Raw genomic sequence first — 144,179 nt, 5'->3', positions numbered from 1 at the left:
CTACCATTTTGGTGTCAAAAGATCAAGGACTTCTCGATGCATGACCGCTTTCATTTGAAAAGTTAACATTAAAGAAATAGTTCATTCAAACACCCTCATCTGCATCTATTTCATATTTCATTCTTCTGTGGAATGAAAGTGTTTTGGCTTTGGGGCAACATATAGACTATGGAATGATTTATTATAATTTTTTAACCATTATCTAATTTTAACCATTGTGATCTTTGTTGAAGTAACTGAATCTTTGTGAAGTTTGTGAATGTTAAAATTGTTTTTGTAAACAGGAGCAATCGAACCAGGCTGACAGTGACTCAACTGATGAGGGCAGTGTCTTTATTCCTTCGGCGGAGGAGTCTACTGATGATGATGATGATGACTTTTGTTCAGAAGAGTCAAAGATTGAAAAGGCCATTGGAAAGACTAGAAAAGACAAAATGTTTCATTCAGCTAAAGAGATTGAGAAGGCAAAGCAGAGAAAAATGACAATCAAAACAAGTCAGCAAAATCCTGAAGGCAAACGCATTTGGAGCAAAAAACAGTACTGTGTCTACTGTGAAAAATCACAAAGCAAGATTTCTAGACACCTTGAGAGAAGTCATTCGAATGAGGTAGAAGTAGCTAAAGCCTTCAGTTTTCCAAAAGGATCAAAGAAAAGAAAGGTTCTTCTTGAACAGCTCCGGAACCAGGGTAATTACTATCATAATATAGGAGTCTTACTGTGCGTTCACACCGAACGCGAACAGCGCGTCAAATTCGCGCCTGCCGCATCTAGTTATACGCTTGACCACTTTGTGTGCATTCGCGTGTCAAGAGCGAAATTGCCGCGCGTAAAATCAAAAGTTTGAATCGAAATTTACGCGCGTCAGTTCGAAACCTGTTGGCGGCCATCTTTTTTTAGATGTTTATCGAGCATTAGCATTAGCATTAATCGAGAGAGTCACCGCTCGTATATGCTCTGGAGAGCAGAAACAGCAGCGTAGGGGACATTGTGGCTGTACTCGGGTCCACCAAACCCTCCGGAGGGTTTCAGGAGTTTCACAATTTGCTCCAGGAGGTAGGTTTGGTGGACCTAACGATGAGGACGCTGACGAGGACAGCGTAGGCCGTATAAGCCTCGGTCTCGAGTGGTGGTCGCTGCCTGACGAGCCCGCGCTGTACAGCCCGGCGCGAGGTTCACCCTCGCCCGCACCCACCTAATCTGTCATTTATTTTTGTTTTGATAATAAATGGAGCCAGCCTCCAAAAGTGAAACCTGTCCTGTGATTTTTTTTTTTTTTTTTTTTTATACACTAAATTGTGATTGTTGTCTTTACATTAGATTAATAAAGTTTCATATAATCTAGAATAGATATGGAATAAATAGCATTCAATAAAAAAATGAGTATTTCTCATATTGAAATCGAGTTTTTATGTGAAAGATTAGCATTTTTGTGCATTTTAGTCATATTACAAAATAATGTATTGAGGCCAAACATAAAATAACATTATAAACTGTCAGTTCACCACGTGATGCAGCAAGCAGGCTCCTAATTGGTTAACGCGGCGCGAATTGACGCAGAAGTTCAGATTTTTCAACTCGGGCGGCAGACGCGAATACGCGTCAAACACGTGAATGCACAAAAAGCACTAATAAAATCATTCGCGCGTAACGCGCGCACCAGACGCTCAATTTGCGGCATTCGCGCGAACTTGACGCGCGAATGAGGCGAATTCGCGTCTACCGCGCCGCGCTAAACGCCTCATTCGCGCCGCAGGAATTTTTTACGCGCGTAACTCGTCTTTGCATTGACTTAACATTGAAATCACTCGCGCCTGACGCGCTGTTCGCGTCCGGTGTGAACGCACCATTAGAAACTGGACGTGGCGAGATTGTTACTTGGCGACAACCAACTGCAGATGCAGTACTTTCAGATTTCCTTCCCTGCCCTGATTGTCTGGCCTTCTTCATGAAAAAAGACCTATGGAAACACTCTAAGACATGTAGGGGACGGGGGATGTGAAGAAACGGAAAGGTGAGAGCGTGAGATCAGCTGCAGCCTGTCTGATACCAATGGCAGCAAAGTGCTCTGCAGATATTAGGGCTCTTTTGCAAGCCATGCGCCAAGATGAAATAACACAAACCATAATGAAGGACAGTTTGATTTGTCTTTATGGTGAATCGCTTTATACAAAGTGTGGCCATGACAAATCACAACATCACTACATAATTCAAAAAATGAGGGAGCTGGCCAGGTTTATGATTGAAGTAAAGACAAAATCTAAAAAAGTGAGGAACCTTACAGAGCTCTGTAAGCCAGAGAACTTTCTGTTAGCAGTCACAGCTTGTAAGGAAGTAAGTCAATTTCAATCAGATTTAAATATGTTTAAAACTCCCTGCTCTGAAAATTGGATACTCATTGAAGAAAGCCTGCCAGCTCAGTTTAGGACAATGTTTAATGGCCGGGGACAGAGACACTGAAAAAAAGTTGAAAAACTTCATCAAACTAATTGATAGTCATTGGCGTACTAACATTTCGATTCAGGCCCTCAACACTTTGCAGCAAAGCAAGTGGAACAAGGGGGACAGTATTCCCCTTACGGAAGATGCCATGGCTTTACAAAAACACCTCAAAAGTGTGGAGCAGGTCTCAAAACAAAAACTCAAAGAGAATGTGAATGTCGCTGACTGGAAGGTCTTGGCTGAGACTTTGCTCAGTCAAATCATTCTTTTTAATCGGAGACGTGTAGGTGAAGCATCCAAATTGCTCCTTACATCATATGCGAGTCGAAACGCCAAGCCTCCTAACGAAGATGTGGTAAAATCACTGACTAAATTAGAACAACAGTTGTGTAATGAGTTGACTCGATTAGAGATCCGAGGGAAGAGAGGCAAGAAAGTGCCTGTCCTTCTTACAAAGGACATGGTTGAGTCCATGGACATGCTGAATGAAAGCAGGAGCAAAGTGGGCATCGACGAAGACAATCCTTATGTTTTTGCTAGGGTGGGGGCTTTAACTCACATCCGTGGATCAGACTGTTTGAGGAAATTTTCGAAAACCTGTGGCGCGAAAGACCCCAGGAGCCTTACATCGACCAAATTGAGAAAACAAGTAGCAACATTAAGTCAAATCATGAATTTGAAAAACAATGAACTTGACCAGTTGGCCAAATTCCTGGGACACGACATTAGAGTGCACCGCGAGTACTACAGACTGTCCGAAAATACAATTCAACTAGCAAAAGTAAGCAAGTTGCTTTTGTCTTTAGAAAAAGGTGCAGACTGTTATAAAGGAAAGTCTTTGGAGGAGATTACCTTCAGTACTGAGGGTGAGTAAAATGGATTTGAATATTCACACTTAAGTGATTGTATTAAATGCAATATATCTGTGGTTTTGTATTGTTTTGTTTATATGACATTTTTTTAATTGTTTGCTTTACAGAGACTGAAAATGACACAAGCCCTGCTTCCAGATGCCGACAAGAGCATGAATGCCAAACCACAGAAAAAGGTCAGTGCTAAAGAGATCTAGTGGTTAGCTTAAAGGTGATAATGGAAAGGTTGCTGATTTAAACCCTGCAAGGAGCAATCCACAACCATAGTGTCCTGGAGTAAAAGTGTCCTGGGTTTTCTATTCTGTCATCACTTCAAAGGGATAGTTCACATAAAAATGAAAATTCTGTCATTATTTACTCACCCTCGAGTTGAATTTCTTTGTTCAACTGAACACAAAGGAAGATATTTTGAAGAATGTTTGTAACCAAACAGTTTTGGGGCACCATTGACTTCCATAGTAGGAAAATAAATACTATGGAAGCCAGTGGTGACCCAACACTGTTTGGTTACAAACATTTGGAGTATCGATATATCTGCCCTTTCCAATGAACACAAAAACACACAGTATTCTCAGACAACTTTTTCCAGATATGATCAAATAAGCAAATTAGCAAATGCTTATCAACATGCAGTTTTGACATGTGATTTAACTTTACACTGTTATGATCTCCAGAAGCCTCAGAAAATGAAGATGAACAACTCTCTACCTCAAAGTCTGTCCGTCGCAAACACAAGCGCCACATCTCAGAAGCGAGTAAGTAATCAGTAGAGATGTTATGCATGTTATGTAGAATCTGTCTCTTGATAAGATTAACACAGTTTTGACATGTGATTAAACTTTACACTGTTATGATCTCCAGAAGCCTCAGAGAATGAAGATGAACAACTCTCTACCTCAAAGTCTATCCGTCGCAAACACAAGCGCCACATCTCAGAAGCGGGTAATCAGTAGAGCTGTTATGCATGTTATGTAGAATCTGTCTCTTGATAAGATAGAGTTTTGACATGTGATTAAACTTTACACTGTTATGATCTCCAGAAGCCTCAGAGAATGAAGATGAACAAATCTCTACCTCAAAGTCTATCAGTCGCTCTCCTGCACGTAAACAACACATTATAGAAATGTTCTCAGGTAATGAATATGCTGCTCTTCTGCACAACTTATACAACCTGGTCAATTCTTAGCTGAGAAGCTTGATTTTTACATTGACATTTAATCATTTAGCTGACGCTTTTATCCAAAGCGAATTACAAATGAGTAGAGCAATAGAACTAATCAGACCAACAATAGGAATAAACAGTATACAAGTGCTTTAACAACTCTCAAGTTAGTCTAACACAGTACACATAGCAAGTTTTTTTGTTTTTGTTTTTTTTTTATCACAAAAAGTTAATAGAATAGCTAAGTGCTAGTATTTGTCAGGTGCTGATAAAAAAAGATGTGTCTTTAGACGTTTTTGTTTTGATATCTGTCTGTAGCCAAGTTTCCATCCAGTTTTTGCGCTGATTTGTTATCTACAGAATCGAAACTTGATGTCTCCAGCCTGTCTCCATATAATTGGCCTTTTACCGCTAAAATGATGTGCGTGAAGCCATCCCTAAAGAAACGTATAGTCAAATAAGTTTTGTTTCACAAAACAATCTACCCTTGAGCAGTTTCCATACATCATTATTATATAATTATATTGTATCTTGTGCGCTCCAAATATTTCTAAAATGTCTAGAGTAATGAGACAATAAAAATGTGGCCAGTTTACTGCTTAATATTGTTACACAGGGTTCCTACACAGTTTGTAAATGTATGGAATTTGATTTGAGTAATTTCCAGGTCTGGAAAAGTATGGAAAAACTAAATCAGAGTATGGAAAAATATTAGTTTTTTCCAGACTATTGCCCCTATTCAGTTTTCAAAAATATAAAATACAGAATTTCTAAAAATAAATGTATTACACAGACTGGGTTAAAAATATAAATTTCTCGATTTTTATCTATTTTATGAACTAATATCAATAAATAAATCCCAATCTGTTAGTCTGCTGTTTTCAGTTGATCAATAAAACTTTGTAGAGCCTCCCATCCAATAAATCACAGTAAGCTTTGTTTCATATCAAAAGTAACAAAGCTCAAAGTATCAGCTTTCAAATTCCATCCATTTTATTATGAAAATCAAACAATAGATACTGTTTTGGCGCTCTTTAATGTGGCAGATCGCTATAGTGCCTTAGTTCAAGCGGCAGCGCACACGTAAGCTAATCATCTCTTCCGCTTTACTACTAGTTACAGCACAAAATAAACATGAATAAACATCAGAAGGAATGTTTAAAGATTAAGTATAACTTACTGTCTCATTTAATCACTCAATCAGTGTTTCAACCTCGGAAATACGTGAACCGGGGTGCCCAATCCTGTTCCTGGAGATTACCTACCAGCAGAGTTCAGCTCCAACCCAGATTTTGTAGCGTTAAACCTTCTTTATTTGTTTACAAACAATCCTTGGGTGGAAATCTGGCTAGTGATGAAACCTGTGATTATAGAGTGAGGTTTCTTTATACATTTAGCTACAGCTTTTAAAAATGTTGTTTATTTTGACATGTTGTTTCGTGTTTCAGGAACGAAAGCTCCTAGGAGACCATGGCGTAGCGAAGAGCAGGGCGCTGTAAAGCGCACACTGGGAAAATTCTTTGCCTTGAGAAAAGTTCCTGGAAAAGCAGAGTGTCAGTCATGTCTGGATGCAAATCCAGTCCTTAGGTCAAGATCTTGGGTTGACATCAAAAACTTTGTCCATAACACTATTCAAACCATGAAAAGGAAACTTGCTTCTTGAAGGAATGCTCTCTTTTTCTTGCGTTCATTTCTTTGTTGGAAAAATAGAAATATTTAATATTTTGTATAAACTCTATGCACTTTACTGTACCTACCTTTCCTTTTTCAGAGGAAGCAAGCACTTTACACTCCTTTGATGTTGTACTAAATACAAAAGATTTCTATTTCTCCAGTAGTGCATTTCATTTACATTTCCCTTATCAGAGTAAGCACTTCTTTCTTTTTTTTTTTGGTTGGACAAATAGAAATCTTTTGTATTTTGTGTAAACTCTATGCACTTTACCTACATTTCTTCAGTGGAAGAAAGCACTTAATGTCTGAATACAGTATGTGCAAAATTATTATGCAAGTTGATATTCTGATCATTGCTTCATTTGCAATCAAGCAGATTAATGTGGTTTGTAAAATGCTTGGGAAAAACAGATGATCAGAATATCATCTTGCATAATAATTATGCAGGCACTGTATATTGATTTCTACTGATTACTAATTTTCATGTTTTTCATTGTCTGTTTAGTTTCTGTTAAGTCTGTGCGAGTTCATGATAGTTTCTATGGTTATGCATTTGCACAGCTTCCGTTGAGCTGTTCCTGTTTACTTTCCTCATTTACTCTGTGTCTGTTTAGTTTAGTTCTCAGTCTGTTTAGTGTTTGTGTTCGCTATTCATCTGCCTTGTCTTCTGTGCACCTTGAGTCTTCTATTAAATACTGTGTTGTTCCCTAGTCTTGGGTCGTGCGCCCAGTGTGGAGACTGACACAAAATAAAGGGCACTTTTCCCATGCAGAATGAAAATTATTGTTTTTGTGTATTGCATTGCTTACACACATTTCTGCCAAAATTCTAAATTCTTGTAGGAATGAACCCTGTCCTATTGGATTTTGGCTTCATAAGTCTATATAATAATGTTTATTTTTCTAAATTAAAACCCAAACTTTCTCACTTAATCATTTTCTCTCTATAGAGAGTCCATAGCAGTTCATGTAATAAAGTTTCTTGATCATCATATTAGAATGAGTTCTGAAGGATCATGTGACACTGAAGACTGGAGTAATGATGCTGAAAATTCAGCTTTGATACACTGCTATATACTCACATAGAAAGCATATTTTACATTGGAATAATATTTCATTGTTTACCTTATTTTTGAATATATATATATAAAACATAAGTAAAGTTTTTTGGTTTATATACATATATATATATATATATATATATATATATATATAACACGTTATATTAGGATTCCATGTAAATCACAGAAGAGAAATTTATATACTTGGTGGTTATAAATTCATTTCAACATAATATAAGTAATTATATATGCGATTTTTAAAAAACGCATACTGTCTAAAAGTTTTGGTTAATTTAGAGAGAAATGCATGGCTTGGTGCAGTTAATGTATCCATGGCAACGTTAATTCAATTCGTATTGTACATATTTTACGAGTTGCCCAATTCGTATTATTGACGCTAAAGGGTGCCCTGTGCGTCGGATATTGACGAAATTTCAAAAGCGTCAGTATATGACGCCCTAGGATGCATATACTGACGCTTTCAAAATTTCGTCAATATCCGACGCACAGGGCACCCTTTAGCGTCCATATGAGACGCATAACCCAGTACCACAGACCTAAACCTACCCATAACCGAAGCGTCTCATATTGACGCTAAGGGTGCTTTGTACGTCGGATATTGACGAAATTTTGAAAGCGTCAGTATATGCATCCTAGGGCGTCATATACTGACGCTTTTGAAATTTCGTCAATATCCGACGCACAGGGCACCCTTTAGCGTCCATATGAGACGCATAACCCAGTACCACAGACCTAAACCTACCCATAACCGAAGCGTCTCATATTGACGCTAAGGGTGCTTTGTACGTCAGATATTGACGAAATTTCGAAAGCGTCAGTATATGACGCCTAAACCTACCCATAACCGAAGCGTCTCATATGGACGCTAAAGGGTGCTTTGTGCATCGGATATTGAAGAAATTTTGAAATATGACGATTTGGGGTGAGAATGCGTTGCAGCGTTGATTTGTACGAATTAAGCTACCTTTTACTCACTCGAACGAATTGGTCGTGAAGTAGCGTTGGCGGAACCGGTTTAAATCAATGGTCAGTAAGAGACAATCAATCTTTATCCTTTACAATTAAAACATTATTTTGTTTTTAAATTGACAGCTTTAAAATCGTATGTTGTTGATTATGTACATTTTTTAATACTAATAAAACCTTTGAATAATTAATATTTTGTCTATAGTATGATATACGCATTTAAATAGGCTATACTTTCCACTTAGCAACAGCGTGACCTCACAAGTTTGTGTATTTTCTTGTGTGTGTTTTCTATTTTATCGTTTGCGTGTCTTAAAGTGATTTTCGTGCGTCTGGAGCCACCTAATGGTCATCGATGGCATTCGTTTGTCTCTATGGCCTTTAGAATGCCTGGTCCTCACTAATGCTTAGGTCTGCCAAGGTCCTCACTAATATAGCTAATAGAGCAGGGGTCACCAAACTTTTTTCTCTGGGGGCCACATTATCGTTCCTGACTGTGATGGGGGGCCGGGTCAGCTATATTACATAGAATTGTATGACCCAGACCAAAATGACCACCAGCAGGCCTCATTGTGTAGTAGAGATTACTAGCCTGGCACAGCCATCCTCACTACTATATCCAGACTAGCCTACTATATCAACACTTGATTCCTGGCACATTTGTTTATCTTTACTAGTGGTTTGCAAAAGTTGTAATCGAGTCTTCACACTTTGTTTTATTTAAAGTTATTCTTCACAAATAATCGTTGGTCCACTGTTCTTTGAAAACTCTGCACTCTCTTTTAGGGGTGGAACGGTACACAGAAGTCACGGTTCGGTTCATACCTCGGTTCAGACATCACGGTTGGGTACAATGAAGGGAAAAGCAAAACAAAAATGCAGAAGGCTTGTGCATGTCTCAGGCTGGACCACCAAAAGAAAAATAAATGTCTTAAGCCTTGTATTTTTTTTATAAGTTTTATTAATAAAGTAAAGGCATAGAACCAGTTTATTTGTAGTGCACTGACAATAGTTTTATATAATTAGTTCATTAATTCAATTAATAAAAATACCTTGATATGTTTGGTAATTGTACCTGAATTAATTGAAAATCAATCTGCTACATTTCAGATTAATATATTTGTTTTCCTTAAAAATGTAATTAACAGTAACTTAAACACTTTGCAGTTTGAATGATGTCCTGCATAAACTAAATGACGGAGTATGTTTTCATGTTTCCACTGTTCGATCTCGGCCGCGCCACACACACACACACACACACACACACACACACACACACACACACACACACACAAATATAAGTAAACACTTTACGACTTTTCGATCGCGCCCACACCTCTCTCTCAACATATTCCAGCATTGCAATCTTTACACCGCAGCCTGCTTCAGAGCTTCAGAGCTAAAGCGGAGCTACAGATTAGGTGTCCCTAAGAATCCGCGTATCTAACAGTAGTTCCGCATTACATTAATTAAATTGCACGCAAGTTTTATTTATTTTTATACCGTGTATTCTCCGTGTAATGAGAATGTATGCACCAAACTGTGACGCCCGTACCATGACGTACCGTCCATGACGACTTTTGGGGAATGCCTCATAGGGCCGGTTCAAGTAGTGGGGGGCAGAGGGGCTGGGGGGCCAGTCAAAGGGGGGTGGCGGGCCTTAGTTTGGTGACCCCTGTGTGTGTGTGTGTGTGTGTGTGTGTGTGTGTGTGTGTGTGTGTGTGTGTGTGTGTGTGTGTGTGTGTGTGTGTGTGTGTGTGAGAGTGAGAGTGAGAGTGAGAGAGAGAGAGAGAGAGAGAGAGAGAGAGAGAGAGAGAGAGAGAGAGAGAGAGAGAGAGAGAGAAACTTACATGAAATATAATATTTTCAAAAAAACAAGCTACTTTATTTTACATTTGATATTTACATTTAGGGCATTTGGCAGACGCTTTTATCCAAAGCGACTTACATGTAGTACATTTATCAATAGTTGGACAGGTCATACACCAGCAATTATAATTTGTAAGCAACCAATATTATACCAGAATATTTACAGCATCTTGTTATGTGTCTACTACCATTTCACTATCATTCAATCATCAAACAAAGTGCATAATGGCCTTGAATAATAAAGTGCAGAAGTGCAGAATTTTTTAGTATAAAGAAGAGAGTAGAAAGAAGAGTAAAAAAAAAAACATTTGGGGAAGAAACTTGTGTTAAGATATCAGATTCTTTCAGGTTTTTGACAAGTTGACCTATACTGTTTGCATCCTTTTCATCACAGGAATAGGAGAGGGGGAGAGAGACATTTCAACTTGAACTTACATTTCAAAATGCGCCAATTGCTGCAGTTTTGCACAATATCCCTTTGCGCCACCTGGCGCTCATTTCGCAAATGACTTTGAAATGTGACTGGTTTATTTTTGCTGCGGCAGTAATAGGCATTCTGGTTGACTACCTACTGTACTTGCGTTTGCATAAACACTAACGTACATACATCAAGGGCTTATGTACATCTTCTAACTCAGTTTTACATCTAAACAACTTTAGAAATGTACACATTTTTCCTTCTTTTTCTTCTTTTTACTTTACTTCTGCTTCTCCCCAGAATGAATTCTCATATGGACTTTAAGGTTCCCGTCTTGATTGAAACTCTGTCCACACTGGGGCATGTGAAAGGTTTCTCTCCAGTGTGAACTCTCATGTGTTTATTGAGGTTTCCTTTTTGTCTGAAACTGTTTCCACACAATGTGCAAGTAAAAGGCTTCTCTCCAGTGTGAACTCTCATGTGGTAATTAAGATTTTTTTTCTGAATGAAACTCGCTCCACACTGTTGGCAGGTGTAAGGTCTCTCTTCAGTGTGAATTCTCATGTGGTTTTTAAGGTTTCCATTTCGATTGAAACTCTTTCCACACTGAGAGCAGGTGTAAGGCTTCTCTCCAGTGTGAACTCTCATGTGGACTTTGAGGTTTCCTTGTTGATTGAAAATGAATCCACACTGTTGGCAGGGGTAAAGCTTCCTCCCAGTGTGAACTCTCATGTGGGCTTCAAGCTTTCCAGGCTTATTGAATCTTAGTCCACACAGTTGGCAGGTGAAATTACCCATAGTCCCTGTCTTTTGAGCCCTTTTTTGTGAGGACGTTTTTTCAGTCTGAGAGCTCCTAAAATATTTTTCTTCAGTTATGACATCGTGAAATGTCTTGAACTGATCTTTCTCTTTCATTTCATTCAGATCTTGACTCTCCTCTTTAAACGGCACCAGGTCTAAACCGAAAAAAGACATTAAAGTTAATCCCAGTTTAATGCCACAAAGCAACAGACATCAAAACATTTAGACAAGTAAAAGTTCAAAACTAATAACATGTATGCTAGATCCTATACGCAATCAGCTGTACGTTTCCATGGCTTTCCAAAAATGGCGGGTGCCAGTGTTTTGCATACGTTCTGCCAATCAATAAAAGCATGTATAACTCTCTCGAACTCAGCAAATGTTAAAAAGCTCTTAACCTTAGCAAGGAGTCTTAGCTGAAAGAAACTAGATTTAACTTGTGCATTTACCTGCTCATCAAATATCAAAGCAGAATCAAAAACAACACCCAAATGTTTGACAGAGGCTTGACGTATGAGGCCAGGTTACCCAACACTTGGTATGTGTTGCCAGAAACAGCTACAGGCCCGAACATAATTTCCTCAGTCTTACTCTCATTTACATTTAGGAAATTTAAGGACATACAAGCAGTTACAGCACTCAAACTCTGGTCGTTGTTTTGCTTAAAAGCCACATACATTTGAGTGTTGTTACTTTTGAACTCAATAAACAAAGCATCAAGCTTCATCAGATTCCTCTGCTTTTCATTGTTTTTGGAAGACGCGCTGTGAGAGGAATGAGCCTTGAACTTACCTCAGAAGAAATTACTCCGTGGCCATTTGCATAAACTGTTAAGACTAGTCTTAAAGTTAGTCATCCAATTTTATTCTTTAAAACGGTTAATAACTTTTTAAAGTCAGTAACATAAAAATGTAGATTGGTATAATTTGACACCGAACAGTAAGACTGATTACCCCTAACTAACTAACTTCTAGTTGATCATACTAGTTATTAAGACACAGTCTTAACATAATGGCTATGTTTATGCAACTGGATGAGGAGGGTATCTTTTCGGATGAATAAGAAATGTATTCTTTCTTACATTAGTTAACGTGTTGTTGTTACATAAGCTTATACACATTTTACTTATTGGGCTTTTCATAAACTATGTTGTCAGAATGAAATATGTGAAATCAAGTGACATGTTGAATATAATATATACACAGTATGATGCATGATTTATACACAGCCAATTAGGCAGCTTTTCATTACATCCAAAGGTTGTACGAAACAAGGGTGTAAATTATATTCTATAATATATAATTTAATAAAAAAGTGCAGCATGATGAATGTTACGGCATAAGAATGTTTAGACCAGTGTTTAGGTATGGTTGACTACATTTGAACGACAGGGTTCTCAAGTCTCACGCATTGGGCGTGAGACACACGCAATTAAACCAGTTCACACGCTCACACGCCACACCGTGTATTTCTCACGCTGAAAAGGCAATGCCAACCAAGTTGTCCTGCGACTGCGAGCTTTATATATAACGTTGTACGAGGCGCAGGCACACAAAGTGAAGTTTCCTGCCGCCAGCATGTATCTCGGCAGATTGCGTTCGTTACAAGGCAACACAGATGCGCGAACACACTGAAGTTGACAGAACATTCTCGGCCACCGTACGTTCGTTACTAGGTAACCAACAACATCGCGTGAACCATAGACAGTAAAAGGCGTGAACACACGTCGTGATGGAGAAGGTAAGTTGGAAGAAAGCTCGTCTAACATTTTTAGGCTAGAACATTTAATATATAGCCCATCGTTTACATTATTATTGATGCAGTCAAAAACTCTACAACTACTCTGCAACCAGGCCAGAAGCTTTGGCTCAGTTTGGCTAACTTACGTTATCTTAAACTAAGGGAATGTTAGTGGTTATGGGAAGGAATGAAGATGTATTTCTTCATTTTATTTTAAATACATTTAAATTTGTTTATTTTATTTTATTTTAAATTATATATTATGCTGTATTAATAGTCTTTCTAGTTACATAAAGGCTACTTGTATTAAAGCAGAGTGCTCTGGGTAATATTTTATATCGTGTCAAAACATACATTAATCATTGCCATTGCATTTGTATTTTTCAAACACAAAACACATTTCATAAGCTGGAGTGTGTACTCTTGTGTACACACACACACACACACACACACACACACACACACACACACACACACACACACACACACACACACACACACACACACACACACACACACACCTTAATAATACTCTAGTATGTCATGTGTTCACAATGTCCCATGCACCACACAATAAATAATTATACCATTTTGACTAGACACGTTTAAAATGCAAAGCACGTTTAAAATGGGGGGGGGGGGGGGCATATGGGGACGGGGCTTCATTAGGGCTCCTCCCCTAACCGCATGTGATCTCACTCCAAGCTTTTGGTAAAACTTGAGAGCCCTGGAATGATCTGTTTGCAGAATTGACACAAAAGGTGTGTGACAAGTTCAAGTCTCTAGGTTTAGATCAGTGTGCTCAATAATCTGCCTTTGACCTACATTATTTATATTTTAATTTTTAAATTATTATTTCATTATGTTTTAAATAAAATACAAACAAATACCATTATTTTGTTCTCCTCACATTCTTTCTGGTAGTTCTTCATGGTCACATTCACCTTGATAGGCCCATTAGGGGTGTGTTTTGTCTCCCCCAGGTGAGAATACAGTACTGAACCTTGACTCTTGAACCTTGGCCCTCTCACCCCTATTCCCTCATCGGGGAAAAGTAAACTCAGCCTAATATCAGCCTAGCTTACTGAGTCCCTTTCTATAGTACCCCAAAAGTTACCTTTGATCAGAAATTTAACAAGCAATCAGCACAGCGCGCTTGAAAGTACTAACCAAAATAATAATCATCACAATTTCATCATCACACAATCATTACAACTGGCACTCAAAACAAACAAAGTTGAATGTAAGCCGAAACATGACAGCGCTCAGACCAAAGCAAATTAGAGAGACAATTCTGCATCATAGACAGTTAACAGCAATTGTGGCATTTTTTAAACAAATGTTGATAATAAATAATATTATTAGACTGGCACAGCAGATGATTAAATCTATGCAACATACCAGTGTTTCCCCAACCATTATATTAGGGGGGCACCCCACACTACTCTCATTCCACAGTAAAACACAACGAACGTGCGTCGCTTTTACTTTCGTTTTCTACAGTATTTCTCTTCAGGGAAAAGCAATAAAGGAAGATATGCCTAGAGCACCTTCTAGTGGTCATTATATAAAACACAAAGGAAAATCCCTAAATGAGGTTGCATTTAAAATCAGGCACCTATCAGCGGATACCTAAAATATCCGCTGATAGACGCCACTTTCAAGTGCTCCTGTGTGTATCTGTGCAAGCGCTCGATGAAGAGCGTCAAAAATGTCACTGTAGCCAATCACAGACATATACGTTAAGTGCGTCAGCATAATGTCCAATCAGAGGTGTTTAAGAATCCACTCAACAGCGCTCAAAATGCTAGAGGGAAATACTGGTAACGTCACAATTTTTTTAATTTCAGTACCGAAGTTGGAAGTTTTGACAACTCTACATATAAGGCTATACATCCATCTAGTGGTTACACCTTGGTATTGCAGATGATAAATGGTGCATGATTTAAAGGTAAATATGTAGTATATTTACTAAACATTTAGGGGATATTTAGTAAAATTCCCCTTAAAATACAAAATATTAAAGAAAAATGATTAATTTCTGAAGAGCTGGACAACTGAGTTCAGCTTTGAGAATGAAACCAACCTGTTTGTTCTTCAGTTTCTTCTTGTTTCACGCTGAATGCTTCTTGAATCTTCACCTCTTTACTCTCCTCTTTAATAAACAACATCTTTGTTTGTTCCTCAGTATCTTCATGTTTTACTTTGAATGTTTCTTCAATCTTCACTTCTTCACTCTCCTCTTTAATAAACGGCATCTTTGTTTGTTCCTCAGTATCTTCATGTTTTACTTTGAATGTTTCTTCAATCTTCACTTCTTCACTCTCCTCTTTAAAAAACGCCATCTGTATCATAGTGTGTCACATGGATCTCAGTCACTTCCTCAAGAGTTTTCCTGTTTGTTTGGATGCTCTGTCCTGTTTAAGATGAGAATAATTAACAGAAAGAAAAACACTCTAAACTAAATCTCTAAATCTCTGTGTCTCAATCAGATCTAGTTCAGTAGTTCAGTTCACTGGTAAGAGAGTCAGTCAGAGATAGAGAGAGTAAATGGACTTAAATGACCTGGGGCCGTATTCATAAAACATTTTATCCAACCACTAAGAGTTCTCCTAAATGGCAGTAAAAGTTCTTAGTTAAGGGTTTTCTATTAAAACTACTAAAGCTGCTGACCTCTACACGCTTACTAACTATGACCACAGTGATTGGCCGATGGGGAGAGGTCTCTGTCAGTGATAGACGGTGTTTCTCAAAGGGTGCATCTCACGTCATCAGACGTCACTGAAGGCCATCTCAATTTGAAGGATTCTTAGAAGGCGGCCTTTGTTTCACGTTCTTCATTCAGCCTGTTTTGAAGGATGCATCAGACGTATCCTTCCTGGCCTTAAATCACCCACAATCCTTTGCACACATTTAAATTCATGAAAATAAAAAAGACGGAAAATGAGACTGTACTGAGTAAATAATGTATTTGAACATGAAAGCATAGATGTTATCCTTTGTTTTGCTGTGAATTAATGACTAACACTAATCTGCCAATAATGTAAGCCACTGGAAGACCGCAGATGGCTGTCATTCACTGCAGTGCTTTCACAGAAAGCCAGTCAATATAAAGATTTGTAATACAAAGTTAATAGTATTTTCGTGTCATGACCGCTGGGGCGGGAACATGTGTGACGTAAACATGCGCTCTTACTAGACCGTCTCATTCTAGCGTTTAATGGCTGAGGAGGACACTATCCCTACAAGCCTCTGAAGGACTGAACCAGGAAGACCTCAGTCGCTGTAATTCTCAGTTTGAGAATATTGTAGAACGAGGTATCATGTTGCATTATCAATATTAAGATTTTAAAAATTATTTGTTGCAGAGCATGTGAGCGGAGTGGAGTGGGAGTGGAGCGGGAGCGAGCGGGCGGATCTTGGACAGAGCGCAGAGCGGCATTTTTAGAAGGACAGAGCGTCGGTTTCCCGCTCCAATTTCGCTCCGCTCACACCACGCACACTGCGCAAAAGTTCAGTTATAAGAATTTTGGCCTAATAGGCCTAGTTAATTTACTTTTAAAACGTTTATGTATATATATATTTTTTTTTTGTTTATATAAATTTTAATAATATTTAATAATAATAATAGTAAATAATATTTATTTATATAAATATTATTAGGCCCATTTATTCATTTAATTTTACAGCAGTTTGTGTGTACAATGGATATAAGCCCATTTAAATTTTAATCGTGTGCGTTATGCAAAAGTTCACTTATCAAATTTCTGGCCTAATAGTTAATTTACTTTTAAAACCTATGTATATTTTTGTTTATGTAATTTTTATTTATATTATTTGGCATATTTATTCGTTTAATTTTACAGGACTTTGTGTACGTAGGCTATATTCCTTCTTGCATAGGCCTAATTTGTAATTTGAAATAAAACATTTCTATTTGAAAAATTTTGTTGTTGCTCATTAGTTCTTTAGGAGGTAAGGCTGTGGTCTAAACTAAAAGTGATATACATGTAGATTTTTTTCAATATTTTTATTCAAATAAAAGGTTTTAAAATGTAGGTTAAGCGTCACTAATTAAACTAGTATATGATTAGCAAAATGTTAGCCTCTTACATTGTATCTCAAGAGATTGCAGACTTCAAGCGACAAATTATGTTTTATAAAGAAAGTTCGGGAGGAGCACATTCAAACGGTCTATCTAATCATCTCGAGAGGAGATATACACACAGCCGACTCGCCTAGTTACCTCGATAGTTTTCTGCATCCCAACGCCAGCCTGACTCCTCACTCTCGGCCGGGGATAAAGGGGAGAATATATGTTTCCTCATTTCCTTTCCTCATGTCTCAGCTCCCTTTAGGAACTGAGGGAAGGTAAATATGTCCACTGTCACTTCCAGGGCTTGAGCGGGCCTCCTTGGAGCCAACGGCCAGGGTTTTTTGGGCCCGCCGGATACCTTGGTCCAAAAGCGGGCCCCTGAAGAAAGTGCTAAAGCTCCTCAGGTCGTATTTTTGGTGAAAAATTTGTAGAAATTATCATTCTTTCTAAATGTGAGGTAAATATACTGTCCTGTGACTACAAATAAACAGAAACAGACGAGACTGAATAAGTACGCGTGTCCTCCTTTTGTGAAATAACGATAAACACCACTTTATTTCTGTGTGACTAATGTGCAATCTTGACACTAATTAATTCATTATGATCAATGTATCATTTATTAGTGTAAAAATGTAGTAAAACATCGATGCTTGGGTTTTAAATCTTTTATAAAACAAAAATGTCAACAAACTGACACTATTATCATGTTTGTTTTACGATCTTGCTAGTTTCCAGTGATTTCTTTGTAATTTTTTGGTGAAATGTTGGGTTTGTGTGACGTTGTTAATCCGTGTATCATTCGTTCAATCGTTTTTTGATTTAATATTGAAAGTAGAAAAATGAGAAAACAGTTCCTTTTTCGATTTTTCATTTTTTCCAAAAAACGAAAAACAAGAATTCAGCTTGATTTTTCGTTTTTCGTTCTGAGGTAGCAAAATTAATAAACAGCTGGAAAATTAGATTTCTACACGTGGGCGGGAATGAAACGCCCCTTTCCTCTGATTTGTCAGCCGAAGATCAAACTGTCCCGTCATCAGTTCTTCCTCAGTTCTGCACTGCAGAATAAGAGTCCTCCGTTGTGTGGATTCTTAAGGCGTTTATTGCAACTACATTTAATATTTTTTTCATCAAATAACCAGACTAACGAATGGTTCGACACAACCCGTACTGGGAAATAAACTAGACAGGGCTTTCTTCTGTGTAGATTTAAATTCACCTAACTTTATGCTTTGCATCAGCTCGGTATGCAGGGTAAATGACGGCTGTTAGCCTAACATGGTCGCCCTCGATCGCCCAGTAATTTTTTTTAAATAATAAATGTAGATATAGATAATCAATATAATTAGTTGTAAATTAAATATTTTAACACTTATAGAAAAAGAAAAGAATAATGCATTGACTATATATAGCCTAAGCCTAGGCTATATTAACATAAACGCATGAACTGTCATTCAGACTGACTATCTAACAACCGGAGAACAGAGAACAACATAGATATTAAAATACATACTCTTCTGAGTTTTATAATGTAGGCCTTATTGTGTTTTATTAAAATTTATTAATTTATATCTCAAAGATGTGCGCTTGTGCGCAGTGCACTGGGTCATGTTGAGAGGGAAACAAACGCATTTTATTATTAGCCTATTCAGAAAAAGACCGGTAAATAAAATTCAACATTAACATTATAAACACTATTAATAACATATAGGCTATTTCTATGCGTATTTTACTTCCCCTTACCATTACTTCCCCTTTGACATTTGCCTATGTCAAATCCTTAAATGAATGGTATTCAGAAAACAACAAGAATAAAAAATAAGTAGCCACGTATAATAAAAATATAACCTAATAGCTTATAATAATAGCCTATTGTGTCCTTTATTATAAACAACATTTAGCCTATTTTAAACGCCAAGCCTAAACAAATTTAGGCTATTTGAATCGAAACTGAAACTGTACCGACGTTGGTTTCGCGCATCTCGGTCCCAAGTTTCCATATTTGCAATGCAAAATTTGGATGCTAACTGTAAAGAAGGCTTTAAACTTCAGTCGAGTCCCAATATAGGCCTACACGTATAGGCTAAATCATCATCTTCACAGCATGGGAAATGAGTTTGGAATAACTGCTGTGCGGCACAGCCTTTATATTGTACAACAACAGACGAATTAAATTAAGCAGAATAACTTTTTATATATTTGGTTGACTGTGTTTTATTTTAATAATGAACAGGCTGCGATGTCAAGTTAGCAATGCCAGAAGTGAACTGATAATAGCCTATGTTGTGAGAGCGAGCGATGCGTCGGCGCCATCACTTGGATTTGTTGCTCAGCAGGGGAAATAACTTCGTTATTCGTTACTCTGTCATTCGAAACAGTAAAAAAATTATATTTTTATTTGTGTACATTCAAAATGACTACAAAATGTCATGCCTTTGAAAAATAAAGAAAACAACATGATTTCTACTTTAGTGCGTCTCAGTCTCCTTGAACATCTTTCTGGCGCACACCAAAAATGAACCAAAATAGAGTGAATAGCCTTCGGACGCGCCTACTTTTCAAAGTCAACATTTAGATTATTTGAAGTAAAATGTATTATATAGTCACTTAGGAATAAAACTCAGCGTGGTTCATGATAAAAAAAAGTACAGTTCGGAAAATATGAAAATAGCAAACCCCTGGCACTTGAGAACTCTGGTCTACAAAGAAGAAAGCCCCGTCTAGTCTATTCCCCAGTACGGGTTGTGTCGAGCCATTCATTAGTCTCGTTGATGGAAAACATGAAAAAGCTGCAATAAACGCGTTAAGAATCCACACAACGGAGGAGTCTTATTCTGCAGTGCAGAACTGAGGAAGAACTGATGACAGTTTGATCTTCGGCTGACAAATCAGAGGAAAGGGGCGTTTCATTCCCGCCCACGTGTAGAAATCGAATTTTCCAGCTGTTTATTAATTTTGCTACCTCAGAACGAAAAACGAAAAATCAAGCTGAATTCTTGTTTTTCGTTTTTTGGAAAAAATGAAAAATCGAAAAAGGAACTGTTTTCTCATTTTTTCTACTTTCAATATTAAATCAAAAAACGATTGAACGAATGATACACGGATTGTTGTTCCAGACAGGTGTGTTTTAGTAAAGCGCTGCAGAGCTTCAGGCCCAACAGTATAAACGCAGTGTGGTTTTGGGCTCGGTGCTACAGGCCCGAGGCTATTATCCCTGACCGGCCCTCTTAGAGCTAAAATTAGGGCTGACACACGCATTGTTTTTAAGAGTTTATCCTAAATTGGCAAGTTATGAGCTACTTTTTGCCTTAAGATGTTTTGTGAATACGGCCCGTGATTAGACATAAAAAAACAAAAAAATAAATAAAAAAAAAAACCACACACACACTTGAAACTAACACTACAAACTAATAAAATAATTCAAATTGTATAGACACTATATATCTTAGGCATTTTAACTTAAGTAGCTATTTAATGATTTGTAGAAATTGGGATAGAAATAGAGCACTTCGAATAACTTAATCATTTGTTGCAAGTCAATTGGTTCAAATGACTCTGATTTTCAAAAAGCTCAGTTTGTTTGTTTGCCAGTGACTGAATTCATGTTAATGATAAACTGATTAAAGATATAAGGAGCGAAATGAGACTTACCTTTAATGTCACTCATGAATCTTTTGTTACTTTGCTCACACAACGTTGATAAATGTTAGATAAAGCAATGAAATGGTAAATTTAATAACAAATAATTAAATCGGCGTTCCTTTGTGAAACTTTGAAGACTTTTGAACTGTTTCTATCGGGTTAAACACTATCACAATTCTCAAAGCAAACCTTTCTTCAGCCGAATCACAACCAGTGGGTAAGCGTTTCGTATTAGTTTGAAGGTACCCCCGGGAGCCGCCATTGGCTAACAAGCCTTCACCTGCTGTTAGCATCCCATTGACTTCCATTCATTTTGGCGTCACTTTGACAGCGAATAACTTTACATCTGAGGCGTTTAAAGACTCCATTTGTCCATTATTTATTTCTAAAGAAACACGACAATGTATAAAAGGCTCCATTACCTTGTATCTTACGTTATGCCCCCGTAGAAGCAGTTTTTGTAAAAGTAGGCTAACGATTGCGTCAAAACCACGCGACTCTCTGGAAATTACCGTAGAGACAGGAAGAGAAGCTCGCGGGCAATTTGGGGGACGCGGAGGCATAAAGTCAAAGGAGAAGCCCATAGAGAGTCATGACGTTGCTCCTGCTCCTAGCTCATGGACAGCTCCTTCTCACACTCTCCGTCTCTGCAAGATTCGGAAGGGAATGGTTCCGATTTCGTCAGGCACAGCTGCTAGAAAACTTACAACTGTCAGGCAGGCTGCTCACGTCACATCCCCGTCGTCAAGCTCAGTTTGAGTCTGCGCAGTACGCCTGGCAATCAGGAAATGACTGCTCCTTATGTGCTTCAACTTCTCTCCGTTGAAACCTATGGGGTCGCTGTGTCCAGTTTATATACTGTCTATGATCACAACAGATGCAGGAGAGCGGCGCAGCCTTATGACGTCATACAGCAAGACCAAAATAAAAGTCCTGTCCAGACGCTGCTGCTAAAAAATTATGACAAAATTCTGAGTTGAATTACATTTAATAACACAATGGTTCATAGTTCATAATACAGTTAACATTAAGAGTTAAAAAAAATAAAGCTATAACACAATCCAGTCAGAGAGACCAACCCTCAAACTAATTAATTTTCTTATGGCTTTTGTTATGTCTACTTTATCATGTTTATCATATTTGTTAGTTTATGGCTTTAACATGGGAAAAGCGACCCAAATAATGTCAATAACTGTAGAAAGATTAGGAAGATTTGATGAAAATAAATCTTCTACTGAATCTAGGACAATCATAATTTTTTTTGGTAATACCTATTTTCAGCTATTTTTAGAGCCAAATGAACTTTATATGTCCACATTTTTAATATCAGAAACACACACACACACACACACACACACACACACACACACACACACACACACACACACACACATACATAACTCTCTTTTTTTATCACATTTGTCTCTATTTGCATTTTTAAATTAGTTTATATCTGGTAAGGTTTCTTCACCCAACAATACAGTTTTACTTTTTAGACAAAGTATCACAGACTTTAGAAGTAAAATAATATTTTCAGCACATAATTTGACATGTATTTAAATAATATTTTCAGCACATAATTTAACATGTATTTAAATATGTATTTCACCAATACATTCACCTCTGAATTTCTCTCATCTCTTTTATTGTCTGTATATATTTTTCTCTATGTTTTTCTCTAAGGCCCTTAAGTTTCTGTGCACTTTTTGCGATTTTAGACATTAGCGTGTGAACAGGACTTGTATTTTGGTCTCCCGATGTGATGTCATAAGGCTGCGTCGCACTCCTGTTATTGGTTCTGCAGAAGAAAGGTTTGTGTTTTAAGCATTTAAGGTGTTAAACCCTATAGAAACCGTTTGGATGTTGTAATTAATGTTGAGCAGAGTGTCAGAATGAAAACACACGAGTAACAGAAAAAGTGCATCTCATTCCGCTCGTGATTCAGTTCATCATAAAAATGAATTCAGTCACTGGCAAGTAGTGATGGAGAAACTGAGCTTTTGGAAACTACATTTATTTTTATTTTCTGTTCATTATTCTCATATTAAAAATGGCGTTTATTAAAGAGGAGAGTGAAGGCATGAAGATTGAAGAAACATTCAGAGTAAAACATGAAGAAACTGAGGAGCAAACAGGTTGGTCTCATTCTCAAAGCTGAACTCAGTCATTTGAACTTCATTAAAATGTCCAGCTCTACAGAAATGAATGATATTTTTGAAGAGTGTCCTAATTAAAGCGGTTTTATTTGACATGGAGCGGGTCGCCTCATGTGGACAGACATCCTTAATAACGCTATATTAACACGATAAGATACCTGAACATAAGCTGTTTTATTATACATTGAACCAAACAATACAATGTTTCCCATTAATTAGCTAGACTGTGGTTTTCTTTATTTTACAAAAGCACAATGTTGTTTGATGTTATTATGAATGTAAAAAAAGAAGAGAAAAGTTGGCACACCACAGCTCCAAAAATAGAAAAATATTTATTAATGTTTTACAGGTGACTAATGAAGAGCCATTAAGCTAGGTTTATACTCGACGCGTCCGCACGATTGGGTGTGCGCGGCAAAAATGACATAATTGCGGTGTGGGCGGTCGTTGTTACATTTTTTTGTAACAACACGCGGCGCCGCATCCGAAGATGAACGGCTTCGGGCCGAATCTGGCCGAGCTCGAACTTCTCACCACACCGGCACCCAGTTTGCACGTCTAAATTAGTTGCTTACATTTAAAAATGAGCATACAATAGCATAACTTTTTAATGAACATTTTCACGATTCATATTCAGGTCCATGTTTAATAAAAAATGTTCACGAAACTTAATTAAATTTTTAATGAAATTAGAAAATATGTATACACAATATATTGTATACACATTCTCATATCCATATATTTTGTTTTATTGTCACTAGTAATAATCTCAGGGTTTATTGGGTTTTACACGATTCTTTTTGTAGTGTGGTATTGGTGGTGGTGTCCTAAAATAAACATTGTCACGTGTGTATAGCTTTCTTCTTCTAACCACTGATTCCTGTTGGTTTAGAGGATAATTACTTGAGTCGCCCCCTATCGTTTCAAAGAACAGTACAACGGCGAGCGTGTTGAGTATAAACGCCTCGTCCGTTTGGGGAGGTGCGTGCGCAGTCTGCGGAGACTCGCGCTGCGGAGCCAGGCAAAAGTATAAACAAGGCTTTAGGCTCGAAACATCTCCTGTGGTGAGAACGTTAATAAATATTTTTCTATTTTTGGAGCTGTGGTGTGCCAACTTTTCTCTTCTTTTTTGCAACTTTTGCAACCCTCATTGAGGTTTTTGCCCGTTGGATGTTTGAATCTATTGTGAAAGGCCCTTATGATGATGTATTACTTTTATCTATATAATCAAAAAGTATTTTAAGTTCTTTAAGCTGTTATAAGGGGAAAAAATTGAACACTCTTTAAGTAGCTTAATACGTATAGCAGGGCTGCAAAACTCAGTTCCTGGAGGGCCACTGTCCTGCAGAGTAGGCTTTCTGCGATAGCCAGTGTTACCGGTGTTGCACGGTGTTCAACAGCACACCAGTTACATCACTTGTCCACTGTGGCACCGCTTTCCACCGTGGTTTTAGTAATAAAAATAATTTAGTTCCGTTAGAGAACAGACACCACAATTAAAAACGGAACACCTCTGCTCAATTCAGCTTGAGCCGAACGAGAGTCATAGCACAGATCAGCTTGGTGTATGCCGTGCCTACAAGCTGTCGCATTCGTTTTGTTAATAGTATTCGCTTTTCTTTTGCACCAGACGAATGATTCGTCATAAGAATTCATAACAGGCACTACTTTGAAGGGGCCAAATGAAACATGATTATGTATTTCTGCTCAGTTAGCGACATTGGGCATTAACCACATGTCAAACTCTATAATACATTTTTGTATACCATTTGTTTGTTTAATAGTTCTATCTAATAACATAGGAGGAGAATGGGAGCGCTGTGTGTTCAGATTCTGTTGTTCTCAGCACTGTCAATATTAGTCCGCCATGCTGTCGAAATTAAAGTCCTGTGCAACAACTAGTATGGCAGGATCTTAGTGACGGCTTACGTCACTTCAGAGTTCATATTGGTGGTGGGAATGCAACTAAGAAAATGGCCCCAGGGGAAAATTCAGTTCTCGGGGACTGCCCTAGTTCCTATAACCGAGTTCTGTTAACTACCCAGTGCAAAAGCCCCTATACCTGTAGTTGTTAAATAAACCTGAAGTACTTAAGTAGCTGGATCGGGTGCATTTAATTAAAGTTGAAGCTAAACTCTGCAGGACTGTGGCCCCTCCAAGATTTGAGTTTGGCACCCCGGGTGTATATAAGGATCTAGCTACTAAACTAAGATTCACATTTGTCTTTTTACAGACTTGATGGCGTTGAAAGAGGAGAGTCAAGATCTGAATGACGCAAAAGAGAAAGATCAGTATGAGACACAGAAATATTTTAGCTGCTCACAGGCTGAAAAAACTTCCTCACAAAAGACAGGGACTGAAAGTTATTTTACCTGCCAACAGTGTGGAATAAGTTTCAATCAACATGCAAAGCTTGAAGTCCACATGAGAATGCACACTGGAGAGAAGCCTTTCACATGTCAACAGTGTGGAAAGAGTTTTGATCTACAAGGAAACCTTAAAGTCCATATGAGAATTCACACTGGAGAGAGTCCTTACAACTGCCAACAGTGTGGAATAAGTTTCAGACAAAAAGGAAACCTTAATAACCACATGAGAATTCACACTGGAGAGAAGCCTTTCACATGCCCTCAGTGTGGAAAGAATTTCAATCAGGATGGAAACCTTAAAGTCCATATGAGAATTCATTCTGGGGAGAAGCCTTACATATGCTCTCAGTGTGGAAAGACTTTTGATCTACATGGAAACCTTAAAGTCCACATGCGAATTCACACTGGAGAGAGTCCTTACACTTGCCAACAGTGTGGAGTAAGTTTCACTCAAAAAGGACACCTGAACAGTCACATGAGAGTTCATTCAGGGGAGAAGCCATACAAGTGCCAACAGTGTGGAAAGAGTTTTGATCTACAAGGAAATCTTAAAGTCCATATGAGAATTCACACTGGAGAGAGCCCTTACACCTGCCAACAGTGTGGAGTAAGTTTCAAACAAAAAGGAAGCCTTGACAGGCACATGAGAATTCACACTGGAGAGAAGCCTTTTAACTGCCAACAGTGTGGAAAGAGTTTCAGCCGAAAAGGAATCCTTAATGACCACATGAGAATTCACACGTAAGAGAGCCATTTAACCTGCCAACTGTGAAGAATAAGTTTCACTCAAAAAGGAATCCATAACAGGCACTTGGAAATTCACACTGACGAGATCATTTTACATGCCAACAGTGTGGAAAGAGTTTCGATATACAAGGAAACCTTAAAGTCCATATAAGAATTCACACTGGAGAGAGCCCTTACGCTTCCAACAGTGTGGAAAAAGTTTCAGTCAGGGGCCGAGCTGGGGGGTGGTCCCCCTGCTCACAACTGGTGTTTCTGTCTCCTTTTTTCTTGATAAGAACCGTTTATTTAAACGCAGAACCATCTCTTTACGTCCACAACAAACGGGAGACTTTTGGGGATGTGCACGATTGCAGATTCAAACGTGCATGGAAAAGGTACAAGTGCCCAATGAGCTTCAGCAGACCAACAGTGAACGACAAACAGTAGATATATAGCCTACATCAAGTGTTTTTCAACTGATCGGTTACAAGAGCGTTTTGAGTTGGTCTCGTAGTTTGCAGTCAAAGACACAATGCCAGACTTTAATTTTGATAGACGTTTATGAAAAGCTGTTGACACTTCTGTCAGATGCTGAGAGAAACATGTTGTCTTGATTTAGTATCTGTGGTCAGATGAGATGTTGTCAAACTATATGTCAGTAAAACAGAAAACAGTTCGCAGTAGATCACTTCACTTGCGCACAAAAGAAACTATGAGCATGCAACATTGTAGTTGTGTCATCAGTTAAGTGCTCTAATGTCATTTTTTAACCTGTAATTTAATGCACAAATAATGAGCAGTGGACATCCGTACTAGAAATTAAGTGCTAATTTTGCATTCATTTGTCAAGCACAAAGAAAGATGGATCATATATAAATGCATAAAATACAATTTTACATTCTGGCATTTATGTGCTGTTGACTTCTGCCCTTATTCTCATTCTTGCACATGGGAAATTAAAAGAGAACACATTTTTTCCCCCTTTGTACTTTGTTTAATTAAGGCATGATAGAACTGTTGCAGTTGATTTGTTTTGACAAGTAATAGAAAGTAAAACATTCCATGTTTACTTTTTCATTTGCAAGCACCTCCAACGACTTTTGAAGCGACCAAAGGCATTCTGCACGACCATCGACGAGCTCAGTCAGTAGTTGTAGTGCCCTTGTTGAATAAAGTTTAGAGCAACTGTTCCTTTTCGTCACTTCAACATTGCGTGAGCTGTGACGCTTCGAGAACTCTTTAGTGCAACAGATTTATGGCATATTTCAAAAGAATCGTTCAAATTGGTATACAAGCATGAAATTTGGCACAGATACTCTCTAAGGGTCACTTTTTGGGAAAAAGGCGTTGTCCACTCAAAAAATTCAACATGGCGGCCATTTTTTCGAGATGGCCACTATTTCTGTCAAATGCTCATTATGTCAATCGTTCAAACAGTGATGTAGGCATAACATTTTGTGAAAATACTCTCTTCAGAATGTTTTTTTGGAAAGCAGTGCTTGTCCCTCAAAAATTCAAGATGGCCGCCATTTCTCTTGAATCCTTACATCTTTTTTCAAATGGTGATGCTATCATAAAAATTGGTACAAATATTCTTCAAGGAACATTATCATGGAAAAAGTTGTGTGCCACTCAAAAATTCAAGATGGCGACCATTTTCAAGATGGCCACCATTTCTGTCAGAGCTCAATTTAATGTATTAAGGAAGGTTTTGTTTAATAGAGTGAACGTCATTACACAACCAGGGCACACTGGTGACTGGGAACTCAGCATGGGGTTCAGTGTCAGCTGATCTAGTTTTACTTACACTGTAGTTCTTGACTAGTAGTAATAGTATAGCTAAGTTTAATGTCCCAAATGCTGTCTAACAGCCCCTCATCAATTAGCTAGTAATAGATGTAGTTAGATAGCTGCACCTGAATTGACAGGTTGTGTCAGCGCGGGAGAGCCGACCCAAGGGTAAGCGGGGCAAAACATGATATGTTCATGTATGCTTACCTGGAAGGTGTACAGATCACACAGGACTTAAATGGCACTGGATGAATGATCGGGCAAGGTGAAGGTGACCCGAACCTAGTTGTATCCCATACCTGAATGTGTACTATGTCTATGATTGAGGTGGTAAAAGGATCACCCCTCGGCCTTAATCAGACAACAAACCTCCAAAATGGCAAATGAAAATCCCATGTCAGCCAAGAGGCCAACTGATTGGATGAAATGTTGTCTTTGTCAGACAGACAAAAAGGAACCCCTCCAATCACCACCTACCCATCATGTTTTTCAACATGATGGCTATAAAATGATTGCCACCAACATTCCACTCTTTCACAAGATGAACAAAATGCCAATGACCCTGGACCTGGAACGACTGGATGAAGGTTGTGGTATAGAAGCTATACCAAGTCAGTACAATTGTCGACTTCGGTTCAACAACACAAAGTTACTTCGTGCCCAGAAGCAACAATCCGATGCTCAATGTAGTGAGACAGATGAAGGCCAAACAAAGCGTAGCAGAACCATGATGCAGAAAAGTCTAGATGATCAGGTTTGCTTTCTTTGTGATAACATATCTCCTGAATATAATCTACGTCAGGTAATGACAATGCACCTGAATGACAGACTACATGAATGTGCACAAACACTGAATGATGCTAAATTATTGTCTCAACTAAGTGGTGCTGATGCCATTGCACAGGAGCTGAAATACCATTCATTCTCATTCATCTTTACAACATAGAGAAACTCCACCTCAGAAGGCTTGAGAAAGAGTCACAGAGTGAAACGGTTCAACCAGCCATCTTTCCTATGGCTCTTTCTGAACTGGTCACCTATATTATTGAAACCAGTTTCAATTCTGATGGTCCTTCCGCCTTCCGTCTTCCGTCTCGCAGATATGTGCAACCTGTACCAGCAGCGTCTAGATCAACTGGGTGTACATTCCCCTACAGTTAACTCTACTAGACTAAAGGAAAAGCGGCTGGCTGAAATCACTGAACTCACGACTCACAAACAGGGCAGAGATGTGCTCCTGGCTTTCCAGAAAGATGTTGACTTGGCTCTCTCTCTCAAGCGTTTAAAGACTCAGAGGCACTTATGATTGCCAAGCAGGCCAGCTGACAGTCTTGTCTGGGCCCGGGACGAGATAATCTTAGATAGGGCACAATAGGGCATTTAGATTTTTAGCACAATTCACACCCTGTGGAAATTGAAGAGAAAAAATCTCCAAATGCTCCACGTGAAACTGCGGTCTTCCGACCTTTTACTATCATGTCAAATGATTTTGATTAATATGGCAAGACAGCACTCAACGTGTTGTTTGAAGACATGAGTGCGCGTGCGCGGCCGGGGCTCTCTCTCTCTCCGCTCGTTATGCGCCCTGTCAGGCGATTAGCACACATTCTATTCTACATCACTCGCCGATCAAATAAGGCTTTGACGGGACAAAAATTTGCTTTGGCGGCCACCAAAAAAATGTCAATGCAGGAAAACCGCTGACAAGGCTTCTCTTTTCTTTCCTTTTCTGAGCACCAGACTTGTGCTGACCGGACATTTTGAGCGTACTGAACTCCAAATCAAATGACAACATCAAATTTTGATCAGTGGCCAAACCATTTTTGTGTTGGGGGTGTTTTTTTATTTTTTACCACTATTTCAAGGACAATTATGAAGAAAACAAATAAAAAGCTTTTATGTAACTCAAATATTACATATTTTTTTCCACAAATAGGCCTATTTTAAAATGTTTAAAAAAATTATTCCATAATTTAATGAGGGCCCAGTCCTGGGACTTCACAGACTGCCCAGGCTATTGCACAACTGTTGCCATGGTGGAGAGGCTTGTGTAATCCAAAGAACCTAAGAGCTATGCTGGCGGGGATTTTATATACCTGGCAAGTTTAACTAAGCCAGACAGGTCAAAGGAGAGGAGGCAGACAAAGCAGACATTATGACTATTTGACAGAAATGGTGGCCATCTTGAAAATGGTCGCCATCCTGAATTTTTGAGTGGCACAGACCTTTTTCCAAAAGAGTGTTCCTTGAAGAGTATTTCTGCCTAATTTTATGCTTGCATCACCATTTGACCAATTGAAAAAATATTTGACAGGAGTGGTGGCCATCTTTAAAAATGGCGGCCATCTTGAATTTTTGAGGGAAAAGCATCTTTTTCCATTAACATGTCCTTTTAGAGAGTATTTGTGTCAAATTTTATGCTTGATTCACTGTTTGAATAATTGTTATAATAAGCTTTGAATAGCAATGGCAGCCATCTTGAAAAATGGCAGCCATCTTGAAAAATGGCAGCCATCTTGAAAAATGGCCGCCATATTGAATTTTTGAGTGGCCAACGCATTTTTCCAAAATAGTGGCCCTTAGAGAGTATCTGTGCCAAATTTCATGCTTGTATAACAAAGTGAACGATTTTTTTTACTAATCTGCTGCACTACTTCCCCTTCTCCACAACTGGGATTTAAACCCGTAAACCTAGTGTCTTCTTCTGTTAGATCAGCATTCTTTTGCTATGGTTTTTTCTCTGTGTTGTTGTGCTCTGTGCAACAGTGTTGATATGGCAAATAGTAAATACACTAAGTTTCGTCATGCTGGAATGTGTGGAAAGTTTTAAATCATGTGTGTTACAACAAGCTCCGCATTATTTTGTGCCCCGCTCACCCCTACACTGAAATTCTGTTTAGTGAATCTCAGTTAAAGACCTTAAAAAAAAAACTAAAAAAAAACTTAAACAAACAACAATAAACAGCAACAAACAGACGCAATTACAGCAAAATAAAGTGCAAATATGTCACTAGCTGGAAAGTGTATGTGTGTGTGTGTGTGTAGCGGGAGTAATGGAGGTCACAGCTCTCTGAAGGAAGCAGTTTCTCAGTCTGTGTGTTTTCATAGCCCTGTACATTTAATTATCTGTAAGTGTTTCACTGATTTTTACTGTCATAACCATAGACTGTAAAAAATATGGACAAAGCGTCTGTGACGTCACCCATAGACTTTCTGAAGAACGGGTTTGAAGCCGTTTATGGGGGGTATGGGCGGCGCCATCTTGGAAAATCTTGGGAAATCCTAACCCCGCCCACCTTCTGACGCAGCGCGCGTCACCTCGCCCACCTTCACTCAGCTCGCATGCTACTCCGGTTATCTCTGTGTATATTTCAGGCAACGAAATATGTTATAAAACACCATACTAACTCTTTTCGTTTTCATTTAAAGAAATCTTAAACATTATAGCCACACAAATGTGGTTCAGGCAACAAGTATTGATTACATTCAACTGCACATAACGTTTGCCTATTTATGAAAAAATATATATATATTGTAACACACAGCAGATGGTCAGATCACCAGCTTTATCTCTCTATATGTTAATGTACTGAAATTAGCCTGTCTTCTGCTCTGAGACCTAATTAAATCACTGGTGTCCTAATCCACAAACACCTCTATTGCCTCAAGATTCTGCCTTCCTGGATACCAGACCCAACGGCGCCGATAAATGGCGCAAATCATTAACTGCCTAATCTGAAAACAGAGATTCCTTACTGCTGACCTCGGAATTATGGCTTGGCGAACATCCGCTGACCAATAAGAGCAATCTCGAGAGAACCCCAAGGATCCTCTCTCTGACATTTATTTACATTTAGACACTCATTTAACACGCTCAGAAAACAAAGAGCTCTGTCTAACCAGATGTGCTAAACTGATAATCTCATCAAGACCAGAAAAGCGCACACACACATAACCTCTCACCCCTCCCTCAAGGACGAAAGTTCAGCGCCAAGCCTGAACTCTCGAACTGTGTCAACACACACACACACACAGAAACACACAGATCCTACCACGTGTGAATCAAAATCATCTTGTGAAATGTTTAAAATGTATTCTCTTGATGTATGCATGATCCCTTGTCCCAAATATTATGCCTATATAGTTTATTGATTTGTAATCCATTTGATGTGACTATAATCGCGAAAAATCATGTATCCATGGGTGACTATGTCATAGAGATACCATTCGTGGTATCATTGTGCTCCATAAATCCCAACGGTGTGGAATCTTTAACCCAAAATCTCCGAAGACGCATTATTTTATTAAATCCAGTGTTATTAACGATAGGAACAAGTTTAGCTTCTCCATAACTATTAAGAAGGGGCGTGAACCTCCGCAAAACGTCAGGAGGTAGTCACAATCGCCCTTCCAGGCGATTGGGTCATGCACCTAAAGAGGCTGGGCTTAACCCCTTCAAAATGCCGCGCTTCTCTGATCTCAGGGCACATCGCCAGAGAGAGAGAGACGACACGCCTTCTTCCATCCTTGGAAGCTTCGTTCTCGTTTATTTTCATTTTTCTTCCAAGTTTTATTTTCTTCAAACTACCTTACTTCAGTTTTGATAGTCTCCTTCAACCAACCCAAGATACCAACTTAAAGCTAAAGATCCTTTTGCTGAGTTCCGCTCGCTTCAAGTCGCTATAGCAACTAGACGCTGTAATCACGTGACTCTGCTTCCGTCCAACACAGACGAGACCACACAAAGAGGGCCGATCTACAACTCAGACGTAACGTAGACCTTAATTTCCAATCTGAAGTGCTGTTTAAAGTGTCTAATATTACTGTGTCTGTTGGGGTTTCAGGTGAATGACTGAACTGTTCTACCTATCTCTCATTTCTCTTCACTCACACTTACACACTCTTTGACGCACACATCTGCACCTACACACACCCATACACGTCCACCTCTCCACGTGTTTCCTAGACATAAACACACGGCCACGTGCTGCTAAAGGCGTGCTCCTACACACACACACACACACACACACACACACACACACACACCTCTCCTTACCACACTCTCAGTGTACACACACAAAACCTTTTCTTAAAATTCTCTCTCTCTCTCTCTCTCTCTCTCTCTCTTATATTCTCCCTTTTCTTCCCCTACTCTAACCTTTGATCTTACGTTTATTTTGTTATATTCCTTATTTGCGATCGTATATTGTTTTGTTTATGCATATTTACTCCTGTGTGATTTAAAATTAGTATATGTAACCAGTAGCTCGTTTGAATAAACTTTGTTAAATCATTTGAATTAAGTTTGCCTGTTTGTTTCAATACTGAGTCCCTGAGTAGTGCAGATCTTTACCTCTTAACGCTCTACGATAAATTTTGCTATTGAAAGAAATCTCAAATGGTCTAAAACACTAAGATAAGTTATTTTCTTGTGGCCACAGAAAAGAAATTGTCTATCAGTGTTAAAGACGTGAGATTTCCGTTCAGATATTGTACCTTTTGTGTGCTGGACATACAGTTCGTACAATAAATGAACATTCTTCAACTTATACCTACAATTTCCCCAAATTGAACATATTCTACCCGTCTATATCAGGGAGTACTACAAGTAATTGTGTAACCGCTGATATAAGCCGAGGTTTTGACCAATTCCCTATTTGGTAATTCTTTAATTCATGTAAGCAACATATGCATATTCACATTAAGGCTAATTTGAGCTAATTAATTCCCTAACATAAGTCATTGTTGTTACAATATATATAAAACACAAACCTGCCTCTTTTTATTTTAAATATAATATAAAAATATTAAACATTTTATGGTCCAGGCAATATATGCATTTGTACTAAACAACAGATGTTGCAGTAAACAACATTACATACTTCGTTGTATTAAAATTTAAAATGACAAAAACTCAACCCAGTCTCTTTTTGTTAAATTTCAGTTTTATCAATGTTAGCCATTATAAAAGTATAAGTAAAAGGTATAAGAAGCTATACAAATAAAGCAAACAATTCAGTCAAACATACAAAGTCAGCGCGAGTCTAACTATACATCGGTAAAGTTAAATAGCTTATAAAGTTATGAAACTTCCCCTCAGCCAAAACGATTGCCCAGGGAAAAAATTATAGATTCACGAGACCCAAAATCCCCCATTAGATATACACAAGATGAATTATATCTCATGTTTAACCACTACAGAGACGCCAGAGTCCGCGGCATTGGCGGCAAACCTCAGAACGTCAAGCCGATGTAAGACTGTTCCAGGCGGGGTTCATCGCGCCGAGCACCCGGTCATCGCTGGATCAACTGGATAAAATTTTCATAAATCTTTAAATAAACCACAGATTTGAGCTTTAAACAACTACATTCTCGCCTGAAAAACTCTTAAAACTACATTTCATGATACAGAAACAGTAGTATTATATGTCAACTGTATTAAAAAATGGCGCTTCTTATGTTGTCATTCTCCGTGGCGCTGCCTTGTCAGCTGTCAATCAAGCTGTCAATCAAAGTTAACCACGCCCTTATTGTCATATATTTTATAACTAAATACGATCTAAACTAACGAGTTAGAAAAAAATTCACCCCCTCACAGTTGTCAGGCACTCGGAACCTATCGAAAAATACAATAAAAGTCCATGGGACCAACTTGTAAAAACATGAATTTATGCTGTGAAAACGGACATTTTAACATGGGGGCTATGGACATTTGCTCCCTTTTGGGACCTGCCCCTAGCGGATTTTCGATGTATTGCAGTTTTTCGCACTTCCCGGTAGGCTTCATTTTTCAGATCAGAATGTTGCCGCTTGGTCATAACCCTACCTGCCGCGCAAGGATTTTGAAATAGTAATCCATGCTTTTATTACGTCTAGACTAGACTTCTGTAATTGTTTATATGTTGGATTGGATCAGTCATCTCTTCATCGCTAACAGTTAGTCCAGAATGCAGCAGCTCGGCTCCTAACCGGGACTAAAAAGCGTGAGCACATTACCCCAGTTTTAGTCTCACTCCACTGGCTTCCTTTCCATTTCAGGATTGATTTTATTGCTTGTTTTTAAGATTTTGAATGGGTTGGCGCCATCTTATTTATCAGAGCTTTTACACGTTCGCACTCCTGTCAAAGTACTGAAGTTGTCCAATCAGATGTTCCGAGATGTTCCGATATCCAGGTTAAAACATAAAGGTGACCGAGCCTTCACAGTGGATGGTCCTAATTTCTGGAATAGTCTACAGGTTCATATAAGAACAGCTCAGACTGCTGAAATGTTTAAGTTGTTGCTTAAAACCCACTTGTATTCCTTAGCTTTCATTTCAAGTTGAGTTTTTCTACTATGACATTCTCTACTGACATTTTCAGTTCTCTCCACCAAGCTCCTGGCACGCCCAAAGGTGTTAAGGCCCTGGAAAAGCATCCCTGGTTGCCAACGCTTGGACAAATGTATCCAGAGTAAGGGCACCTTTGAGTATCCCTGGTGGGGAAGAACCACAGAGACCAGCCATCGGAATTCCTTTGTTCATTTTGAAGAGGTCACAGATCAATACTTTGAGCAGCGCTTTGCCAGTGACAGCTGGAGCAGCGCCAAGCACCTCAGTCAAAGGGGAAATCCTCTTGATTCTGGACATTTGGAGTCTGTCACAGGTCCAGTGATTCAAAGGTTGAGGTTCAATGTTAGAAGTGGTACTGGAGAAAGGCATGAGCCCCAAGAATCCTTTCTGAAATGTGAGGCTAAATGGACTTGTGGAATTTGTCCCCAGGCCAATGCTGTATGGTATATCCGTTGGGATGGCCATAGAAGAACCCCTCCAGCTGGAAGCTTCTCCAGGATTTCTCTAATCCACTCATTCCAAGGTGGGAGTTGAACAAGCTCCTTAGAGTGTTGGTGATGTGATCCAACACACATTAACCATAGGGCGTTTTAGCGAGGAGCCTCTCCAAATTGGGGGGGATAGGATGAGACTATCTGCATGTCACCGCTTACAGGGTGTTTGAAAGGGGTCTGAATGTGCAAGTGCGGTGAGTTCACATATAATTACAAAAAGTTCAGTTTTTCGGACCGGAGGATGCAGCGCAGCTCACCTGAGATGTCCATGTCACTGCAGTCCAATTTTGACTGGTAATTCACTGCTTCATGTATTCACTGCTCCATCTCCCCCGATGGCCCACCAATTCCTGCAGGCCGTAGCGTGACCATAGCAGATGAGTGGATGAGTCTTTTTCAGTTAACGTGCATGCAGCATGGATAGACATGCTCTGAACATGGGCGAGATCCACCAGCCTGGAAAGTGCCAAGGAGTTGTCATCTTTCTGGCCAAATATAGACAAGGTTTTTAGAATAGTCAGGAGGTTATATGACGCAGTGACCTGATCAATTGACTCATCCAGCAGCTGCAGAATAAATTGTCTGTCCTTTTTATGTCACATGCCTGTCCTGTCTTGTGCTGCACATGGGTGTTTTGTTATTTTGGGCCATGTGCTCGTGTCTATTGTCTAGCCCCTCCCATCTTGTTATCTGATCATTGGTTAATTTGTTCCACCTGTTCCCTCTTGATTTGTTCCCTTTATAAGTCCCCTCTTGTTTGCAGTCTGTGTTGGTTCGTTGTCTTATGTTTCCTGTTCCCTTTGATTCCCTAGTAAGTTCATGTTCTGTTTTCGGTTGTTATATTTGTTAGTTGTGTTTTCCCCCTCGTGGGTTTTGTTTTGTGTTTAGCCTTTCTTTTATTAATAAATTCATATTCTCTGCACTTGAGTCCTCGCACCTTTTGTATTTCCCCATTCCGTGACATTTTAAGGATGTTCATCGAGGCAAGATTGCATAGGTTGTTTTTTTGGACTGTTGGACGAGCAAGGTCCCTTGGTGGTAGGTTCCTGAGCTTGGTTTTGAAGGTTTCAGTCATGTTATTGAGAAGTTTGATGGCATTATTATTAATGTTGGATACTTTAACTTTAACTTTATTAATCAGAACTTTTCGGAATCTGTGATATTTTTTTCAGGATTCTTTTTTTATTTTTTAAATAGAAATCTTTTCTAACAATGTAAAAATGTACTAGCACTTTTTTTTAAATCAAATTAAAACCAACAATAAACACCCACAAACAGCAGCAATTACAGGAAAATATTGTGCAAATATGTCTCTAGCTGGAAAGTGTGTGTGTGTGTGTGTGTGTGTGTGTGTGTGTGTGGATGGATGTGCAGCGGGAGTAATGAAGGTCACAGATCTCTGTCTGTGTGTTTTTATAGCCCTGTACATTTGTGTTTCACTGATTTTTCCTGTCAGTAAACTGTAAAGATTTGTTTAAGCCCAATCCTTCTCTTTAGGTTTCCATACATTTGAATGGAAATAAAATGCATTTAGTTCATAGTTTAACCATGTTAAACAATGTTAAACAATGAACATTTAAATGCTCTTGTATACTTTCCTTATGTGGGATTCAAGGTCGCGAGCCCATTATGACACGTATGTGCCAGCTTTGCAGGTCATGCATTCTGCTTCACATGGATCCCGAACGAGATGAAAACAGGAATTTTCTCTGTAAATCATCTGTGAATTTATATTTGGGCTTTTTTTTAATGCTGGTTAGGAGCCATGTGCCACTGCTGACAAGCAAGCGCTGCACTCTGTCTCTTGGCTGTTGCCGTGGTGCTGAGGGTAATGTCTGAGATGCAGTTTGACCAATGTTTGCATTTCATACTGTACATGACCGACTGACCAATGGTGCCATGTGAGAAGGCCGGACCAAAAGCAATTAAATAACGCACATCAACCCAATCACTTGTTTATTGGTCATGTAAACAGTAGCCTACATTCAGATTCATCAATCTGAATGAATGTAGTCCGATTGAAACAAAAGGTGTTCTTTTTTTTAGGTCCAAAAAGAGGACATGTCTGGGAAAAACAGGACGTATGGTCACCCTAATTAAAGGATTAGTTCACCCAAAAATTAAAATTATGTCATTAATGACTCACCCTCATGTCGTTCCAAGCCCGTAAGACCTCCGTTCATCTTCGGAACACAGTTTAAGATATTTTAGATTTAGTCCGAGAGCTTTCTGTCCCTCCATTGAAAATGTATGCACGGTACACTGTCCATGTCCAGAAAGCTAATAAAGACATCATCAAAGTAGTCCATGTGACATCAGTGGGTTAGTTAGAACTTTTTGAAGCATCGAAAATACATTTTGGTCCAAAAATAACAAAAACTGTGGTCTGTTGTCAATCCACGTTCACGGCTCCACAGTGACGCTGCTGACGTAAGACGCTGCTGGCGTAAGATGCTGCTGACATAAAAAAATATAGCAATACCAAAATACAAACAATGTAGAATAGCTTGAATACAGCGTGCGTCTCCCTCAGACTGTAAACGAAGATCGGGCGCACCAGATAACACGTCAGCAGCGTCTTATGTCAGCGTCTTAGTAACTTAGTTAGCAACTATGGTTTTGGGATACGCACCCCAGGGGGGTACCATTTACAATAGTCATGAAAAATATGACTTACCTGTATAAAATATGCATGGTCCCTCTTCAAAGCTGACAAGCTTTCCAGGTGTCCTTTTGGATCTTCTAGCCACTCTTGCCATCCATTAGAAGTTTGTTGCCCCCACCTGTAAGGGCACTTCACTTCGACCACACCCTCACCACAACAGTCACAGGACACATAGCCATCTCAGGACACTCCAATGAATGACATGGCCTGGCAAATTCTGAAACCTGCCTTGGTTACGTTGAGGTTAAGGTGAGGTTGGCCAACAGGAGCAAAAATGTATATAGTGGCTGCATTAGCTGTGGTACCTTCCATCCCAAGAGCATGTTTGTATGTCGCCAGGCCATCTTCCTCATGGTGCCTCCCCCACTGGATCCATGGCTTCATAATTGGCCTGTGCCTTTGCTGGCATATGCTGTTGATAAAGGAGCAGCTCGGCACAGTAGCCGTCAGGACACGGTGTGCAATGGACCCTGTGATGTGTCCCACTCACTCTTGGTGCCATTGCACACACGATGCCTGGCTGATTGTGGCCCTCTCCACCTGCTCCACCTCTCTACCTTGTGCTGGCTAAAACACCATGGTTTTTTTGAATGTGTAGAAAAATCCCAGAAGCTTTTCAGTGCCACCGCATCAGACCTTTCAGCCAGCATAGACAGGAACTGCTGCTGCTGTTGTGAAGCAGAGGCTTTGGGGATGGCATGTTTTATTTTTCTCCTTTTCGTGGTGGTTGGTCGCTGGATATAAAAAGTGGTGTTTGCAACAAGTGCAGGCTAAATCTTTTTAACACACACCTGATTCCATTCACAGGCTTTACTCGTGCATGCTACTTTATTAATACCCAAGCGAACACACGCCTCCAATTTGAAAAGCACAGCAGCTACATGAGAGCATGATTCACCAAGACTGAAAACAGAAAAAGTAGAGAAATGGCTTTGTTGTAGTACAAATTACAGTATTAATACAAATAAGTGTCACATATAAAGAATCAGTATAAGTATAATCAACCACATCCCCTGCCATACAGTCGCAGTGACCAGTCAGGATGGCCCCATCCTGCTGTACAGCAATCCAGGTCTTATGTGGCTTGTCTGTTACCCTCCATGATGGCTTTACATCGCATCTCATGAGACATGAGAGTCCTGGCATTTGGTGGTGTAGAACCACCCCAACAAACCCGTTGGTAAAAGGTGTGAGCCTCCAGGGACTTTTTGAGATTACTGTGTGAGTAGATCCCTGTGTGATATAGTAGTGGGTGTTAAACTCGTATTAGGCAGTGGGCCAGATTTGTCTACATCCCTTACGAAAAAGAACTATAGTAATCCTATAAGATTTCTATAGTAGTGTATAATACTTCTGTGATGTTCTGTAATACCTCTATAGTACTTCTATAGTATGTCCCAAAATACTATAGTATTCCTATAGGATTCCTATAGGATTACTATAATATTTTGTCCCAAAATACTGCAAGATTCCTATAGTTGTTTTTCATAAGGGATGTCTCATTCACATTAGCGTGATCAGCTGAAGGCTCGCTTGATAGGCCAGTCGCGAACCTATGGAGTAGTTCGAGGTCTACACCAATGTTGTTTTCGTCAACGATGACGATAACGAGATGATTTCGTTGACGCACTTTTTTTTTATGACGATAACGCGACGATGACTAGCTAAAAATGGCTTTAATGTGACTAAAACATGACGAGACGTTTTCGAGTTTTCGTTGACGAGACGAGACGGAACGAAAATGATTATAAGTCTGACGTTCACAATGCATGTCATTTCTGCCTAATTTGCGTGAAATCTGTCTGTTTTGAGCTAAAAAAGTATCAGCAATGCTGCCGCTTCCTATCCTTGTTTTGGGTACGCCCACCACCCGGCTGCCGCCATGCCGCGCACCAGATTCCACACAACAACAACACACCTGCGGCTAGTCACTCGCCACCAGTGATGGGGAAGTTACTTTTAAAAAGTAGTGTTTGCTCGTTACTCGTTACTTTTTAAAAAAGTAATCCGTTACTTTACTTAGTTACCCCATTTGGAAAGTAACTTTTTACGTTACTCGTTACTATTACGTTACTTTTATGTTGCTTGACTTTGGGCAGAACCCAATATCTGTTCCTAAATATGTAGACATAAAGTTATACAATGGAGGACATAACAGGTAATTATTTTGTGCTCTTTATTATAAAAAATAGTATCAATTTCGAAAGAAAAAAAAGTCCTTCTCATTGGCGCTACTGTGTGCGGCAACTTTTATTCTCAGCCGGCTCTGCATCATGCGAGTGCGACACTCCGCGATGAGCAGCGCGCCCGCACCACTTCTCTCCGCTCCGCTCCCCCTATCCAACTTTAAATTTCGGCAACAGCCAATAAAGCACTCCTGCTCTCAACACCGGTGCGAATCGCGTCTTGATAGCATAGGACAAAATGATATAGAAGACATAAGCTTAGTTTTCAGACATACGACTCACTCTAACTGTGCGTTCACACCGGACGCGAACAGCGCGTCAAATTCGCGCCTGCCGCATCTAGTTATACGCTTGACCACTTTGTGTGCATTCGCGTGTCAAGAGCGAAATTGACGCGCGTAAAATCAAAAGTTTGAAGCGAAATTTACGCGCGTCAGAGGCAAAAGTTTCGAAACCTGTTGGCGGCCATCTTTTTTTAGATGTTTATCGAGCATTAGCATTAGCATTAATCAAGAGAATCACCGCTCGTATATGCTCTGGAGAGCAGAAACAGCTGCGTAGGGGACATCGTCGCTGTACTCGGGTCCACCAAACCCTCCGGAGGGTTTCAGGAGTTTCACAATTTGCTCCAGGAGGTAGGTTTGGTGGACCTAACGGTGAGGACGCTGACGAGGACAGCGTAGTCCGTATAAGCCTCGGCCTCGAGTGGTCGCTGCCTGACGAGCCCGCGCTGTACAGCCCGGCGCGAGGTTCACCCTCGCCCGCACCTAATCTGTGATTTATTTTTGTTTTGATAATAAATGGAGCTGCAGCCTTCAAAAGTGAAACCTGTCCTGTGATTTTTTTTATTTTTTTATACACTAAATTGTGTTTGTGGTCTTTACATTAGATTAATAATGTTTCATATAATCTAGAATAGATATGGAATAAATAGCATTCAATACAAAATGACTATCTCTCATATATTGAAATCGAGTTTTATGTTTTTATTTGCTTTATTGTGCATTTTAGTCATATTACAAAATAATTTATTGAGGCCAAACATAAAATAACATTATAAACTGTCACTTCACCACGTGACAGCAGCATGCAAGCAGGCTCCTGATTGGTTAACGCGGCGCGAATTGACGCAGAAGTTCAGATTTTTCAACTCGGGCGGCAGACGCGAATTCGCGTCAAACGCGTGAATGCACAAATAGCACTAATAAAATCATTCGCGCGTAACGCGCTTAACGCGCCAGACGCTCAATTCGCGTCATTCGCGCGAACTTGACGCGCGAATGAGGCGAATTGGCGTCTACCGCGCCGCGCTAAACGCCTCATTCGCGCCGTAGGAATTTTTTACGCGCGTAACGCGTCTTTGCATTGACTTAAAGGGATACTCCACTTTTTTCGGAAATATGCTCATTTTACAACTCCCCCAGAGTTAAACAGTTGAGTTTTACCGTTTTAGAATCCATTCAGCCGAACTCCGGTTCTGACGGTACCACTTTTAGCATAGCTTAGCATAGATCATTGATTCTGATGAGTCCAGTAGCATTTCTTTCAAAATCACCAAAGAGTTTCAATATTTTTTCTATTTAAAACTTGACTCTTCTGTAGTTAAACCGTGTACTAAGATCGACGGAAAATGAAAAGTTGCGATTTTCTAAGCCTATATGGCTAGGAACTACTCTCATTCCGGCGTAATAATCAAGGAACTGTGCGGCCGTACCATGGGTGCAACAGGCGTAATGATATGACGCAGCGCCTGAAAATAGTCCCCAGCTCGGTAACTTCTTCCAACGTGACCGGGACTAAGTTTGTCTAACCTATTAGAACTATTTTCAGGCGCTGCGTCATATCATTACGCCTGTTGCACCCATGGTACGGCCGCACAGTTCCTTGATTATTACGCCGGAATGAGAGTAGTTCCTAGCCATATAGGCTTAGAAAATCGCAACTTTTCATTTTCCGTCGATCTTAGTACACGGTTTAACTACAGAAGAGTCAAGTTTTAAATAGAAAAAATATTGAAACTCTTTGGTCATTTTGAAAGAAATGCTACTGGACTCATCAGAATCAATGATCTATGCTAAGCTATGCTAAAAGTGGTACCGTCAGAACCGGAGTTCGGCTGAATGGATTCTAAAACGGTAAAACTCAACTGTTTAACTCTGGGGGAGTTGTAAAATGAGCATATTTCTGAAAAAAGTGGAGTATCCCTTTAACATTGAAATCACTCGCGCCTGACGCGCTAAACGCGTCCGGTGTGAACGCACCATAAGGGAGTAGGAGAAAAAAAAGAGATTTTGAGAGAAAAAAATATATTTTGCTTAAAAGTACACATAGGCTATTCAAGCTTTCTATATATTTCTCAGGTCTGTGAGACAAGTATAGCTTATCTGAGTTTCGGTTCATTTACAGTACGGAGACGAGCTCCAGTTCACGCGCTGGTGCCGTCATGATTATTTTGCATGCCATATTTACTTATTTATTAAATTCAGGCAATTAATTGGTTGGTAAAACATTGATTAAAATTAAGATACAATTAATACACAACGAAATTCGTTTTAAAGAAAGTCTTTCTACAAAAACAAACTTAATAAAGTGGTCTAAATCATGTCTGCCCACTCCATTTATCTCCCGATATATTGCACAAAATTATGATCTTACTCATGCTTTTCACTTTTCATATAATCAACATAGATTAAATTATTTATTTATTTATTTATTTTATTTAAACATAAATATGAAACTAAATAGTTTTCTTTAATTTACTTCTTATTAAATTCAGGCAATTGATTGATAAAACATTGATTAAAATGAAGATACAATTAATTACAGAACGAAATTCACTTTAAATACAGGTTTTCTACAAAAACAAACTTAATAAAGTGGTCAAAATCATGTCTCCACACAAAATTGTTATTTTATTTAAACATAAATATGAAACTAAATCGTTTTCTTCAGTTTTCAACAGTTCTCTTCTCTCAAGCGCGCAGCTGAGGCAGTGTCGCTGTCAAATATATCCATGGGAAAAGTAACGTTGCGCCGAATTGAAAAAGGAACTACGTTTCGTTACCAAATTTTTAGTAGTAACGCGTTACACTACTTTTTACCCGAAAAAGTAGTTACGTTACACACAACACTGCTCGCCACACATCTTCAATATGAGGTGCCGGACTGGACAAAAGCGAAACGAACTGCGCGAGCGAGCGACAGTGCGCGAGAGAGACCAAGTGTGTCTGCGCGCGAGAGAGACCGAGTGTACGCGAGAGAGACCGAGTGTGTCTGAGCATTAGTTTAGTAGGCTAATTGGTACAAAGTAATATATAATTATTATATAACTTAGATTATAACATAAATTATTATTTAACTAATTATATAATAAAGCCACAATTGCCAAAGTAAGAGTGTTTTTATTCCCGGCTTTTTTGGAGTAAAACAGTGATTCCACTGTTACCACTTTATCTGTGTGTAATGTTGTAGTAGCTCAAAGTTTTTTGCTGTTTAAACTGTAAACCATTCCTTTATTACTGTGATTACTGGTGAAAATAGCCAATGTGCTGAAATTTTAGAAGAGCATCAATTCATGGAAAAAATATAACTTGAAATATGGGGATAAAAGGTTTCTGTCCAATGCGACAATGAAGTACAGCTTGGCAGCACTGCATCTCCATCAATGAGAAAGTCTAGATTATTATGCAAAGGTTTTAAGGTTAACTGTTGTTTTATGAATTGCAACAGGTTTTATGGTGTTATAGTATGCAACATATACGAAAGTTGATTGAGTTATAGGCTAATGTTACCGCTACAGCTACCGTGATGTCTTACCTGGAGATTCAACCAGATAACAAAATATGTCTGGAAACGACACCTCCGGCCATTTGGCTGGGTCATTGACCCAGTTTTTAATTAAATAAGGGCAATCATAACCTATTGCAGTTCATTTTGCAATGTACCGTTGCCGGTCGGCAGGCGTCAATGACTCGCAATACGACATTTTTGTCATTCAAATACACACGATGTTCGCGGTGTTTTCCCCCACGCCGACTCCACCCTCGCCACGCCAGACCACGCCCCCAACTATGACTAGATACCGACTGTATGTATTGCCCCGAATCTGAGAACAGCTCGTTCTAAGGCAGTGCTTATGATTTATGGAGATTTAAAAAAAATCACTGGGTGGACTTTTATCATCATAGGGTGGTTGTGTACACACACTGCCAACACACAGTTATGTTCAAACACCATGTAAAATTGAATTTTGCATAATATGTGCCGTTTAAATGTCCAGATCTACAGAAACGAATGGTATTTAAAAAAAAAATCTTATAAATGTCCTCAGTGGCACAATTCCAGAGTATGGGGTCTCTACGGAACAAATGTAGGCATTTCTACATTTGTGGGTATTTTCATACTGGTGGGTGTTTATAAATCATGCAATGAAAATGATGCCCTTCACCTGACCCCAACCCTAAACTCTTCCCTCACTGTGACGTACGCAAATCAGGTAAGGTGGTCGAAAACACCCCTCTGTTTATGGCCTCGCCCACTGATCTGGTAACTCCTATTACTGTCCTGCAGAGACCTATATTTGCAATTCCCCAAGTGGTGCTCAAAGCAGATTGACCAAGTCAAGTGCGAATAATCGTGCAGCCCTAAAATACACCACAAGAGTGTAGAGAGACCTAGCACAGTTTAGCTTCAACCCTCAAACATTAGCTTTTATCTTATGGCTTCAAGTTTATCATCATTTATCCGTTTATGGGTTCAAAAGAGGAAAAGTGAACCAAATGATGTCAACAACTGTTAAAAAAATTATGAAGATTATATATGATATATGTTTATGTATTATTTTATATTATATGTATTTATTATTGAGAAAATACATATTCTAATCCAAACATGTGTGTGTGTCAGTACTGATATTTAAAGTCAGTTTTTTTCCTGATATTAAAAATGTGTATTTATAAAGTTGATGATTTTTAAATGTAGAGTGGTAGATTTATTTCCTCAATAATAAATATATAATATTAAATAATAAATACGGAATTATCAGCGCGCGCACACACACACACACACACAATCTTCCATGTCTTTAGTAGTTTCCTAATAGTTTTTAGTAGTTGCTCACAGTCTTTGGTAGTTTCACACACACACACACACACACACACACACACACACACACACACACACACACACACACACACACACACACACACACACACACACACACACACACACACACACACACACACACACAATATTAGGAAACTACTTAAGACTGTGAGGTAAAATGTATACTTCCTCCCCTAAACAATACAGTTTTACCTCACAATCTTTAGTTAACTAATTTTTTCAGCACATTGAACATCATGTATTTAAATATGCATTTCACCAATTCAACTCTGAATTTCTGTCAGAACCCTAACCCTAACTCTTTTATTATTTGTATATTTCCTATTCTATGCACTTTGATTGTAGACAGCAGCGTGTGAACAGGACTTTTATTTTGGTGGTCTGGTGGTGTGATGTCATAAGGCTGCGCCGCGCTCATGCATTTGTTGTGATTCGGCTGAAGAAAGGTTAGTATTTTAATGTTTTTAAACTTAGAACCCAAAGTTTTCTAAGCGATGCAGATTGAATTATTTATTATTAAATGTATAATTGCATTGCTTTATCTAACATTTAATAACGTTGTGTGAGCAAAGGAACATAATGAAAACATGAGTAACATTAAAGGTGCGTCTCATTCTGCTCTCTGTATTGTGAATCAGTTCATCATAAACAAGAATCGGCAAGTAGTGATGGAGAAAAAAGAGCTTTTAGAAACTCCGAGTCAATTGAATCAATTGCTTTGGAAAATGATTTGCTGATGGGTAGTTGACAAATGTCCAAGAAAAAGTACTTTTTTTGGAAAACATAACTTTTTAAGAAAAAATAAATTTATGGAGTATGAAAACTGCAGTTTCAGAAAATAGTGGTGGTCACTCATTTTGTCAATGACTTCACATATTTTTTTTCATGTTTTCACTCAACAGTACTGTAAATGTTTCCTATGGTGTGTGTGACATTTAAAAAGTACTAAGAAATTATATTAAATAACATTAAAAAAATACTTGAGACAGAATTGTTCACATTATTAAAACATTATTTTCTTAAAGTGATATGTATTTTACATGAAAGTACTAATTAGAATAATTTTCACCATGAATAGATGAACTTGATAAACTTTTCTCTACGAATATCAATAAAACTTTTTCGCCAACCTTACAAAACTGTTTGAAATTGTCTATCTAAGAGGAGATATTATTGTAACTCCCCTAATGCCAAACTTGACTCTTTTATTTTTAAAGATATTTTAAAATAAGTATATTTTTCTGTTGTTTTATGTTTGTCATACCATAGGACAAAACGTCACACCAAAGGACAAAGATAGTCATTGCATAAAAAGAGTCAGAATATATAGTGTTTATTGTAACAATTATAAAGGAGGACATTTGTTTTTATTTTTCAACAATATAAACTGTGCAAAACATATAACACCATAAGTAACTTTGATATAGATCCATCAATAATGTAGTCTCCAAAAAACGGCAATAAACATTAAAATGTAAGTCATTATTGAATTTAAAATCATCAAAACTGGTCAAAAAAGAACGAAAAGTAGCCTATGTTAACAAACTCTATCTATTTGTTTTAATAGCTTCTTAAAGGGATACTCCACCGTTTTTTCATATGTTATTCCCTTAACTAAGACGAGTTGATGCATACCTCTCTCGTCTCAGTGCGTGCACTCAATCGCTCTGGCGCGCGGCGACACTTTGATAGCACTTAGCTTAGCCCAGTTCATTCATTAGGGTCCAAACAGAAATGAAGCTAGAAGCGACCAAACACCTCCACGTTTTCCCTATTTAAATACAGTTACACGACCAAGTATGGTGACACAAAATAAAACGTGGCGCTTTTCTAAGCAGGTAAAAAGGATAACTAAAATGTATGGCGGAATAGCACTTGAAGTTGGAAGCACTTCGACTCGGAGCAGTAAAAAGTCACGCTGGTTCTAATGACAGAAGAGAGAGGGAGAGGATTTTTCAGGAGTGATGATATTACTTATGAAGTGCTCCCAAGTGCTATTCCGCCATACATTATAGTTATCCTTTTTACCCGCTTAGAAAAGTGGCACTTTTTATTTTGTGTCACCATACTTGGTCTTGTAACTGTATTTAAATAGGGAAAACGTGGAGGTGTTTGGTCGCTTCTAGCTTCATCTCTGTTTGGTCCCTAATGAATGAACTGGGCTAAGATAAGTGCTATCAAAGTGTTGCCGCGTGCCAGAGCGATTGAGTGCACGCACTGAGACGAGAGAGGTATGCATCAACTCGTCTTAGTTAAGGGAATAACATAGTTTAATATGAAAAAATGGTGAAGTATCCCTTTAACCCTCTGGGGACGTGTTTTTGAAAAAAGGTGTTTTTGGGGTCCTTGAGATGTTCTGACATGCCTTGACATTTGTGCTTTTTTCAGTTATTTATAAACATGTTAATGGCAAAGGTGTAAATTCACTCTATATAGCACAAACAGGGCTACCATAATATGCAAGCAACGTGTATGTAGATGTTTGTATTTTTAAGAGAATAATGTTTATGCGTGGTTATTGGAAAAAATAAAAATGAAAGTTGCTGAAATAAGACCACAAAACACATATTAAATATGTGTCCACAAGACTTTTGACTAATGGATGTTGTTCCTTCGAGTTCTGGCTTCAAAATTATGTGAAAATAGTCTTGCTTTATCGTTCACAAAAAACAATACATTGATTTAAATTGATGTAAAACAGGTTTTGCTTGGAAAGCCAATATGCGAGGGGGCGTGAACGAGGAGTGGTTTACACCTTAGAATACAATGTCCCACCCACTCTGCATAATGAGCCATCATTCAGGTGTGACACTGACTGAGCCACAATGCAAGGACAAAAGATATATTTAGAAGAAGACTTATATTGACCATTTAAGATTTTGCTTACATCTATCTTGTAAATATGTTTTGCTATTTTATTAAAAAGGTTACAATTACAACAATAATTACAATTTCAACAATATTTCAAGTGTACTCTTTCTTTGTAAAAAAAAAAAAAAGATTATAGGCCTACATTTTATCAAATGTATTCATTAGTTTGAATATAGCCAACATTGGAACATCTAACATCTTAGTCTATGACTTTATTTTTGACAAAAATAGTATTTTATATATGAGCAGAAATTGCTAAACAAACGTATTTGATGTGGCAGTATAGCCTATTCTACAGTAAAAACTGTACCCAAATCTAGTCAACAAAATGTTGTCTTTCATACTTCGCCTGACTGTAACGTTGTTTTTATGAAATATTAGGGCATATAAATGTTAATTTGCAGTTTAATACGTTGCTAAATACATTTTATTTCAACATATTTCAGTCGATTTTTACTCATCTCAGTAGGCTATAGCAAAGCACTTTATTCTTTCACACACAGACGCGCGATTCATATTTAGGATAAACAGTCTTTACAAATATGTACCCTTCATTCATCTCACAGAAATATTATAGAAACGCGATTCATCTTTTTGCGGTTTACATAGGCCTACACTAACGTTATTCCATAACGTTATTCCACATTAACACTTGAGAAAAGATAACAGCCTACCACCTCACTCCTCAGCGGGATCTATTGCTCCTCATATCAGCACTGTTCTGAGGAAACTTTTCTACAGGATTATTAGGTAGGCTATATTATGCCTCACTCGCGGCGCTTTGTTTACAGCTGATGTGGGCGTTTCACAGGTCTGAAATGGTTCTCAGAATTTGCATTTGAATAGCACGCGCTCTCCGGGGTGTGGTCACATTACTTTTGAATGAGCTCGTAATGAGCTCGACTGGAATCGTTCTCTTTTAATACAGATTTCACAAGCTGAGAATATTTGTTTTTTATATAAATTACTTAATTTAAAAGATGCGATCTCAAGCTTTATGCCCATGGGTTTGTTTGCCTGTTTGAATGAATTTTCGCGGAGTTATAGATCATTTTCGAACGCGTTTCAAATTGGACTTCACTGACAGAGAGAGTGCAGAAATCGCATCATGTTAATTTTTCTTTATTTGGCAAAAAGCAAAACACTTTATTTTTATTGTGAGTATACAGAAAAAAATAGAAACTGAACAGGATCGATTGATGTATTACACGAAAATGAAAGATCAAAATTAACAGAGCATAACACCAAAGGACATTTTTTTCTGTGACAAACTTTATGAAATTCTGACACTTTTAGAAATGTATGTATAGGAAAAGTGATGGCCACTTAGTGAAATAGACACTTGCACAATTATGCCAGGAGTGTTCATTAAGATTCTTAAACATTATTTTCTTTATTTATAAAAGTTAATATTTATGAAATAATTTTGTCTACAGTCACACCATAGGACGATTTTGAGATTTGGCTCAAAGTTGTTAAAAAAATAAATAAAATAACTCCGGTATTAAAACGACAAATTCATGTAAAACAAGAACATTTTAACCATTTACAGTATTCTAAATGATGAAAATGTGAAATAAATAATTTTTTATCTTCTGTGACGGTGAAAAAGCCACGTCACGTCAACTACCCTGATTCAAAAGCACTCGATATCGATTTCTCTCGATTTCTCCATTCATTAAATACATGAACTGCCCTAATTATATAGTGTCTGTATAATTTGTGTTCTTTTATTAGTTTGTAGTGCTAGTTTTGAGTGTTTTTAGTCTAATCAGGTCATTTAAGTCCATTAACTCTGACTGACTCTCTTACCAGTGAACTGAACTACTGAACTAGATCTGATAGAGACGCACTCAGAGATATAGTTAGGATTTGTTTTTTTCTTTCTGTTAATTATTCTCATCTTAAACAGGACAAACACACAGAAAAACTCCAAGGGAAGCGACTGAGATCCACGTAACACTATTATAAAGATGGCGTTTATTAAAGAGGAGAGTGAAGACTTCAAGATTGAAGAAACATTCAGTGTGAAACAAGAAGAAACTGAGGAGCAAACAGGTCAGTTTCATTCTCAAAGCTGATCTCAGTCATTTGATCCTTATTAAAATGTCCAGCTCCTCAGAAATGAATGATATTTTTGAAGAGTGTCCTAATTAAAGTGGTTTTATTTGACATGGAGCGGGTCGCCTCATGTGAACAAACATCCTGAAAAGTGCCTGAAAAACATATAAACAGGTCTGTGCCACCTGTGGTAGATTTTTCCCTAAACCTAAACCTAACTATCTGGGTCTCGTCTACAAATCGACGTCCACTATCGAATCACTATCACTTGATAGTAAGGTCTCTTGTGTTCTTAACATGATCCACACTATCACTTGGTAGTAAGGTCTCTAGTGTTTCGCTTAAAACTTGTTTCCCTAAACTAGTTTACTTCCTTAAACTAGCTTACTTCCTGTGCAGGAATAATCAACAAACAGACTTCAGCAAATGTCCTTCAAATGCTTTAATCACGGCCGGGAGAGTCCTCGAGCAGTTCTCAGGGAATTTTTTTTGTCTTCAGCGATAACTTATTTAATCTGAACCATGTAGCATATGCAGTTAAACCAGTATTTACATTTTTAATCAGACAATTAAAATTTGAATGAGAATAAACTAAAGTTGTGTCATCTGCAAACATTATTGGGAAAAGAATATTTGACACATTTGATAAATCATTAATATAAATAAGAAATAATAATGGTCCAATAATGGACCCCTGTGGGACCCCACAAAGTAGTCTGGCTTTGTTGGAATAGCATCCATTAATACAAACAAACTGTTGTCTGTTTGAAATATAATTTTTTAACCATTCAAGCGTAACATCATGAAAACCATATTTTTGCAATTTTTTCAATAGAATATGATGGTTGACTGTATCAAAAGCTTTTGAGAAGTTGACGAATATACTACAGGTAAATTCATTATTTTCTAATGCAGAGGAAACTTTGTTAAGGCGTAACCTTAACAACCAGGGTGTAACCAGGCGTAACCAGGGTAACTTGGTTTCCCTGGTTACGCCTGACGGTTTATTTAGCAACTGGAGATATTTATAGTCTGCTCGATTTATAGTCCATATAGATACTTTTGACTGCCTGTTGCTATGGTTACTCACAGCTGATGTAGCCAGCGCATTTGTTTATTAAATTTCGAACGGTAAACAGTCAGTTTCACCAGAACTCCTTTACTAGGTGTCCACTATCACTTTTTAATGGACACCCTGCAGCCAATCAGAATCGAGTATTCACCCAGACCGGGGGTCGGCAACCCGTGGCTCTTAAGCGCCGCCCTAGTGGCTCCCTGGAGCTTTTTCAAAAATATGAAAATGGGAAAAAAAAAATTGTTTTAATATAATTTCTGTAGGAGGAAAAACATGACAAACATTCTTAAAGTAAAAATGTGTATAAATATTTAATTTCAACATTTCTGTCAACGAAGATTTACATCATAGACTGTGACGCACGTTTCTGTCAGATCGGCGTGATGCCAGACCGGTGGCTGACAGACAAACAAACAAACAAACCGGCGGGTGTGTCATGGGCCATGGATTTTTCCATGGATTCTCCATGGAAAAAGAGAAAGATAGCTGAGGAGAACAGAGGATTCAACAGTTCTTGGGCCGAATCATTTGCTTTCATTGCCAATGCGGAAGGATTGCCTGCATGTTTGCTTTGTAATGAGAAGTTGTCAAATAACAAAAAGAGTAATGTGGAAAGACATTTCCAGGGAAGGCATGCTACATTTGCAGCCAAGTACCTAGTTGGGAGTGAGAGAAAAAGTGCGATTGCATTACTTCTGGAAAAATTAGAGAAGCGCAAAGATAAATTTAAGAAGTGGATTGCATCTCCAAACTCCACTACTGCTGCTAGTTTTGTTTCAACCCGGGAGATAATAAAGCGTTGGAAACCGTTCACAGATGGTGACTAAATGAAGGATTCATTCATTAAAATATCAGAGCACCTATTTTCAGACTTCAAAAACAAAACCGAGATAATACAGAAAATTAAAGACATGCCTCTCTCCGCAAAGACAGTGAAGGAAAGGGCCATTAAAATGGCAGGCAACATCACCAATCAGCAAATCAAGGACATTAATTCAGCTCCAGCATACTCAATTGCCTGTGATGAGTCGTGTGATGTGATCGATATTGAACAGACAGCGCTGTTATGCAGGTATGTTAACTCTGATGGGCCACAAGAAGAAATTATAGAATTAATACCACTGAAAGGCCAAACATGCGGGGAGGACATATGTGAGGCTGTGCTGAAGTGTTTAAATGACAATGGAATAAACACCAACCACCTGATTTCAGTGGCTACAGATGGGGCACCCAGTATGAGGGGATCACAAAAGGGGTTTGTGACTTTATTACAGAAAGTGTTGGATCGAAATCTGCTTGCATTTCACTGCATCTTGCACCAATAAGTACTGTGTGCACAAACATTCCCACCGGAGTGTATGGAGTTGATGAACCTTGTCATCGAGATGGTGAACAAGATAATTGCAAAAGCATTAAACCACCGTCAGTTCCGTGCATTGCTAGATGAAGTTGACAGCGAATATTCCGATCTCCTGGTACACAACAAAGTCCGATGGCTGTCCAGAGGTGAGGTTTTGTGTCGCTTTGTTGCTTGTTTAGAACATGTGAAAACATTCCTGAAAAGCAAAAACCTGAACTACCCGCAACTGGAAGATACCGAGTGGCTGGAAAAACTGCACTTTATGGTGGATATGACAAGTCACCTAAACATGCTGAATAAAAGTCTCCAGGGGCGGGGAAACACTGCACTGCAAATGCTGGAAGCTGTTTTGTCATTCGAGCGCAAGCTGACTGTATTCGCCAGAGATGTACAGCAAGGCACGCTCTCTCACTTCCCGTCCTTGAGAGAGTTCAAAGAAGCTTATCACGGTCACACACTCAACGGTGATTATTTACAAGGTGCGATCGTGGATATGCAAACTGCATTTGGGAGCAGATTCAGCGAGTTCCGAAAGGAAAAAATTACACTATCTTTCCCTGTCACTCCCCTGGAGATTGACCCGTCCTTGTTGAACACATTCCCAGGAGTAATTCAAGCTGACCTTGAAATGGAAATGGCCGATATAGCTGACAAAGATTGGTGGGTGTCCAAGTTCAAAAGTCTGACAGCCGAGCTTGAAGACGTCACTCGCCAGAAAGCCCAGCTTGCCCAAAGCCCACGAATGGAGCGAAATTGAAAGCCTCCCAACTATCGAGAAACTTGTGTTTGAAACATGGAATGCTCTTCCTGACAGTTATAGGAACATGAAGAAATATGCATTTGGAGTATTATCCATCTTTGGATCAACATACCTGTGCGAGCAGATATTCTCAAACATGAACTACATCAAATCCAAATACCGCACCCGCCTCACAGATGAGAGCTTGCAGTCCTGCGTGAAGATTAAAGTTACATCTTACATGCCCGATGTTGAGAAGCTGTCCATTGATGTCCGCAAAACAGAAGTCACATTAAACGGGTAAGAACACAATCCTGTCATAGGCACATATTTAGTAACAAAGTGGCTTTTTTATAAAGTGATTTCTGATTTTTGTCAGTATATATTTGGAATGACACAGGGATATTATTGTGTTTTGTTGCTCAGGTCCGAGGATGGCTGCATTATTGTGCGTGTCAAAAGAGAAGAGGATAATGCTGCAGACCTGCCAACCTGTACGCATTTTGCGTAGCGGATCCGCATTTTGACTTCAAAGTAAGCTGGTACGATTTGTCACTCTAAACTACGCAAAAAACCTGCTGACGCCTCTGTGCACGCGCTGTCCTCAAATCAAGCAACAGCAAAAGAAGAAGAGTTCGACCAAACATAGCGCTGGGTTCATTCCCCAAATAGCAAGCGGGGATGATTGACAGATGCGTAAGGCCTGTCATTAAAAAGAGACTGAAAATCGACAGCAATAAAGATTCCCGCTCGATCCCCCTTCACTCCCGCGGCCGCCGTCTGACTGAGTTCATCAGCGAGGACAGTACAGTATGGTACTCCTGACTCCTGAAGGTAAACGGCCTGGGCTCGATGTGGAAAGTTGATTGTTTAGTTAACTTAATCTTATGGATTCGATGATCACACAGATCGCATGGATTATCTTAAAATACTCCGTTAAGTTATTCATGGTTGGTCACTCAGAAAATAGGAAGACATAATTCAGTCATGCAAATAATAAAATGCTCAAGTAATGCTGAACAATAAATCTTGAAATCGCTATGGTTTAGTGATTATGAAAGTGCTGTGATTTGTGGATTACTGATAAGCGCGAGTCTGGAGAAACAGGCGTTTATTTAGGCTATTCATTCATTCTCAGTGTTGAGAAACGTAGCCTTCATGTGTTACGTTATTGTGTTAATTATAACTAAAGTACCTAATTATGTTACATATTTATTTTGTATGAAAACTAGCGCGTTAGTTACTTATGGATTAAAAAGTACCGTTGTATCAGTGCTGCGCGAGCTCTCTCACCAACGCGACGCGCGTGCACAGAGAGAAGATCATTGTAAAATTAAAATTGACGGGCTATAGTTTAAATTTTGTTCGTGCTTGTTTTTTTTTTTCTGTCAAAAAGCATTTTGTATTATCCATCCCTGCTTTTAAAATTCGTTAAATGACGGACGTTTTACTGTTAACACAGCCCTCATTATGTCGGATTCGGAACTTATACTTTATATTATTTTTAGAATAAGTGATTCGTTATGCTATTATTGGACTCCTGTCTATTCTTGTCAACTGTTTTCTATAAATATGTTTGGTTAACATTTATTCAGCTAAAATGTGCAATGTTCAAATGCAAAGACAGCACGTCATAAATCGAAGCCCTTTTCCCTGTGGTAAGTAGTATCATATTAGGATATTGGAAAATAAATTAATTAGCTAATCTTAATTGTACACAATGTTCCCATGTTTTTATTTATTTATTTTTTTACTGTGTTCTAGGGGTTTCTTCATTTTAGACTAGTTGACCAGCACACATCATATGCAAAGCAATTATATAATGCATGTGTGTCGTCGTCCAAACCGCCCATACAACCAACCAACCCCCCCCCGTCGTCGTCGTCGTCGTCGGTACGCAAAAGTTTTTTCCAAGGTTGGCAGGTATGATGCTGCATTTTACCCTTGCACTGACTTACTTGGCATTTGCAGAAAACTAAAGAGAAGAGGACAGTGCACAGAAATCGAACTTAAACTGTATTATTTTTCTCAAGGGCATGACTGGGCTGCTTTTATGTTTTTAGTGTTTTATACTGTTTTCATGCATGTTTTATGCATGTTTTAATGACTTTTCCAGTTTGTTTCAAAAGGCTGCTGTTTTATTGCACTCTGTCTGTTGCCCAGATAAGGGGGGAAAGAGAAGAGGATTGTATTTATTATTGAGGATTGAAGAGGACTGCATTTTATTTCCATGGGGAGGTCTGAAATTACAGGAGGCCTATGCACGTTGCACATTTTGTTGTTTTTTCGAATCCTAAAGTAAAAATGACATCAAAAATCTGATTTCTTTATTGTATTTCTTTAATTTCATCAATGCAACGAAACATAATACATTCAGCAGAGTAGCCACGTGGTGCGTCATTTTCTCCAGGATGCACTGCAGGGAAAATAAACATTTAATCATGAATGCTCATTATGTATTTGTAGCCTACTTATCATTTTGATACTAGGGGGCTAATAAAGCTAATATAAACACTTACAGCATGTGTTGCCTTCATTACAAGGCTTCTAATTTTTTGCGGCTCCAGACAGATTTGTTTTTTTTGGTCCAATATGGCTCTTTCAACATTTTGGGTTGCCGACCCCTGACCCAGACCATGGTATAAGGGATTTTAAGGTATGGTTGCTTGGTGATTTTGTTTTATGAACCTTCAGAAAACTTTAAAGCGGGGCTCAGTAACTTCGGGATTTCTTCGCTGTATTCTCGCTTTTTGCTCGCAGGTTTCTCTCTAGAGCTCCCCCCACAGCTTCGGAATAGATATTTGACAACACTGTTGTAAAAACTCGTAGGCGATTCTCAGACACCAGAGGCTATAGATCAACGACATCAAAGCAGATGGGACATTCTTTAAAACGTCTTCTTAATTCGGGTTCAAACAGCGAGAGGGAGCGCAATAATGACAGCATTTTAGCAGATTTCTTTTGGCCGTAAAGCAATTGTTTACTTCGCGAGACCTGATATCACGCGAGACTTCCTGACGCGGCGGCCGCCGGCCCGCCGGCTCAAAGTTGCAAGTGTGAATTTTCCGCTCACGGGCACCAGGGGGGTGCGAAACGACCACCATTCAACCCGAAATAAGTAATGTAACCATTCCAATGACTCCGAAGCTGTTCAGTTAAAGGGATAGTTCAGGATTTTAGACATGAATCTCTATAGCTTCCCCATAAGCAGTGTGGTGCATTGACCATGACTTACCCCCGACAGCGTCCTGTGAGCCGAGCTCCGGTCCAGTTTTGGTCAAGATGAAATTAGTCCGGCAAGTTTGCTGGGGTCACGGCAATAAAGCTTTTTTCTTCTCAAATCAATATGTGTTCAAAAGAGTGATATATTTGCGTCACAAAACCGCTGTCAATGGAGAGGTCAGACCTCGTAATGGCTTGGCACTATTTTCTCCCCTGTCATATCACTGCGCGCTGCCGCTACCTACAGCCAGCTGGGAGCCGCGCACGTGTCACTTTGTTTACAGCTCGTAAAGAGAACGATAACATGTCTGACTACAGCAGCGACGATGACAACATTGACTTCGACACACAGCCAAAATGATATCTTTTGGGATATCAAAAGGATAGCTTCTTTATCTTCGCCAGTTTGGAGTTCACATTGAAGCCCAGAGCAATGAGCCAAAGTCGCCTCAGAGCAACATCTGCCACAGGAAATCTTTGAAATGTGTGAGGAGAAAGCGCCACATCTTTGTTTGTACAGTCCGGATAGTCACAATTCCGCACCATTTTCTACAAAGCTTGTACAAACTGATCGCTCTTGGTGAGTAGCTATGTTAGCTCGTTCGTGTAGCTGTTCTGAGCACGTAAACACTGCTGTAAACACTGCCGAACAACTGAAAAAGTGGTGTGCGCCTGCGCAGCTCGCAGCTGGCTGTAGGTAGCGGCAGCGCGCAGTGATATGACAGGGGAGAAAATAGTGCCAAGCCATTACGAGGTCTGACCTCTCCATAGACAACGTTTTAGAGACGCAAATATATCACTCTTTTGAACACATATGTGACCCGATCTGGCGAAATGAGTCGGAAGTCGCAACGTTCCATTTTAAGATATGGGCCGATTATGTGGAAAAACAATGAAATAATAGATTTAAAAAAAAAATTTTTTTTTTGCTAAAATCCAAAGAACAGACATCCAAAAATAATCTCCTAAAGTTTCGTAGTCCAGATAATTGAGTAAAGGTATTTAAATGACTATTAAAGTTTACAAAGTTTTACTAAATTCGCTGAAAATGAATATTGCTTTTCTCAACTCCTCTCGTCACCTCTGAGCATTTCCCGGGAATCCCCTCAAACGTCTCTGCTCTCCAAATATGGTGGGTTGTATAGAACCAATCAAAGAGCTTAGAAATGTACACACACGCTGATCATTTGTCAATGGGAAGCCCCGTTTCGACTGACCGGCACGCGATTGGTCCAGCCATCCTCCTGTCAGACTCGTAGCGCTATGTGTAAACAAGCTAGCAGATCTCCTCAGAAAGATTAAATATTATTCATTTGAGAAATGTCGCTGTCAAAATAGAGCAAAGTCGCCAAAAAGTCGCCAAAAGCGTTGAAATCACTAGAGGCTTCTAACCTAAGCTCTGCTGCTGGTCAACAAGAGTGGCTAACTAAGGCTAGTCAGTAATTGTTTTGGATCTGGAGACGTGTCATCCTCTGATGACAGCGACAGCAGTGACAGCCCTGTGGTATTTATTGTGTATGGATGTGAGTGAGTGCAATTATTCTGTGAGTGTATTTATCTGCAAGGAGAATCCATTACAATGTGTTTGATTTATTTTAACCCAATATTTAACTGTTGGTATCTCCGTTATGAATGTGTTAAACTGTTATTGTCAACTAGCCTACACAAAGATATGATTGCATAGGCTAACATTATTTTGTTCTTTGTTTCCTTGTCTCTCTGCCTCTCTCAATTTCTCTCTCTCTCTCTCTCACACACACACACACACACACACACACACACACACACACACACACACACACCCTCTCTCAAGGAAAACTGTAGCACCTCTGTTCAATCTTTCTGATTTTAGTAAATGTTTGTAAAAGTGCCTTTTAAATTATTTATTAAAATAAAAACTTTAAAATAATTTGAGCTTCAGCCTGGTTTAATAGCATATATTAATGTCTTTGGTCAAATTAAGCTGTACAATAAATAATTTATCCCTTTAAATGCAATGGATTTTGAAAGATATCAACAAAAAACGGGCAAAAAACTTTAAAAGCGATTTTCTCAGGTTTTCAATTGTAAAAAGAGGACAGACAAACATAATTCAAATGTGTATATCTTTACAACCATTCAAGGTATGACTTTGACTTGGATATCATTTGAAAGCTTATGGTCTCCTCTTTCCATTAATATCAAAATCTCAATTTTTAAATTTGGGTCACTGTGACTCATTTGGCTGGATCAGGTCACATATTGATTTGAGAAGAAAAAAGCTTTATTGCGGTGACCCCAGCAAACTTGCCGGACTAATTTCATCTTGACCAAAACTGGACCGGAGCTCGGCTCACAGGACGCTGTCGGGGGTAAGTCATGGTCAATGCACCACACTGCTTATGGGGAAGCTATAGAGATTCATGTCTAAAATCCTGAACTATCCCTTTAAGGTAAAAAAGTTACTTAGTTCACCTTTAACTTGATTTTTCTCAAAATCGACTTCAGACAGGTGTTGATCAGTCATTTTTTTGTCTGATTCCAACAAAATTATACAATAATTGTACATACTTGCTACACTTAGTTTGACATATTTCCACTGCTTGTCAAAACAGTGGTATTGCATACCTTGCAAATCACATTTGTCTGAATTGTATCATTTTTTTTCTATATCCAAACCAATTCCACACCACAGACAATGCACATTTTTCCCTCTCTCCATAACAGGGATTTGTAGAACCCGCTACTGCTACTTCAGCGTCTTCCTCCATTGTGGAAGAGAATGTGTAATGCGTGGTTGTTAGACAGGCCCAGTGAGTAGTGAACACTCACACACTTAGGCCCGGTTTCACAGACATGGCTTAAGCCTAGTCCCAGACTAAACTGCCCACTTGAGCTGTCTTAACTCAAAGCGACTTGCACAGATATATATTAAAATAGTCAAAGATTTAGCCTGTTCTGGATTAAACAAAGCCGATTGCAAGAGGAAGGATTATAGCTAGTCTATGACTAAATTGAATCTTAAATTAATCCTTCAAAGAGGCAGGTTTAACTCCTGCTTAGTACTGTTTGTGAGGGAGCATGGAATATTTGGAATATCTAAATGAAAACCAACATGCACAACAGAGGCCAGCCAGAGTACTTGTGGATAGGAGTGATCCATTACATTACTTTGATGACACAGCTTTTCAAGACCGCTTTCGTATGTCCAAGGAAAATGCAGTGGAGATAATATCTTTGCTTGAGCCTAGACTTTCCTGTCTGTCTCTGAGAGGAAGGCCTTTACCCATTTCTCTCCAAGTTCTGCTCACACTGAGGTTTTTTGCGTCCGGGACCTTTCACCGTGAAACTGGTGATTTGTGTGGTGCCAGTGAAGCAACTGTGTGTAGAATAGTTCACAAAGTCAGCAGAGCCATTTGTGAACCGAGGAGTCTTTACATAAAGTTTCCTGATGCTGCTGACCAAGCCAAATTTAAAGTGCAATTCTATGAATATGGGCACTTCCCAGGTGTCATTGGCTGTATAGATTGATGTCATGTTCCTGTCAAGTGTCCATCAACCCCTGATGCTGAGGAGTACAGGAACCGTAAGAACTGGTTTTCTATCAACGTTCAGGGTGTATGCACACCTAATTTAGAGTTTTCAAACATTGTTGCGCGCTGGAAAGGTTCAACTCACGATTCAAGGATTTTTGTCAACTCTTCATTATGTGCTCAGTTTCAGAGTGGACAGTATAGTGGACTTCTACTTGGTGACAGTGGATATGGTCAGAGTAACTTTTTATTCACTCCATACATAGATCCCACAACAGCTGAGCAGCAAAGATACAACAGAGCTCATATCCAAACAAGAGGCATGGTTGAACGCATGTTTGGAATATGGAAAAATCGATTCCAGTGTTTACGTAATACACTTCGCTTCAGGCCAAGGAGATGCTGCAAGGTCATCATTGCTACAGCGGTGCTGCACAACTACCTGAAGCAGCGCTGCTGTCCTGATCCTCCAATGGAAGATGACGATGAAGCAGATGTGCCGATGACTGAGGCAGCCAGTGATCAACGAGGACTTGCACACAGAGTTGCTTTCACATTGCAGCACTTCAGCTAGATGAGATGTATTTCAATATGGAATGTATTCATTATGCCTTATTTTGCCTTGATAATTTTTGTTCTGTACAAAATTAAAATAGTGTGCAGCAAAATTAAAAAAAATTACTAAACCAATACTGGTTGAAAATGTAGTTTGTGGTTGTTTAAATACACTCAGTCATGAATATCTAAATGACAAAACGTTTATTTTTGTTTTTATTGTTTATACATCATATTGTTCACCATGGCTGGTAATCACAATTGCCTCCTTACTGTATCGTTTTTGGATCATACCTCTTTCTTCCAACTTCATATCAATTCAACCTGTAGAATTCTCATTTTTATTTCATGTTCTTCCTTCAGATATTTCATTTTTTCCTCATGAAATTCTCTGGCTAACTTTTCATGGATGGTCATCTTGCTTGTTCTCTGCTGAAAGGTGGTGGCAGCATCTTTTCTCAGGGATGCAGGAGCAGATGTGGAAGACACACACTCACTGTGCTCTGGCTTTTCCAACCCGTTCAGATTCCTTTCTTCTGTGGGGAAAAACAGGCACTAATAAATTCACATGATCCTTACAATGAAAGAAGAATAAAGATTGACAGAGTGGAATATATGTACCAAAGGAAGAAATCAATTTCTTTCTAACATACCATTTGTGCTCAGATCTTCATCTGAACTGTTCAAGTGATCATCATCTGGTATACCATCCAGAGGTTGCTGGTGCTGTATTATTCCAGACAGCAAGTCACTCAATTCATCAGTTTTGTCTTTATTTGGTGGTCCACCATCAGTAGTAAATCGCTGTCTTCTGATCTCTGCATTCTGTCGTTTTAAAGCCAGTTTAAGGTTCTTCCACAGAGTCTATACAGGCAAAAATCATTCATTATAAATTGTCCCAAAAATATGAATATGAGAAATGAGCAATGATAATAATGAAGAAATCTCACCTGAAGTTGTTGTATTGTTCTTGTGGTTGCATTTTCATTTGCATTAAATTCATTGCAAATTGCATTCCAAGCACTCCTTTTCTTTTGCTCACTAGCAGTAGTGTGGATTTTACTTTCAATAACTGGATGGTTGGTCAAAATTTGTTTCAGTAGTGTTTTTTCATACTCACTGAAGTTTTTGGAACGAATTCTTTTTGCATCTGCCATTGCTTTGTGTCAAAATGTACACTGATAATAATGTTTTCTGGTCCATTCCAGGTTTTTATGAGCACCATCAGCCCAACGGCATGTGCTTATACTCAACTTAATCAGGCCTATCCCAGGTGTTTTCATTTAAGCTTACTTAATTTACTCCAGGACTCTGTAGTCTCAGACTAACTAAGCTTATTTTAAGCCACGTTCATGAAAGGTACTTAAATGCCCCAGTTTAACTAGTACACATAAAGGCCTACTCCTGGCTTATGCTAAGCCATGTCTGTGAAACCGGGCCTTAATCTATTTATTTGTCAATTTAATTAAGATTTGTGAATCTTAATCAATTTATTTGGAATAATGCAACAATTCTAACCCCATAGCCCATGGTCTTCCTTTTCCACCAGAATGGTTTGCCTGGAGTCAGGGCGAGTTAGCGCAAAGCCCAAGTCATGGGTTTGCAGAGTATGGCAGGCATTTGCCAAGACACTCTTTTCTTTGATCTTATGTACACAAGCTCATTTTAACCACAAATAGCATTAAAATTATATATTACGTTAACTTGCACTGTGTATCTATATATCTTTTGATGACCTTTTATGTGCATCTGATTCCAACTTTTTTTAGCATGTATATAATACGCAGTTTTTGCATGCATATGATACGAAATAGACACACCCAACTAATTCTACCCAACTGGTAAATATTGCGTACAAGATGCACGTACAAAGAGCACGCCAAATAAAAGCATGAACTCAAGCTATATACACAGTGCCAGGCATGACGTTAACTACACAAAGAAGAACATGGATGGAAAGAGGCTAGTTGGGGAGCGAAAATGTAAGACTGTATTAATGCAGAGGTGAAAAGGGTGAAAAAGTATGTTGGATTATTAAAGAAATAGAATTAATAAAATATCGTTGATTATTCCTGTAACAGACAGGGAAAGAGTAGTGATGGAGATGGCCTCAGGTTGTTGGTTGTTGTTGTTTTTCGGCTATGTAAAGAGGGATGTTTGTCTGGAGAGTGTCTATAAGACTGGTAAAAATTGCAGCTCTGCAATGATAAAGTTATTCTGTTATAGAGGCTTGTTGGTGCTCAGCCGCTTTTTAGTATTCTGGAATGTAATTTCTTCTGTAAAATAGGAAGGATAATTGTTTTTATGTTGAGAATTTTTTAGATTTTATTCTTGAATGTTTTTTAATTATATTGTTGTGTGACGCTATGCTGTTTGCATTAATGCAATATCAATTGACATTGACACACGTGACCAATTTTTGATATTCTTGATGCTTCTCTGTTCCACTGTGCCATTCTGCATGTTGTTAGGATGACCAAAAAAAAGTAAATGTTACATTTTTAAACAATAAACGCAAGAGTTCAAGGGACTGTAGGCCTATAGGCTAGCTAAACATATTGTATGTCAACTGTTTTACAATAGAAATGTTAAACGACTGACAACATCTAGTGATCTAATCAACTTTTTTGTCAAATTTTGCCATTTTGATTTTGAAATGAATAGGCTTATATATAATTCACATGACTCTGATTCATGCAATTCATTTGAATTTGACGAGACACGAAACGATAACAGAGCCGTTTCCAGGCATTTTAGGCATAAGATTAGAGTGAATGTGTGCATATTTCAAAATAAAAATGTGGCCTATTATTTGTAAATAGTTCAAATGCCTTACAATAAATTCAATATCTTTTACTATTTCATTCTCTGAAATCCCTTTAAATTTGAAATCCCATGGGACGGCTCTGCCGGGAGTATTCATTGCGAACCAGCAGCTCTCAAAAACTCCCTGTACTTTCATATGTCCTTTTTTATTTACTCATGAAATTACTATTATCTATACTACTGTTTATTTATTGGAAATGCACATTTGACAGTAAAGCACTGAGCTTGAGTTAAGTCAGATAAAAATAACCTTTAACAACAACCTAATTTTTATAGGGAATGTTTTTTTTTACTAGTGCTGTCAAACGATTAAAATATTTAATTGCGATTAATCGCATTAATGTCATAGTTAACTCGCAATTAATCGCACATTTTTATCTATTCTAAATGTCCCTTGACCGGCTAGCTTTGTGCAAATGTTTTTTTATTGAAAACAACATTGGCATATATACTGTAGTGTTCAATTTCACACTAACATTCTCACTTGGAGCAAATAATCGCTTCAGAGAATTCGTATCAGCTGTGTGCTTGGCCATCAAGTATTTTAGACTGGACGTGCTGCGATGATAGCTCAGTTCACAACGGCAAAACACACAGATCACTTTGGTCTTGTCAATGGAACCATTTGGTAACTTTTTAAAGATAAACTTTCCATTCAGAATTTTATTGGCATCCATTTCGGCGTCTCACGCTCGCCATCCACTCAAAACGTAACGTTAGCCTACTACTCTTTGGCCAGCTCGCAAGCCCAAACAAGTGTGTGCGGCGTGCCTGTTGTTTTGTTTCCGGTCTAGCTAGATCCGGTGTGGTGTTGTAGTTTTTCTAACGTTACTAGTTGTTGCTAGCCTGGCTAACGTCAGACCTCTTTCTCATTAGCCACGTTTCCACTGTCGGGCCAGGGCCGGGCCGTGCTAGTGCGTGCCAGGGCCAGTCGCGTTTCCACTGTCACTTCCGGGGCTTGATCGGGGCTTACTCGAGGCCATCGGCCAGGATTTCTGGCCCGTCGAATACCTTGGGCCAAAGCGGGCCAGCTCGGGCTAGAGGAGTGGTTACCAACAGAGGAGGAGTTTACCGTTGGGAGACGGCAGCGCCGGATGATTCGGTCAGCATTAAAGACTTAAAAATAAAATAATTTAAATCGCGTTCATGTTTGAATGCCTTCTGTTTGTGATGCAAAAGACTATGCGCGCTAGCCGTTACCATAGTAAACATAGTAAACGCTTGAAGATACGCATAATGTTAGCAAAAAACAACAACATAGCGAATGCTTGAAGAAATCAGACCAATCTTAAAGGCTATCACAGTCATGTTTTTATTTTATCTGTCATAGCCTACGTCTCGTCTCTTTAAACCGGACTATTAAAAAATAAATTAACTTTTTTTTTCGGGAGCTTCCTCTGTTTCTCTGACTGAAAATATCTGTATGGGAGTCGAGAGAGTGCTAAAGCTCCTCAGGTAGTATATGGCATATATTTGTAGAAATTATCATTTTTTCTAAATGTGATGTAAATATGTCCTGTAACTAAGTTACCAGATAAAGAAACAGACGCGACTGAAAAAGTAAGTGTGTCCTCTTTCTTTTGTGAAATAGAACGGTAATTTATTTCTGAGTGACTAATGTGCAATTTTTACACACATTAATTCATTATGATCAATGTATCACTTTTTATTGTAAACCTGTGGTAAAACATCGATGCTTGGGTTTTAAATATTCAAGTAGCTGCTAAACAAACAAACAAAAAAAAGCTAGCAAACGGCCGCTTTTATCGTGTTTGTTTTCAACGCTGTTTCCAGTGATTTCTGATTAGTTTTCTGATAAAACTGTTGTTGAAATGATGGGTTAGTGTGACGTTGTCCCAGAGAGGCGTGTTACGGGCGTGTTTTAGTGAAGCGCTGTGGAGCTTCTGGCCCGACAGTGGAAACGCATGCCCGGTGCTATTGGCCCGAGGCTATTAGCCCGGCACGGCCCATTTAAAGCCCTGGCCCGGCCCTAGCCCGACAGTGGAAACGCGGCTATTGAGACGTGGTCTGGGAACCACGTTCATTTTCTCGTATTTGAGGCGTGGTTTACGAATGCCCAGAGCCGTTTATTGGACGCTACGAATGTCTATCAAATGCGCCTGTACGTACTGTACTGTGCTCATAGCCAATCGTTTCAATCATACCAGATGACGTATGTAGAGCGAGAGAAATTCGACGAGGAAGAAGACGAAATAAACTTGCGTTCTAAACTACTTAGAACACTATCTAAGGCTGCATCGAAAGTTAACTTCGCGTCTGATGCCATGTTAGATCCATAGATATAAACAAACTGCTTCGGTGTGTCGCATAGACGTCGTCATCGTCTTGCTGCTCCCTCCCCGTTCTGTGATTGGTCCCCTCGCTGAGGCGAAAATCTAGTCCATGGAATCCAGGCTGCCTAGCAGCGTGAATAAAATCGTGCAGCGCACAAGGCAGCATGGAGAAACCCAGGCTAAGTTGTTGCAATAGCATGTGAAAAAAGACTACAAAGTTTGCTAGGCCAAAAAGAACGTTATTCTCACGATAAAAAAATTGACGCCGTTAAAATGGGTTTGCGTTAATGCCGTTAATAACGCGTTTAACTGACAGCACAAATTTTTTACAAATATTTTATTCTTATTAAATGTACCATTATTCTTCTACAGTATCATACTGAATTGACTGACAGCTTCAGAGATTATAAAAGGAGGACTCTTCTTTACTTGCTTTCTGTGTAATTCTTTGCGATTTAGAAGTTTTTGTTTTTCACAAGACATTTTTATTTAACTTTTCCTAATGCATACTTCAGTGCAAAAAATGTCAAACAAAATTGATTTCTTGATGTTTTAATATTTTATAATAGGAATTTCATAATATCTTAATATAAATTTAAAAGCAAACTGTGAAATAAATGGTTAATAAGCCAATAAGTGCTTCTCTGCCGCTATCTACTGGTTATAGTGGTAAATTTATAAAGTTTTTTGTTTCTAAATAAAAGCGTTTTTTTACCACGTGTTCATTTTCCTGCAGCTTGAAACTTTTACTTTTACAAATGGGTCAATATTTGAAAGATAAACAAATGTTTTTGTTCATCATAATAAAAATAACATTTAAACGATAATATTTAGAGCTTTTAAGTGCTGGAAAAAGTGTGAAGCACTTGAAAGTCCTTCAAATGTTCTTGAATTTCCTTCTCAAAAGATTGTACAAACCTTGAAATGAATCATGTAAAAACATTCAACTATTTCTGCCACAATACCATGGTTACAGTTAGTGTTACTGCATTAAATCCATGGTGATTTAATGTATATTCAGCTACAATTAGATGTTTAGCAATAAGGCTTAGAATAATTGTGAATGATATCGATTTTGTTTTAGTTTTTTACCTTATTGGAATCGAAATTAGGAATCGATAAGAATCGAAATCGATAAAATATACCCAACCCAACCCATTGTATATATCATATTTCAACATGTTTCACTCAATTTCACAGTTTGGCAATACAGTTTATGAAAAGTCCAATCAGTAAAATGTCTGTTGCTTTGTGGCACTAAACTGGATTTGTTTGTGTGTGTCTTTTTTCACTTTAGACCTGATGGCATTGAAAGAGGAGAGTCAAGATCTGAATGAAATGGAAGAGAAAGATCAGTATGAGACACATCACGATGTCATACCGGAAGAAAAACCTTTTAGCTGCTCACAGACTGAAAAAACTTCCAAACAAAAAAGGGCTCTGAAGACAAGGACTGAAAGTTATCTCACCTGCCGACAATGTGGAATGACTTTTAGTCAACAAGGAAATCTTAGAGTCCATATGAGAATTCACACAGGAGAGAAGCCTTACACCTGCGAACAGTGTGGAAAGAGTTTCAGTGTACAAGGAAACTTTCAAGTCCACATGAGAATTCACACTGGAGAGAGTCCTTTCACCTGCCAACAGTGTGGAATAAGTTTTAGACAAAAAGGAAGCCTTGAAGTCCACATGAGGATTCACACTGGAAAAAAGCCTTTTACATGCCAACATTGTGGAATAAGTTTCAGTCAAAAAGCAAACTTTAATAAGCACATCAGAATTCACACTGGAGAGAAGCCTTTCACATGTCAACGTTGTGGAATAAGTTTCAGTCAAAAAGAAAGCCTTAACAATCACATGAGAATTCACACTGGAGAGAAGCCTTTCACATGCCCTCAGTGTGGAAAGAGTTTCAGTATACAAGGAAACCTTAAAGTCCACATGAGAATTCACACTGGAGAGAGTCCTTACACCTGCCAACAGTGTGGAAAGAGTTTCAATCAAAAAGGACAGCTGAACAGTCACATGAGAACTCACACTGGAGAGAGCCCTTTCACATGCCAACAGTGTGGAAAGAGTTTCGAACTACAAGGAAATCTTAAAGTCCATATGAGAATTCACACTGGAGAGAGTCCTTACACCTGCCAACAATGTGGAGTAAGTTTCAAACAAAAAGGAAGCCTTGACAGGCACATGAGATTTCACACTGGAGAGAAGCCTTTTAACTGCCAACAGTGTGGAAAAAGTTTCAGCCGAAAAGGAATCCTTAATGACCACATGAGAATTCACACGTAAGAGACCCATTTAACCTGTCAACTTTGAGGAATAAGTTTCACTCAAAAAGGAAATCTTAACAGGGACTTGAGAATTCACACTGAAGAGGACAGTGTACAGGGCTCTAGACTCATTCAGTTGACCTTGACCATACTTTGATCATATTGACCTTGCATGTTAATGATTCATTGTCTTAATTCCTGCCTGGCATCATAATCCGGGCCCCTCAACATTGATTATGACTAGGTCTTTCACAGTGTCAGCATGCAAACTTGCCCAAACATCTGACATTTTTCTCCTTTGTGATGCTGCAGATATTGGGAGCAAAAAGAAAAAAACCTTTCACACGCAAGTTTGAAATATTCTAGCTGAGCCCTCAGCATGAGTTTAAGGCGACCGTTAATTTAGAACAGTGGTTCTCAAACCTTTATTGTCGCACCTCACATTACGAGCTCATCTTCTTGTTCGTCTTTTCACTGGAACACGCACAGCAGCGGAGTGGCGAGTTCGCAATAGCAGCTTGAGTTTCGGTCCGCTGAAGATGTGCTTTTCTACGGCAAGCAACTTCTAGTTCCAACGGTGACAAGTCAACGGTCTGAAGAAGAACGATTCAGTGTAATTGCAGTTCGATGCCACTTTATTAAGGCAGAGCGCTGACTGCTATTCACACACTTGAACGGCTGTTTTTTTTTTCTGCTGATCACATGAATATTTCCATGGCAACGCATCATGCTTGTCACATGACACACCACAGCCACAATAGCACTGTATAGCAGATGTATTGCTTTTATTGCACTTTTAATTTTTTATACAAAATATTCACAAACTTGTCATCAACTACTTGATATTCTGATTCTCAAATACATGTAAGTGAATGTGTTTTGTTGTTGAAAAACCTTTATTGTTAGTTGGCACGTTAGTTAATCTGTAATGCGCGATGGCCGCCGCAGTTAAGAGAATTGGATCTGTCGGATTTACAACACGTCAATTCATCCACTTCTCGTGAAAGACGTGAAAGTAAGTGAATTAAGAGTAGAGTAAACTTTATGGTCTGATATGAAGTGTGTTTTACAAACTAAATGTATTGTTTTGCTAGTATGGGATGATTATAGTCTCAAAAAGATTAACACGTGTAAGCACACTTATTAATGAACTTGATACATGTTGCAGAAATGTTTTATCCATGCCTTTCAACTTGCGTGTGCAAAATTCAAAATTGAATGAATGTGAAGCAATTTGTACAAATAGAGACATTTTTGTGAATACAAATGTTTTCCTTTGTATAAGTGTATCATAGTTTGCGCATGCAACACAGAAGATGTGCATGTGTGGATCAGGTGACGCGCGTGCATTCATTGACATCTTTTCTGAGTCGATCTCATTTGATTCATTTGGATTTTGAGACTTTCTTTTCGCGGTTTTTAAGCATTTCACAACCCACACACAAACAACTACAAATGAATAGGCCTGGTGCTAATTATTAATGTGTGCACAACTACCCATCTATTTGACAAATTCACAAATGTGCGTTACTACATTTAAACTAATACAATATCCAAATCACATGAATGTGCAGCATTTTGTACAAATAGAGACATAGTTGTTAATACAAAACCTCGATTTTGTATTAATGTAGGCCAGAATTTGTGCATGCAACAAGTAAGATGTGCATTTGTGGATCAGGTGATACGCGTGCATTCATTGACTCGTTTCTGAGTCGATCCTATTTGATTCATTTGGATTTTGAGACTTTCATTCCGCGGTTTCGCCTGGCTCGATCCACACACAGCTGTCTGAGAAAACCTGCTACCACTAGATGGCAGTATTCTGCTAAAACAGACAACGGCAGCGTAATCAAGCGTTCTTCCTCATTTAAGACGCTTAATGAGAGTGATATTGAAGCACCAAATTTAGTACACAATATTGGCCTACCTTATTAATAAAGCATACTTTATAGAGGCAAACAGATTACATCAGATTATGAACAACACCCATAGAAAACCATTATAAAACGCTTGCAATCGCGCATTGCATGTTCAATAAGGTGTATAAGGCTACTGAGTTTAAATATCACCGTCTTACTGCATTGACGTTAAGCTTTTTCTTTATAATATGCGCTATGGGAGGAAAACTATAGAGCCTACAGACAAGCGCCTATGAACGCGACGCGCGGCGTTTCACGTTAATGGCATTTTCCTTCCTGTTAAAAAAAAAATGTTTCGCAGTTGCGTTCATATTATGCTTATTTTTATCTGACTACACATAATATAAATAGTATACAAGCTTTGGAATTTGAAAATGTCTGTTTTTAAATGTTAAAGACGATTTTCACAGTACATTTGTTTTCCCTTGACCCTTAAGCCATTGTTATAGGCTAGTCTTACTATAGCACGATTAGTTTTAACTATATGCAACCATTGTATATCGACATGAAATATTAATTGAAAATCAACTGGCCCTACGTGTGTAGCTGCATATTTGTACATGAGAATACTTTGACGCGCTAACCACGGCTCGTGATGCACAAGGGAACATCGGCCAATTCCACTGCGTTAAAACATATAATTTGTTTTCATTCAAATTACTTTTAATATTTAAAAACAGACATTTTCAAATTCCAAAGCTTGTAGAAGGTTCCTGTAAGACGGATTTACAAGTAAAATTTGGACAAGTCTTCCCTTCATTTTTAAATGGCTATTTTTAAATCTAAATTGAAAACTTATTTTTATTCCCTGGCATTTTAATGATCTCCTGATGCTGTTTCTGTGCAAATGTGCATGTGAACGCCATCAGTGTTTCTCACAGGTTCGCATTTAAAGTCTGTGTAGAGAGAATGGTGTCGTCTTAGCGGCCCCTAATTTAATAACAAATGATCGTTGCGACGGAAGCAAATCAATTAAAACTAACTTTAGATGGAAATAACTTAACTCTGCTGTACAGCCGAAACAATCTCTGTTGCCTTAAATTATACGCTTATCTCTGTAAAGCTGCTTTGAGACAATCTACATTGTTAAAAGCGCTATATAAATGAAGATGACTTGACTTGACTTGACTTTCTGCCTGTTCTGTTTGGTTGTTTCTATGCTTTATTCTATTTGTTTTTACTTTGTTCAGCACTTTGGATAGCCCAGCTATGTTTAAATGTGCTTTATAAATAAAATGTACTTAATTACTTTCTTACTTTACTTCATGTACTGTATGTAGCCTGTATTCTGCAGAAAAATACTGTAATTCACTAAAAGGGTTTTTTCATGTTCAAAATGGCTGTAGTATGTTCCTAGTGACTAGACTGGCTTACTACAGGTGAAATTGTCCAAATACCACCCTTGCCTATTTACAGTAAACAATATTTTTTTTAAACAAAAATTACTGTAATTAACCAAACAGGTTTTTGGTGACTTAGCCTACTAAAGGTGAATAATACAACATTTCACCTGACTATCAATACAACCTTTGGAACATGAATAGAAAAACAATTTACAGTAGGCTAATTTAAAAAATCGTACTGTTCAAACGGGATATTGGCTGGACATACACTAGGCTTAGTCAGTCTGCCCACTAGGCATTTACCACAACCTTGGAAGTATTAATTTGAATGAATGACTGGACGTTTATATTTTTTGACTGTGAGTGGAATTTGCAGATGGTCCCTTTAGAAAATGCGGCGAATATCAAACCTAAAACGTACTTCACTGCGCTCTCGGACGGTTTCTCTCCCATACACATGCAAAGTTAAACGCAACTGCAGAATTTCATGTTAAGCTTCTTTTAACAGGCTCGGGAAGGGAAATGCCATTAACATGAAACGCCGCGCGTCGCGTTCATAGGCGCTTGTCTGTAGGCTCTATAGTTTTCCTCCCATAGCGCATATTATAAAGAAAAAGCTTAACGTCAATGCAGTAAGACGGTGATATTTAAACTCAGTAGCCTTATAAACCTTATTGAACATGCAACGCGCGATTGCACGTTAAGCGTTTTATAGTGGTTTTCTATGGGTGTTGTTCATAATCTGATGTAATCTGTTTGCCTCTATAAAGTATGCTTTATTAATAAGGTAGGCCTATATTGTGTACTAAATTTGGTGCTTCAATATCACTCTCATTAAGCGTCTTAAATGAGGAAGAACGCTTGATTACGCTGCCGTTGTCTGTTTTAGCGGAATACTGCCATCTAGTGGTAGCAGGTTTTCTCAGACAGCTGTGTGTGGATCGAGCCAGGCGAAACCGCGGAATGAAAGTCTCAAAATCCAAATGAATCAAATAGGATCGACTCAGAAACGAGTCAATGAATGCACGCGTGTCACCTCATCCACAAATGCACATCTTACTTGTTGCATGCACAAATTCTGGCCTACATTAATACAAAATCGAGGTTTTGTATTAACAACTATGTCTCTATTTGTACAAAATGCTGCACATTCATGTGATTTTGGATTTTGCACACACAAGTTGTATTGTATTAGTTTAAATGTAGTGACGCACATTTGTGAATTTGTCAAATAGATGGGTAGTTGTGCACACATTAATAATTAGTACCAGGCCTATTCATTTGTAGTTGTTTGTGTGTGGGTTGTGAAATGCTTAAAAACCGCGAAAAGAAAGTCTCAAAATCCAAATGAATCAAATGAGATCGACTCAGAAAAGATGTCAATGAATGCACGCGCGTCACCTGATCCACACATGCACATCTTCTGTGTTGCATGTGCAAACTATGATACACTAATACAAAGGAAAACATTTGTATTCACAAAAATGTCTCTATTTGTACAAATTGCTTCACATTCATTCAATTTTGAATTTTGCACACGCAAGTTGAAAGGCATGGATAAAACATTTCTGCAACATGTATCAAGTTCATTAATAAGTGTGCTTACACGTGTTAATCTTTTTGAGACTATAATCATCCCATATGCTAGTACTTAGTTGTATTTAAATGTCTGAATCCTAAAATAAATCTTATGTGGTTGAAAACACTGAATAGTTGTCATGTATGTCAAGCACTGAGCTCATCCGTGTCTGGCTTAGCGCCAGCCAAAGCGTGAAAGCACATTTGAATTTAGCAGTTGATCACGTGATGCACTGAACATTAAAATCACACCTGTGTGATCGTATGCGTCAAAGTGTTAACCGAGAACATGTGCCAGCCAGGTGCCAAAACAACCTGAATATTATGCACTGGCACCAATGCAACCTTGTGAAATTTTGAATTTGGACAATCTAATGATGAGAAACTGCTGATAAAACTGCTGATTTTTAATAATTTTACATATCTTTCTTATTTGACATGCAGTAACTCAGGATGGAAATAAGGTAGCAAAAAAACTTTTTGGTGATGTTCCCCTATGTGTGGTCTACATCTGGATTTTATGATGATAGCATACAGTAACCAAAAGTTACAGCATTTGGAACAAAGGTAGCCTTTTTGTTCAGTCCTTGACACCCGGAAGGCTTTTTTAAAACTGTTGTTTTCTGAGTGACATACACAAATTTAAAGACTCATAACTAAAATAAAAGACAAGCTTGGATTCAGGATGTAAAAAACGATATCTCATTAGAAGAGTGGAGTACAATTTGCTTAAAGTCGCAAACACAAACCATAAATACTCGTCTTAGACTTTTACAATATAATTGGATAATGAGGACCTATATAACCCCTGTAAGGTTAAACAAATTTAACCCAAATATCCCAGATCTTTGTTTTAAATGCAATAAATTCCCTGGTACATTTTTTCACTGTGTTTGGGAATGCGAGGAGATTCAGAAATTTTGGAATGAGGTGACCCAATGCATTTCTCAATTTACTTCTTCTCAAGTCACGACATGTCCTATGTTATGTGTATTGAATTTATATGCAGAAAATTGTTCCTTGTCTGTAAAAGAGAGAAAAATTTGTGTTTACTGCAAGCCAGACGGTCTATTGCTTTATATTGGAAAAAGGCTGATTTCCCCTCTCTTGGACTATGGCTAAGAAACCTGTCATCTTGTTTGGCTTTTGAAAAGCTACCGGTACATATATAACAAAGAAGAAATCATCTGAATTTGCGAACATCTGGGAGGTGTTTCTGAATTTTCTGAACTCAGGAAGGAAATAAGGTAGCAAAAAACATCTTTTTTGGTGATGTTCCCCTATGTGTGGTACAGCATACAGTAATCAAAAGTTACAGCATTTGGAACAAAGGTAGCCTTTTTGTTTAGCTGAGTGTCCAAAAACCTCTCCAAACAAGTGTTTCCGGTTTATGTCATTTTATTGTACAAATAGATAGAACCATGCTGGCTGTTACATTTCACTTGCCAAGTGTTCAATAAAACTCTCCAATTGATTGATTCAATTAATTTTTATTTTTTTTCTTGGAAAAACAACTATTTACACATAACACCAAACAAACACAATTGCAAATCAGATATATTACACTATGACAATAAACAACAATTGTGACCCTGCCTGTGAAAACCCAGCTAGTCATTTTTTTGTGATTCAATGTTTTCTACATAAAATCATCCTACACAATGTAAAGAACATTCTGTGAAAATATAACCTTGATATATTTAATATTGACTGAGTAAGGCCATGTCAAAGATTTGATAAAATTCGGGCTCAGAAAATCATGTTTTTGAGAAATTCCAATTTAAAAATAGGTTATTTGTTAAAACTGCAACACATTTAATCCATAGTTATCCTGCATATGTGCCATATAACACATTAAAGCTGAGATTCTCCCCTTTTTAGTGATATATGACACATCAATGGAAAAATTCTTAAAGTTTTGTAAAACAGGTCTATTTATTATGATGTGCATGTCTTAAAAGCATAAAAAACATTGAAACGAATGGGGGTGCCACAAGAGCTTGATCATAGCAACAATTACCATGTCAATTCAGTGGAATGATTTGTATAACTTTATTAGTAAAATGTAATATCAGTGAAAAAAATGTCAATAATATCAATTAAATAATATAACATTTCTCATTCGCTGAAATTATCATTCTCTTACTGGCCTACGGTGTAGCCTAACATTGAGTAAATCTGGAGTAAATAAATAAATACAATTTCAAGGGATATTTTACCCAAAAACTACAATCACAGTCATCATTTACTCACTCTAATGTTGTTTCAAACCTGTATGAGTTTCTTTCTTCTGCTGAATGCAAACTAAGATATCCTATAACTGCAGCTTTCCGTTCCTGCTCATACTTCGGTGTCGCCGTGTCAGATGTCAAAACAACGCATTACCATTCAGCAAATAACACGTAGCAGGCCAAAAATGTCCTTAAAATAAGTTTAATAGTATTGGCAGAATACTGAGCTACAAAACAAATAAGAAGTTCTTAAAATATTGGTTATGACAAGAGAAAATCACCACAGACATCTAAACCCGGCTTAAATCTCTCTCTTTTTTTTTTTCATTGTGTTGACCTGATTACCGCTCGCGGATTGATATTAAAGTCTGTTTTTACTCTTTCTAATAGAAAAGACACAGAAACGAAGTTCCCGAACCGAATGATATAAGAATCAGCAGTGTTGTTGCGTGAAATAAACCCAGAGATGATTGAAATCAATGTTTAGGAAGCCCGCGTCCGTTTTTTTTTTTTTTGCGCAAAAGTATAACGTAGTGTCAATAAAATCATTAATTTCAGTATTTATCATGTTATAAATGAAAATCTAAGTATTGCATCTCAAAATCATTGGTATAATCTATCATTTACAGCAATAAACACACATAGCAAATTTTTGTCATTTTTATGGCTATGACTACTTTGATACTCGTTAACTCATAATTCGATTCTGCGACTTTAGCCGGGGTTTCACAGGCGGGGTCACAATTATTTTTGAAATAATGAAGTGTGTGAATTGGAATTTTTTGGGCTTGTGTGCCAGTCCTGGAAACAGTTCCTGCTGGGCACAAAGTAAACTGGTGTTTTATTGTGGCACCTCACACACCTTTTGCGTCCCTGAGTCGCATCTTCTTGCAAATTTGCAGGCATACACATTTGTGAAGGCTGTTGTGGAGTTGTTTCTGGGCTGTTTCAAGAAGCTCCTTCATGAGCTCCTCCCGGAATGCTTTCTGGGTCAGTGGCAGCAAACACTTGGCCATCATTTGCTCCTTATGTCCAAGAGATGCTGAAATAGCTTCTTGTACCACTTCTGGGTCTTGTGTAGCACATTATAGTACCCGATCATTGCATCAGACTGATCGACTTTTCCCATGTACTTGTTGTACTCAACCACAGACCCAGGAATGGGAATGGTCTTCCTCGTCCACTGACACTGGTCCACCTTTACTCTCCTGTTGACATTGTCTCCTTCATATGCTGTGTTCATTGAGGAACACATGACCACCTCCCTTGTGTCCATCCATTTAACAAAAAGAAGGCCATCTTTCCTTAGCCATCTGATGGTTCCCCTTTCTGCTTTTTTCGGCATGTCATTTTTCCTTGCCTTTGGAAAGCCCTTCCTGGTTGTTCGGATCGTGCCACATGCGCCCGTCTGTAGACCTGCTAGGTGTTTGAACAGCTCTGGGCTAGTATAAAAATTGTCAACATACAATTTGTATCCAGTGCCTAGCAGGGAAAAGTCTAACAGGGACATGACAGAGTCATAACTGAGGCCTTTGTCGCTGTGTGTGGCCCTTTTCCCCTCATACACAGAGAAATTCCTTGTGTATCCGGAGTGCGAGTCAGCCAGAACAAAAAGCTTAAAGCCCCACCTTGTTGGCTTGGCCTTCATGAATTGCTTGAGCCCAATGTGGGATTTGGTTGCGACCATCCTCTCATCAATCGAAACATGCTGATTCGGTTGATAAAATGTCTTGCAGGCAGTGATGAGGTCGGTGTAGAGAGGCTTTATTTTGTATAGGGGGTTGTATTCTTCAGTTCCCTTCTTCTGCTGGTTTTCTTCATCCCCCTTTAGATCGCACAAATGCAGGGCGCATGAAATGGACAAAAATCGATCCCGTGACATCACTGAAGATGGGAAATTAAAATCATAACCCAGCCTCTTGGACCAGTAATCACTCAGTTCTTTGACTTTCACAAGGCCCATGTAAATGACCAGAGACAAGTAACAGTTAAACTCATCAAAGGTGAGAGTTTGCAATTTGAATTTTTTCCCAGAGATGGACAATTTTTCAGCATGTGGATTTGTATTGGCTATAATCTCCAAGACCACACGGTTGCTGAAAAACAACCGAAATAGCTGGATTGGTGAATACAGCTCATCAGTAATGAGCTGTGGTCCAGGAGGCCATTTTGGTGCAAAGCTGGGCATTGGTGGTGCCTCATCTTCGTCGGAAAGATTATGCCACTTGTCCATTTGTTGTTCTGAACGGAAAGCAGATCTTGACCTTTTTTTGTGTGACTTTTCTTAGTTTGGAGGCATGTTGTGTGGTGGCCCTGTGGTGGCCGTGGAGGTTCATTATATACATTTTTAACAGAAAAAAAGTTAAGGATTTTATTTAATGCTCATTGCTCAAAACTTTTCAAAATACGACGCGACCCCCCACAGAGCTCGCTGAGGCCCCCTTGTGGGCCGCGACCCCCCTGTTGGGAACCTCTGCTCTAGGCAGCTTGGTCGCGGAGTTATAGCCATTTCGGAGCCTATGGAGGATGAGATCCAGTCTTGGAAGTCCCACCTGTAACTTATTCGACAGAGCCCCTGTAGGCGTCTGTGGGGTAGTGGTCAGTGGGGACTGTATTGTGGTTTGGGCCCTTTGCTTGTGAGGACCTGGGTTCTAACCCGGCTGTGACCATGTTATGGGATCACCCTGATGTTATGGATGATTTGTGCATCTTAAAACTATTTTGATAGTGACAATAAAATAGTGATATTGACAATAGGGGCCCTTTTCAGATAAGTTACAGGTGGAACAGTTGGTGAAGTACAAACTATTGGACTGGGACATATATGCTACATGTACAGCATATCTGTCCCAGTCCAATAGGTTGCTTATGTATTTAATCATTCAAGATGTTCTGTGTGCTTACAACATAGATGGAGACAATGTATTTTAATGCCTTTTAATAAATTAAGCAGAAAAAGTGTAGTAAAACTTACCTATGTAAATAAATTATCTTAAAATGTAAACACCTGTGCTATTAAACACACACACACACACACACACACACACACACACACACACACACACATAACAAGTCCTTAATGTGTTGTCCACAGACTACACATCCCGGGGCTGAGGTGCCTTTTTCAGGGGCCGTTTCCTCTTCTTTGGTTTTTCTGTCTCAGACGGTGACCTCTCCTCTCCCTGCAGCGCTGCTTGGAACAATCTTCAATGTTTGATGGCCTGCTTCACTGACAGATTTGTCACATAAAATTTGTCGGCAGTATGGATATCATGGCACATAAATTTTGCCAGTTTTTGCCTGTCATCAGCCCTGTGCGTGAACTTGGCCTACAAACACAGAGGAAAAAAGGGAAAACAAAGGCAAATTGGTAAGATAAAACATTACACAGTGCTAACCAAAAATATGTGCTAATGTGAGAAGACACTTACGCGGCTGGCGATAGAGGTTCTTATGTCAGTGAACGTTGGGCATCCAGGGAGCTCCATTTCCTTCCATGCCTCCTGGAAATACCCATTTAAGTTCTTGCACATGTGACGGTGTTGCCTGGGCAGTCTGCACAATGGAGATACAAACGTGGAAATAGGGGTTTCACTTCACAGAGAATAAATCAGTTCCACAGCATATCTCGTTATCTCTGCTGTTTATTTAAAACAGTACTCTTTCTTTTTAATCTTTTTCTTTTGCGTTGTGATCGTATAATGAGTACAATTTTGCAGATTGACAATTCTAAAACATTTTCAGTGAATTAATCACAAATCAACTCAATGAAAAACAGAACAATTCAATTAAATTCAATAGAAAGGGAAACATCCCCACCTAGTGGTGAACATGCACAATTCTACATGCATTTAATCCATAAAACACATTATAACAATATATTTTATACACATTACCTGCACAATGGAGATACAAACGTGGAGATAGGGGTTTCACTTCACAGAGAATAAATCAGTTCTACATAAAACACAAGACAATGCACAAATTAATTATGGTTGTGCCTCGTAATACAAAGTCAAAATAACTCGATAAAACATAACACAATCAACGCCAAACACACATCAAAATATGCCTTACAAGTTCATTGCAGGATAAATCTGCAACAAAGGGGTTATTTATGCGTTTTGAACACTTTTAACTGATAATTCTCTGACCGCTCAAAACGTGCAACTTACCCACATCATATCTCGTTATCTCTGCTGTGGGTGGTCCCTATTCCGTACACTAAATTCCATCACGCATCAGACAGATGGCGCTGTCCCCATTTATGCAGTAATTTAACATTTTACACTCCGTTACACACGGGTTTGGTTTGGAGGTAAAAAAAAAAAAATTGCCATCCTCCCCACCCGGCAGTTTGTTTTTGATGCTCAAAAAAACGCCGAAAGCCTTATTGGTTTTGTGACCTGATAACACACACAAAAAAACAAAGGCAGTTAAGAACAGAACAGATAAATACAAGTACCCAAAACACTGTATATAAATCACATGTATATTAATGACAAAGACTCACGTTTATGACGTGCCTTCTCGGTGGTGGAAATAACGAGCCCCCTGCACCTCCTGGATTGTCATGTTTTGTAACATACCTCCGCTGTGACCATAAAGGGATGCCAGGAATGCCGAAAAGTGCCCGTAGAAACTCCACAGGTTTTTGTAGCTCGGGTCCCTCTCCAAACTGGCTAAAAACAACAACAACAACAAAGAGTAAAATCTCAGCAATTAAATGGCAAATACATTTTTACAGTTAACTCCTTGAGAGTACAAGTTGAAATGTTTGAATAAAAAAACGTACCCAGAATGTCAGGGATGGCTTTTCCGGCCAGCTCCTGGCACTTAAGCAGGGTCACCTTGCTTAAAACCCACTCCTCTTTCATGGCCTTCACCGCCACCTGGTGAATGGATACGCCCCTGCCCAGCGTTTTTAGGATACGGCGCATCTCCCGGCCCAATGAGGACCGTTTTGCTGAGGCGGCAGGAGGTTGGAGGCGTTTCTGTAATATAGTCCATGAACTGGGCAACATTCTGGGCATAGTGCCTAACAGTTCTCTCCTTCATGTGGGCCTGTCTTAGTGAAGAGTTCCACCTGCACACAGACCAAAAAAAAAACAACAACATTAGAAATCAGGAAACACTCAATTCAAAGTAGCATCACATATGCAAACTGTCTTGAAGTGCACAGATGGCTGGTCATGTACAGAATTAGGTTTGCAGCAAAACACAAAATTCAAAAAAAGAATCCCATCAGAAATCTATTTGACAGCATTACATTATAGCTGTGAATCATGCATCATTAGCCTTAAAAATTCAGGCCCACGGATAGCTCCCTTTAAGTACAATTACTTGAAAATATGCAAGGAGTGTGAAGGTATAATTTTAAGTAAGTGGTCAAAGTTGAGTGTTAAAGGACCTTTTTATAATATATTGCAGGGCTCCAGACTGCGACCAAATGGTCGCATTTTGCGACCAAAATTTGAGAATGTGCGACTGAATTTTACATCCAGTTGCACATGTGCGACCAGTAATTTTTTTTTTTTACGTTAAACGTGGAAGGGGCGCGTCAAAGAATCCGGAATGTGTAGCAGGCCAATGAGTGTGAGAAGAATAGGGAATGGCCACTGTAACTGGCTAATGTGTGGAGGGGGAGGGTCCTAGAGATAAGCGAGCGCGCGTAAGTTAAACGTCTGTGGGAAGGAGACGGAGACAAATATCAATGTCACGGACAGACCTATTTTTTTACAGTCTATGGGACAGACACAGTCGGTCGGATGATGATAAAGGCCTGAACCCACTATTTTCGGGAAGACTGGCTACGAAAATTCAGCTGGTTGAGGTACTGTAAGTAAGGTGACGAACTCCATGAGCTGCGAATGTTGCAGTCGCTACCCCAGAACTGCGGGGAAATAGAAGTTTGCAGGCACTTCGCAGTTTAAACACAAAACGCATCTCAGCCTCAAGCAGAGTATTCCGTGACATGTTATTAAATAAAATGAAAAAAACTGCGCTGCGCTGCGCTACTCATTTCTACTTCATAGACCGTTTAATAGTTCGAACCAATAATAGACAACGCAGAGCTTCTCTCGCCAGTCGCGGGCCGATCGCGATCACGCGAAACAGTTACATCGTGGAGATCCAGTGAAGAAATCCATTGAGTTCGCGACAGAATTAATAACATTGCTGCGAGATCCAGTGAGAAACATTCAGATTTGACGCAGAATTCTCTGTTATAAACCATATCAGATCAAACAGTGCTGACGTGGAAACCAGGAGAAACATGTGCAATGAGCGAACAAGTTATAGAAGGCTTTAGGTCCACAGATCAGCAACATTCACCATGGATTTAATGTAGTAACACCACTTACTGTAACTATGGTATACTGTGGTTATAACAGTAGCCTACACATCTTTTTCCAGCACTTCAAAACTATAATATCATATTTAAATGTTATTTTTTAATGTGTTGACCAAAACATTTTTTGTTCATCCTTTAAAGATTGTCCCTATTTATAAAACTAAAAGTTTCAAGAAGTAGGAAAACTCACACTTATTTAAAAAAAGAAAAGAAAAAATATTAAATTACTATTGTAAACACAGCTGCAGAGGACGCTTACTGGCTATTTTCACTCCCTAATATCTATTTTGTCACTCATTTTGCTTTTGAATTATTAAGACATTATGAATGATAATAATTAAAGTTAACTTTATCTATACACCTCAAATTAAGCTCAGTGCTTTGTCATCCCACAGTGCTACCAAACACTTTCTGTAGAACTTAGTGCCACTGCCCTCAAATGTTAGTCTGGAGCCTGTGATCTTAAAATAAAACTGCACTATACTTTCTGTACGTTAAAGCTAGGGTAGGTAATCCTGTACAGAAACATTTTTTTTTATACTGGGTGAAATGGTCCTTCCATTCTGATAGTAGTCAATACATTATGTGTTCAGAAAAAGGAATGGAAAAAATCTGACCTCTGTAGCAGCTGTAGGACAGTAAAAACTCTGACCAATCACTGCCATTCGGTGCGAATGTAAAGAACCAATCAGATGCCTTCATGTCTCGTGCCCGAGCACCACTGCGTGCACAGCCCTGCGTGCACTCATCATCACATGTCACCGTTCCCGGAAATATTCAGCTCACTACACCGAGTAAGCAGGAGTTTGCGGCACAAGGTACCAATGCCAGCTTTGCTACTTTGCTAAACTACTTCCTCGGACCCTGCCCGCACTCTTGAACGACCTCCTCTGCTTCGCCCTCGACCCCGGAGTGGACCTGTCCTCGAACCGACGATGCGGTACTTGTCACCGGAGTGTAACGTTAGTCCTCATCAGAGTCAACAATGTTTTCATCATGGAAACTCTTACATGCAAAACACCGTATATGTTATGACTCTTACACGAAATTCACCTTCATCTCAGTTTAACTGATGGTAATGGAAAAACGTGTATCAATGCAACCTAACTTTGCCTTATAAATATAGCTCGTTACCTATAGCCTAAATATAGCTCGTTACCGAATCAAACAAAATATATTTTAAACTTTACCAGTATCGATATGCTAGCTTGATAGTGAGTACTAAAAGCCATCATATTTGTTTATATTCATAGTGATAAAGTTAGGTATTTTATTACATGTGATTCTGACATGATGTCACTGTATGTACTGCGCTCCTTCCTCTCCGCTCGTCTCAGGTAAATAAATGCGTCTTCAGCTCAGCTGTCGGAGTCGCGCGTTCATGTGTTTTGGGGGCGTGGCTTTGGAAGGAGCCCAGAAGGGAGGGGGTGGAGTGAATGGAAATAATGACCTGTGTTTACAACAGTCGTGAGAGGTCTACAGACACTCGATTTTTATACTTTCTTTTTCAGAGTACTTACATTTTAATTATGTATTGGTATATAAAGACAGTTTAAACAAATTTGGAATGTTTTTTTTTTCTGAACAGGATTACCTACCCTAGCTTTAAGGCTATTTATTATCAAAGCATTTGTCAGTAATACAGTTATTTTGGGGGAAAATGTGAATAATTGCATTGTAAGATGATTTACGGTGCACCCCTAAATTTTCTGCTTGTGCTCCTAAAATTTTAAGTCAGGGGCTACAGCGCTCCTAATAAAAAAAGTTAGTCTGGAGCCCTGTATTGGTTTAGTCAATTTCAAAAGTGCTGTTTCTAACACACTGCGGTGCTCTATCGCAGCCACGTAAAACTTGTCAGCAGTGCGGAATTATGCAGTAATGTACAGAATCAGGTTAGCAGCAAAAACACCAAATTCAAAATACATCCCATCAGAAATCTATTTGAAAGCATTACATTACAGCTGTTAAGTGTGCATCATTAGCCTTACAAGTTCAGGACCATGGACAGTTCACTTTTACTGTTTAAACACACTTTTCAGAATACAAGAAGAACAAGACTTGCGCGTGTATCGTGGACGTCTCGTTCAGAAAGCACAGACTGGCAAGGTTAGTCTTGCCCTCAGATATGAAGCCCAGAAATTTTTTAATCCTGTATATCTTCCCGCTCACGTTCTCTTTCATTTTGTACGTTGGATCCGGGCCTTACTGGTGTCTCCGGTATTCTTCGAGCAATGCATCTGCACACAAAGAAAGAGGAAAGCAAAGAGACTGTCAGCACAGTCACAGCCTTGCACAAAACATTTTTTTTTTTGCTTTTCCTTTTTTACAAAACATTTCTCAAAACAAATGTTTAAAACCACGCAATTGTTATACTCACTCAGGACCACCACATGATCCGGGTAGTGAGGTGGACTTTGCCCCCCTGGATGCTGACTTGAGGTTTGCACCTCGCTGCTGGAGTGTACCCGGGGGACGGAGGATGGCTGGGTGTCAGAGGGCGGCTGGGTGTCGGAGGGCTCCTCGTGGGTGGAGGGTGGCATCCCTGGAGACTCAGGAGTGGGCTCGTCAGGGGCCCCACTCTCTTCTTCTGGCCCAAGAGATGACAGTAGTTTCTTTGTCACCTGATGGAGTCTGGCTGCACCCTTGGATGTTGACCTCCTGCTCAGCACCCGGTACCGCCGAGTAACAGTTTTGAGGGCACTAGAAAGAGTATCAACCTGCTGGTTGAGATCAGAGATCTGTGCCCTTATCTTTGCTATCCGGCGGTTTCAGATATAATTAGTGCACTCCTTGTCCTCCTCAAAAAACAGCACGGTGTCATCCTCTGTCCAGGGGTGTCTGGGTACCAGGTCGAGGGTGGAAACCATTGGCACCTCCGGGTTAGACGCCCTCGGTGCACTCAAGCAATTCAGCACTTTGCCCCGCTTACTGACCACCAAAAACTCACTCCTGGCTGTCTCTGATATTTCCACGTGGGACTTGATGTGCCGGTCCAGACGAGATGTTTCCTTGCCACAGCCAGGCACCGGACAGCGTCCTGACGAATATTGATCCTTCCAGACTCTAGTGAAAGAAGCAACTTTCTTTCTTCAAGATTTTGGACATTGTGGAAGACTTTCAATTGCTGGCCTAGTTGCGCGTACTAACGAGAGCAAATTGGGCACGATTCGACAGGCATGGTTGATGCTGCAAGTTCAGGATCTACAGATGGTTGATGCTGCAAGTTCAGGGATCTATAGTGTTGTGTCATATAAAAACTCTGAACAGAGAACTTGTCTCATGAGTTCCCTCCCACTGAAGGCATAATTTGACTATAACTTGAAGGAAGTTACAGTGCAATTACTTCAGAATTGACTAGGGGTGTGAAGGTACAATTTTAAGTAATCCACTGATATTACAAGTAAAATTACTTTAAATTATCAGCATGCACCTGCTTGTATATTTTTAAGTAAATCAATGCAACTACATGTACCTTACTTCAAAATTTACTAGTGGAGGTCTGCAGGTATAGTCTTAAGTAATTCACAACAATTACATGTACTTGAAAATATACAAGGAGTGTGAAGGTATAATTTTTTGGTAAGTGGACAAAGTTGGGTGTAAAATGAGATTTTCTAATACAATGCTTTGTTCTCTCTCTCTGTGTGTATGTGTGTGTGAAGACAAAATGAGTGACAGCGGTTGAAATTAAACTATAATAATAGCAGTAACGGGCTGTCCACGGGCAGCTTGCAGGGGCCGTGTAAAATAGGTTACAGGTGGGATGCTGTTTTTGAGAACCAAGCTGACTTGGGGCTCCATACTCTGGGGTCATGGGGGGCCCAATGGTACCTACCCATGCCCGGAGTTTGGAGCTCCAAGTCGGCTTAACTTCCAGGTGAGTTTTTGGAAAGATACGGGTGACTTTTTGGAAAGATATGGGTGAGTGGCCCCCTGTAACTTATTCAATAGAGCCCCTTTAGGCTGTTCGTGGACAATACATTAATGGGTCATTTTTCATAACTACAGTGATTGTATAAAGTAAAACCTGCTGTATGCCACACAGTGGACACAATACAACACACTGATGTACATTACAGCTATTAATTATGCAAAATTTGCATAAAAGTCAACTGTCCACGGACAGCTCACAGGGGTCAAGGACAGTGTGAGTTCTCGGGAAGATCAGTGTGAGTTCTCGGGAAGATCAGTGTGAGTTCTCAGATGGATCAGTATGAGTTCTTGGAAAGATGTTGTGGATGTCCCCACCCCCTCCACCGCCATTGGACAACTCTGGGGACACCATAGGCTCTTCCTGGACAAGAGGAAGACTTCCGCACATATAGGCTGTTAGGGGACACCATAGGCACTTCGTGGACGACATCCGCACATATAGGCTGTTAGGGGACACCATAGGCACTTTGTGGACAAAGGGATGAATAATAGGCTGCCAGGGACACCATAGGTTCTTCGTGGACAAGAGGAAGACTTCCGCACATATAGGCTGTTAGGGGACACCATAAGCACTTCGTGGACAAAGGGATGAAGAATAGGCCGTCAGGGGACACCATAGGCACTTTGTGGACAAGAATAGGCTGTCAGGGGACATCCTAGGCTCTTCGTGGACAAGAGGAAGACTTCCGCACATATAGGCTGTTAGGGGACACCATAGGCACTTCGTGGACAAAGGGATGAAGAATAGGCAGTTAGTGGTGTAGCAAATTAGCCCTATGAAATATTAATAATCAATAATAACTGATTATAATTGATAATGAATATTTGGATCAGTTAATATAATTAACTTAATGTCGTAAATTAATGTCCCATGAACATCTCAGGATTAATTGTTTATTAACTCTAAGAAATGTACATTTCCGGGGCATGGGAAACTCATATTAATTAGACTGGTAGTTTTTGTTGTAGTATCAAAATTGGATTAAATAATTGATATTTCACTGGTTTTGACAAACATTTGAACCGCTGACCCGATCCTCAGCACTAAGCCCTGCTGAAGCAGCTCTAAATATGTGCTATGGCTATTAAATGAAAGATAATATATGATAGAGCAACAGAATGAACAGTGACAGTAACAGAAGCTCATACAATGCATTTTAGCAGGCTTAATTAAGCATGAAATAACTGAAAGAAATATATATTTGATGAACAAATTAAGCCAACTAATATGATTTATATTCTTTTGGTTTATCTACTAATACATTTAAAAATTACAAATGCAGTGAAAATTCAGGGATCGGTTACAGTATCGGCGAGTACCAAAAATAAAAGTATCGGTTTCGGACTCATTCTGCAAAAAGTGGTATCGGTGCATCCCTAACCAAAATTAATGTCGGTAACTGCAGTTTGACTTAAAGTAATGACTAAAAGTTGACAAACTAAACTTTTCTTCAACTAAAACTAGTTAAAAAATGAAAAAAAAAAAAAAAAAACTAAAATTTGACTAAGATCTTTAAACATTTTCGTCTGAAGATGAAGACAATCAAAAATGGCAGCCAAAATTAACCCTGCTTCAAGGATATGGTCTAGTAGCATTAAAGGGGTGTTATAATGCCCCTTTTCACAAGATGTAAAACAAGTTTCTGATGTCCCCAGAGTGTGTATGTAAAATTGTAGCTCAAAAAACCCCATAGAGTATTTTTTACAGCGTGTTAAAATTGTCCCTTTTTGAGGGTGAGCAAAAACATGTTGTTTTGTGTGTGTCCCTTTAAATGCAAATGAGCTGCTGCTCCCAGCACAGAGGGTGGAGCTTCAAGAGCTTGTGTGTGTTTGTGTTAGCAGCTCCGATTACCTCACGCAGACAAGCACTAAAATGTCAGAAACTGTCGGAAAATGATAGAGACTCTAAAATTAGCGACAACATGTAGAATGCAACAGGACGTTTCTGACTGGTTAGTTGATGAATTTATGTAGCTGATGTGGATATAACTATCTTCAAGTCTTTGATTAACATATTCTGTCATGATAATCTATAAATCGCTTGTGTGAGAACTGTTGTAAGATGCCTACAGAGTTACATGCTATTGCATTTGTTACATACTATATAGCAATAAATGTGAAGACAAATGCGGAATGAAAATACCTTGATTATAATCCCTCATTACATATACATTGAAGTAGCAGTGGATTCCAAAATCCATCCCCTTCACCGGCAAGTGTTATCAGTTACATCCAGCCGCAGCCAAAGTCAAACACACCTATAATTTCTTGCCAAATAAATTGATTCAATTGACTGAGTTTCCAAAAGCTCTTTTTCTCCTTCACTACTTGCCAGTGGCTGAATTCTTGTTTATGATGAACTGATTCACAATATAGAGAGCGGAATGAGAAGCAACTTTAATGTTGCTCATGTGTTTTCATTTGCTTCTTGTCATACTAATGTTTTTATTTATTTTTTTTGAGCATCTTAGAGCAGCTCTGGCATGATCTGTTTGATCCCTCTGTGTTTTTTCTTTTTTTTCTTTTCCTGAACACAAAATGTGATTCTGGTCAGATTTGTTCTGATGGTTTTATACAATATCAGTCAATGGACTTTCAGAAGCTTCAAAAGCATCATCAAATAATGCCAGAAAGATTCTGAAAATAGGGCTCCATTGACTAATAATATATGAAACCAGCAGGACAAACTTGACAAAAATCACCTTTTGTGATTAATAAAACACACATACACAGAGGGATCTAACAACATGAAAGCTAGTAAATAATGGCTAAGTTTATATGTTTAGGTGAAGTAATCCTTTAACCCACCAAATATAATTGTAGTAAATGTATGTAAATCTCAGCTTTGAGCGTTTTGTGCTCGAGGCGATAAAAAAAAAATCTTTACAAAAATCAATTACATTTATGCATTTGGCAGATGCTTTTATCCAAAGTGATTAACAGTGCATTTATTACAGGGACAATGACCCTGGAGCAACCTGGAGTAAAGAGCCTTGGTCAAGGACACACTGGTGGTGATGGCTGCGGAGATCGACCAGCAACCTTCTGCGTGCCAGTTCAGTGGTTTAGTCCACTACACCAAGAAAGAAATACAGCTATAACAAAAATTAGCACGTAATTGTAAACATTTGACTAGAGATGGATTGCTGACAACATGAATTGTTAAACAGTTTAATATTTTTAAATGTTTTATAGATAATCGTGCTCATGGAGAGCAGGCACACGGATGATCAGAGCAGACACCGCAGCAGCCAGATTGTCCCGCACATCTTCTCCAATTTGTGGGGTTCAGGGGGGCCGTCATCATGGTGTTCCTAATCTTCAATCTTCTCGACTGACGTGGGACAGGGTGGACTCGTAAATTGTATTTGACCACATTAGACAGGGTATCAGCCTGAAATGGAAGCACCACAACTTCAATTTGCCTGGAAGGGCCGTGTTGTTGATCTGTTTGAGACTGATTGTGACCTGCCTAAGTTGTTCCACCTGTTCGGCGTCATTGACAGAACATTGGTGCCACATAGACCTATTGGTTTTTAGGAGATGATTAACGATATTCACTTCACCTATGCACGACATAACCATAACATAAATAAAATGCATGTATAATATATGAGTATAATATTCAATAAAATGTCAAAATACCAACCTGCTACATTGAATGGATCCATAACCCAGGCATACTGAGCACTGTCATTCGGGAAGTATTTTTGAAACAATTCTTTGAGGGAAGAGATGTGCTGCTTAATACATGGGATAACCGGTGGCTCCAGAATCAGTGTTTTCAGCAACTTCACTCAGGTTCTCAAAGACATCTATGTTTTGCTGATTGAGGCGCCTGCCCCATACCTCAAGCTTTCGGCTGAATGCATTGATCTTGTCTGCCAGGTGAGGTAGGTGCTTGTCTTTGCCTTGAAGCTGAAGATTTAATTCATTCAGCTTGCCAAACATATCGCTGAGGTAGGCCAGTTTAAACAGAAATTGTTCATCACTGAACTTGCTTGCAGCCTCATACATGCGCTCCTCCTCCAAGAACATCCGAATCTCTGCGCGCGACAGCACTTTGCCGCGGGAGAGCCACCTTGCTTCACTGTGAAACAGCACAGATGTGTGATCAGCTCCCATTTCCTCACAAAGTGCGGAGAAAAGTCGCGCTTTCAGCGGTCGGGTTTTGATCAAATTTACCACGCTCACTTCTTCTGTCAAAACCTTATTTAATTCAGGGCTGAGCTTCCTTGACGCGAGCGCTTCCCTGTGAATGACATAGTGCGTCCAGTGCACATCTGGCGCAACCCTCTTTATTAGTGCCTGCAGCCCATTTCTTCAGGGGAATAGCTTTTAATTTTGCTGCGCTTGTCTCGTCAAGCATAATTGACACCATGTCTAGCGCAGCGGGGAGAATGAGCTGCTCTGCGATTGTGTGTGGCTTTTTGGATTGTGCAATTCTGTATGCCACTCTATATGACGCCATCTGTGCTTTACTGTTTACTGATGCAGCTTTTACCATGCGAGTCTCCTGTTGACGGTATTCTGCAAGTTTTCTTTGAAAGAAATCAAGTGGCTTATTGACGTGACTGGGGTGTGTGGTCTCTAGGTGTCGTCTTAATTTGTTGGGTCTCATACTATCCGCTGCTAGCGGTTTAAGACACAGAACACACATCGGTCTCTCCTCTGCCCCCACCACCGCTGCCGTGAATCCAAGAGCAAGATACCCATCCTCATATTTTCTTTTCGGTTGGCTTTCTGGTTGATTAGGTCCGTCTGTCTTGTGTCTCTCTGCTGGCGCTGGCTCGACAACTTTTGAGGTCCGTGTCACAAATTTATCCATGTTTTGTTATTGTTTTTTTCAAGGCGATTGTTATTTTAGAACATTCCCCCTTGATGTTTCCATGGCGACGCATCATATTTGTCACGTGACACACCGCAGCTACAATAACACTGTATGACAGATCGCCTTAATTTCCTTTTTCCTTTTTTATTTCAAAATATTCACAAACTTGCTTACCATGTCATCAACTATCTGATATTCCGATTCACAAAAATGTGTAAGTGAGTGTGTTTGGTCATTTAAAAACCTTTATAAATAATCTTGATCTATAACGTGAGATGGGCGCCACCATGTTTCTTTGCGACGCAGTTCAGAGAGTCCTGTCTGTCATCAGTTTCTCCCGAAATACATGCAAGAAATTGGCCGGTGAACTCCGAGAAGAATAGAGTAAACTTTAGTTATTTCCACTATGTTTGTCTGATGTGAATAACACAAGTCGTCAAATTATATTTGAATAGATTTTTATTGCTGCTTCCACAGACATCAGTGTGTATTTTACAAACTTCAAATGTATTGTTTTACTAGTGCTTATGTGTATTTAAATGGCTGAAACCTAAAATAAACATTATTAGGTTGAAAATACTGCATAGTTGTGATATATGACAGCGCTGAGCTCGTCCGTCTCTGGCGCCAACCAACAAGCGAAAGCACAATTTGAATCTGGCAGTTATTTCACGTCACTGAACATTCTAAATCCCATATCTGGGACCGTACTATGGAAGTTTTTTCCTAAAATAATTCAAATTCAAATTCAAATGGTTAAAAAGATCAAATAATAAATCAAAGTATCAAAACAACTGATCAAATGATAAATCAAATGGTCAAATTATTAAATAATAAATCAAAATCTAAAAATGGCTGCACAAATGATAAATCAAATGCTCAAACCATATTTCATTTCCTCATTCGGATTTGATTTTTAATTTTCATCATCAACCCAGTATAAACCTGTCATAATTAAATATAAAAGTCAATGCTCAAATCATGAATCAGATGCTCAAATTATAAATCAAATGTTCAAACCAACATCACAAATGGTGAATCAAATGTTCAAACGGACATCGAAAATGGCAAATCAAATGCTCAAACCTACATCGCAAATGGCAAATCAAAGGATGAATGTCAATCAAGTAGCGTGGGCGGAGCTTTGAGACGGAAGAGATCAAGATCGGACTGTGGAAATGGTTTTTCAAGCTATAATTTTACATTTGTGTGCGCTCTCTGAAGATGTATCATTGGGAAGTTATGATGAAAATGTTGTCGAGTCAACGGTGGAATATCTTCTGGAGAGAATGGAAACACCCATAGATAGACAGACAGATATAGATGTCAGACAGAGGGACAGACAGAAAGACTGGCATTGTATGAACTCAGAGCTAAGATAAAACGTTCTGCAGAAAAATGGTAAATATACAATGAGAACAATTTTGCCCAATTGCATTTGAAGACATATGATGAAAAGGCCCATTTAGAATATTGCAGAATGTGCAGACCTTCTACTTCAGAAAGAATCTCAGATCCACCGGTCTCTTGATGCTCCTGCTCTCTGCCAGAAAAAATGCGCCCTGCTCTGCTGCTTTCGGGAATGGAAGAGCTTTTGCTGGTCCCTGCTCTGCTGCTGTTGCTTTCTGGAATGGAAAAGCTGTTGCTGGTCCCTGCTCTGCTGCTTCTTTCGGGAATGGAAAAGCTGTTGCTGGTCCCTGCTCTGCTGCTTCTTTCGGGAATGGAAAAGCTGTTGCAGCTCTGAAGAATGGGAAATCTGTTTGCTGCTACCTACTCTGCTCTCATAATGTAGGGTGTTGGGACTACTTCGGTTTGCATGTAGGGACCCTCATTATGCTACCGTGTTAGTGTGGGGCTATGTTGAGCCTTGTTAGTGGTTGTTTAGAGCCTTGTTATTAACCAGCGATTTCTTTTTACTTCGATGCCCCATATACTAGCATTATAAGCCAATCAGTTTGAGATAACTATTTACATTCGATTAGCATGAAAACATCCCAGAGAACAATCGACTCGGCACCTACGTGTGCTGTGATTTTGGCTATACTTGCATGCAACATAATACCTGTGTTTAACTGAATTAAAGCGCTGCTCCTGTCACGTGAGATGCCAAGAGAAAGAGAAAGGTGCGTGCGCGTGCTGGGAGAACAGTACCGGCGATTCACAGAAAATAAATAAGGTTTGGGCTAGTGTTGTCACTAAACACTTGATTGTTCATGTTTGTAAACTTCATTCATTGTGCATTAAATAATGTTAACGGATTAAACTTTTGATTTAAAAAATTTAGAATTTTTTTTTATTTACCCCAAGGAGAATAATTGCTACAGTAGGCTATATAACTATTGCAGTGGTGGACAGTAACGAAGTAAATGTAATTCGTTACTGTACTTAAGTAGTTTTTTTGCGTATCTGTACTTTACTTGAGTATTTAAATTTTGGAAGACTTTTACTTTAACTCCACTACATTTCAAAGTCAAATATCTTACTTTTTACTCTACTACATTTTCAAAATCAGTCGTTCCTTTTTATTTATGAGTGGATAAAAACTTAACTGGTCAAACGAGCCACCAATCACTAGCCTACAACGTGCGTGCTTTGTTTTGAACTTGCCTTGGCGCTATCTGCGTGAACCAGAGCTGTTAAATATGAGAGTTGCGACCATAGACAGTATAAGGTTGCGACACACTAGGCTTGTTCGACTTGAACCGGAGCTGCACAGACCGATCAGTTTATGACATCGCGAGAGTGATTGAAAAGCATACAGAGCCGTCTACTACACTAGTACACTCTAATCGATCTCGCAGTATTTTAATATCATTCGAATGGTCTGTGCAGTGTGCAGCCGCTGTGATCTCGCCGCCGCGCGGTCACGTGATTCGTGTAGCTCTCAATAGTTCCAAACAAATCGCGTTGCCAATGATTTTAAGCGGGGCAGAGCAATTATTTTAATTATTTTATTATAATTACTATTATTGCAGCAATTATCGGTAAATATTCACGCATAATGAGCATTGCTTATTACGTTGACACTAAAATTACTTGCATATAATAGCATTTTTTTTTTCTGGGGAGTAGCAGAAACACTGCATTAATACGTTTTGGTGTTTAATTTTGGAAGGAAATAGGCTGCTCCCATAACGTAGAAAAAAATAAAATAAAATAAATAAATAAATGATATATATATATATATATATATATGTATGTATATATGTATGTATAAATGTGTGTGTGTGTGTGTGTGTGTGTGTGTGTGTGTGTGTGTGTGTGTGTGTGTGTGTGTGTGTTTAATGGCATTGTGCAGGTTTATGTGAATGTATCATAACATTAGGATGTTTATAATAGGCCTATTATAACCATAGATGCTCGTGAAAAATATATACAGTAAATACTGTAAATGTATTATACCTTATGGGAACAGTCCCCTTCCGTCCAAAATTAAACACACAAAAAAATGTATTCAATTCAAAAATATATATAATATAAATATATATAGAGACTAATTAATGTAATTTTATTAATAGATTGATGTGCCAAGAGTGACATTGGAGTCTTCACGTAGACTGAGTTAAGCAAGAGTCTTGTGACAAAAATTATAATAGGACATTATAGCCATAAAAAAATCATAGTACTTGGATACTTAAGTACATTTGAAGGCAAATACTTTTGTACTTTTACTCAAGTGAATGTTTAAAGGCAGCACTTCTACTTTTACTTGAGTAATATTTTACCTTGAGTATCTTTACTTTTACTCAAGTACATGGTATGTGTACTTCGTCCACCACTGAACTATTGTTTATTGTTATTTTAATATATCTAATGTTATCTAACAAATGGAATCTTATTGTAAAGTGTTTTTACTACAGTTTCCATCTAACCATGATATATTCTTTGTGTATACTAGATTAAAAAGTTAGTCGAGACAAACTTTAAGTTGGCTTGAGAAAGCCGGACCCGAAAGTTTGAAGAAGTTTGAAGTTTAAAGTAGTTTGAAGTTTAAAGTAGTTTAAAGTTTGAAGTAGTTTAAAGTTAAAAAGCTGCTAGGGTGTTTTTAGTGGGTTGCTAATGTGTCCTGGGTGGTTGCTAGGGTGTTCTGGGTGGTTGCTAGGCAGTTGCTAAGGTAATTTTGGTGGTTGCTAGTAGGGCTGGGTAAAAAATATCGATTTCTCGATTTTAATCGATTCTCATTTTTACGAAAAACAATATCGTTTCTTAAATCCCAAGAATCGATTAGTCATCCTGTTTTCAGTTGATGAATGAATGGATCATTGTTGCGCGCATCCCATCCAATAAATCACAATAATCTTTGTGCTTTGTTATTATTGATATAAAACAAAGTATCACATTTCAAATTACGTCCATTTTCTTACGAAATTCAAAAACATAAAGCGTTTTGGCGCTGTTGCGTGAGATCGCTCCGGCGCAGCTCAGCTCAAGAAAAGCAACGGAAACAACTCTTCCGCCTTAATAATACCAGTTACAGCGCACATGGGGGGGAGTTGATCATTCAGACCAGCTCATTCAGTATTACTCTGCACAACACAAAACAATGAGCTGGTACAGACACCTGTTTTACCATTTTCTGGACATTGCCACCACCAACAGCTACATCCTCCACAAGGAACTCTGTCTGGCCCAGCAAACAACACCTATGACACACAGTGGTAAGCCTCTCCACAATGCTCCGGTCCCGGTACCTGCAGGTCATATTCCTGTGCCAATTGCCGTTCATGCAGCAGATTCATCCACAAAAGCCACTACAGGTCGCAGCAGGTGTAAGCATTGCCAAAGCCAAGGCTAGAGAAAGGACACACCTCGGAAATGCAGGGAGTGTGATGTTGCGCTTTGCATACAGCTGGACAGAAACTGTTTTGCAGCATGGCATGACAGCTGAAAAACTGAAACATGAAAACATGCACATTGTGTAAATATTGTAAATAGTGGTGGGTTTCTGTGTTATTTCAAATATATAGTTCATCTTTGGTTTGAAAAAAAAAATGTTGAAAAGCAGGGGTGATTCTAGGATTTTCATTTTAGGGGGGCTCAGCCCCCAATGAGGGTATGATTTTAAAAAGTTAGTTTATGGTCTAATGCTCATTATTAACTACTTTAATTCATTCATCCAGTAACATGCATATGGCAGAGTTATATAATCACTGAGGTCCCGAATGTGAGTTATTTAGGGGGGTTCGGGGGCATGCTCCCTAGCAGCATCCAGCCTAAAGTCCTTCAGACACTGGTGTTTCTGACCAAGAGCTGCTGCATCACGCCGGTGGAGGAGCCATGCGTTATTGACAGCAATGTCAACTATCTGCCAAAATATGCCCATGTACCACCGATGGGACTTTGCTGGAGTGCGATACAGGGCAATCATCATATCTGCCAAATCCACTCCTCCCATATGAGTATTGTATTCAGACACAATCTTGGGGCATGGCACACTTATCTTTTTCTTCTCCTCTTTAGAGTAGCGTCTCACTTGGCCAACAGGGTTGACAGACGCACAGGAGCTCACCAAAGTGACTGTTTTGTTGTCGGCCCATTTGACCACAGCCAGCTTTGCATCGTTGTCAACACGAAAGTCGAAGCTGCCTCTTCCTCTTCGTAGGAGGTCTCGATCTTCTTCTACGCTGCAACCCATCAAGCGGTTCCTTCGAATAGTGCCCAAACTTCTGAGGCCCATAGAATCGTTTAGATGTGTTACCAATCTCAACAATGTGAAAAAATTGTCGAAGTAGACAACGCAGTCGGAGGGGTTTCTGATGGTTTTGCACAACTGCAGGACAACATTTGCACCTAACCCAAACTCTTTGCCTTGAGTTTGAGTAGAACCATCAAATGTAGACTTCCCTGTATAGACCATGAAGTCATACACAAATCCAGACACACCAGCACGGACAAAGATCTTGAAACCCCATTTTTTGGGTTTACTGGGTAGATACTGCCGCAGACTTCCAGCTTTTTTTCCTTTGTAAGGAACCATCATTTCATCAATTGAGAACTGGTTCTCACTCTCCATTTCCATGCACTTGCTCCTCATGTGGTCCAGTACAGGCCTTATTTTCACAAGGTGATCTTCACTGGACTCAGAGCTCATGTTGTCTTGAAAGTGGAGCATCCTGGACAAACATTTGTACCTCTTGAGTGGCATGACATCTGCTACTTTATTATATCTTGTATCTGTTGCCCAGTAGTTTTCCATTGCAGGCATTTTCACTATACCCATGATCAGCTTCATTCCAATGAAAGCCTTGATTTCAGACACATTAGTGTTGATGCTGCATCCAATGAGCTGACAGGAATACAAGTTTGTCTGCTGAGCAATGACTTCAAAGATGTCCTTGTCGAAGAATTTGGAGAAGTACATTAGTGGACTGGAGAGCTCGTCTGGTGCAGTGAAGCAGCTTTGTGTAGCAGCGGACTGGTGCTCAAACTCAGTTTTTCTCCAACTATTGAAAAGGAAAAATTATATCAATATTTCCCCAATCTTCAACATAAACCACCTAAGTATATGCAATTTTACACAAACTCCTGTGTGTTGTTGTGTGTGTGTGTGTGTGTGTGTGTGTGCGTGTGTGCGTGCGCGCGTGTGTGTGTGTGTATGTGTGTGTATGCGTGTGTGTGTATGTGTGTGTGTGTGTGTGTGTGTGCGTGTGTGTGTGTGTGTGTGTGTGTGTGTGTGTGTGTGAAATAAAGTATTGGGAAGGTGGGTTCCTTTCCTCTTCCCTCCACTCATTTACTAACATATCACCATAACACACATCATGTGGACACACATACATTATGTACAGCAAAACCACTAGATCTTTCACATAACAATTTGAAATCTTCCTCTAAACATCTAAACATTAATTACCTAATTATCTAATTACCTAAACATCTTCCTTCGTTTATTTTGGTTTGCTTGTTTATTCTGCAATGCTCCTTCCTCGGCCTCATCACTAGAGCTGCCATTCAAATTGTCACTGCTCCTGTCATCCTCACACTGTCCCTCTGTAGGCCTATACAGCTCATCTTCCTCGACTTCCTCACTGGATCCCTCCTCAGAATCTGATGAACCATCAGGTGGCAAAACTACAGAGTTCACCTCTCTCTTTCTTGTACTGTAGAAACTGCTGACAGAAATTCCCTGAAAACATGTTGAATTCATCAATAATACACATTTGAGAGTAAAATAAAAAAGTAATCATTTATCCTATTAAATATATGTAGAGAACAGGCCTCAGAACATAAGAATATCTGTGAGTGATCAGCCCTGTTAAATACCCTTATATGGGCAATGTATCCCCCAGGATACAGACATTCAATGGCTGATAATCAAAGTTGTGAGACGATTATTTTAAAAATATGCACAAGAACATGTAAAACTATCCTTAAAAAACTATTTTCTAAAACAAAATCACTCTAAAATATCATAATTGTGAAAATATAAAAACACTTACCTCATGGCCAGTGTCTTTGTCCACGTATGCTGCCATTTTGGATTTTGATACAAATGTTTGGAATGTTGGCATAAAGTCACATGACCTGATTACATGACCCATCACCCGATCAGTGTTTCTCATCAACTCAGCAACCACATAATGCCCATCCCCCCATGGCCCTTCCCCCTACAGCCTGATAAATGTCTGTATCCTCCAAGATACAGAAACCCTTTAAAGTCCCTGTAAAGTCAAAATTAAGTATGTGTTCTGAATTTGTCACACCACAGAAAAATGTGTTATTAGCCACCCAGCCAAATTTGAATGATAAAAAAAGCTGTCAAGTACATAAAATAAGCTATCAAAATATTGAAAAATTGAGCAGTAGTCTCTACTCTCAAACGCTGCGGGCGTGTCCGCTGGCTGCGCTGAAACCACGCCCACTCGCGGGAAAGCTGCCGTCGTCACACTCAACTGTCACCGCTACAGGATTATCAGTAAATCCCAGTTGTCTCCGACTAAAGTTAATAAAACTATCTCGTGTAAAATGATCACTACAGAGGCGGGTTTTGGTGGTGATCCTCAACTCTCCATCAAGTTGGCTCTTCACAAAATTAATCCACCTTTTCTTGATGTGATCGTTTTTCGGAAATTTAAACAAGAACACCGATCTGTTTTGAACGCGATCGCATCCAGGTAGTACGCATTTCCGTGACGAAGGCATAGCTAGTTAGCAAACTGTAGGCTGTAACAGAGAATGTAGAAAGCTGTAGTATATAATACTGACAGTAACTCGCGATTGAGCGGCAAACTGATGTGAATCTGCTCTATTTATATTGTTAGGGGAGGGGCCAGCGTCAGGGGCTCCAGTGCGTCATCAAGGGGCGTGTCCAGGAGCTCAGGGGGCCTCAGTGCGTCATCGAGCCCCCGTTTTAGCCCCGCCCAGAAAATCCGTAACACAGCAATGGTGAAAAACTGTTTAACGGTCTAACTCCACAATTCAGCACTTCACAGTTCACAGTCTTTGTAATATGTTTTAGCAATACATTTCTAACATTTATAATGTGTTTAGATTTTTTTTTTAGAATTGCCTTTACAGGGTCTTTAAGGGTTAAAACCTGCTCTCTCCTCATCTCCATTACTCTGTCTTTTTCTCTCAGTCTCCTGATCTTGCCCTGTCTCTTCCCCTCCTAAAGCTGGACTTTTTTAATTTACTGAAGGCTACAAATTGTATTATATTAATTCTCAACATGTACACATGCATTATTAATCCTGTGCCTATGAAAACTGCTTTGTTAATGTTTCTTGTCCCCTCACAATGACATAATTACACGTTATTAGACAAAAGTTTATTAGTTTTCTAATTATTTTTGTCATTCGTTTAACATTTATGACCTAAAAAACTGTCAAATATAAAATGTTTAGTTTAGCTACTTATTCTTAACTCGCACTTGACCGTTTACTGAAGCGTCAGTCGTGCTGCTAAAATTCGCGCTCAGATGAGAAACCGAACCGTCATGTGTTGCTCCCAATGCTCTAGTAACATTACATTATGTAAACGGCAATGCATTTATGACAAAGAACTGCACCAATGCAGATTGTAATATCATAGCAATCTATCAATAAATGCACCTTGTACTCTCTGATGTTCGCTCGGCGCCCCTGCAGATTGAAAAATGCGCTAAATCCAAGCAGACTCAAGATAAGGGGAGGAGCCGAAACTTGACGCAGCTTTCCGCCGTTTCAAATGAGTTTTTTAAAAGGGGACTGAAGCGATCAAAAATGTATTAATCAAATATTTTTTAGGGGGGCTGGGCAGAAGCTGAAGCCCCCCTAAAAAGGGCCTAGTGACGCCCCTGTTGAAAAGTTGCCATGTAATGTAGACAAGAAAACATGAAAATGTGTACATTTTGTGATTATTGTTAGTAGTGAGTTTTTTTCACAAAGTAAATGTTTTGTTTGAATGAAAGACCTGTTGTAATGCTACTTTTTCATTTGCACACATCCCATAAAGCTTGATATGTAGTAGGAAGTTATTTTAGTCCTATTTTATCTCAGTCCCTCAAACATTTGGTGAAGGTAGAGTCACAGTCACACTTGTACTAAAAAACGATTTTTCAAAATGTCGTCGTGCTCGCCACATACCCCCATCGCCCCTCGCAGGCCGGGGTACACCCACGAGACTGCGCCTACTCCCCCTCCCCCCAATCACGGCGGCTGCGGTACCTGGGCTGGGGGTATGGATAGATGAGGTGAGGGAAAAGGAAACGGAAGCACGAGGAGCGACAGACGAGAGAGAAATTTTTTTTTAAAAAATCTTGATCCGGTTCCCGGACACACTGCAGCTTGGTCCTCAACCAGCTGAGAGTCACTCGCGGTGCCATGCGATGGCACTGAACATCCGTTGGGGGATGGCTCGACGCTCCTCCGCCTCCTGGCGGACGGCGATGGCTCCTCCGGTCGAGGGCAGACGGCAGCGAGTCTCCCGTTCCCTGCTCCGCCTCCATCATAGCCGATGGCAACAGGCTCCGGCCCATGGCGAACGGGAGCGACTCCTCCGCTCTCTCTCGGACGGCAGCCACCCCTCCTCGACCGAGGAGCACGGCAGGGAGCTCTCCGTCCCACCAGATCTTCCATCGCTCCAGCACCATCGCCTCGGGCAGCAATCGGCGGCCATCGCTCCCTCGTGCTGCCCGACCTCCTCAGCACCGCGATCCCCCTCAGCAGCGAGGGCTCTCCGACAGCGTGTCCCTCCTTCCTCCCGGGTTTCGGCACCAGTGTAATGGGTTTCAGATGTTATGGGAAGAAGGAGGCGGGAACCGGCGAACATTCAACATATTTTAATGATAAAAATAAACCAAATACAAAATGAAGGTAAAAGCCAGCAGCCCCTCACGGACGACTGCTGGCCACACAAAACAGAAACAACAGAAACAAAACACTAAAACACAGGCCTGTTCCTCTCTCGCTCTTCACTGTCGTCGCTCCTCCTTTAAACTTCCGCTCCTCCGTGAGAGATGCGAGACTGGTGCGTTGCACACATGTCGCTCATTATCAATCACGCCCCCGGCCTCGTGCCGTCCTCCCACGGCCCTCGACCTCGTCGTACTCGCCACAGGTATGTTTCCACAAGAGATTTGAAGAATTTAAAAAAAGTCAAATTAGAGCCAAATTATCTCTCTCTCTCTCTCTCTTTACACAATGCTCTATGACAAGTGCTGAGCTCATCAGTAAGAGAGCTGGGTTTTCTCTGCACATTTTGATATAAAACACATGGGATTATGTTATGTAATTGCCTTTAAAAGGTGAATTTAATAAGTTTAATATGTAAAATCAAAGAAAAAGTAAAAAAAAATGCCCTTAGACCTCAGAGGGTTAAGTAGCTTTTATAAACTTTTTTTTATAAAACGTGTTTTTGAAAGAAGACTTAACTTGTTTGATCAAAAATACAGTAAAAACAATAATATTGTGGAATGTTATTACTAATTAAAATAACTGTTTACTATTTTAATATATTTTAAAATGTAAAATAATAATCTGGAATGTATGGAGGTGTTTTTATCTGGACTTTTTGATGAACAGAAAGATTGAAATAGAAATATGAAATGAAAAATAGAAATGTGAGTTATTTTAAATGATTTAAAATATACATGTTTATTAACATTTTAAATGTCTTTACTGTCGTTTTACTGCACATTTACAAAGTGGGAAAAAGAGCACAACTATATCATACTTACTGACATCCAAAAAAGCAAGACTCGTGTCTTTAACAAAGATGTAAATCAGGACAGGCCTAAACTGGGGATTCAACCTATTCTTCAAAAACAGGATAACTAAAACTAAGGGATAAATATGGGTAACACTTTATTTTAAGGTGACGTGGTTACACGTTACTACATGTACTTACTATAGTAATAACAGTAAATTGTGCATAATTACAAGTAACTAACCATAAACCAAACATTAACTGTAACTCTATAGTAAGTACATGTAGTTAATTGATATTACTCAGTACTTACTAGAGTAAGTACAATGTCACCTTAAAAGAAAGTGTAATCTAAATATGATTATTTTTCACTGAAAGCCAATTAAAAACATTGATCCAAGATTTTTAGAGGTAACATCACAGTAGTAAAAATAAAAAAAAAATAAAAAAAAAAGCTTTTCAAGAGTTTCAGGAAAGGAAAACCAAACAAACTCTTCAGTAAAAAAAATATTCAACAATGTTTTTATCCTATATAGGATTTTGTATCAATTCTCTTTAATTCTTGATTCATCAGATGGAAATTTAAAAAGCTCAAGATCACCTAAGGCTGAAAACACTGAAAATCCCCAACAATAGGCCTACAATACTTCAAAACCTTTTAAATCATATTATTACACTTATTGGTTTATCAATTTAATGGATCCTTGCTAAATTAATGTATCAGTTTCTATAAAAAAATAAGATAAAATTAAAGGTAAATTCATTCTACCATTTGAATAATGTAAATATAATAATAGGCCTTATTATAATAAACAGAATAATAATCAACATTAATATTCAGGGAAGACAATTAGACAATATTTTATTAAGAGGGGGGTGTCAGGGACCTGGATGATGGATAATGATAATGTTGATTTGCACAGGATATCAGACAGATCTGACAGATTCATAATTCCTGATTCTGATGTGTTTTCTCTCCATCAGATTCCCATCGTTTCACTCTGGATCTGAACACAGTGAATAAAGCCCTTTGGGCCCTATTTTAACGATCTGAAACGCAAGTGTCAAAGCGCAAAGCGCAAGTAACTATGTGGGCGGGTCTTGGCGCTGTTGCTATTTTCCCGGCGGGATAAATGACTCTTGCGCCAGGCGCAAATCTAAAATGGGTTGGTCTGAAGTAGCTTCATTATTCATAGGTGTGGTTTGGGCGTAACGTGAAATAAACCAATCAGAGCGTCATCTCACATTCCCTTTAAGAGCAGGCGCGCTTGTTCTAAAGCGGATTCCTATTATAACGGCGGATTTGCCAGACGCGCGCCAGGAGCGGTTCACAGCCGAGGAGAGCAACGCTCTCGTCAGGGACGTTGAGGATGGAGAAACCCACCCAAATTAACTTCGGTTAAAAAGGCATATGATAATTTGGGTAAATGTGTAAGCTAGATGTATGCTTTTATAATAAATTGTATAGGCTATCTATCTATCTATCTATCTATCTATCTATCTATCTATCTATCATAATAATGTATAATTTGCAAAAAGGAAAACTGCTGCTTCTGTGTAGATGAGAGAATCAAAGTGTATGCGCGTTGTGCACACGCTACATTGATTATGGCCAAGCATGCGCCCTTAAAATAGCATATGAATAACATGCGCAACGCGCCACTGACTTTAAACCATTTTTTCCTGGTTAGTGGCGCAACAGTTTTCTAAACCTGCAAAATAGCATGAAGGAACGTTTGCGCTGGAACACGCCTCCTCTTTGAGCTGAACCGCCCAGGGAGCGCAAGTTCATTCCCTAGTTTAACGACGTGCTTCTGTGGAAGAAAAAACGCGCTTTGCGCGGGCGCAAAATAGGAATGATACATGCGTCGGTGTACAAAGTCAATTGCGCTGGGTGCAAGATAGGGCCCCAAGTCTGTCTGAGGGGAACAGAGAGATTACTGGCACTAACACAGTCCAGCCATATCCTGCTAATCCAGACAGATTTGATAATGTGTGGCAGGTGTTGTGTAGAGAGAGTGTGTGTGGACGCTGTTACTGGGAGATTGAGTGGAGTGGGAGTGGGAGTTTGTGTATATCAGTGTCATATAAGAGCATCAGCAGGAAGGGATCGGGTCAAGAGTGTGGATTTGGATCTAATAATCAGTCCTGGAGTTTGTTCTGCTCTTACTACAGATACTCATTCTGGCACAATAACATAAAGACTAAACTCCCTGTAAAGTCCATCAGCAGGAGAATAGGAGTGTGTGTGGATTACAGGAGAATAGGAGTGTATGTGGATCACAGTGCAGGAACTCTGTCCTTCTACAACGTCAAAAGAAACAAAATGAGCCTCATCCACACAGTCCAGACCACATTCACACACACACTCTATCCTGGGTTTGGGGTTTATCCTGGATCATCAGTGAAACTGTGTTGATGAATGAGAATAGACTGATGAGAGATTCTACCCATAATGCTTTGAGTTGTATGATAAATCAGTAACAGTGAGATGTTCTAGAGTCTCTAATTTTCTCTCCATTACATTAATAACACAGCTGACCTTCTGTCAGTGAAATAACATGAAATAAATTAATCCTCATATAGACAGTAAGATCATTGTGTATGTGTGTGTGTAAATTACCTTTCAATTGAAAATGTATCGTTCAATAAAAAGTTGTTGTAAAATTGATAAAAGTCAGTTTATTAATAAATGTGAAATATATAAACCCAGATCCTCTGATCGCACTGTAAACCCTTGATCAGTGAAAGTAAGAGCACAATTATTCTGATCTAATCCAGTTTACTGTAAATAAACCTCCTCCTGAACAGACCTGATGCTCTGACAGCTCTGAGAAAAGATTAAAACAAGATTGAGTCGGATCATCATCAGTTCAATCCAGATAAATAAGTTTGGTTATTTAAGAAATTCATAATAAATATTAATAAAGCAAGATACCCTGTTGAAATAGGTGAGATGTGTGGTTTATATAAACTGCAAAGGTAAAGTATAAATCAAAATTATTGTGACCGATGTGAAGGGGGAGGAGAATTTATACGTGCATCACGTTTTAGTCGATAAAACTCTTCCGCATAGGATACACCTGTGTATCCTCGCTCATGACTCCTCAGGAAGCTTCCTCACTCCTCGATCCTCGACTCCTCGCGGTGCAATTAGAGAATTAAGATGTCCATCAAGATGGCTGAGCTCGATCGGTTTCCGGGTCATAGGATGGAGGACGGAGGAGAGAGGAGACGAGGAGGGATATTGAGAAGTACCCTCTCATTAGCTTCTTCTGCATCTAGCAGCAGAGTGACCCATGTGATCTATACGATGACCTTTGACCTTCCTGAAAGATGAGCCAATCCCACAGGATTATGACCTCTGTCAGGATTTCTGTTAAAGAAGCATGCTGTACCTGAAAAACTTAATTTAATTTCTATCTTTGATCTGTTGTATCTGTTCACAAAAATGAAATAACTAAAATATCTATAAAAATCTATATTGTGATATATTGTTATTGTTATTGTTATCCAGATGGCTGTTACATAAAACAAGATTAGAATACAAGCCAGGCTTATTTTGGTAACTCTGGTGGATTCTGTTTCATAAAGCAAACTTACTCTGGCAACTCATGCTGGGAAACTAACCTGGTCCAGGGCAGGCCAACTGTCAGGCTAAGCCTGAGTTTTTACACCGTTCCTCTAACACTGACTGACAGGAACACAATGATATCATCACTGACTCTCTCGCATAACATTATTTGACTTTATTAACCACTATCAGTCCAAAAATAAATATACAGTATACAGAAAATCAACTTAAATCAGGCTACAATGATAAATGAGACAATATAGACCTACAAACATGTTCAATTATATTGTATATGAAATGTTTGTTAAATACAGCCGCAGCCAATGTCGAACACACCTAAATACTAGCGCTGAGAAGATCCACGCTGGACATTCATTACTACATGTCATGCATCGAATTAAGAAAAATACAATACGATTCCTAAACAAAAAGATATTTTGTGTGAATATTAAACCCAATATCTACTTCTAAATTGAAAATTATGAATACCATTCATTTCTATTGTTTTATGGTGCGTAATTTTAAACACCTTTAACCTTATTTTAATTATTCTCAGGTTAGGTAAAGTAAGTCATATCTGTCCTAAATAATAAGCATTTGAATTTCCATACTTACAATATTTAGATCACAGAAGACTTCTCCGTGGTTAGTACAGCTCAATCTTTGTTAAACTGAGACTTATGGCAGGCGAGTTTCTTAATTTCAATTATATATATTTTTTATTAAATACAGGTTAACTAGTTTACATAAAAGGGACTAATATATAAAATAAAAATAAAAGTAAATCAAAACCAAATAATTTACAAACTTTTAACTTCATGAGGCACAATGGCAAGGCATCTAACACCGGAGAGGCCGTCCTTGGTGAATCAGCGTCTGACTGGACATCTTCATTCCAGCTCTTTTTAATGTCCATCAATTTTTTGACATCTTCAGAAATCCCCTCCTGGAAACTCCCTAAAACTTGTTCATTGGTTATCCCCTACTGGAAACTTCCTAAAACTTGTTCATTGGTAATCTCCTCCTGGAAACCCCCTAGGACTTGGTCATTAAAGCCTTTGCCTCTTCATCCTCCTTCTTCTGGACCTTTTCTTCAACACATTCTGTATCTCGTCCGCAACACATAGACGACACATTTCTTTATAAACCATTTTCTCAATAAATGATTTTACAACAACAACTTCTGGTGTCTTGCTTTACAAAAACACTTCCATTATATAAGGTCACCATTATGGTTGACTCCAATACATAATTGCTTCATACACAAAAAGGCATATTTATAATATAAAAGTTTGCATATTCCATAATACTGTCAATTAATTATGAAACAGCAATTTAAAAAAACATTTACTTTGCATAAAGCAAACATTAAATGTGAGTGATTCACTTTACATTTGTGGTCTTTGAGCTCTATACATGTAAACGTCCTCCTATTATTACTGAAAAACAGTAAGAAAGGTTAAAATAACTTCGCAAAATCATTACCATTGACAACAGACTTGCTGCCATGAGATGAATTGTTTTTGTAAATATGACTCATCTTATACATCATGTATTAGTGTATGATTCAACTGTTCCCAAGGGTCTAGTATTAAAAATAATAATAGAACAATCGCAATACATTGCAAAATCGAATCACAGTAAATGTAGAATCGCAATTCTTAAAAATCGTAATACATATCGTATCGGCACCCAAGTATCGTGATAGTATCGAATTGGGAGGTGTATCGTCCCAGCCCTATGATGAACTGGACAGTTTTCAGTCCTGCAGTACCAGTGAAGTATTTATGAAACAGAATTAATGAACTATTAAGGGTGTTGTCTTGCTTCTCAGTAACTTCTATTCTTTGAGTGTGTGTCTGAGACTGATTAAACACAATGTGTGTGGGACTAGGAGTGAGGAAGCTGCTTTACAGACACGCCTGTTTTGCACACAGTACTTAAACACAGAACCAGGAAACAAGAAACAGTTTCAGTTCAGGAAAAGAGAAACTGAAGTGAAGTTAAACTGTTGTGTGTTTGCATCTCTGTATTTTTCCAGTAAAATGGCAGAAGCCAGAATTACTCAGGATGAGTTCCTGTGTCCAGTGTGTCTGGATCTCCTGAAGGATCCAGTGACCATTACCTGTGGACACAGTTTCTGTAAGATCTGTATTACAGGCTGCTGGGATCAGGAGAATGAGAAGAGAGTCTACAGCTGCCCTCAGTGCAATCAGACCTTCAGTCCAAGACCTGCTTTAGCTAAAAACACCATTCTGGCTGAAGTGCTCGAGAAACTGAAGACTAAACTTCCTGCTGACCGTTACGCTGGAGCTGGAGATGTGCAGTGTGACGTCTGTAATGGAAGAAAACGAAAAGCCGTCAAGTCCTGTCTGGGGTGTCTGAACTCTTACTGTCTGAATCACCTTGAACAACATGAGAGTTTCTTTAAAAGAAAGAGACACAATCTGACAGATGCCACTGGACGACTGCAGGAGATGATCTGCCAGAAACACGACAAACTCCTTGAGGTTTTCTGCAACACTGATCAGAAGTGTATATGTCTGCTATGTACGATTGATGAGCATAAAAACCACGACACTGGATCAGCTGCAGCTCAGAGGACAGAGAAACAGGTATGAACTTAAAGGAGTCTCATAATACTCATTTACAGGCTTATTTTGTTTATGGGTCTACTACAATACATTTACATATTTAATTTCTCTTTTCACCCTCACTGTCTGAATGCTGTTTTAGCCCTAGAAACAGAGACATTATTCATAATACATTATTTTGTGTTATGCAAGAGAAAATCATATAAGTTTGGAAAGACATGAGGATGAGTAAACAATGAAATAATTTACATTTCTGGGTGAACTATACTTATAAAATTGATTAAATAAATTGATGAAAATAACCTTACCATGTAAGATCTTTAACCCCTCAGTCTCACCACTTCACTGATACTCGATTCATATCTGTTTACCTGATGATTTGTGTGATGTTTCTACTGTCATTGGTTTGTCCTTTAGCACCAGCTGAAGGAGACGCAGAGGTCGTTCCAGCAGAGGATCCAGCAGAGAGAGAAAGATATTCAGCAGCTGAGAGAGGCTGTGGTGTCTCATAAGGTGAGTCTGGAGAAGAAGAGAAGTTTGAGAAGTCTCAGTCAGGACTCACTGAAGCTCACTGTGTGATTGTGATGTGTGTGTAACAGCGCTCTGCACAGACAGCAGTGGAGGACAGTGAGAAGATCTTCACTGAGCTCATCCGCTCCATTGAGAGAAGCCGCTCTGAGGCGACACAGCGGATCAGAGATCAGGAAAAGACTGCAATGAGTCGAGCTGAAGGACGACTGGAGCGACTGGAGCAGGAGATCAATGATCTGAGGAGGAGAGACGCTGAGCTGGAGCAGCTTTCACACACACAGGATCACATCCATTTCCTGCAGGTAACAGAGATATGTAAGCTTAGCGTTAAGTTCTGCCAGGAAGACTCAATCAGCGCGTTATGTATTAACTCACTTCTAACCAATCATGTGTTAACACTCTCAGTATAAAAGAAAGGGTACTTGCATTCGTCTGAGTTCGCAGATACTGACGGCGCCAATTACCTCCATCCTCCCCAACCTCCACCAAGATGGTTCTTTCCCTCCATCCTCCCCACCACCACCACCACGATAGAGCTTAGATCGGGCCCAACAAATCAAGCCCGACCCTACCCGAGCCCGAGCACGTTGTGTCCGAGCCCGGCCCGGCCCGACACATTCACTGTAATTATGAGCCCGAGCCCGATTTAAACCCGACCATATGTGGGCCGTTATAACCAGGGGCGGCGCCAGAATATTTTTTAACGCAGGTGCTGCTGTGCTAGATCATTTAAGCTACAGGGGGAGCTGCGCAGTTATATATATTATATAAATACTATTAATAAATGAGCAAAAATTGCCCACTCAATATTAAATATTCAGTTATTTTAATTATCACAATTAAAGTTTTAATTTTATTAAATTGAACAAACATTCAGCATTCAATCAAATATTCTTAAAGATTAATAATGTTACTACAACATATTGTTATTTCAACATAATATGTGTGTGAGCAACAAGCAAGATTTGTAAATTCGGTGACAGCGTGTGTTACGAGTTTCAAATGGTGTACTGTAGGCTAAGTGACCGCGACGCGCCGGCGATTGCATGTCATGATTATATTGTCTGCTATAGGCCTATTGCTTTTTATGTATTAAATCCAGGCAATTGGAATGTATTAAAATTAAGATACAATTTATACAAAACGAAATTCACTTTAAAGAAAAGCTTTCTTCAAAATGAAACTTAACAAACTTGAAACTAAATGTGCTTATTTAATAGCTAAAACACGTAGGTTACTACAGACACTCTTTTTGTACAAATTGCAGCACATTCATTTAATTCTGAATTTTGCACATGTAAAGGAAAGGCATTTGTTTGTGCATAGTAAACATATCTGTAACATTTATCAAGTTCATGTGCGTGCATTTATTAATTATCGTATGAATAATGCGACAAGGAAGAAGCATGTAAACATTGTTTATTCAGAAATAATTGAATGGATCGGAAAAGTAACAAAAGAGGACATTGAGGCCTGAGGCTGACTACTATCATAATTTCTGTCATGGCAAGACTGCTTCATGTGTCTGTTCATCGTCGAAGTCCCCGTTTTTTTTGCTGTCATAGGCGAGCAGCGTGCCGCATTTAATGCACGAGACAAAGCCAACACATATTGTCACTCCGCACGACTAGTTTAAAATGTTTCCATACCTCCGATTTTCCTCCAAACTTGCTCAAAGTTATTTCTTCTGTTTAAATTTTTTTCTTTGCTTCTTCAAGCTCCATGTTGCACTTAAGCAGCAGAATAGTAGCCTACAGCACGCACAGCAGGTGTGATGCGTCACGCGTGCGAGACTGCGAGTGAGAGTGGACGAGACGCTGCGCATGACACGTAACGTGCTTTAGCCTATCAAGGGCCCGACCCGACCCGGCCCGAATACAGTGGCGGGAAATATCGGCCCGACCCGGCCCGCGGGTCGGGTCGGGTCGAGTCCGGGCTCGGGCTCGGGCAGAGAATCTAAGCTCTACACCACGATGGTCCCTTCCTTTACCTCCAGGGGGTCGGCTGCGCCCCTGCCTTCATCTTCAGGCGGGATTTGCAGATTCCTCGCCGTGCTTGCTAAGGACGGGGCCTACGCCAAAGACTTTATAAAATTTATGCTTGCTGAGCTATTAATAAATGTACACTTGTTATATCATTTTATCTCCCGAGTCTTTCTGGTAGAACTAGAAGAACAGGATCATAGTGGACTTTAGCAAGAGACTCAAAGAGAGACTCAAACATTTCATGAGAGCAGAATGAGCCGTTGACTGAAGTGTTGATTTGTGTGATGTTTGGTGTGTTCCAAAGAATTCAGAATGAATCAAATCTACTCAGTCCTTCCATGTGACGCCATTGATGCCCTTGATCTTTTATATTAATGTCATTGCCACATGTTTGACCATCCAAGTGTTTTCCTAGAATGTTCACATATAGTGCAAGTGTAAAACGCTACAATTTATAGCACTAGTATGATATAATGAATATGAGAAGAATGAAGCTAATGCTGTGAAAGTGCTGGATTGAGGAGAATATTATTGAGGAGTTATTGATGAAGTGCGGAGGTGATGAGCTTTGATTTCTGTTTTCTGTAGAGTTTCCAGTCTCTCTCAGCTCCTCCTGAATCTACAGACGGAAATGACAATCTCTTCTTTTCTCTCTCCTCTTTTGATGGCATGAGAGAATCTGTCCGTCAGCTGAGGGACAAACTGGAGGATTTCTGCACAGAGGAGCTGAAGAAGATCTCTGCCAGAGGTAAAGTCCTGGAGATTCTGCTCTGAGAAATGATCCTCCATCATCTCATATCATGTAGAAGATCATATTAGAAATGTCTTAGTAATAAGCAATTACTTATATAACACCCGCTAGGGCAAAATATAAAAAAGGAAAAGAAACAGATCTATCACAGAAGACAATAAATTGAAGAAAAAATACAATATTATTTATTAAACAATACCATAAAATTATTCAGGGCATGAACTGTTTCAGCTGACAGGGGGAGCAATTTCTCAATTTGTCCAACTAGGAATACAAAAAAAACTGAGCTACCTATACAGGGGACACTTCACTGCATTCTGTGAAAACCCAACAAACCCCCATCGGCCCTTCACTACAAACAGGAGTATGTGATACACATTCACAATTAGTAACCACACGAATCAACCCACCTATAAGGGCTCTATTAAATTGTACTCCCAGTTCTCCACTGGCCACGATGGGGAACTACCCCCTGATGCTTAATCAAGGGTGAAAAACAATTTAAATTAAATACATAATTTAAAGAGAAAAAAAAAGAAAAATAAACAATTCCACTAGCCAGCAACAAATCAACCAATACATTAAAAAAACAAAAAACAATAAACAAACAACAACCACACATAAAGCTGACTAGGAAATTAATTACCACAAATAAATCAGGGAGCAGTCAAGTTCACAATGGTCACATAAAACCAAACAAACAAACGACAAAAAAACAAACAAACAAGAGAACAGCGACTAGCAATCAACATCCAAAACCCTATAACAAAATAGAATATTTTTCATGAGTGTCAGTCACATCCAGATAACAAACAAACAACAAACTCAAAATTAATAACCATACCTTTAAGGTGCACAGCCAGACAAATACAGTGGGGCAAAAAAGTATTTAGTCAGCCACTAATTGTGCAAGTTCTCTCACTTAACCCTCTGGGGTCTGAGGGGTTTTTGGGGTCCTTGAGATGTTCTGACATGCCCTGACATTTGTGCTTTTTTCAGTTGCTTATAAACATATTAATGGCAAAAGTGTAAATTCACTCTATTTAGCACAAACAGGGCTATCATAATATGTGAACAACTTGCATGTACATGTTTGTATTTTTGAGAGAATAATGTTTATGCATGTTTTTTTAAAAAACAAAAAACTAAAGTTTCTGAAATAAGGCCATAAAACGTACTCGGTTACTAACGTAACCTCGGTTCTCTCTAGAAGAGGGAACGAGTACTGCGTTCGTAGAACGCTGCGGGAAAAGTCTCTTTTCAGGAAATACTGAAGCAAAATTATCCTTAATTTTCATATTTGTAAAACGCATTGCAGCAGTGCACAGCCATGGCGAGACGGCTCGCTCACTCATTGGCTGTTCTGCGGCAACTGCATGAGCCTATCGAGCGAGGGCTGATGCAATATCAGACCAATGAGAGCGCTTCGCGCGCTCCTCGTCACATCCCGCCGAAACGGGTGTGGCCATCCCCTATAAAAGGAGCTCGAGTAGGCTGATTCAACTGGTTTTCATCGCCGAAGCGAACCAGAGCGAACCGCGCGCACGGCAGGGAACGCAGTACTCGTTCCCTCTTCTAGAGAGAACCGAGGTTACGTTAGTAACCGAGTACGTTCTCTTACGAGAGTTCTCTCGTACTGCGTTCGTAGAACGCTGCGGGAACCACTTGTAAGACGCCGTGCGTGCTGGGATGAGAAAACACCGACCACTGGAAGCTAGTCCAGGTATACAGTGCATAATCACCCGGTAGACTTCGGAGAGTCTGGAGGGGGGGGGGGGGGGGGGACAACCACCCTCAGATAGCTGCGTCCTAAGACGCGATATAACATCACATAGGCAGGGGGAGGCCTGGCTAATGTGGGAAATGTGGGTCTTACGCAAATTTTTGCCCAGATATATGCGCCCTTAGGCGCGAAACAGCGCCACATAGGCAGGGGAAAAACCTGGCTGATGTGGGAGATGTGGGTCTTACGTAATTTCGCCCAATGGATGCGCCCTTAAGCGCGATACAACGTCACATAGGCAGGGAGAGCCTGGCTAATGTGGGAAATGTGGGACTTACACACTTTCGCCCAAATAGGTGCGTTCTAGACGCGATATAACATCACATAGGCAGGAGGGAGCCTGGCTAATGTGGGAAAACATGGGTCTTACACAATTCTGCCCAGAGAACTTCGGCGGCGCTGTGCGTCTGCGATATCAGTGCCGTGTTTAGACAGCTGACTCGAATACGCCGAAAACACTTGGCTTGCAAGTGCGGTGAAGTATTCGGTGGCGTTGTGCGCCTGCGAAATCAGTGTCGTGGTAGACAGCTGATACGGCTAAACCGAAAACAACCTGGCCTGCAAGGCGGGAACTTCTAGGTTGTAGAACCTTATGAATGTAGACGGCGAGGCCCAGCCCGCCGCCGTACATATTTCCTGTAAGGAAATCCCGCTAGACCAGGCCCACGATGAGGCAACGCCTCTCGTGGAATGCGCTCTAATGCCCAACGGGCACTGAAGGCCCTTGGTAGTATAAGCCATTGTTATGGCGTCAACCACCCATCTGGACAGGCTCTGTTTCGAAACAGCCGTTCCCTTGGAACGTCCACTGAACGAGACAAAGAGCTGCTCCGTCTGTCTGAAGGCAGCGGAGCGGGACACATAAGCTCTTAACGCCCTAACGGGGCAAAGACAGCTCGAGTCCCCTTCCTCGTTTGACCCCGGCAGGGCAGACAGGGAAATAACCTGAGCCCTAAACGGAGTGTTGAGGGATTTCGGCACGTAGCCGTGCTTAGGTTTGAGTATGACTTTGGAGTCATTGGGCCCAAACTCCAAGCACGTTGGACTCACAGAGAGCGCGTGCAGATCGCCTATGCGCTTCACCGAAGCGAGGGCCATCAAAAACACCGTTTTGAAAGACAGATGTTTGAGGCTAACAGATTGGATAGGCTCAAAGGGGGGGCCTTTCATGGCTGCCAAGACCGTAGAAAGGTCCCACACCGGGACTGAGGGAGGTCTGGGGGGATTCAGCCTCCTAGCTCCCCTGAGGAAGCGGATGACTAAATCGTTCCTACCCAGTGACTGGCCTGGCGTTGCTGTCGAGCACGCTGCGATAGCCGCCACATAGACTTTGAGCGTGGAAGGGGATCTGCCCTTATCCAACAGCTCTTGTAGGAAGGAGAGAACCTCCGTCACCTCACAATCGAGGGGTGACAGGCCCCGAGCTGTACACCAGCTGGAGAAAACCGACCACTTCGAGGCATAAAGCCGCCTGGTGGAAGGCGCTCTAGCCTCAGTGATGGTGTTCAGCACTCCATCCGTGAGGCTAACGGGTAACCGTTGAACGTCCACGCATGAAGGGACCACAGCTCTGGGTGTGGGTGCCAAATCGAGCCCCTGGCCTGCGAGAGGAGATCTCTCCTCAATGGCACTGGCCATGGAGCGGAGTCTGCTAACTGCATCAGGACTGGAAACCAGGCTTGGTTGTCCCAGAACGGTGCTATAAGCAGTACTGGGCATTTCACTTCCCTGACTCGCTCCAGCACCTGAGGTAGGAGGGAGACTGGGGGAAACGCGTATAGCGGGCAGTGCGGCCACTTGTGGGACAGCGCGCTGTCGTTCTTTGAAAAGAACACGGGGCAATGAGCGTTTTCTGGGGACGCGAATAGGTCCACCTCCGCTCTGCCGAATCTCTGCCACAACAGCCGGACTGTTTGTGGGTGTAGAGACCATTCGCCCGTGGGAACATTGTTCCTGGACAGCCTGTCTGGACCCAGGTTGAGTGTCCCGGGCACATGCACCGCTCTCAGCGAGCTCAGGTTGCGCTGAGCCCATATTAGGAGGCGCTCGGCCAGCCTGTAAAGGGAACTGGAACCGAGGCCGCCTTGGCGATTTATGTAGGACACCACGGCCGTGTTGTCCGAGCGGACTACGACGTGTTGGTCCTTGATGTGGGGACAAAAGCGCGTCAGCGCGTTGTGAACTGCTAGCATTTCCAGGCAGTTGATATGATGGAGCTTTTCTCGTTCTGACCAGAGGCCAAAGAACGGCCTGCCCTCGAGCAGCGCTCCCCATCCCGAGGTGGATGCGTCCGTAGACACCACTTTCACTCTCGAGGAAGTCCCCAGGCTTACACCTGAACGGTACCATTCGCCCGCCGCCCATGGTCTCAGGGCTGCTGCGCAGTCTTGATCGACTTTGAGGCGCAATCGGCTGAGTGCCCACGCTCCGCGTGGCACTCGCGCTTTCAACCAGAACTGCAGAGGGCGCATGCGAAGCAGGCCCAGCTGGAGAACTGATGATGCTGAGGCCATGAGGCCCAGCATCCTCTGAAAACGTTTGAGCGGGATAATCGCACCGCAGCGGAAGGACCTCGCTGCGTGCTGTATGCGCAGCGCGCGCTGTTGCGACAGCCGCGCCGTCATAGAACGAGAGTCCAGAACGATGCCCAGAAACGAAATAGTTTGGCTGGGGTTCAAGGAGCTCTTCGTCCAATTGATCGTGATACCAAGATTCTCGAGGTGATCGAGTAACATGGTTCTGTGCTCCACGAGCTGAGATCGTGATTGAGCTATGATCAGCCAGTCGTCCAAATAGTTCAGCACTCGCATGCCCCTGAGTCTGAGGGGGGCGAGCGCCGCGTCCATGCACTTCGTAAATGTACGGGGTGCCAGGGACAAGCCGAATGGCAGGACTGTATACTGGTATGCCCGACCCTCGAAGGCGAATCTCAAGAATCGCCTGTGGCGTGACGCTATCTGTATTTGGAAATACGCGTCCTTTAGATCTATCGACATAAACCAGTCTTCTCGGCGAATGTGCGCGAGGATTTTGCTGGTTGTGAGCATTTTGAAACTGCGTTTCACTAAAGCTCTGTTTAGTCGTCTTAGATCTAGTATGGGTCTGATACCACCGTCCTTTTTGGGGACTAGGAAGTATCTGCTGTATAGCCCCCCTTCGCTTTGAGCTTGGGATACATGTTGTATCGCCCCTTTGCTCAACAGTTTTGATATTTCGGCGCGAAGCAGGTGTGCTACTTCTGAATTCACCGTAGTTTCGACGCGCGCTGTGAAGCGTGGAGGGCGCCGACAAAACTGTAGCGAGAAGCCTCTCTTTATAATGTCTAGCACCCAGTCCGAAACCCCTGGAAGCGCGGCCCATGCGTCTGCATGGCCGGCTAGGGGTTGGATGCGAAGCGCGCTCTGTTCGCTGTGCGACGGCGGCGCTTCGGGGCGCGCTAGCATAGGCGTTACGCCTGTGACATTTGAGGCGGGGAGCGCGCATAATACAGCGGGCAACACGCTCATCCTCGACCCCGCTACAGTGTTTATCTGAACGAGGGAGGTCTGAGAAGGTCTCATGGGACTCATGCAGCCTACAAGTGAACGTGGGCGGGGACCGGGCACGTTTACTGCTTTGGCCGCGCTGTCTGCTTGAACAGAGCGGGTGCTCACAGGTCCCGTTTTTACAGGGAGCCTGTGGCTTGCCAGACATAGCGTTTGTGGGCACTGGGAAGTGGGCACTTTGACTATGTTTGTGGCGCGATCGAACTGCGTCGATCTTATGAGTACGGGCCCTGTGTGCAGGGCTGTGCTTGTGTGTAGGGATGGGCACAGGGAAGTGGGCATCAACACTACATTTATAGCACCATCGGCCTTGGCCGGGACACCAGAAAATACACTCTTTTCGGGATTTATCTGGGTAGCCGTAAAAACGGCTTTTGTGTGCAGGCAAGCGGGCAGCTGTGCGGGCTTGTGCTCTGCTGAGAACGCTGAAGCAGTCGCAATTCCTGGGACTGAGACAGCGGTGCGCTTTGGTGAGGGCCCGGTCGCAACGGGGCTTACACACCTGCGCTTTCCTAGGCGTGCTAGGACTTCTTTGGGGCTTCCGGCTTCAACACAACCCTTGGTCGCGGCCCGCGGTGAGTGGGGCGGCGGCTGGTAGAGCGAGAGCGAGGGCGTGAGCTGCGCTGCTGTCGCTGAGAGGGGGCGGCCGGAGGCTGAGGCTGTGAGCTCCGAGGGGCCTGTTTCTCACGGCCCGCTGCGGAACTGGAGCGCTTCGGCAGGAAGTGCTTGAATGCCTGTGACGCTTTCTGGGCTTCGGAAAATCTCTCCACGAACTCGGAGAGAGAAGATCCAAAGAGGCCAGCGGAGGATAGCGGGGCGTCGAGGAACGCGTTGCGCTCTGCATCAGCCATCTCCGTGAGCGTCAGCCACAAATGCCTCTCGGCTACGGTAGCGGAAGCCATACAGCGTCCCATGGCTTGTGCTGCAGCCTTGGTAGCGCGGAGGGAAAGATCCGACGCGCTTCTCAGGTCCGTGATGCAGATAGCTTCAGGTCCTATCTCGTCCAGTTTGCGGAGGAGATCGCCTTGGAACACCTGAAGCGTGGCCATGGTGTGCAGGGCCGATGCCGCCTGCCCAGCGGCGGAGAAGATCCGCGCGAGCAGCGACGACGTCATGCGGCAGGCTTTCGACGGCAGCACTGGCTTAGTCCGCCGTCCAGCAGAGGGCGGGCAAAGGTGGGCTGCTATCGCCTGTTCCACCGGCGGCAGAGTGAGGTAGCCTCGATCCTGAGCATTATCCAGGGAGGAAAATGCTGGGGATACAGACGAACGTGTTCGTGCAGAAAAGGGAGCGTTCCAGGCCTTCGCCACTTCTTCATGAAGCTCAGGAAGAAACGGAGCGGGCTTAGACACAGGAGAAGAACGCTCACCAGGGAGGAAGCTACCATCAAGCCGGGTGCGCGAGGGGAGTTCCGGTGCAGACCACTCGAGGCCGAGGCTCGCCGCGGCCAACGCGAGTACTCGCATGAGCTCCCTCTCGATGCTAGCTCTAGCCGACGGCTTTCGGGCAGGAGGCGTGAGATCCGCAGAGCTCGCCCAGTCTTCACTGCCTGAAGCTAGCAGAGAGCAGGAATCCTTTTCGACCGACTCGACTTCAGAAACAACTTCCTCAGATGAAGCGGCGGCAGACTGCGGGCGCTGAGCATCAGGAAGTGCTTCGGGGGAAGCCGGTGAAGCTGGCGGGCGAGCCGGCGAGCTTTGTCGGGAAGAGGTGGGTTCCGGGGCCCGCTGCGAGCGGCGCTTCTTACGGCGCGGCAACGCGGCGGGGGGCGCAGGCTCGGAGAACTGTGCCAGGCGAGTCCGCAGAGTCGCCATCGGCAAAAGCTCGCAGTGAGGGCAGCCGCCGTCAGCGAGCGCGAGCGCTGCGTGTTCTTCGCCCAGACAGAAGACGCAAATAACATGGCGGTCTCCCTCGATGAGCGGGGCTCGGCACGAGCCACAGGATGGCATCTTGAAAAAGACGCGGCTCTTTTAGGGGTGAGTGTTCGGGAACACTGCACACACACATACACAAAACAGAGCAGATAAAGGATATGAAGCGCCGGAAAGCGCAGCAGGTACGGCAGTAGAAGGCGGCGAGGCCAGCGGCTTCGAGGGCTCGTCCCGCTGAAAAGCTTGCCTCGACGACGCTTGCTTCTCCGTGATCCAGCGATGCGTGAGCTTCGCTGAAGAGATGAAAATCAGTTGAATCAGCCTACTCGAGCTCCTTTTATAGGGGATGGCCACACCCGTTTCGGCGGGATGTGACGAGGAGCGCGCGAAGCGCTCTCATTGGTCTGATATTGCATCAGCCCTCGCTCGATAGGCTCATGCAGTTGCCGCAGAACAGCCAATGAGTGAGCGAGCCGTCTCGCCATGGCTGTGCACTGCTGCAATGCGTTTTACAAATATGAAAATTAAGGATAATTTTGCTTCAGTATTTCGTGAAAAGAGACTTTTCCCGCAGCGTTCTACGAACGCAGTACGAGAGAACTCTCGTAAGAGAACACATTCTAAATATATGTAAATAAGACTTTTGACGAATGGATTTCGTTGCCTAGAATTTTTTCTTCAAAATTATGTGAAAATCATCCTGCCTAATCATTCACATAACACAATACATTGATTTAAATCTTGTAAAACACTTTTTGTTTGGAAAGGCAATATGCGGGTGGGCGTGATTCACACCTGTGGAGTCAATGGGGCCCGCATAATGAGGCTGCATACGTAATGAGCCTTTCATTCAGGTGTGTGACTGAGCCACAAGAATGCAAGGACAATATATAACTGGTTTGTTGTTTTTTCCACAAATTTTGCTTGCAAATTGTACAATATCCAAGGTAAACATTTCTAGTAATTGTGCAGTTAATTGTTCTCATACTGTATTTTCAGATTTGGAATATATTCTCTTCCCAAATGTGTCACTAATAAAGCTTAATAAAATTATTTAAAGAGAAGGCTTATAATGACCTTTTAAGATTTTGTTTACATCTATCCATATATATATATATATATATATATATATATATATATATATATATATATATATATATATATATATATATACAATTTTTATATTGTATAAGGTTATACAATTACAACAACATTTAAAATTGTAACAATATTTCCAGTGTAATCTTTCTTTGTATTCGCGATTCATATTAAAACAGTATTTTTGCCAGCTGTAGTAGCTCCACAACAGCGCGCATCTGTGCGTTCATTCATTCAGATTAGAACAAAGCAAACAGAACTGACCTAATTCCTCAGCGGGATCCGTTTGCTCCTCGAAATGATACTTCCAGAACTTCTGAGGTAAATTTTTGCAGGATTATTATCAAGATAGTATTATTCCTCACAGCATCCTACATAAGTCTGAAAGTGAACTCGCGGTGTGTGTTATCCAGCTGATGTGGGCGTTTCACAGGTTTGTTTGGATCGGCTCACATTTGTTAATGAAAAAATTATTAAAAGTAAGATACAATTGATACAAAACGAAATTCGTTTTAAAGAAAGGATTTGTACTTTCTGTTTTGAGGTCTCTGTGAAAGTTTGAAAGTCTTTTAGTGCTTTTTTTAGAGCGCTCACGTCCATAATGGAGAACTGTCACGTAGCCTAATATTGTTTTTTCCTCATACATGCGAACACGAAAAATAAAAGACAAAAGACTTTTAAGTAAAACTTACTCCGAAATTGTGTTCTCGGCGGAATTCGCTCTTCAATATGCTGCCGTTCGTCGTCTGAGTACAATCTTCCTCTGAGGAAAAAGTGCATTCTTCCTCGCTGTCCAGAATCATCTGAAGGGCAACTTTATTACCGGAGAAGCGTGTCATACTCAAAACGCGATGAACTATCACTAAGTCTGATGAAGAAACTTTTTATGGCATTGATCGAGGGGCGTATGCGATGCATACTAGATCACCTAACTATTTACATGTGAATCGCGCCGGGGGCGGAGCGGCCTCAGCTGATTATAGAGATAATGAAGCAGAAGGAAAAACGGTACCTCTCCTTGCTTTCAAACGGATTACGTGAGTTGAAAACATTTGTTTTTTATATAAATTACTTCATTTAAAAGAGGAGATTTCAAGCTTCATAAAGACATATCTCACGTGCCTGTGTGAGAAGTATTCGCTGAGTTATGATTCATTTTCGGACGCGTTTCAGACTGGACTACACGGAGAGAGAGAAGGCAGAACTCGCTTCGTGTTTATTTTTCTTTATTTGGCGAAAAGCACAACACTTTGTTTTTATTGTGAGTGTACACAAAAATAGTACACACTTAACAGGATAGATTGATGTATAACACAAGCATATAAGATAAAAATTTATATTTTTATTTTATTATTTTTTTGCACTCATACGGAAAAAAACGAGCCTATCGCGCCGGCGCGATAGCCGACCTCAGGGGGTTAAAAAGATGAGAGAGGCCTGTAATTTTCATCATAGGTATACCTCAACTATGAGAGACAAAATGAGAAAAAAAATCCAGAAAATCACATTGTCTGATTTTTAAAGAATTGATTTGCAAATTATGGTGGAAAATAAGTATTTGGTCAATAACAAAAGTTCATCTCAATACTTTGTTATATACCTTTTGTTGGCAATGACAGAGGTCAAACGTTTTCTGTAAGTCTTCTCAAGGTTTTCACACATGGTTGCTGGTATTTTGGCCCATTCCTCCATGCAGATCTCCTCTAGAGCAGTGATGTTTTGGGGCTGTCGCTGGGCAACACGGACTTTCAACTCCCTCCAAAGATTTTCTATGGGGTTGAGATCTGGAGACTAGCTAGGCCACTCCAGGACCTTGAAATGCTTCTTACGAAGCCACTCCTTCGTTGCCCGGGCGGTGTGTTTGGGATCATTGTCATGCTGAAAGACCCAGCCACGTTTCATCTTCAATGCCCTTGCTGATGGAAGGAGGTTTTCACTAAAAATCTCACGATACATGGCCCCATTCATTCTTTCCTTTACACCAGTGATCTCAAACTCAATTCCTGGAGGGCCACAGCTCTGCACAGTTTTGCTCCAACCCTAATCAAACACACCTGATCCAGCTAATCAAGTCTTCAGGATTACTAGAAACTTCCTTGCAGGTGTGAGTTGGAGCTGGTTGGAGCTAAACTGTGCAGAGCTGTGGCCCTCCAGGAATTGAGTTTGAGACCACTGCTTTACACGGATCAGTCGTCCTGGTCCCTTTGCAGAAAAATGTTTCCACCCCCATTCTTCACAGTAGGTATGGTGTTCTTTCTCCTCCAAACACGACGAGTTGAGTTTTTACCAAAAAGTTATATTTTGGTTTCATCTGACCATATGACATTCTCCCAATCCTCTTCTGGATCATCCAAATGCTCTCTAGCAAACTTCAGATGGGCCTGGACATGTACTGGCTTAACCCCCTGAGGTCGGCGGCGCGATAGGTTAGTTTTTTTCCTTATCAGTGAAAACAAATAAATAAAATAAAATATTACTTTTTATCTTATATGCTTGTGTTATACATCAATCGATCCTGTTAAGTGTGTATTATTTTTGTGTATACTCACAATAAAAACAAAGTGTTGTGCTTTTCGCCAAAAATAAAGAAAAATAAACATGATGCGAGTTCTGCCTTCTCTCTGTCAGTGTAGTCCATTCTGAAACGCGTCCGAAAATGAACCATAACTCAGCGAATACTCAGTCAAACAGACATACAGACACACAGGCATGAAGCTTGAATTCTCTTCTTTTAAATGAGGTAATTTATATAAAAAACAAATATTCTCATCTTGTGAAATCTGCATTAAAAGAGAGTGATACCAGTCAAGCTAATTAGAGCTCATTCAGATGTAATGTGACCCCGCCCACGGAGAGCGCGCGCTATTCAAACGCAAATGTCTGAGGCAATCCACGCAAACTGTGAACGCCCCCATATCAGCTCGAGAAAACACATCAGATCTTTGTACTTGTTTACAAAGTCTCGCAGCGCTGTGAGGAATAATACTATAATGGAAAATTTACCTCAGAAGTACGAGGAGCAACCGATCCAAGGCTATGGAATAATGTAGTAAGTTTTTTTTTCATTCTCAAGTGTGGCGCGTTTCTGTGCATGAATGAATGAATGAACGGCAGAGATGCCGCTGTTTACCACAACTGGCAAAAGACAGTTTAAATTTGAATCGTTTCTGTCTGTGAATGTTTCGCTTTTAGCAAACTATATTGCTATAGGCTACTGAGTAAAAATCGAGTGAAATATGTTGAAATAAAATGTATTTGTATAAGCAATGTATTTAACTGCAAATTAACATTTATATTTCTTATAATAAAAACGAAAGTTACTATGTTACAGACATATGAAAGACAACATTTCATTGATTAGTTTTGGATAGATTATACATTTTTACTGTAAAATATCTGCCACCTCAAATAAGCTTTTGTTTGCCAATTTTTGCTCATATGTTAAATATAGTATGTTTTGTCAAAAATAATCAAATAATATGTTATAGTGTTTATTCCAATGTAGCCTAGGCTATATTCAAGTAATGAATCCTTAACTTTGAAATATGTATGATAAAATGTATACTTTAGTTTTTACAAAGAAAGATTACACTTGAATTGTTGTTGTAATTGTAACCTTTTTAATACAAAAAAAAAAATACAAGGTAGATGTAAACAAACTAATAAAAGGTAAATATAAGCCTTTTCTTTAAAATAATTTTTTATTGTGTTTTATTAGTGACAAATTTGGGGAGAGGATAAATATTCCAAAACTGAAAATACAGTATGAGAATTAACTGCACAATTACTAGACATGTTTTCCTTTTGATATTATAGGCCAATTTGCAAGCACAATTTGTGGAAAAATAAAAAAACACGAGATGCTTCCAACTGTTGCTCTTGCATTCTTTCTTGTGACACACCTGAATGAATGGCTCATTAAGTATGCGGGCCCCATTGTCTCCAGGTGCGAACCACTAAATATGCATGATCGTTGACGCCCACTCCGCATATTGCCTTTCCAGACAGAAAGTGTTTTGCAAAATTTAAACCAATGCATTGTGTTATGTGAATGATTAGGCAGGATAATTTTCACATCATTTTGAAGAAAGAACTCTAGGCGATGACCTCCATTAGTCAAAAGTCTTATTGACACATATTTAGAATGTGTTTTATGGCCTTATTTCAGAAACTTTAGTTTTTAGTTTTTTCAATAACCATGCATAAACATTATTCTCTCAAAAATACAAACATGTACATGCATGGTGCTCACATATGATGGTAGCCCTGTTTGTGTGTAGACAAAAATAGAGTGAAAAAAAAATAGAGTGAATTTACACCTTTGCCATTAATATGTTTATAAGCAACTGAAAAAAGCAAAAATGTCAGGGCATGTCAGAACATCTCAAGGACCCCAAAAACACCGTAGACCCCAGAGGGTTAAGCAGGGGGACACGTCTGGCACTGCAGGATTTGAGTCCCTGGCGGCGTAGTGTGTTACTGATGGTAGCCTTTGTTACTTTGGTCCCAGCTCTCTGCAGGTCATTCACTAGGTCCCCCCGTGTGGTTCTGGGATTTTTGCTCACCGTTCTTGTGATCATTTTGACCCCACGAGGTGAGATCTTGCGTGGAGCCCCAGATCGAGAGAGATTATCAGTGGTCTTGTATGTCTTCCATTTTCTAATAATTGCTTATACTGATAACAAGTTCAAACAGGTGCCATTAATACAGGTAATAAGTGGAGGACAGAGGAGCCTTTTAAAGAAGAAGTTACAGGTCTGTGAGAGCCAGAAATCTTGCTTGTTTGTAGGTGACCAAATACTTATTTTACAGAGGAATTTACCAATTAATTCATTAAAAATCCTACAATGTGATTTTCTGGATTTTTTTTCTCATTTTGTCTCTCATAGTTGAAGTGTACCTATGATGGAAATTTCAGGCCTCTCTCATCTTTTTAAGTGGGAGAACTTGCACAATTGGTGGCTGACTAAATACTTTTTTGCCCCACTGTACATGGTGATCCTGAATTTACTCCATCAGGCAAACAGTTCTAAAATATAATATAATAACCATATTACCATAATTGCAAACTCATACCCACATGATAAATTAATGGATTCCAATACCCCCAATTAATCTAAAAAATAGATTGCGAGTGTAAGGACATTAACTCAAAGGGGAAATATTAATAATAATCCATAATTACCAAATATGATTAATTATTAATATTTTAGGTCGGTTACTTAGATTAACTTTGAGGTAAGCTAAATTAATATTACAATCAGTTTATCAGTTCCAAAGAACTCTTTGATTATTCATTTATTCTAAGAAAAGTGTATCTTTCATGGGCACTGAAAAATAATTATTCCTTAGCGTGTACAGCACTTATAGCATGTAACAGGATCAAGACCGTAAAAGGGACTTTGTATGCAAACAGAGGATCAGAAATCAAATTCATAATTGTGCACAAGTTTTATTAACTAAAATCACAAACATAACTAACACTAAACAAACATACATACATTCATACATACATAGGTAAAGGGGTGAGTGATGTGGAACCGGAAACAGGAAATAGAACTATGGAGCAAGATCTATTTCATCTTGCTCCCCCTTCTCCCACAGGATTCACTTGGAGCTGCAGTTTAGGTCCGAGGACAAGAGCTAAGAGGGCCGGATCTTGTGAAAAGGCCTTTTTAAAGCTTGACAAAGGACAGCCCTATGCAGGCTGGTTCACCCAATGAGAAGGGTAGAATTTCTGGCGGGAGTTTCCTCTGTCACCAGGATTTACAAGCCTTTGTCTTAAGCATGCTCACTTGCAATGTGTACCTTCATTGGGTGTTTAAGAAAAGAATCTTCCAGATTCTTATAATTCTAATGCGTCACAAAGTTAGCAAAATGTAATGTAAATTAACGAATTAGGGACGCAGATTGGAGTTTATAGAGACCAAATACACCACACATCTGATTTTGGTAAACCATAGTATGCAACAAAGTCTGAAAATCATGAGGTGCGAGAATTAGATACATGTCTACACATTTCTCAAGAGGTTATCCATAGGATACATATGATTAATAGGGTTTATCTCCTTCTCAGCGAGAATTAGGTGAGAGTCCCGTTTTGGTTGTATCATCAAATATATATCAAAGTATATACATAATAGTACACAAAACATCACACTCATTCACACAGTTTCTGGGATGCACTTTCATTCTATATCAGTTCGTTTCTGGATAATTCAGCGAAGTCTGCATGGAAGTTTGTTTCTGTCTCCCCATTGTCTTTCTCTTTCTTGCATGTGACCACATTCTTTAACACCCATAAAATCTTATCTGATTGTAAAACTCTCTGTGTTCCCTGTAACAAGACACCATCCTGCCAGTGTGTTGGCTTCCTTTGGGATGTTACTTTTTGGTGAAAGTTTCACAGTGAGTTTGCTGGATTATTCATTAAATAAATGAATAATTTGTGTGTGTCCGCTTGGTCCAGACGCTACACGAGTGACTGCATCATTACAATAAAAACATCACTTGTAATAGTACACCAAAAAATACAGGTTTACCTTCAATTGAGAAAACGAAGTACAGAGGAGCCTATTTATCTATCTGAGCCCATTTAGCCTATCTGAGTGTTATTTAACACTCAGAAATATAATGTCATGATAATAAATGGAGGATACAAGATGCAAGTAACAACCGTTTATTTATAAATGAAGTGTAGTGTAAAGTCCAAGCAGTCTGGTGCAGAGATGGCTGCTCTTACCCCTTCTAAGGCCTTCGATTCGATCTCCCATGTGAGTGTGGGGATAAAAAGTGTCTCAGGTAAAATACACTCGGGTGTGGACGGGTGAGTCCTCATATCAAAAATATGAGATAAAGAGTCGGGTTTGATGTTCTTGGAACCCGGGCGGTACGAGAGAGAAAAATCAAAAAGACAGAAAAAAGTGCCCACCGAGCCTGGAGTTTTTTAGCAGATCTAATATATTCCAGGTTCTTGTGATCGGTCCATACGATAAAAGGTCCCCCCGACCCTTCTAACCAATGATGCCATTCTTCCAACGCTAACTTGACTGCTAACAACTCATAGTTACGTTCGGCAGGTGATAACCGGTGAGACAAAAACGAGCAAGGATGCATCTTGTCGTCTGTGGGAGAGCGTTGGGAAAGAACCGCGCCTACCCCCAACTCTGATGCGTCGACCTCCACCACGAACTGACATGAAGGACCAGGGGCAATCAGGATGGGAGCCAAAACAAAGCGACTTTTCAGATTGGCGAATACAGCTTCGGCTGTATCGGACCACCTGAACGTCGTTCTGGGGGAGGTCAAGGCAGTCAGAGGCGCGGCTAGTTGGCTGAAGTTGCGAATGAAACGCAGATAGAAATTGGCGAACCCCAGAAACCTCTGTAGAGCCTTACGGGAATCTGGGCTTGGCCAATCTACCACAGCCTTAACCTTGTCAGGATCCATACGCACTCCCTCAGACGAGATGATGTAACCTAGGAAAGGAACAGACTGCATGAAAAGCGCATTTCTCCGCCTTGACAAAAAGCCCATTCTCTAGCAACCTCTGAAGCACTCATCTGACGTGCTGAACGTGTTCCTGGAGAGAAGAAGAAAAAATCAATATGTCATCCAGGTAGACATATGAACTGATCTACCATATCTCTCAGCACGTCATCGACGAGTGCCTGGAAAACCGCTGGGGAGTTGGACAGGCCAAAAGGCATAACCAAAATATTCAAAATGCCCCCTGGGGGTGTTGAACGCGGTTATCCATTCAGCTCCCTTCCTTATGCGGACCAAATGATAAGCTTTGTGTAAATCCAATTTTGTGAAGACAGATGCTCCCTGCAACCGCTCGAAGGCTGAAGACATCAACGACAACGGGTAAGTATTCTTTACCGTGATGTTGTTCAGCCCCCGGTAATCAATACACGGTCGCAGAGAACCATCCTTCTTCCCCACAAAAAAAGAACCCCGCCCCGCTGGAGAAGAGGAAGGACGGATGAACCCCGTTGCTAGAGAATCAGAAATATATTTCTCCATGGCCTCCCTTTCTGGAGCAGAAAGCGAATATAACTTGCCTTTAGGCGGAGACTTACCTGGCAGTAAATCTATGGCACAGTCATAGGGACGATGTGGAGGACGAGAAGCAGCATGGGACTTACTGAACACTTCCTTCAGGTCAAGGTACTCAACGGGCACGTTTGACAAATTCACTGCCTCCTCGTGAAACACAGAACCAGACACAGACGAACAAGCAGACACTAGCCAAGACGCATAACTTTGATCACTCCAGGTCGAGATAGAATCTTGGCCCCAATCCACCCTGGGGTTGTGTTGTACCAGCCATGGGTGGCCAAGAACTATGGGTGCTAACGGGGAGTCCAAAAGTAGAAATGACAGTGTTTCTGTGTTACAGGCTGACCGTGTCCCCGCCACTGGCCTGTGGGACCTCGAGGACTCCAGGTAGTCTGATTGGGCGTGTAAGTCGTTCCATCCGATTCAGACGAGCATCCACTCTCAGTGCCTGTTCAATCAGCCCGTTCAGACTGTGGAAGGTCTAGGGCGTAGATCTCTTTCTGAACACGGTCAGCCAACCCATGCAGGAACATGTCCCACTGCGACTCTTCGTTCCAATGGCACTCTGCGGCCAGTGTGCGAAACTCGATGGAGTACTCCGATACGGATCGGTCTCCTTGCCGGAGGTTGGCGAGTAGCCTGGCTGCCTCTCTACCCGCCACCGCACGGGTAGGCGGTGCAGTGGCTCATTTAGGTTGTCTACAAACCGGAAGGTTGGTGGTTCAATCCCCGGTTCCACCTGACCAAGTTTCGAGGTGTCCATGAGCAAGACACCTAACCCCAGCTGCTCCCGACGAGCTGGATGGCGCCTTGCATGGCTGACACCGCCGTCGGTGTATGAATGAGTGAGTGAATGGGTGAATGTGAGGCAATGTGAGGCTATGTAAAGAGCTTTGGTGGCCATAGGTCTGTAAAAGCGCTATATAAATGCAGTCCATTTACAGCATGGTCGAAGACTCTCTTCATTTCTTTGGAGAGTGCCTGGAATGAGGCGCAGCAGAGATCTTGGTTCTCCCACACCACCGTTCCCCAGAGAGCCGCTTGTCCAGTCAGCAGGGTCAGCACGAAAGCCACCTTAGAGCGCTCGCTGTTAAAAGTCAGCAATTGCAGAGAGAAATACATAGAACACTTAGTTAAGAATGATCTGCAATAATTGGGTTCACCTGAATAACCTTCCTGGGCAGGTAAGCGTGGCTATGGCTGACAACTCAGATCCATGGAAGTGGGCTGAACGGGCAGTGTGGGCGGCGCAGCGGGACTCTTCAGTTGTTGGAGCTTTTGGGTGAGCTCGGACACCTGTGCCACCAAAGCTTGCACAGCATGACCCATGATCGAAATGTGTTCTTCCTGTTGCTCCATACGTGCAATACTGCGCGAAATTAATTCACTCAGACCTGTTGAACTCGCTGCATCCATACTGTGGTCAGATCGTTCTGTCACGATAATAAATGGAGGATACAAGATGCAAGTAACAACAGTTTATTTATAAATGAAGTGTAGTGCAAAGTCCAAGCAGTCTGGTGCAGGGATAGCTGGTCTGAGTGGCGTAGGGACGTCGACAGTCAACCCGCTCGGTGATGTCAGAAGTGCAGAGAAAATCCACGAGAATCCAGCATGCAGCAATAAACTCCAGATGAACAGTAATCCCAGAGCAGAATGTAAAACAACAAGAACGAGAGATCAACACAGGCAAGGTAGCAAAAAGAACTGGAAGCAGGACAGGACACTGAAAATATACTCACAATGATCTGACAACACAAGACACCAAACAATGAACATATATAAGCGCGGCTGATAGGCAACAGCTGACGCTAATAATTACGGTGATTGGCAATCACCCTGACACATACACACACACACACACTGACATACAAGGCAGCAAGAGAGACAGTGAATTCATGAACCGTGACATATAATTCCTCTTTACATGCTTTTTTAATTATATATATAGGTGAAAAATAGTACTAATATACACCAAAATATATATTATAAATACAAATCTATAATATACACCCCCGATAAAAAGTTTGGGATCATTAAGTTTTTTAAAAAAAAAAATTGAAAGAAGACTTAACTTGTTTGATCAAAAATACAGTAAAAACAGTAATATTGTGAATGTTATTACTAATTAAAAGAACTGTTTTCTATTTTAATATATTTTAAAATGTAAAATAATAATCTGGAATGCATGGAGGTGTTTTTTCTGGACTTTTTGATGAACAGAAAGATTTAAATAGAAATATGAAATGAAAAATAGAAATGTGAGTTATTTTAAATGATTTAAAATAGACATGTTTATTAACATTTTAAATGTCTTTACTGTCATTTTAAAAAAAAATACTGCACATTTACAAAGTGGGAAAGAGAGCATAACTATATCATACTTACTGACATCCAAAAAGCAAGATTTGAAATGAACTTGTGACTTTAAAGGAACACTCCACCCATTTGCATTAAGCTTTGCAATGTTAGAAATCCAGTCATACTATTGAATGGTCGTGCAACATTTTCTCATTTTTCCCTGAGACGAGAGAAATCTGTATTCACCTCTTTACACTTCCTCCTACAATGACGTCAAAAATCGTGTGGGGGGGGGGGGGAATTCTGTTAAGACTATAAGCACTAGTTCCCACCCTTTCAAACCCGCCCATAGGGGGTTGGAGCTAATGCGCTAACAGACCTATCACAGATCAGTGCGAGTATGTTTGATTTCACCGGCAGAAACCTGCAGAAAACATGGACGAAGAAAGCTGAGTAGTAGGGGTTACCATACACTTTTTCCCAGACATGTCCGGCCGTCGAGATCGTCCAAAATGTCCGGGATTCAGCTTTTGCTTTCTGCGGTCGCCATTCATTGTTTACATGCACACCTTTTGTTTCAATCTAACTGAATTCATTCCGATTGGTGAATCTGAATGTAGTGTTTACATGAACGCTAAACAAGTGATCGGTTGATGTGCGTTTTAACATTACTAAGAAAATTCCCGCATCTCCATGAGATGTAAGACCGGTGCGTCTCGCAGGTCTCGCTCATCAGTAATCACGCCACCGGCCTCGCGCCGTTCTCCCGCGCCCCTCAGTCTTGTCCTGCTCGCCACAGTAAACATGATGAATGGAGACTGTAGAACGCAAAAGCCGAATCCCGGACATTTTGGGCGATCTCAAAATCACGGGCAAACTCGTCACGGAGACTCACTCATAGCCTAGCCTTGTTGTTTTCAACTGCGCTCTCTTACCGGTAGGCGTGGCTTGGGAGTGGCCTCGTAGGGCAGCAAAGCAAGTGCATTCTGGGAGTTGTTGTCTTTCATCCACATAAGCCAAAAATACATTTTCTGGCTTTTCTCAGTCTAGAAAGCTCCAAATTCAAAAATAATTTCACATTTCTTCTACATAAATGACCTATTTTAAATACACATTCATCTTTCCAGAGGTGGAGTGTTCCTTTAACAAAAATGTAAATCAGGACAGGCCTAAACTGGGGATTCAACATATTCTTCAAAAACAGGATAAAACTAAGGGATAAATAAGGGTAACATTTTATTTTAAGGTGACGTGGTTACACGTTACTACATGTACTTACTATAGTAATAACAAATTGTGCATAATTACAAGTAACTAACCCTAAACCAAATGTAACAGATTGAAAGTCTGTTTAAAATAAAATAAATTTTAAATAATTTTATATAATCATTTAAAATAATTATTTTATTTCAAATAATTTTAAATAAATCTAGATTCCCAGCCACACCAACACAGCGATAAAGACACAAGAAATATATCAAAATAGTATTTTATTATTTTAAAAGTTAAGTTTAAAAGGAACCATCTCCTCCTCAAAAACCAGGGGAGACAATCAAACCATGGATTGTCCAATATTCTGTCCCAGGGTGAAACAATACCCAAGTCCAGTCCAGCCTGGAGTCAGCTCTGTGTTTTCCCCTGTCGCCAACACAGAATGTCAGCTTCAGCGGGACCTCGAATAGCTGATTCAATCCAAAAATCCAGGGCCCGGAATTCCGTGGTGCCGCTCTGCTTCTGTCAGTGGAGAGATCGTAAAATCAATGGGTAGTCCGCTGCAGCGCACGTCCATCCGTTCAGAGTGTTGTCCCCTTTCAGTAAGAGATCTAGCTTCCTTTTATTGGGAGTGATCTGATCAGCTGGCAAATTAGATCGCTGATGTGAACAGGGTTCTACAGGTGTGTCAATTAGTGTTTGTTGTTGCAGTTTGTGAAGGGGGAAAAAACTGTATTATCAATGGTCCAACAACATCACAGCAAACAAGAGAAAACCATAGCAAACAATATAAAAGTTAATCCACAACAAACAATATAATAAATTAATCCACAGCAAACAAATATGAAAGTGTTAAGGCAACAATCGCTATATCAACCAATAATTTCCAAAATAAAGTTAACCATCAATCACACTGCTCCACTTGTTTTATATTATATGACACAAACCCTAACTGTAACTCTATAGGAAGTACATGTAGTTAATTGATATTACTCAGTACTTACTAGAGTAAGTACAATGTCACTACATCACCTTAAAATAAAGTGTAACCTAAATATGATTATTTTTCACTGAAAGCCAATTAAAAACATTGATCTACGTTTTAGAGGTAACATTCACAGTAGTAAAAAATGTGCTTTTCAAGAGTTTCAGGAAAAGAAGAACAAACTGAAAACTCTTCAGTAAAAAACTATTCCACTATGTTTTTATCCTCAACAGGATTTTGTATCAATTCTCTTTAATTTTTGAGTCATCAGATGGAAATTTAAAAAGCTCAAGATCACCTAAGGCTGAAAACACTGAAAATCCCCAACAATAGGCCTACAATACTTCAAAACTTTGTAAACCATATTATTACACTTATTGGTGAATCAATTTAATGGATCCTTGCTAAATGAATGTATCAGTTGCTTTAAAAAAAGATAAAATTAAGGGTAAATTCATTCTACCATTTTAATGGTGTAGATATAAATAATGTAAATATAATAATAGACCTAATTATAATAAACAGAATAATAACCAACATTAATATTCAGGGAAGACGATTAGACAATATTTTATTTTTATTTTAAGAGGGGGGTGTCAGGGACCTGGATGATGGATAATGATAATGTTGATTTGCACAGGGTATCAGACAGATCTGACAGATTCATAATTGTGTTTTCTCTCCATCAGATTCCCATCAGCTCATTCTGGATCTGAACACAGTGAATAAAGCCCTCAGTCTGTCTGAGGAGAACAGAGTGATTACTAACACTGACACAGAGCTTCAGCCGTATCCTGATCATCCAGACAGATTTGATGTGTGGCCTCAGGTTTTGTGTAGAGAGAGTGTGTGTGAACCCTGTTGGTGGGAGATTGAGTGGAGTGGGAAATATGTGTGTATATCAGTGTCATATAAGAGCATCAGCAGGAAGGGACGGAGTAATAAGTGTCGGTTTGGACGTAATGATCAGTCCTGGAGTTTGATCTGCTCTTACTCCAGTTACTCATTCACACACAATAACATAAAGACTGAACTCCCTGTAAAGTCCATCAGCAGGAGAATAAGAGTGTGTGTGGATCACAGTGCAGGAACTCTGTCCTTCTACAACGTCTCTGACACAGTGAGCCTCATACACACAGTCCAGACCACATTCACTCAACCGCTCTATCCTGGGTTTAGGGTCCTTTCTGGATCATCATTGAAACTGTGTTGATGAATGAGAATAGACTGATGAGAGATTCTACCCATAATGCTTTGAGCTGCATGATAAATCAGTAACAGTGAGATGTTCTAGAGTCTTTTATTATCAAAGAAATATTATCAGAAAGCCATTATCAGAAATATTATATATATTTTTAGCAAAGTAGGCCTAAGAAACAAATGTGTACAAAGCTGCACAAGTTAGGCTACAAAGTTACAAAATGCAACACGTCACGTGTCACGTGCAGCGTCTCCTCCACTCGCACGCATCACACTGGGCCTGCTGTGCTGTACTGTGTAGCTTAAGTGCAACATGGAGATGTAAATAAAAAATGAAAAACAGGAGAATTAACTTTGAGCAAGTTTGGAGGAAAGTCGGAGGTATGGAACCATTTTTAAACAAGTCGTGGGCAGTGACAACATATGTGTTGGCTTTGTCGAGTGCAATAAGTGCGGCACGCTGCTCGCCTACGACAGCAACAAAACGGGACTTCGACGATGAACAGACACATGAAGCATGCCATGACAGAAAGGATGATAGTCAGCCTTCAATGTCCTCTTTTGTTACTTCTCCAGTCCTAGGCCATCCAAAGTTCATTCTTGTTCATTTTCTGTGTTCATCATTGTTCACGGTTTTTTTTACGTTTCTTCATTTTGATCCATTTACGATCCATTCCATTCTGAATAAACAAACAACGCAGTTTACATGCTTCGTCCTTGTTGCATTATTCATTAAGATAATTCTAAACAGATTTCTGTAGTTCAAACAACTCGGAATTGTAGTTGAGAACGTCAGTTATAATGGCCCACGTATTAAAAAATAGTCGGGTTTAAATCGGGCTCGGGCTCATAATTACAGTTATTGTGTCGGGCCGGGCTCGGGTAGGGTCGGGCTTGATTTTTTGGGCCCGATCTAAGCTCTAGTGTGTGTGTGTGTGTGTGTGTGTGTGTGTGTGTGTGTGTGTGTGTGTGTGTGTGTGTGTGTGTGTGTGTGTAAATTACCTTTCAATTGAAAATGTATCCTTTTTTTTTTTTGTAAAATTGATAAATGTCAGTTTATTAATAAATGTGAAATATATAAACCCAGATCCTCTGATCGCACTGTAAACCCTTGATCAGTGAAAGTATGAGCACAATTATTCTGATCTAATCCAGTTTACTGTAAATAAAAAAGTGTAATGTTTCAATAGAGGCTAGTTAGATACAAGGATAGTTTAAAGTAACAGAGATTGTTTTGGCTTTATAGCAGTTATGAAATAAAGTTATTTTCCAGCTAAAGTTAATTTGATTGACTCACTTCCGTCGCAACGATCATTAGTTATTAACTTACTTAACTTAACTTAACACGACACCGTTTTAACAGGAAAGTCTACACAGACTTTAAACGCGAAACCTGTGAGAACGCTGATGGTGTAATTACGAGTTCAGTCTATTGGTATGCGTTAGAGATGTGACGGTGATAATATTCTCCCACCGGTTAATCGACTTGTGACAACACCGGTATTACCGGTTTCATCGTGGGGGTGGGGGGTATAGAGTGACGTAATTTTTTTTTACATGGCGTCAATTCATCATTCGTATTGAGTTTGATTGACATGCGATCTGACCAATCAAATTCCACCATTTTTGTGCGACAAAGCAGTCAGAAGTGTTATTGATTAACTTCGGTGGATTTGAACTTGTCTTTAACTGAGGCAATCTGTCACAACACATTAAAGAGCCAAAAAACTGTAGGCCTATTTTATATTTGTTTGACTGACCAAATTTGAAAGTTGAGACTTTGTTTATTAAATATTACCTGCTTGGTCCTGTCTTTCAGCGAGTTGTCAGTGTCCTCTATTTTTCACTGCTTGAGATCATGTTGAGAACAATAACGCCCTATTTGAGGGTATAGGGCGCGATTTCGGATTCAACCAGTGTTTGACTGGTGGGTTCGTTATTATTCTTGAAAAACGCAAAAACGCTTATATTAAACATAAAACGTTTATTAAAAAGAATAAGAATACACCATGTAAGGTTACGTTTCAGCACTTCGCGAATGGACAGCGACTCTTAAGTAGCAGGAACGCGTTCTCGCGCATTCATGTTAAGTGCATTTTTGTGAAACGCGCGTGGAATTGCGGCGTGTGACGAGCGTAACCTTGCACATAGAGAACGCTCTTAAGAGCTAAGATACATCGTTATCGGGAAACCCGGCCCTGGTCTCCGCACTAGCCTAACTGTAAAATATGAAAGCCGTGTGACCGGCCAACCGGTAAAAAATAAAAGAAAAAATACATTAAAGAAACTATTCCCTCTGATTTTGTTTCATTAATAAATTTTGACTAATCGCAGCAGTCTCACATTCGTTTAGAGCTCGTGTGAATTTAACGAACAACCTCGTTCCAACAGAAAACGCCACATGAATTTCACTGCGCTTTATGAAGAGTTTTTCTTTTGCGTGAAAAGTTCGCCGGAGATGTGTTAAAAGATTAATTCATGCACACGAGAGTGCATTCATGTTTATTAGGCTACCGGTATACCAATCCTTGTTCAAGGCCGAAAAGAGAACTCGATACTGACGACGCGCGTCTTTTTCGTGTGTGTGTGTGTGTGTGTGTGTGTGTGTGTGTGTGTGTGTGTGTGTGTGTGTGTGTGTATGTATGTATGTATGTATGTATGTATGTGTGCGTGTGTAATAGGCAGGACTTACAGCGCGGTCTCTTGTTTTGTCACGCTTGAATGGTTGAGCATGATCATACAACGCAACTGGAGACAGAAAATATGGATACTGCGTAATTGCTTTAAAAAAAATTTTTGCGGTGCTGCGGTGGGCAAGTGATAAAACCGGTGTTGCGACTGAACACCGTGTAACACCGGTAACACCGACTATCGCGCCAAGCCTAGTATGCTTGTTTGAATATATGTGTGCAGGTTTGTAATTCCCTACAAACAAAGCCTTAAAAACTACTTGTCTGGCCTTAACATTTTGATACAGAATTTTATCACTTCGGGGTAGATACGCGAACCGACTTTTCCCAACAACGCTTTATCTGTAGAGTGATAAAGGGATCCTCCATAAGGAGAAACTAGTTGGCACTTTAGCACCCCGCTATGACATCAGGTCCAGGTGCAGGTCATTCGTCAGATCTGGATACAGCCTGGATCCGGCAGGCTGCGGAAAAACCTAGGGATAAACAAAGACACTTAAATTAGCGTAGATGCCATTCTTCTTATGATGTAACGACTACATCAGGATTTATGGGAAGTGTTCCCGGTTCCGGCTGACCTAATCTATGCAGCCTAACATTGAATTATAGAAGTCTATAATGTGTTATGTGTATGCTAGGTCAAAGAGATGTGTTTTTAGTCTAGCTTTGAACTGACAGAGTGTGTCTGCTTCCCGGACAATGGTAGGAAGACCAAAGTTTTGGTGCTAAATAGGAAAAGTATCTACCGCCAGCAGTTGATTTTGATATTCTAGGTATTATCAACTGGCCGGAATTTTGAGATCGCAATAGACATGAAGGACTATAATGCTTTAAGAGCTCGCTCAAGTACTGCGGAGCTAAACCATTTAGTGCTTTGTAAGTAATCAGCAATATTTAAAAATTTATACGATGTTTAACTTTCTACTCTGTGGTATTGTATTATTATTCCGATTTGATTGTTGGAAATGTCTCTCACATTTACCCTTGCAGTTTAAGTGCGGAGCTTACTGTTATTTATCCATATCAGTTATCTTTTCTTTCTTTGATTTTGCGGCTGTACAGATGGTGGTCAACCAGAATGAGACTTTTACCGCCGCCGTTCCCGCGGCGGCAAAATTGGGATGTGTATTTGCTGCCTTTTACCGCTGAGTGGCGCTGTAATCACAGACTTTGAAAAGTGTCAGTTTATTCTCTTTATGACGTAATCTGCCGCGGCAGTAATTTGAGCTGAGGTCACAGATAAATTCAAGATAAATATTGTGGTTAAACGAATTCAAATTCATTAAATTTAAACAAAGTAGACACACGTTAACATTGTGTGCCCAGTTTTTCTATAATTTAGAAAGGCTATGTCAATAGGTTACTTGTCATTTTCTTCGTGTTATTTTAATGTTTGTAGATTTATTAACTGAAACATAACAGTGAAATAACTTAAAATAATTTACCGTGAAATTAAAACATTTTCAGGACTTGCAGCTCCTAACCGATGTAGTCGGTTTAAGCATTCTTTGTTATATTCAGAACTAAATAGCCTTACATGTTACAAACTTTTAAAACAGAGAAAATAGTAGACGTTGGCGATTCAGAAGGTAGCTCTGTGGTCAAAGCATTATCAATAGCCTCTCGGAGCTTCAAACGATCTGAGATCGAATCTCAGTGTAGCCGACAGTGTTTATGTTTTTCCGTTCTTGATGCTTAAATATGCATCTGTTTATTAAAGTCAATCATCTTGTTTAATTATCAATTGTACATTACAACATAAATTTGCTACATTCCCGCTGCAAAGACGACACATCTGATGAAGGAAGACTGTCAGCCGATTGCACCAGAAAATGAAGATGATTCATCTTTAATCTGCTAAATAATTTTTTTGTGTGTGTGTGAATCATTCACGAGATTGAGATGACTGACAGTGATACCCGGCCATATCAACGGAAGACATTTTTCAAAACAGATCGAACAAATCAGAAAAATACTTTCAATACAGTATTGCTTTCAATTAAAAAATAAACAATGAAAATGTAAAAGAAAAATAAAATTAAGTTTGAAAACCCATCGCACATTTTAAGATATGAATAAAGTGTCGGGACAGTTTATTTATTTAAACAGGGTTGCATCGATAGAGTTTATTCCCTTTGTGATGCAAAATAAGAAACACAGAATCTTAGGCCTATTCTTGCAACATTTTAAATTTCTATTGTCAAAGAAATTGCAGCTAAATTAAAAAATTAAAACGGTACAAAACGGAAAAAGTTCAAAGCAACATAAATTAAGAACAGGCGTTTTTCTTTGCCTCTCTCGCGATGGATATTTTTTTTGTAAGTTTGGTCTCCCTCACTGCGCGCGGCGGGTCTTTCTCGAAATTAAGCATTTCAGCGTAAAAAAACACCATACAGCTGATAATACTGTATATGTCGCTGTGTGTCATCCACACAAATCACGAAAGAAAAAACTGTAACAAATAGCTTTTGTTCCTTCAAAGATACAACATGCCTTGCTGAATTCACCTCACAATAAAACGAGGTGGGTCGCCAATAAAAGAGCTCTGTATCTGCTAAATTTAAATTGTTTGTGGAAAACCTATACAATCAATAAAACTACAATATATAATTTAATAAGATATAGGGCCTACTGTACATAGGCTATGGACTTTTGGAGATTTTGAGATTAATCCTTAAAAGAATGTTGCCTTTGCCTCATCAGGCTGGCTCCGACACTCTCCATATGAAAGACGGAACATTAACACCTCTGTCCTGCACCCCCACGATAAAGCAAAGTATTGCCTTCTCCAAACCCCCCACAGGCTAGCTGAGTTTGCAAAACAAAACAAAGAGTTTGCCACTCGTCGTGCCAAACAAATTATAAACTTCAATATTTAATTCAAAACAATCTCAAAACGCTTTGAGACATTTTGAAAAGCCGTGGATGCATTACTGCCACTGGAACCATGAACGCAACAGAATACTGGTTCTGATTTTATTGTTTGTCGTTTAAACGTCATATATATGAATTATTATAGACTACAGAAGTAAAGTCATTGTATAATATTTGTTCCTTAGTGTAAAATGGAAATGCATGGCGATTTTATTTTGTAAATAGGCAAAAAAAAATGTTTTAGAAGACAAATCTCTCTGCATCAACAATAGACTATAAAATGCATTAATAGGCTAATATAAAAACACCAGTAGTCCAAGTTAGTTCGGGATTCGAACCCGTGTCATCTAAATGATCGTAACGTACGTTCAACCACTCGGCCACTATTCACTCGTTGCGATACGGCCTAACGTTCCAGTGTGTGTTCGCTCGCACGAGCGAGAAACGCTCTTCATTCAAATGAACGCGCCGCCGCATTTGTTGAACACTAATTCAACATGCCAGAATAAAACCTGGCTTTAGAACAATGCATAGCGCCACTCGTCGTGGTGTGCCAAAAATTACAATAATTTAGTTTAATTTATTTCAGTGTTAATGTTTGAGTTAAAAAATCCTCTACAAATTAAATTAACCCAAAGTCGGCTATAAGAGTCATTTAGGCTACGTAAAAAGCAAAGGGCTTACAGTCTTAACATTTAGGCTACTTTGCTTAAATTCGATACATTTATTTTCAGTAGGGCCTAATACATTTGTAGGGATGTAATTTCAGTATGCTTTACCAACGCTATGTATTCAATTAAAGTTCCAAGAGGTCTGGTCTCTATATTTCCTTCCCAGCTGACACTTATATGCAAGTGCACAGCAAAAATCACAACTTGTGCTTGCTGCGAACGCAAGTTATTTAAGGTGTCTCAACTGTACACAGTCTACCCTACAGTGTGAATTCGTTACAAGGTTTCATTTAATTACATTAACGTGCAGCAATTTGTACAAATAGAGTCTATAGGCCTACTGTTGTAGACATTAAATAATCTCATTTAGTATCATATTTGTTAAAATATTATAATGTTGTTTTTTCAATCTATGTTGAATATGAAAAGTGAACAGCATGAGTAAGATAAGATGCATTATATCGAGAGATGGATATGGAGTGGGTCAGACATGATTTTGACCACTTCATTAAGTTTTGTTTAGTAGAAACCTTTTTTTAAAGTGAATTTCGTTTCCTATAAATTGTATCTTAATTTTAATCATTTTTTCATCACCCAATTGTCTGGATTCAATAAGAGAAGCAAACAGACACTAATCATAGAGGCGCCCGTGAGGTCACTTGCATTGCACGTCAGCTGGAGCGCATCTCATCCTCCTAACTTAACGAAACTCAGCGTATGCCTCACACAGACATGATAAATACATCAAATACACAAAGCTTGAAATGTCTTCAAACGAAATAATTCAAAACGAAAAAGAAAAAGGCTACTCTCTGATTATGTCTTTGTGCATTTCTCTCTAGGTGCGTTCACTACAAATATGGCGATCGTCAACTTCATCTTTGCAGTCGACACTGTCAGAAAACACTAGTTCATTGATAAAAATCATATGAAGACAAGGCATATATTAAGTTATTTTAGCTGTTATGAGAAAAATAAATCTAACAAAACCTAAAATCTAAATCTAATAAAAAAAAATAAAAAAAATATTAACGCCAATTCAACATGCCAGAATAAAACCTGATTTTTGAACAATGCGTAACGCCACTCGGCCTGGTGTGCCAAAACACTACATTTTAAACTTCAATGTTTAATTCAAAACAATCTCAAAACGAGTTGTGATTTTTTTTTAAAGCCTAGCCTATATACATTAAGGGCATTGAAACCAGGATCTTAACTAAAACGTGTTCCGCGTAATCTCTCAAAAATTATGCCACACTACTCCATGTAATTTTTTTTTTTTTTTAAGGACTGCTTTTGAAATCACTATAAATTGTATCGCTCACGAGAGCTCTTCGTTTATCTAATTCCTCAATAGAATAGTAAAAATATTCAGCGTCATTGCTCCTAACATCGTCTCTATTTTTAACTTTTGATTCTATTTTTTCAGCTGTAAAATTGATTCTATCTTTGGTTCTATTCTGTTGTAGCCTAATAGGCCTATTTATATAAATGAAAAATATGCCTATTATTTAACCCACTTACATTTTAAAATACGGCAATTGCTGCTGTTTTGCACAATGTCCCTTTGCGCCACCTGGCGGTCATTTCGGGAACGACTTTGAAATGCGGCTGGTTTATTTTCGCCGCGGCGGCTGGCGCGGCGGTAATAGGCATTCTGGTTGACCACCATCTGTATCAACCAACTCATAACATCGACAAAAAACTAAATAATTGATAAACAATAAAACTAATTGGTGACTTTCATTAATAATGATGTCTGCACACAGTGCATGGAATAAACATCCCCCAGTCATGTCACTTGACTTTACAGTAGTGAACAACCCATTTCTGTGGATCCCAGTTTGCAGGTTTAAGGACTCTCACCTGTGTGACTTTTAATGTGTGAATCACAGGATGATTTAAGTCAAACTCTTTCCACACTGATATAATAAAGTTCTTACCCGAGTGTTTTCTCTTTGTGTGGGAATTAAGGGATACTTCACATAGGAAACGCTTTCCACACTGATCACATGTGAACGGCTTTTCTCCAGTGTGAACTTTCATCAAGGGTTACTTTTTTAGTGAAACTCTTTCCACACTGTGGGCATGTGAAAGGTTTCTCTCCAGTGTGAACTCTCATGTGGGAATTTAGGTTTCCTTTTTGAGTGAAACTTACTCCACACTGTTGGCAGGCGAACAGCCTCTCTCCAGTGTGAACTCTCATGTGGGCATTAAGGTTTGCTTTCTGATTGAAACTCTTTTCACACTGATCACATTTGAAAGGCTTCTCTCCTGTGTGAATTTTCATGTGGAAATTAATGCTATGTTTGAGCTTGAATCTCTTTCCACAATGAGGGCAGGTGAAGTTACTATTAGATTCGGTCTTCAGAACTTTTTTTTGTGATGAAGTTGTTTCAGTCTGTATGTTTTTTTCTACATCCATGAAATCATTTTTCTTATATTGATCTTTCTCTTCTATTTCATTCAGTTCTTGATTCTCTTCTTTCAGTGCATCAGGTCTAAAGCGAAAAAAATACAAATACAAGTTAATGACAGTTTGATGGCTGCCAATCCTGAATCTGGCATTCAGATCTAAAATATTAGAAAATATATTAGAAATATTAGAATCCTCTTCACTGTGCAAATGTACTTGAGTTCACAATGGCCCTCATTTATCAAAAGTGCGTACACCAAATTTCCAGTACACCTGGCGTACACCCAAAACCACGGTGACTTTGAGATTTATCAATATGGACGTTGGCGTACGGCACGCTCAAATCCTACGCCAGCTCAGGAGGTGGTGTACGCACGTTTGAGTTAGTGCGGAAATGCGCAGAAAAACAATTCCTAACATAACAAAACGCACTAACAAACTAAAAGATATGATATATTATGACCCACTGTAAAAAAACAACAACATAGTAATTATAAACTTCAGTGTTTATTTTTGTGCAACATGGACTTCAATGTTTAATTTGTGTGACTTTACCAAAGCATTTGATTTGTAGGCATATGTATTCCTTCAGTTGCGAGCCTGTGCGCTTTTACCTGACGTTTCAAGCCTTGTTAAATACTTTCACCTGGCTCCGCAGCCAGGTCTCCGCACAGACTGCGTGCGCACCTCCCCAAATGGACGAGGCGTTTATACTCGACGCGCTCGCCATTGTACTATTCTTTGAAACGATAGTTAGGCCCGGCAGGTGCGCATGGACTGGGTTCAGTAATGAAAAAAAAAATATTCAGACTGACAAAATAATAAAACTGACATTCTTCTTCTTTTAAATAATAATAATAATAATACAAATAATAATAATAACGACATTCTTCTTCTAAATAACAATAAGCGTCATTAATAATAAAAATCTAGAAATCAATTTTGTTTCTTTCCACTTCCCTGGTTTCTCTTTCTCTTTCTCTTTCTCAAAGAAGTTTCTCTTCTTTGCCGTCTTCCGTGTGTCCATGGCGTAAACTGAGGGCGTGGGGGGAGCGGAGACTTGAATATATAGGGGCGTGTTATTCTAATGATGCTCGTTTTCAGCCGCGGCATTTATCAAGCGCAGGTATTGCGTACACCTGGATTTCAAAGGTACGCACAGCTTCATAAATCAGGCGGTGAGAGGAGTGTAAGCATAATCTTACGCCAACATATACGCCCGTTTCTACGCAAGAATGATAAATGAGGGCCAATGTATTTAATGGATAACTCTCGCCAAAATGCAACCTAGGGTATTTCTGTTAATCTACCCGGGGGTAAACTTTTGTTTAAAAGCATAATTAGAATGGAAACGCCACTTTTAAGATTGACCGTATTTTCGTTTTTTCTCAAATTGCCTTTTGAATGGGAGTGCTTGGGGCACGACTATGATAGCATCAAAAATCACTATTTTTAAAACACTAAGAAGGCTCGACACAACATGAAACTTTGCTGGAAGTATCACCAGGGGCTCTACACATTAACTCCAGCATTGAGAACATTGTTTGTGTACAGAGTTTACTAAAAAGAAAGGTTTTGAACAACTCACTGTGTTTCCGTCAGCCAGCATTTTGTCAGTCAAAAATAGTCGATCTCCGTAACAGGGAGGAGAGTAAAGATGGAAAGCTGCTAAAGCTTATTTCCATATAAATTCACGGATAATTTGTTGTTTTGCCATAAGTGAAAATCAACATTGACCTTGTATTTGAAAAAAGATCCTCATATAAGAAACAATACTAAAATTCAGAGTCAGTTCATTCGCATTCGGAGATCGACTATTTTTGACTGTCAAAATGGCAGCAGCCGGAAACAGTGAGTTCAAAATCTTTATTTTTAGTAAACATCTAAAAAATGTTCTCAATGCTCGAGTGCATGTGTAGAGCCCCTGGTGATACTTTGAGCAAAGTTTCATGTTGTGTCGAGCCTTCTTAGTGTTTTAAAAATAGTGATTTTTGATGCTATCATAGTCGTGCCCCAAGCACTCCCATTCAAAAGGCAATTTGACCGAAAATACGGTCAAACTTAAAAGTAGCGTTTCCATCCTAATTATGCTTTTAAACGAAAGTTTGCCTCGGGTAGATTCACAAAAAGACCCTAGGTTGCATTTTGGCGACAGTTATCCTTTAAGCCCCTTAGTTTCAGTCCTGTTCTCAAATGCTCAATGATCATTGTTTTTGTTTGGCCTTTTTAAGATTATAAGTAAAAGGGCTGTGATTAGATCCACTGCTCCTCCTTCCTTCACCTGCTCAGTGTAACACATTAGGGCCATCACATTATTTTGGTAATTGATTCA

At 39.9% G+C, this 144,179-nt stretch overlaps 3 protein-coding genes and 1 pseudogene across 12 annotated transcripts; 3 read left to right on the top strand and 1 right to left on the bottom strand.

The window, feature by feature from the left end:
* Positions 1-10,062: 10,062 nt before the first annotated feature.
* Positions 10,063-21,599, bottom strand: LOC308689639 (uncharacterized protein). 3 transcript variants are annotated; one of them, XM_081363462.1, is made up of 3 exons: positions 20,764-21,599; positions 15,110-15,440; positions 10,063-11,438 (listed from the first exon to the last, which is right to left on the bottom strand). In XM_081363462.1, exons 2-3 carry the CDS (start codon positions 15,375-15,377, stop codon positions 10,792-10,794), a joined length of 915 nt encoding a protein of 304 aa, XP_081219588.1. In that variant the 5' UTR covers positions 15,378-15,440; positions 20,764-21,599; the 3' UTR covers positions 10,063-10,791. The 3 variants fall into 3 exon arrangements, with proteins under 3 accessions (XP_081219588.1, XP_081219589.1, XP_081219590.1); XM_081363463.1 differs by having other exon boundaries at positions 20,768-21,599; XM_081363464.1 differs by having other exon boundaries at positions 21,466-21,582.
* Positions 21,600-45,983: 24,384 nt separating this feature from the next.
* LOC308689635 (uncharacterized protein) lies at positions 45,984-89,343 on the top strand. Of its 5 annotated transcripts, XM_081363459.1 has the most exons (4): positions 45,984-46,046; positions 50,384-50,529; positions 88,708-88,805; positions 88,946-89,343. In XM_081363459.1, exons 2-4 carry the CDS (start codon positions 50,445-50,447, stop codon positions 89,066-89,068), a joined length of 306 nt encoding a protein of 101 aa, XP_081219585.1. In that variant the 5' UTR covers positions 45,984-46,046; positions 50,384-50,444; the 3' UTR covers positions 89,069-89,343. The 5 variants fall into 5 exon arrangements, 3 of the variants coding, with proteins under 3 accessions (XP_081219585.1, XP_081219583.1, XP_081219584.1); XM_081363457.1 differs by lacking the exons at positions 88,708-88,805; positions 88,946-89,343 and adding an exon at positions 67,413-68,819; XR_014030027.1 differs by lacking the exons at positions 45,984-46,046; positions 88,708-88,805; positions 88,946-89,343 and adding exons at positions 51,946-54,006; positions 54,133-56,223 and having other exon boundaries at positions 50,394-50,529.
* Positions 59,989-61,014, top strand: LOC308689637 (putative nuclease HARBI1; annotated as a pseudogene). Its single transcript has one exon. The product of its transcript is annotated as a putative nuclease HARBI1 (transcript).
* Positions 89,344-107,250: 17,907 nt separating the features above from the next.
* LOC308689618 (E3 ubiquitin/ISG15 ligase TRIM25-like) lies at positions 107,251-142,671 on the top strand. 3 transcript variants are annotated; one of them, XM_081363432.1, is made up of 6 exons: positions 107,251-107,891; positions 108,288-108,383; positions 108,470-108,703; positions 110,975-111,134; positions 123,945-124,028; positions 132,686-133,901. In XM_081363432.1, the coding sequence occupies exons 1-6, from the start codon at positions 107,322-107,324 to the stop codon at positions 133,207-133,209; spliced, it is 1,668 nt and encodes a 555-aa protein (XP_081219558.1). In that variant the 5' UTR covers positions 107,251-107,321; the 3' UTR covers positions 133,210-133,901. The 3 variants fall into 3 exon arrangements, with proteins under 3 accessions (XP_081219558.1, XP_081219559.1, XP_081219560.1); XM_081363433.1 differs by lacking the exon at positions 123,945-124,028 and having other exon boundaries at positions 132,686-142,671; XM_081363434.1 differs by lacking the exons at positions 123,945-124,028; positions 132,686-133,901 and adding an exon at positions 125,039-126,450.
* The last annotated feature ends 1,508 nt before the right edge of the window (positions 142,672-144,179 follow it).

The sequence above is a fragment of the Scardinius erythrophthalmus genome, assembly GCF_964197995.2.
Source record: "Scardinius erythrophthalmus genome assembly, chromosome: 4".
Lineage (NCBI taxonomy): Eukaryota > Metazoa > Chordata > Actinopteri > Cypriniformes > Leuciscidae > Scardinius > Scardinius erythrophthalmus.
Note: the sequence above shows the minus strand (reverse complement) of the source record. Positions and strands in the feature narration are given on the sequence as shown.

Bases quoted from the DNA above. Each gene is read 5' to 3' on its own strand.
- LOC308689639 (XM_081363462.1), bottom strand. From the start codon at position 15,377: ATGATACAGATGGCGTTTTTTAAAGAGGAGAGTGAAGAAGTGAAGATT. The intron at 11,439-15,109 runs GTTGGTTTCATT...TTTTCGGTTTAG, and splicing joins AGAAACTGAAGAACAAACAG to ACCTGGTGCCGTTTAAAGAG.
- LOC308689635 (XM_081363457.1), top strand. From the start codon at position 50,445: ATGGCGTTTATTAAAGAGGAGAGTGAAGACTTCAAGATTGAAGAAACA. The intron at 50,530-67,412 runs GTCAGTTTCATT...TTTTCACTTTAG, and splicing joins AGAAACTGAGGAGCAAACAG to ACCTGATGGCATTGAAAGAG.
- LOC308689618 (XM_081363432.1), top strand. From the start codon at position 107,322: ATGGCAGAAGCCAGAATTACTCAGGATGAGTTCCTGTGTCCAGTGTGT. The intron at 108,384-108,469 runs GTGAGTCTGGAG...TGTGTGTAACAG, and splicing joins AGGCTGTGGTGTCTCATAAG to CGCTCTGCACAGACAGCAGT. The intron at 108,704-110,974 runs GTAACAGAGATA...TGTTTTCTGTAG, and splicing joins ATCACATCCATTTCCTGCAG to AGTTTCCAGTCTCTCTCAGC.